The sequence below is a fragment of the Fundulus heteroclitus genome, chromosome 2 (assembly GCF_011125445.2).
Source record: "Fundulus heteroclitus isolate FHET01 chromosome 2, MU-UCD_Fhet_4.1, whole genome shotgun sequence".
In the NCBI taxonomy this organism is placed as follows: domain Eukaryota; kingdom Metazoa; phylum Chordata; class Actinopteri; order Cyprinodontiformes; family Fundulidae; genus Fundulus; species Fundulus heteroclitus.
The window spans coordinates 19,468,319-19,612,497 of NC_046362.1; the positions used below are offsets into that span (position 1 = coordinate 19,468,319).

The 144,179-nt window shown below is 40.2% G+C and overlaps 2 protein-coding genes across 8 annotated transcripts in view; one reads left to right on the plus strand and one right to left on the minus strand.

The window, feature by feature from the left end:
- Positions 1-2,316: 2,316 nt before the first annotated feature.
- Positions 2,317-90,147, minus strand: mef2aa (myocyte enhancer factor 2aa). Of its 7 annotated transcripts, none has more exons than XM_021322155.2 (11): positions 89,877-90,147; positions 63,414-63,627; positions 50,793-50,996; positions 25,812-25,943; positions 25,608-25,742; positions 23,394-23,616; positions 13,268-13,452; positions 11,313-11,336; positions 7,494-7,623; positions 7,174-7,297; positions 2,317-6,997 (listed from the first exon to the last, which is right to left on the minus strand). In XM_021322155.2, the coding sequence occupies exons 2-11, from the start codon at positions 63,465-63,467 to the stop codon at positions 6,646-6,648; spliced, it is 1,563 nt and encodes a 520-aa protein (XP_021177830.1). In that variant the 5' UTR covers positions 63,468-63,627; positions 89,877-90,147; the 3' UTR covers positions 2,317-6,645. The 7 variants fall into 7 exon arrangements, with proteins under 7 accessions (XP_021177830.1, XP_012729182.1, XP_036005996.1 ...); XM_012873728.3 differs by lacking the exon at positions 89,877-90,147 and adding an exon at positions 86,924-87,094; XM_036150103.1 differs by lacking the exons at positions 25,812-25,943; positions 89,877-90,147 and adding an exon at positions 86,924-87,094.
- A 38,071-nt stretch (positions 90,148-128,218) lies between these two features.
- ttc23 (tetratricopeptide repeat domain 23) overlaps positions 128,219-144,179 on the plus strand; it is a 17,246-nt gene continuing 1,285 nt past the window's right edge. The window contains 7 exon segments of the mRNA XM_036145030.1: positions 128,219-128,275; positions 135,174-135,295; positions 135,981-136,140; positions 136,234-136,336; positions 143,387-143,465; positions 143,467-143,528; positions 143,640-143,753. Coding sequence (XP_036000923.1) covers positions 128,219-128,275; positions 135,174-135,295; positions 135,981-136,140; positions 136,234-136,336; positions 143,387-143,465; positions 143,467-143,528; positions 143,640-143,753 — 697 coding nt within the window.

Here is a 144,179-nt window from a genome sequence, read left to right on the forward strand (position 1 = left end):
AAACACAGCTAGAATAGGGATGAGAGCATATTGTTTTGTTCCTGTCATAGAGTACATTAATGAAGGACATATTTCAAACGCCACACCCTGGTCGACATCTGACCACATATACTTCCCTCTCATTATTTACTATTGTTTTAAAATAATTGAACTGTAATATTAATAAATGTGTTTTTTCCCCCCTGCTACATCTATCCTGTTATCTGTTATCTGGCATAGTTTACTGTTGCTCAGTGAGAACAGGTTCAATATCTGATTATATGAAACCAAACCTGTAGTGGGTGGAGGGTATTGAAATGTGCTAACCTTCTGCGGAGTCGTGCTCAGAAGCTCTGACGTTGGCACACACAGAACCTATCCGAAGAAATTGCGAGCGCCTGACAATATCGACGAGAACTCTCTGAACAGATATGAAGGGAACATTTTGTATAAAGTTGTCAATTCCGCTAAAAAATGTGTCTAAGTTTGGCGTCTCATGAATACGGAGCAACCTTTACCCAAAGAGGTGGGCTTCATGACAATCAAAGATCTGTTTCATTTTCACGACACTTTGTGAGAGACCACTGAGTGGAAGCCCATTTTCTTTTCTTGATTTAAGTAGCTGGTCTTTTACTTCTTCTTGCAACACTGAAAATGGACATATGTGGCATTGAAAACACACAAATCTTGATCTAATAATGTATCAGGATTCTTTTTTTGTCTTGAGCAACTACATAATATGTAGGACGTCTGCATCTGTAGTTTTGCTCCCGTCCCACCTGCTACTCTCAGAGAACTCAATTTTGTGGCATAATCACTATTCCTCACATCCTATAGTTGAGGCTTTAGATGTTTTATCCCTATTCTTTGTGAACAAAACAGGAAACCCACTTATTGTACATCATAGTTATTTTACTATCTGAATTCACCTGGCACAAATGTTCTATTCCTTCCTTTTTCAAATTTTTTTTTTGTTTTATTTCACAGTAAGTGTGTCAACATAAAACCGTGTTTCACATGTGAATGGAGAATTAAAGAGATTCTCAATGGTGGAACATGCAGATGATTATGTTTACATGTTGTGCTGAAAGTTCCCCCGTCTCCCGTGGCTTTGTTTCTGCTCCACACCGATAGTTCTTTTCCATGCTGAATGTCCGTTTTTACACGTCGCTGCTGGAAAAACACAGGTGAAACTTTGCACTGCAACAGTGACTCATTTTCTTTCACTGTCCCAGCGAGACACGACAGTTAGCGAGCCCGCCTGACAACAGGACCTCCCAGATGTGGAATGCAGTCGTTGTTACACCCGTCGCTGTTTGTGCCGTGACACGTCCAAGCACCTGCGCCGAAAGACCGGCCTTTCAGGGAGAAACGATGGACTCAGAGGGTATTGCAAGTTAATCTCGTCTAATTGATTTCCAGATTAAACTGGTCATAAAGACAAGCTGCAGAATATGGGTCACAGTCCTTATTTAAGTTATTTAACAGTGAAACGATCAATTCTTTCGGTTTATAAGTGCAAGTGTGACACTGAGTACAGTATCGTTGAGCTTAGGTGACCTCGCTCCTTTCACTTTTGAATTTGTACAGCTTAGTTTTATGGTCTTCAGAGAACACCTTTCCAGTGTTAATAGTGTTTAAAAATTACCCAAAAACCTGTTCAAACTATTTTTCTTAGCAAATAGGCCCTAAAGATTATATGCAAACAAAGCAAGCATAAACATCTCTGTCAGACAGGGCTCCCTTTTTTAATCAGCAAGACCCAACTAGGAAGCCAGCGGCCTACTCTGTGAATATCCTGTTGTACCACACCGCCTCCTTTTGGTACATTTGTGGCACTACATTGTAAAAATAAAATAGAAAAAGTAACTTCATCTTGCCACCAGAGGCCACCTGTGAAACACTGTGTGGCTTCCTATGTTGTTGCCATCTACCCCACAGAAAACCGTCATATTGCATGTTTATGGGCACAAAACGTCGACACGTTTAAACTACTTTAAATGTTCAATTCCAAGAGTGGTTTGTATAACATATGATTTTATGATAAGGACTCCATCACATTGACTCATTTCACAAAGTGGTGAATTCCAATGGTTAATTTCAGCTGAATCTGATTATGATTTTCAGCTAAAAGGTTAATTATTATTTGATTTTATTATTAACTGACCATTTTTAGAAAGATTATTAACAAGTTGCATTTTTTTATTACAGATGTGTTCTATTATGACCATTTTACACAGTTATTGTTGCTGTTGTTTGTTAATAAAAAACCCAAACCTGGTGAAATGTTCTCATACACAGCGTTACCGACGCACAGAAAGATGAGCCGACACAGAGTTCAGATTGCGCATACACTGAGGTGTTTAATAAAGTAGACAGTTTATACTGTTTGGGACTTCACAGAAGAACAGGTTCTATGAAAGAGTTGTTTACTTCATTTTATATAGAATAAGAGAAAAAACCCTAAATTACACATGAAAAGCCAATATTTGCACTTTTTCTGTGGAATACAAATTTTGTACAACAACATCTAGCATAGTATCTTAATTGTTCAATAGAAAGTTCACTTGAATAATTATCGTATGTTGAAAATAAAATAACACATTCCAGCGGAAAACAAAAATGCAGATTAACTTAGAATCTATCTCAATTTTTAAAACAAATAATTTCATTGTTGGCAACAAAGTCCAGCTTGTGCCGCCAAACGGTCTGAGTGCTCAAACCGAAAACAGCTTCTTTAGTTACGTGAACTATCAACTACAGACACCAAACACTTAGTTCTGTTTTATAAAAGCCAAGAAGCAAAGCGGTGTACTCTTGCACAGCAAAGTGAAGAAAGTCCTCTCCAGAGGTTCATTGATTACCCTTTCCTTTCACATTCATCAGTTGTGCACAATTTAGACGAGGACTAACAGAGCAAAAGTGGATCACTGTGCATTCACCAAGCATTTTCTTGTGTGGGTCTGCTGCGAAGAGGAGAGGCAGGTCTGGTCCCACCCGGATGACGCCTGCATTGTCTTTCCTCGACATGAGAGGAGGATACATGTGGTGCAATTTCTCTTTGGGATAAGGCATTTCCTAACTGTGCATATTGGTAGAGCAACTACAAAATTCCCTGATATGTCATCAAGTGCTAAAAAATGTGCTCAACTACGAGGCGGCGCTGCCAAGACAGGCTGATGATTTCTGTTGAAGTCATTTATTATTGCTATTTTCCTCCGCTGTGTTAGACTGGATTACAATGTGGACAATTAAACTCTGATCATCTATATCTATCAGTGTGTAGAAAGTGTTTTGCTTAAGTATCTAACAGCTGAACTTTTTTTTTTTTTTTTTTTTTTTACATTTTGTAACATTACAACCACAAACTTCATTGTATTTCACTGGGATTTTTTTTTTTTTTTTTTGTCAAATGGATCAACAAAAAATTGTAAAGTAGGAGGAAAAAGATGGTTTCTTTTCTGTTCTTTTTTTTCTTTTTTTTTTTTTACAATTTATGCAATGAAAAATGTGGCCCCCATTTGTATTTGCTTCTTTTTTCTTCTGAATTCACTTTTTAGAGTGATTTTGGAGAGCTACTAGGGCACGAATCAGGGAAGCAGCCACTCTGGAGCAGCTGAAGATATCCACAGAGCACTCCCAAAATCTGTCCTTTAAAGAAGAGCATCAAGAAGAAAGCCGTTGTTGCAACAACAACAAAAAAGCCATAAGAAGTGTAAATTGCAGTTTGCAACAAACCACAACGAAAGATGGTGCTCAGGGGCGAGGGCAGACAAGACAAAAAAATTGGCCTACGTGCAAAATCCTCATGTAGATGAAAAGTAACACTGCACATGGCACTGAATACGTCATCCTTAGGTTAAAACATGGTGGAGGCAGCTCATACTAAGGGGATGTGTTTTTCAGCAGAAACAGTGCAGCGGTTTAGAGCTCAGACTGAATTAGGTGCTTAGCTTCCGGCAGGACAACACAAAGCATATGGCCCGGCTACCACTGGATACCAAGGATTGGCTTGAACGAAAACTTATGTACCCAGAGGTACTCTTCATCCTATCTGCCAGTTTGAGCAGTTTCTCAAAGAATGGACAAAAAAGTTCAGCATGTAGATGTGCAAAGGTGGAAGAGACATACCCCCAAAAGGCCTGCAGCTGTTATTGCGGCACAAGCTAGTTCCGCAGAGTACTTACTAAGAGGGGCTGAAAACAAACAACACGCTTTCCAGATCTCTATCAGTAAATAAAAGTTGCGATCCATGTATCCTTTCTCTCGCGTTTCACAAGCGCTGCCTTTACGTCGGTCTGTCACGTACGATCCCACTAAAATACGTCAAGGCTCGTGGCTGAAGTGCGACAAAATGTGAAAAAAGTCCCGGCTGCAGAAATACTTTTGCAAGTGGCAACGAGAAGATGGCCCAAAAAGATTGAGAATATTAAAAAATTGTAGTCCAGTAACTTCCAGCTGTGGCACTTCAGAATAAGAGGCTAACAGTCTGACACTCTTTCCCCCAGACAGCCTGCAGACTGAATATGTTTCGTAATGACATCATAGTATTTGTATTTCATGTGACGTGGGGTTCAATCTGCATAGATCTGAAGTGGTGTTAACTGTGGGACGGTCGAGGGTGAAGGATGCCTTTAGGTCATTGACACACACACACAAGACATGCCATGGAGAATGCACGGTGAAGTCTGTCTCGTACAGGAAAATTCTCATGCAAATGTGTGCCTCTCAGCAGGAAAAAAAAGTGAAGTCGGTCAGTGTGCTGTTATCCGTTGTCTGGGTGATGCCTTTTATAATGGAGAATTAAAAAAAAAAAACACTACCCTGTTTTTTTTGTTGTTCTTTTTTAGTCCTCTTTACAGTGTAATAACACTGGCTTAATGCCATAACAACTTCCAATACTTTTGCCCATTTCTGGCTCCTAATGTTCTACTACAGGGTTTACAGCACTGTCGCTAAATGGGGATGAATTTGTGACAGAATCTCTTGTGCCAATTGAGTTATTATGAGTATTTACAACCACACGTGGGTGCCCATACACGATTTTCTATTTTGTCTTTAAAAAGTCACCAGCAGCTTCTTTTGTGTCGAGATTCATTGGCGTAAATTCCAAAAGTCAAATGGCAGGATGGTGCGAATGGCCTTAGACATGGTTTTCATTCAGAAGCGACAACAGATGGTTCTCTGTTGCGTGAGATAAAACCTTGGGTTTGAATGGCGGCAGTAACTTCAGCACCTGGTGTTACAGAACAATAGGTAGGAAGAACCCCCCCCCCGATTCCCCCACAGCCTTGTGATCATCCTTCAAAAAGAAAGAAACAGCAACAAATGAATAAAGGTTTGACCTTACAGAATTGATTTTAGAGTGTATTCAGGACGAAACCGACAATCCTTAATCAAAAAACTCATCTGAGTTTAAGCAGAAATGACTGAACAGAACCGTGAAATATTGGACCAGTGACTTTTTTTTTTTTTAAGGGTCCACTCCTGTAAACTCAGCTGTAAACCACAAAAATATACTTTCTTGAAAACGGTGTGTACTCACCACCCTGGCAATATATATATCAAAGTTGCTATTTACACAACAACAACAACAACGACAAAAAAAAAGGACAAAACGCTTGGCTCAAATTTTGACATTGTACAAATAGAACAGCAAACGTCCATGGCTTTTTCGATATCTGATTCAAGAATCTGCTTCACGTGGATCTTTACACCGTAGCAAAGCACGATGAAAAAAAGCAGAGTATGATGGAGAAGAGAAAAAAAAAAAGAAGAAGAAGAGAGGCAGCATTTGAGCGAACTGTAAGGAGATTACAGCAACTGTACAAAACAACACAAATAAAACCCCAGCTTTGGCTTATTTAACTCATGGATTGTTGCTCAAATGTGAACACGTTGGCTTACTAACCAGCTCGACTGGACAGCTTTGCATTATCTTAGCTATGCACCTTACTCTTTTAAATTACAAAATGAATTATCGTTATTGCAAATAAATTCTGACACTATTTTATTCTACCTCCCATGTTGTTGTTTTTAAGTTATCTCAGCTTATTAAAGAGTCCTGGATGAGCTCGACTTGATGTGCCCTCTATCTCCTGATCTGAAGGATTGAATTTATGTTTTTTAAAGAGGCCCCTTTTTAGACAAAACTCATGTGGTTGCAGCACTGTATTTAAACAAAGTCCTTGCGGCGGACATCGTATGTAATTAGAGAGTCCTTAGCCTGAAAGCGACGTAATTTTTTCGGGATTGTTTGCGAACTCGCGAGCACAACAGCAAAAAAAGAGCAACTACATTTAAGTGTCTGACTAGACCAGTGGCTACAATAATCTACCGCCTATTCTTTAAAAAGATTTTCTCTCGTCTGTAGACGCCTCCTGAACTGCACCGAGTACCTGATGCCACCTGCTAGTGCACCAAATGCATTTAGATTATTTAACCTTCCTGTATAAAGTTGAGAATTGACTTAGATATGTCCTGACCTCTTCTACTGTCACGTCCCAGAATTACAAATCAAAGTGGAGTTGAATAATAGAATAATATCGACAGCTCTACGGACCCTTGCTCTGTCATTTATCCCCATGTCTAATCCCTCCCTTCCTTCCTTCCTTCCTTCCTCTCTCTGTCTGGCTGGCTGGTGGCTGCAGACCGGATCGGAGCTCCTTATGTCACCCATGTATCCATGCGCAAGCGCTTGACCGACGGGCTCTCCCTGTCCTCGGAGCCGGCGGGGGGTCTTCCAAGTCCAAGCGGGGAATGGAAGTCCGCCCGGTGGTCCTCGCGGTCGCTGCCGTCGTATGAGCTGCAGGACGAGCTGAGGCTGTCGGCGGGCGAGCGTCCCAGGACCTCCTGCCGGCTGGACCCCTGCTGTGGCTGCTGCTGCTGCTGCTGCTGCGGGGGGAACCCGGATGGGGTGACCCGCTCGCGGGGGGGTGAAATGGGCTCAGATTTGATGTTTATGCTCTGGCTGGTGCTGATGGATAGGTTGGAGCCCTGAGGTAGGTGACTTCCACCACTGCAGCAGGTATAAGAATAACACGTCGTGTTCAGTTTAGACACACACACACACACACACACAAAAAAAAGGGATGTAAGAGCACGATTCAGCATGATATCGCAGAGCACCGTGGGTGTTGCTTTTACACGAGGGCATCCGTAGAGTGTGCCTTTGTTTGCAAGTGTGTTACTCACACCAAAGAATTAAGAGCTGCCTGGCCTAGTTGATGCTGTTGCCATGCAGACATGGAGCCCAGAGAGAGCCCGGGAGAGCTGAAGCCCTGCAGGGAGGAGATCTCCGCGCTGCTCAGCGAGTACTCTGCAAAAAAAACACAAGCAGCCGCACACATAAACACGCGGAGAGCTAACTCGCGTTTCACTTCCACAGAGCTACGTGTCTACTGAGAAAAAAAAGAGCAGCGGCCAGGAAAGTGAACCAGAAACGGTCCCGGCAGAGACGGGGGGGGGGGGCTGTTTTCAGTGCAGGGGGACGGGGGCAGAAGGTGCGCACTCACCAGCGGGATTGTAGGCGGTGGGCATGCCTGAGTAGACCAAGCCCTGTGGGGGTAAGCTGGGGGTGGTAACAGACACAACAGGAGTGGCGAGCGGCTGGGTGGACTGGGAACTGCTTATCCTCTGGGTGTTCTGTGGGACACACACACGAAAGCAACACGGTGAAAATAAACGCAACAAATATGGCAGTTCAGTCTCCGAAGCCAAACAATACGAGTATACTCTTGTCGTGTAAAAGGAAACGTGCTTGAAAATGTCCTTTTGGTTTTTCATTTGACGTCGGACACGATCGACCACAAGGTGGCAGTGCAGCTGTGTGAGTTGACAAGAATATGCACGTATAACAGGGATTTTAAATAGTGCTGTTACAACACAAAATCTACCTTAATCACAAGAGCGTCTTAATAAATTAGAATATAACTGAAAACTCACCAATTCACTTTAGAAACTGTAACCTGTGCAGATTGTATAGATTCAGCCCACACAGAATGATGCATTTCAAGCCTTTTTATTTCTATTGGTTTGGATAAATAAGGCTCACATTACATGAAAAACCCAAAAGTAAGATTCACAACTAATTTGTATAATATAACCAATTAAACAGGATTTTTAGGACAGGAATGTCCGCCTACTGACTGATGTCTGTGTAGTGTGTTGTACTGCAACTGGACTCAAAATGAGCTTCTTTCAAATGACTTACTGCATCAATGCAGAGTGGCATGGAGGCGAAAAGCCTGTGTGTCTTTGGAGGTGTTAAAGAAGACCAGGTTGCTTTGAGAGTGGCTTCAGCTTGCCTTCATCATTGGCTCTGTTGTCTCCAATTTTACCTGTTGGCAGTTTTACCTAGAGTCTCTGTTGGGTTTAGGTCAGGTCAATTTGCTGGCTCTTCAAGCACAATGAGGCTATGAACATTAAAGAAGGTATTGGTACTTCTGGCAGGGCGGGTAAGTGCCAAGTCCTGCCAGAAAATCAAATCAGGAACATCCATAAAGCTTCTCAGTAGTGGGAACCATGTGGAAACTTCACACTAGACCTGAAGCAGTTTGGATTCTGGGCCTCTCCACTCCCCCTCCAGACTCTCGCATGTTGATTTCCAAATGAAATGCAAAATTCACCTTCACCTGAAAAGATGACTTTAGGACGACTGACCCCTCCCCCTAAACTCTTAAACAGGCTTTACTTCAAAACCTTCTTAAGGCTCCAATTACTATTTTTACTTTTGCATGTTTTTCTTTTCTCTCCCTCCTCTAAAGTTTCCATAAATATTATTGGATAAAGTACTTTGTGAAGTGCCTGTTTCTTTTGTGATGACCTCTTGAAGGTGTCAGTACCTATTTGCTGGACACCTGTCAAGTCATAGGCCGTCCTATGACCATTTTTGTATTTTAATATCCCTATCTATAAGACCATGTCCTTAAAATTAAAAGTGTCTAACGGCTATTACTATTTCCAGGCAAAACAATGAAGATCTAGTGGAAAAAAAACACAAAGAAATATATGATTCCATGAGGAAAAATACTGGAATATCTCTGGGAATACAGTGTGAACGTTGGTGTTCACTGAAGCGGAGGCTAAACTTGCCGATTGCTCAGATGTGACTGCAGAGTCGACTGAGGTGAGTACTGTATATTTCGGACCACAAGGTGCACCAGATTATAAGGCACACTAAATATTCTTCCCAAATGGGTAATATTACTCCGTCCCTCCGCATATACAGCTCTCTCCTGAAAGGGAGAGCTATCCATCTCTGTCGGGTGCAAGCGATGGTAAAATATGTGATTTTCTAGCTGAGCACCTTCTTTTCCAGCAGGCTCCCACCGCACACCTGTCAGTGAGAACAGAGAGGGACTGTGATGCCGCGCGTCCTTCTGACCGCCTGCTTGGAGCAGCTCAGGGTATCAAGCTAGGTGTCACATACAAAACAGTTTGATGTAAAGACTATCTTGCCTCTGAGAAGTGTGACACGCACACGTATACAATGAGTCCACGCAGAGTTTGCCTAGAGGACGCCTAGAGAACACGCGGACCTCTGCGGAGTGAAGTACGCCTGAGAATAGGGGGGGTGGGAGGCTGGGTCTTTACATGAATGCACTTCTAATTTAGACATTACAGTCAGGCAGTCTTGTAGACAGCTCAGAGGTCTGATCAGGTAGTGACACGCTGTACCGTAGTACTCCGAATATCCATTGAGCAGAGTGGCTTTATTGCTTACCAAAGTCATATTTACACATTTTAACAGATTTTTGAGTGCACTGTACCACATAAAATGGGTCAGTAAGCACAATGGTAATCATACATAAGGCGCACTGGATTATAAGGCGCACCATCAATTTTTGAGAAAATTTAAGGATTTTAAGTGTGCCTTATAGTCTGAAAAATAAGGTAGTAAATGTTCTGATATGAGGCTGTTAAAGTTTTTGTAGATTGGTTTATTTAATTAATAACGGTTGGTCTTCGATCACGCTGAGGTTTAATTTATAAATTAAGCAAACCGGCATTGTGATAGTTCTGCTATACTGCTGCCTGATGTCGCTACGTCTGTTTATATTTGTTAATTGCGCCCGAGAGCAAATTATTTTTTATATCCACCAAGACGGAGGCTTGGTGGATATAACCTTATTTTATCAAGATCACATGGTTTTTGGTCTTTTTTTTAATAAGCATAGTATGTGGCTATATACCTTTAACAGAAATAAATGCTTGAACTACATCAGTCACTGTGTGATGAACCTGTATAATTTATCAGTTCCTCCTTAATTGAATTACTGAAACAAATTAACTTTTCAATAATATTCTAATTAATTAAAATGTTCCTGCATAGTACAAAAATAGTTTCCAAAGCCTCAAATTTGTCTGGGTTGCTGTCCAGTTTAAAAAGGCACAAAATGTGGCAAATGAAGCCACTAAAAATATCACAATCACAGAACCCCCCTTAAAATGATCTTTTATCCCCCGATGTGTCAAATGTGAAGGGAATGCTAATGTTGAAATAGCAAATTGGGATAGAGAAAACCCACTATAAGAAGTTCCATCATCTAAACATTCAGAGCTGGAAAACAACAGATCGCTTTTACACTCACATAACACCCGAATGAGATGTTGCAAGAGGATAACGCAAATGACACATTTCAATTCCCAGAGTGACGCACGGAGAAGCTGCGGTGGTTTTTTTTCGGTGTAGTGGCTGGCATGCATCCACACAAACACACCTACACAGCTCGGTGCGGTCATGCGGTGAGCTTTGCTGTGAGCTACAAAATGCACACATCGCCTAATAATCAAAAGCAGACACACTGCAGTTTTTAAAACAATACTAGACAGGCCTTCCGTGGGTAATATAACAAACATATGCACAGCTGCCAACGGTCGCGTTTGAAGCCGTATTGCATCATAAAGTTGATGGCTTCCTTGAATTGTTCCAACACTATCCGGCCAGATGACTTCACCAAACCCCAAGTATCTCGCAGAATGATTTCATTTCGGATGATGTCATCTTTTCTCGCTCGGAAAAAAAAAGAGCATACATTTATGTTTTGCTCTTCAGTTGTTAAATATCAACTGCAATATAACAAAATTAATACATCGCACACGGAAACTCCCGGTGACAGTCACATGTCGGGAATGGAGGAGCCAATTTAACAGGCCAGGGCAGTCTTCACGCGCCAAACTCAATGCATGCAGTGACAAGAGCCGCTGTCGTTTAAAAAACGTTCTTAAGGAAAAGCCTCTCCTCCTCTGAACACCGCCTTCGGTTCGGCATCTGTGATTACTCAAAGCGTGTTAACATTTCAGCCACTCGCCCAGGCAATTGTCAAACTCACCAAATCCATTTCCTCCTCCTCCGACTGCCCTCGACAGAAGGAAAGAAGAGCGTTACGGAGCGCTTAGGAGGGGGAGGAGGTGACAGCAATGTAGACTTTATAGTAAAAGGGAAACAAATGAAAGTTCGACTGCTTATCAGTTTTACTCATTAGCAGTCAGAGTAAGTGAAATCTTACCCTTTATGAGCTTTTATGAACAGCTGTGTCTCAATAACTAAAATCCTTAAGCAGACAGTCTATAGTATGGACCAGAGAAAGATACAGGATATAGACTAAAACTACCCCCAAACGCTGACGCGGGCTCACAATCGTCATAAACTACAGATAAAGTTATTTCCTGTTCACCCAGAATCCTCCCTGAGCCTGAAAGGACAGCACGGAGCCCATCTTCCACCGTGTCTTTGCTGTGGGATATACTGTGAGCAGGCCAGGGCTCCTAATACTCATCCTCAATCAATAGCTGTGGGAAGACACGACAAGGGCGACAAGATATTATCTGGCTCACACCCTGGGCCCCTGATTAAGTCTTCATCTACACTCTGTCACACTGAGATGTGATTAATTTAATACCATTATGGCCTAATGACAGGCTGTCTGCAGACCTGCCACGGCAGGCACCTTCCACCGCCTCTGCGGCTCAGGAAGGACTGAAGCAACCTCCAGCCTCTGCCTAACCGGTTTCAGCCCTCCAACACTACATCCTGTCTGCTCTTGACGCATCCAAGGCACAAGAATGCACCTCCACAGGAAGAGTTTTGCGGTCGCCGAACCACTCGCGACGTGTAGAACAGAAAATGGCGACTTTTAGAAGAGGCTTGACATTTTGCAGCCAATTAACAGTGCCTGGGAAAACTGTTCATACCATTATAGCAGTTCAGTCATTATTTCATAGAATCAACGTTTGCAGCTGCAACTGTAATTGAGCACCCGCTCACAACATGATGATTCCAACACCACGAGGGTGATGTGTTCAAGGTGATGAGCGATGTTTTCTGTCGCAAATGGTGTCGTACTGATGTGCATGTGTTTCTTTCCGCAGGTGCACGGTGGACAGTTGTCATGTCAGTAGGTTCTCCCACCTGAGCTGTGGATCTATGCAGCTCCTCAAAAGTTTATCGGAATAATGCTCTCTCTCTCTCTCTCTCTCTCTCTCTCTCTCTCTCTCTCTCTCTCTCTCTTGCCTGGCCTGACAGTTTGGCCCAGATGGCTGTGTCTTGGTAGGTTTGCAGCTGTCTCATATGAGGTTCCAATTTTTGGATAACGGATTGGACAGTGCTGCTTGAGATGCTCAAGTGTTCAAATATCTACTGCCGTTTGTTTCATGACCATTTTCTGATTTAAACCTCCCCACAACTTTAAACCTGACAGGGTTTGCAATTTGGTCTTTAGGGTACTTTTTTGGTTCATCAGTGCTTTGCAACAAAGCGTCACAGAAAAGCTGTATTTATACCGAGATTACGTTACAAACAGGTCATGGCTAATTAGGGGATTTTTGAGAGCCCTTGGCTGCACTGGGGTTTATTTAAGGGTATCAAAGTATAAGGGGGCGGAATAAACATGTATGCCAGCTCTTTTGCATTTTTAACAATTAAGATGTTTAGAAAACCATTGACTCTGTTCCTTCCACTTCACAATTACACAGTAACTTCAAAGTGGATTAACTGAAGGAAGGTTCCCTAAACTTTTTCCCTCAGTCGATATTTCAACAAACGGTGCAAAAGGTTGGTTTCAGAAAGATTTGTGCTGTAGTATGCAAGTCCGCTGCAACAAAACAAAAAAAAAAAAGTCTTAACTGAGGTGTTAACCTGACTTGCAAACCATGCCATTCGGAGATGATAAGATCACAGACGTGTGCGGGCAACTCCAGCACAACATTCTGCTGTGAACGTTTCCATACAGCTTCTCGGGTCCTCGGGCTGATGAAGCTGCTGTGCAGCGGCGTGCTCTTTACTCACCAGTGGGGGCATCATGCCTTTGCTCGATGGAGGGATAACGACCCTCAGGTCTGGCTTGCGGCTCCCCATTCCCATGTTCCCCCCAGGAGGCGGCGGAGACTTGGTAGGCATGACTTTACCCAGGCCGTTGCCGCTGGGCGTGCTGAGGAGGCTCGGCGAGCCCCTGGAGTTAACGAAGCCGTTCCCTGCAGAGACACACGGCGACAAGAAACGCATCATCAAACCGGGGGGGGGACGGTGACTGACAACACTCCCGGTCATCAGAGAAACCTCTCACGCCGTCTCGTTCCGCAGCTCGCATTGCGGCACGCGGCGTTAAGTGTTTCCAACCCTCTGGGAAGTTTTAATCGACTCGGATAATTATCCTGCACATTTACAAAAATAAAACGTCCATTTCGAAATTGATGAGCCTTTAATTTTTTTTTTTTTTTTTTTTTTACTGTGAATGATTACATCAAAGGCAAGTCGTTGCATCTCGGGGATGAGGCGCAGTTCACTGGCAAATGGACTGTGACCACTTAAAAGAAACAACTGGGTCCATTACAGTCGAATAAATGTTCCGCTGTGTTGTTTTGCCACGCAAACAACAGAAAAGTGCAAGACTTTTGTTTCCACGTTCACACCTTGGTGATCGCGCTCGTTAGTCATCGCCTTTATTATTGTTTTAGAAAATCATCAATCTAGACTACTTAGTTGCAAAAAGCTTTTTTTTATCTTGCTCAACGACTAAAACGCCTAAACAGGGACACATCTCGTCACTGGGTGATTATTGAAATGAAATTAAAAGAAAAATCCAAGCTGAGAAACATTTTTCCTTTGTAGGAGCTCCAGTTCTTACAATATTCTGTTTCATGTCATGAGCATGCAACATCGTTACAAATTATAGCGCATTTAACAAAAGTGTCTGAAACAAGAAAGGGGCTTGTTTTCAAGAACCACTTTGAGTTTGTCTATTACAAGCGCTCATTGTCCAACCGTGGCAAGCTGCAGCGGCACTGTGAAACGTCTTGCATCTGCTTAGTTTCAAACTGTTGACATGCTTTAACACGTCTTATAAAAAAGAAAGAGATCCTTCCCGTTTTACAAACCTGCGATGCAGTTTTTTTTTTTTTTTCTTTTTCTTGTTTTTGTTTTTCGACAGCGGTACACTGTATGACTCATCCGCACAAGGTCTGCAAGCGCTCTAATAAAAAACTGGCCGGCCGATTGTTGGGGAAAAAAAACGACAACAAAGCACGAGTAGTATTTCAAGTGCACTTGAATTCGAAACGAGTTTGTGCTTTTGATACATGTCTGAGTGGAACTTACTTTTGCAACCAAAAAAAAAATAAAAAAATAAAAAACAACAACAAAAAAAAAAACTATTTGGTTTAATTTCTGAAGACTTCATTTTTATCTTGTACAACATCGACAGATCAGTAACACTTCAACAAGTTGCTGACTTGTCTATTGTCTTTAGCGGACCGAAACACAAAGCGGTTACACGACAAGGAGGCTCGGGCGTAGAAACATAATGGAACAATAGCCCCCGCTGACTGCAGATAAGGACAGCAACAATTCATGGCCAAATAAACAGTTATGAAGCCTACAATAGTATATCACAGCTGAATCAACAGTGTGTACAAGCAGCTATCGCCATCAGCTCTGGCTTTGATCACACACAAGACTTGGCCGCCGCTGCAAGAAAACAGTGTTTACAGAATTAGCAGGGTGAATGTCCAAGGCTCCAAAAATAGCGAGGCTGATTAAAAACAGCCAGGATGTCATTTTGTGGGAATGAGAAGTTAGCGCAAATAGGATTTCACGTAAAGGAATGGGAGGCAATGTGGCAATTTGGCACGTAAAGAGCAATCTGAGAACAACCGGGGAGCTGGTGTTCAAACCCTGGGCAGAAGTCTGCGCTGGACACTCAACACGAAGTTGTTTTTCGAGAGAAAACAGGACAACGGGGATGACAAATAGGCTGTTTTCACAACAGACGTTTTGACCTACAGGAGGAGGGAGCCGGCATCCCTGTCATTACTCGACTGTTTGTTTTAGCTCCGGAACCACATTTGTTGTTGTGATTTGTAACATCACTCCCCCTGTTATAAATGATGCATGCTCCGCAGGTCAGGTTACTGGAGTCTCTTTTCACAGTGCGTCGCAAAACTATTCAAACCACGTGAACCCTTCCACATAGCCAGGGGGGGAAATGACATCTCAACCCCACATTTCAATGTATTTTACTGGGATTTGACATGGCGGACCCACACAGTGTAGTGCGTGGATGTAAAATGGAAAGGAAAGATCCATGATTATAATTTTTACTTTCATATACAAATCTGAAAATACTTGTGTGCAACATGTGCGTTTTTATTCAACTTTATTAAATATGACACCCCCAAATGCAGTCCAGTGCAATCAAATAAAAGGTCCCCTTAATCCCCGGTATACAGCTACTCCGTGGAGGTTTGTTAGAGAACATTAGCTAACAAAAAACATTATTAAGACCAAGGCCATAGATGAAGGTGCGGAAAGGCCTAAACCAGGGTTAGGTTAAAACAAAAATATCTAAAGCTTTGACCATTTAACACAGCACAGTTCAATCAACTAAGAATGGGAATGAGTATAATACAAAACTGAAAGGCCTGAAAAGGGGAAAAGCCACAAGGCACATGGTAACTTTGGAGGAGCTGCAGAAATGCCCAGTGCACTCCACAAATCTGGTCTTTATGTAGAAGAAAAAGAAGAAGAAAGCCACTGTTGGAAAAAATGGAACCCATAAGAGATCTTGTTTGCAGTTTGCCACCAGCCATGTAAGACAAAGCAGGCATGTGAAATGATGGTGATTTGGTCAGAGGAGGCCAACGTTTAAATTTACATGGAAAACGTTTTGCATCGAACAAAAACTCCACATTACACCATCCCAGCTCTACAACATGGTGGTGGTCGCATCATGCTGTGGGAATGCTGTTTAGAAACAGGGAAAGGAATGCTAGTCAAAGATGTTTTGCCAGGAAGAGTGAGCAAAAACCTCAGTTACCAGATGGACAAAGTGATACCCTAAAACACTAGTTCAGAGTTTGGAGTCGGGAGGTTAAATACAAATGCACGTCCAACTTTTCAGATTTGCTTCTGGAAAACATTTTTAAAACCCTGTGTTCTCATCCTTCCCCTCCACAACTACATAATATGATTTGTTACTAAAACATCCACATATTTAATACTTTTTTTCTAAATCATGCAGCTTTCACTGTACAGCACTTTACTTAATCCATAAAAGATTCACAAGGTAACGTACAAAAACAAATATAAGCACATCTACCATGATAGACATTTTTTTTTTTTTTTGCTGGCTTCCAAGACTTTATTTAGCAGGAAAGTTAAATGAGAAAACATGGACCAAACATAGACAGGAGGCTGAGAAATTACTGGCGCCTTTTAAGCAGGTCACCTCTGCCGCAATCATCTTGGTTGGATTATCTATTGTACAGAAACTGAAGAGGAAACCGCTTTCAAGGTAAAGTAAATAACCTTCATTATTTTTAATAAGCTGTAAGAAAATATAATGTCAACTTATCATTCTGACTTGTACAACCCAGAAATTGTTATAGTATTTCTGTAAAATACAGAAGCCTGGCCTAGCGCAAAAAAACAAAAAACAAAAACAAAAAAAACAGCTACACTAGAAAAACTACAGATGAACAATAGAAAACTCTGATTCCGACCAACAAACTCCCAGTTTCCGGCTCCATAAAGACCCCGACCGTTAAAGCGATACACACAAAGGACCTGCTGCACAGGATACCCGCATGAAGTCCCGTATTCACCCGATGTGGCTTTCATTATATCTAACTGATATAACTGCGCCATTGTTCTTCTCCATAGAAATATGTAATCAAAATGGCACCATGAATACAATGGCTGTCGTTGTTGTTATTGCTTATAACTAGGATGTAGTACCAGCATTAATTACCATCTCAGTCTGCTGGATGTTTGTCTGCACTGACATGACGAGCAGAGGACAGTCAAAGAGCAAACACAGACACTCTGCTGTGTTTTACTGACTACTTTAGGTTTGAATTTACCCACCAGACCTTCTTATCTGTGGAATGTGCCCTAAAATGTCTGATGACGACTAAATCAAATGACTCTTTCAAACAAATGTCAGGAACGGAACCCATGTCTCAAGAAATACGTCAACTACAAAGTCAATTTGGAGCCAACATACCAACTACAAGTTAAGATGCAGCGTTCAGCGAGGACTACGCTGTTTCTAACTTCTTCCCTTATTCTACATTCAGACTGCGCCGGCCCTTTAAATCCTCTGAACCCTGTCCGCGCTGAGAGCTGTTTGGTTTCTGTTCACTGTCCTGAATTATTAGCGCGGTGTGGAAAAAAAAAATGGGGGCATTACATAAAGCCTTGTGCTTACAACTGAAGCCTTCGGTTTTCATTTTCAAGATCAAGGGAAGAAAACACGTTGAGTTATCGTGCCCAGCATCCCACGTGTTTGTGTGAATGAGAAGAAATAATGGAAGCCAATCAAGGACAACAAAAAGCGGCTTTCAACTAATATAAGCCAAGAATGCATCTTTTGTTGTTTGTTTTAAAAAAAAAAAAAAAAGCATAGCATCACTCATCAGGATTTAAAACATTTTACTCACCGAACTGATCTTAGGCGGATAATTGAAAACCCAGTGCAGAAGAAAATATTTTTTGTAAAATAAAGCCTGCATTAAACACATCCCCGCCTGCTCTTCCACTCTGCCATTAACCCACATTGAAGACATACGATAACATGAATCGCACAAAATGAATCACATCCATGCTCTAGTTCACATTTTGTCATGTTACAAACACAAACCTTGATGTGTTTCATTGTGATTTTGTGAAGTAGCGCGTACGTTTGAAGGACAGAGGGATATATGGTTTTTATTTTTTATTTTTTATAAATCTGAACATATTGCACATGATTGTGTGTGCAAATGGGTGAATTACTGAATGTAGTGAGAAGTGCCTCGGAGTCCTTAGGACTTGATAAAGCGTGATCTAAGTACAGGCCATTTACCAGTTACCATTCTGGGGTCTATTCAGTCAATATTTTGTAGAATCACGTTTCACAGGAGGTTATGCGGCAACTCATTTTTGGGATCTACCAGTTCCTCATGTCTTGAACCACAATGTTCAAAAAAAAAAATTCAAATTTCAAATTTCAGAACATTTCTGTTCTTTTTTTGCAAAACAGCTCAAGCTCAGTCAAACTAGAGGTAGAGGGTTCTATGAACAAAGGTTTCCAACTCTTGCCACCATTCTCAACTGCATTTAGGTCTAGAAATGCTTTGATGTAAACCATCATAAGATAGCTCTGGTATGTTTAAAGTCATTGTCCAGCTGGAAGGTGAACCTTCAGCCCAGTCTGAAGCCTTTTGCAGCCTCTAACAGAGTTTCTTCCAGACGTTCCCTCTAACTAGTTCCCTCCATCCTCCAATCATTTCTGATAAGTTTCTCTGTCCCATCATGTTTCACCATGCGGATGCTGTGTTCCAGAGATTGTGCAGAGTTAGTTTCTTGCCGCACATAATCTTTTGCATGTAGACAAAAACAGTTACTTCTTTTCTCATGGATCGATGATGCTCTGGAGTTTTTTTTCCCCTTGTCGGAGAACGCCACACTTCTTGCAACAACCTCTGAAAACTAGGGCTGGGTATCATCTAGGATGAGCCGATTCGATACGATTCTCGATACACAGCTCACGATACGATACGATTCTCGATACATAGCTCAGCTTGATTTGATTCCAATATCGATATTTATTACTTTGAATTAATGCTCAGTGATTCAATCACCAAAATCAGCCAAATATTATGTTTATGTTCTATTTATTGATCACAGACATATTAACAGGAAAATAAAGTGCATTTGCTTCAATGCATTTAACATGTCACAGAAACCAAAAATGTGCCCAAACATCTGATTTTAGGGACAAAGGAGCTTCTAAAATCCTGTCGGCCGTTCCACAAATTCGTCTCACTTGCTCTCCTTCGCTGTGAACTGTAATGGTTGCGCTGTAATAACGCCCCCTAGAGGTTGGGAGGTATATCGATATTGAAAGCCAGAATGTCGATATTAAATCGTTTTTAAAAATATCGATATTAATCTTTATATCGATTTTTATGCACAGCCCTACTGAAAACCATATAGTATTTTCCTTCCCCTTGACAACGATTCTCTACTTTATGTTAGTGTGGCATACAAGAGTCCAAAGAAATATGCTGATGTTTGTGGTTGTAACGAGACGAAACACTGAAACGTTCAAGGGGTGTGAATACTTATCATGGTGCTCCACAAATATGCTTTGTCAATATATTTCAAGAGCTAATAGTTCTTCCAGGTGGGATAGGAGGCCGCTTACAGACACATTGTGATGTCTTTTAAATGCTCCACCTTTACCCCAACGTTCAGACCAGACAGGGAGCTGTGCATGTGATTAACTGTAATTGCCCAAGTTGCCGGCAGAAAGCATGTTTAGAGGAATACGCGCTGGAGTGTCCGTCGCTGTATAGAGTACAGCTTTAAAATGGACTTCAAAGAAAAGTTGTTGTGTTTTTGAAGGTGCTGATGAGCCATTATCTCAGTCACAGACAAGAACAACAGATGGCTTATTTCAGAAAAAAAAAAAAAAAAAAACAGCAGCAGAAAATAGCTTGCCAATGAATGTGGCCAATAACGCGCTGTGGCACTGTACAGGCACATATGAGAAAGAACACTTGAACACATAGCAAACAATACAGCAATTAAAGCAGTAATTACAGAACTAGAAGTGCTTGGGAATACGAAACGTATCTTCCTGAGGATTGTCTTCAGTCGGTTGTGACACCGTCGGAGTAGAGAGGAGATATCACACGATTCGTCTTCCATCTGTCCCCTTTGAAACGCCTCTGCTGTGCTCATGACTGTGACTCGTAAAAAATCAAAAGTATGTCAGGAACGGTCATCTGACGTGGGGGGGTAGAGAGGTTTGTTCCGCTCGTGTCCTCGGCTCCGCTGAAAACACGGCACAAACAACAGCTGCAACATGTTCGCACTCTGCCGAATGCCGATGACAACGCCCCCCACCCCCCCTCGGTAAGGACAAGGTCTCGACCCCAATGCGGGATCAAAACCTACATTTCCTTACACCTCTCCTTTCCATTCTCTATACGCTTTGAAACTAACGGCCCGATCGAACGGGTCCGAAAAGATGGCGTTCCGATTTGAATCTATTCTTACCGAACGTCGTGCTGTCGCATGAGGATATGTGGCATTTCACCAGCACGCCTGCTGAGTCATAAGGAAAGAGTTAAACTCCACCTGCCTCCACAACTCACTGAACACATTTCAGCCATGACAGCCTGTCCGGTCATTGTGTACTAAGGACTTAGCGGGATGACATGGCCTGAATAGCTGCAGGGTTATGCTGCTCTAGGCATCTTAGCCACCCTCCCCGGCCTTATAAGGGCAGACGGGGGGAAGCAGCGGGAAAACAGGTGCACCTGTTGATAGGGGTCTCCATGCGATGTCGGTGGACAGCTAATTGACCCACCTACGCACATATTTTCAGCAGAAAGAAAACAGTGTGTGAGTTTTATTTCGTCAATCCACAAAGACTTCTTTTTTTGCGTGCAACGGCCAAGGCGCGATCCATCAGAGACGGTGACAAGTGTTTTGAAGCCATCTCAAATAAAAACGCATCTCACCCAGCTCGTGCGCTAAGCAGGAGGCCTATCGGGCAGAGCAACAGAGAGCTAATGAATCTCTCCAGGAGGACTTACCCGCTGGGCTGGAGCCCGCACCACTTGGCACTGAAAGGTCTGTGGTATCCAGCATGCCACCTAATGAGATGCACAGAGTGGATATGATTAACCATCTGCATCCTTTCTGCAAGCGAGCAGAGCATGTGATGGAGATGCCAGACCAGACGTGAGAATGTCAAGCAGATCTCAGTTTTGCAGCATATGAAAGTGTGGTGCCGGAGTCCTCTTGGTAGGGGGTGGGGGGGTGGATTTTTAAATATATGGTTAAGGAGAGCTACATCAGCATATTGTGAGTGTTAGAATGCTTCTAGGAACTGAAATAATTGGCGTAGCATTCTAATTTTGATAAGATCTTCATCAAGCGGTTATTATGCTCTTGGAAAGCAGGGGTTTTATTGTCTTTTAAAAGAATGGCTTCTGTTAAAAGATTGATTGTAAGCAGTGGATATCTTATGGGTAGATTGCACTGTTAGTATCTTTATTTAGAATGAATAGTTTTTTTTTTTTTTTGGAGGCAAAACTTAACCGAAACTCTAACAGGGGCCAAAACTGTCTTAAAAAAAACTGAAATATCTAAAACGTAATAGCGGCTTAATTAAACACTATCTTATGAACCTTTAAACTGTTCTCCTGCTTGCATTAGATGGTTATTTCTACAGTAGCTGATGATTATTTACAGAGGAAGGGGATGCTACAATTATAATGTCCCTGTGTAAAATACCAATGGGATTTTCACTCAGAACAAAAGTTAGGCTTTAAAAAAGAAAAAAAAAATATTACAGCACTAAGTAAACACTGTGTAGGCACTGATTTTTATCCTACCTTTGTTATGATACTTAGGCGTTAAATTATGGCTTTCATTTGTATTTATGTTCTCACCTTTTCCTTGTGGTTCATTCATGTCTTTCTGTTGTTGCTCATATACAGTGCTCATTATTATTTGTTAGATGTCGTCTTATTAGTTCATTCATTTGTGCTTTGGTTTAAAGTTTATTTCCTTGTGTTCTGCTCCAATCACATTAATTAGCACCCCCCCCCCCCCTTAGATACTCTGCCTAAACTGCATTTAATTTCCTCTAATTAGCTCATCTGGTCTCTTTCTCTTCTTCTTTCCCCACCACAGTATTTAAGCTCTTGACTTCTCTGTGGTAATCGCTCTGTTTGTGTGCCATGACTGGATCTCCTTGTGCCACACCACCTGTAAATCCTTCGGCTCACTATGCCACGTCGGCAATCCTGTCCGCACTTTGGTCTGATGAACAACCAAACAAACCTGACAGCTTTGTTTTTTTTTTATATATATTCCGTTATTTACCTTAACCAGAAATGCTTGACCTGTTCAGTTCTCAGCATGTTTCACATAGGAACCACATTCGTGTTGCACCGCCTCGTACTTCCACCCTCCCAAGACTAGCCAGTAGCTTCATGGTCCAGGACTAACTATGCCTATACGGGATGCAATCCAGCAAAATTACTTATGACAAGTTCAGTATCCAAACCTGCCAAATTACTTTTAGAGCTGCTGAAAAACGTTACGACCACAACAAAATGAGAAGACAAAAGCAAACTGGCGAAAAAAGCAAAGACAAAGAGGAAATGATACAAACAACAACCGTTTAGTACATAGGAGTTGATAGCCAATGCTAATGTGTGGTTAACGCTCATTGAGGTATTTCGCACCTTGTTGAGTGCACTTCCTCTGTGCACAGTGCAGAGAAGCCTTACATGAGCCATTTGAACTGGCTAGGTTATGCCAGTTATACATGTAGTTCTCTGTCTGACATGTTTCTTTTTTCCACTACGTTGGTACAGTAGAAAATATGATAATGGGAATTTTAGAGGGTGTGAAGACAAACACTAGTTGAATAGTCTTGGTGTGCCATGACCTGACATTAAGTCCCCCACAGCCAACGCCGACACATTTTTATTCTTTAAGAAAAAAAAAAAAAACAACAACTAATATTTACATCAGAAGGTCAGAAAAAATAAAAACAACTTCCATAATCTTGAAGCTAGGGCTAGCAACTAGTGCGCACAGCTTCAAATAGGCACACCTCACTACTTAACACAGCATATGTTATTTATGACACGATCTGGGAATGAGGAAATTAGGAGTACCGCAGAGAATCCCATTCCCTCTCTCCCCAGGCTATCAATGTTTGTGCTTTTAAGCAAAGAAAGCAATGAAGTCAGTAACAGCATTTTGTCACCGCAACAGCCAGGGTGAGTATCAGAAGACAGAAACCAAAAATGTAAAACATCTTTCAGAACTTGATCCACCACCCAAAAAAAAAAAAAAAAAAAAAAAAAAAAAAAAAAAAAAAGCCTTATATTATTTGTTTACTAACCTGCACTGCCTGCACTGGTGGGCCTCTGAGATCCTCCACTGGAGCCAACATTCCTGTGCAGGGAGGCCTGCGGAGGGGACAGCATCCCGCTCTCATTCAGCGAGGCTGTGGCTGCTGCCAGGGCCTGGCTGCCCAGATTCCCTCCAGCCTGGTACATGGCGTTGGGATTGGACACGGGCACCGCCACATGCATGGAGAAGTTCTGCTGAGGCAACGCCGTGGGCTGGAGCAAGGAGACACACAGATAAATATTTACACACAGCGCGCACCGAATCCAAGTTCGGATACGTGGCTGAGCGGCGGTTGTCATAGCAACGGTAACCGACAGCTCCCACAAAAGGGGGAGGGGCTTTCAAAACCTCATGACTTCACAGCATTTTCAGAGCTCCTACTGTAAAATGACTAAAACGGTTGAGCTACATTTACATCTTTGCAAGAATTTGCTAAGCATAAACACAACAAGACTAACATACATAGCTGCCGCTCAGTAAATAAGAAAAGTGAAACTCAAAGATTTATTATGGTGCAATATATTTCAACTGTTTGTTACCGTAAAATTTGCTGATTATAGTGTGTACCTAAGAAAAAACCCAAATTCTGTTTCTTACACAATTAGACTTCAAATAGCTCCTTTTGCACAGATTACTGCATTAATGCGGCACAGCATGGAAGCAATCAGTCTGTGGCGCTGCCATGGTTTTAAAGGAAGGCCAGGTTCCTTTAATCCTCGCCTTCCTCTGTACAATCTCGCTTTGATTCTCCACCACCCACAAATACCTTGGCAACTCAAATCATCACTCAGTGTGGAAATGTCACATTAAACCTCTTTTGTTAACTCCACCCGAAGTCTTGCATGGATTTTTCTTCTAAGTCCTTCAAAGACTGCGGGTTGTCCTCTTGCTTGTGCCCGTGTTACCACCACGTTTCTTTCTTCCACTCAACTTTCCATCGACATACTTGGATACTGCACTCTGGCAGGTTAGCAATAAACTTTTGCTACTAACCGTACTATTTCCTTTTATTAATTTGTTTTAGTCGTCTCTGTCAATGTGTGTGAGCTGTAATGTGACTATGACATTTAATTTATGTATTAAAAATACTTTTATGTGCAATATACTAAATCTTGGCTTTTTGTTACTATCAAGCCCTAATCATCAAAATTATTAGAAATAAATAATTTCAATATTTCACTGTGTCTGCCCAAATCACTTTAAGTTTATACTGAATGATTGAGTTAAATTAACTTTTTTTTTTACAATTTTTTGGGGAGATGTGCATATATAAGTATTCGAAAACCAATCAACCTCTATTAAATAGATATAAACTTTCATAGATTCATGTAATAGACAAAACACAGACAACAAAAACAAAATACCAAAACAACGTCATGCAAACTGTGACGACTGTGGCATTGCAGCAATCAGCACTTCAGAAGTAATCTTACCTTTAAAAAAGAAAAAAAAAAGAAAAAGAAACTCTTACAACAGAATGTTTTTGTTTTCCACCACAACAGAAACCAGAATATCAACTCAATTGCGTCTTCTTCCAAAGTGCTGACTCTGCAAAGCCTTGAGTGGAAAACAACAGGTGCATTTGGTCGCAGTATCATCCAGTGAGCCGGGTGGGTGCTGACATTAGTTTGTTAATGGCAACGTAAGAGTCTTGGAATAAAAGAAAAAAAATTAAAACGACCGTTTAGTAAGAAAGAATAAGTTCTTGCTCAGTCTTAATATTTGACAGAAGGTCCCTGATGCCTGATCACCAAATAGTATTACTGTTCAGTCTTATTTTGCAGTGTAGATTTTTATTTTTGTCCTGCTTACTATTGGATACTATAACATGATGGCAAACGTAACCAGCGGAATGCATCATCGCAGTCAAAGTATTCCTAGCATGTTGTTATGTGTTAAAATAGTTAGTGCTCTAGAATCGATGGTATCCCCATGATAATAGGGTGTAATCTTTTTAGCAGAAGCATGCAACATTTCATCTGTTAATGAAATGCAATCTTGTAAGGGTGCGCCAAAAAACATCAGCTGCAAAATAAATCAACTGAAGAAACGAATGCAAACCCCATAAAGGGCATTAGTCTCAAAGAGGTGTGGTTCTGACACAAGTTAACCGTAGAGCAACGAAAAGTTAAATGAATAAAAAAAGAGAAAAATCCTTTTGTGCCAAAAAGCCAAGCAAGAACGTTGCATTTACAGTACTTACGATTTTATGATTTCTCATCATATTATCAAACTCCTCATTAATTTTTTTATACTTTTCTTCTGTGTGAGGAGTGAGGACATATGAGGCATCGGGGTCCGGGCTATCACAGCCTCTGTGTTCTTTCTTGTTTAGCGCCTGTGGTGAACATCAACATAAAGACAAAAAATCAACACAAAACAGCAGGAGACAAAAGGAAGTACTTACACCACAGCGCTTGTACATTAAATCACTGTCTTCGCTTAGTTTGCCGAAATGGTCATCCATGAGGGGGCTGTGCCCGAAACAGTCATCAGGATCGGGACTAGCACAGTCATTATGGCCTTTGTTTCTCAATTTCTGAAATGAAATTGCACAGTTGAACAGACATGGTATGCAAAATGTTTCTGTTGTGATCTTTTTTTCTTTCTTTTTTTTTTTTACTGTTTCTCAGTTACAGTGCTGTGCATAAAAAAAAAATAAAAAATACAGGGCTTCTTATGCTTTGATACCCTTAGAGAGGCGTTTAATCTGAGTGGAAAATAAATTCTGTAGGAAGACAAACACACAGTGAGAGTCATGAAGCACAAGTCGTGCAGCAGATGGTGTGACTCCCACAGAGGCCGTATTTAACAGTAACTATCGAGCCAGTTCGAGAGTTCACGAAGACGCGGGCCTAAATGTTAAACCACATGAGAAAAGACGCATGTTGTCCAAGATGCTTATGACACCCGACCCAGTGCGTTGAGGAACGGTGCTTTTTAAGGCCGGAGGGTGCACACAAATACGACTGCGCTTTGTTTTTTTCTTCAGCTCATTCCAAGTTGAAGTTGATATTTCTCAATTCTGAAGCCACAACAGACACTTCTCTACTGTCCAGCTACAGTGTTTTAGCCCAGTGTTGTTGTTTTTTTTGGCTTGGTTTTAATGTTGCAGAAGAACTCATATGACTACAACAGGAATGCTGGGCTCCTTGACAAATGGTTAACATCTTTATACAGGGCCTTACAAAAAATATTCATACCCCTAAATCTTTTGGACTTTTTAATTGCATTCCAACACAAACCGCAATGTGTTTTATTGGGATTTTTATTTAAGAGACCTAAAACTATAGCACATAATTGTAACGTAAAGCAAAAGTGATGCATAATTTTAGATCAAATCTGAAAAAAAGATTATTTTGAGGGTATGTCTGGTTTAGGTTTTTGCACAATCAGAGAAATATCTTTGTTCATTCTTTTTTTGCAAAATAGCTCATGCTAATTCATATTAAATGGAGAGATGTTATGAAATTTTGCAACAGATTCCTAATTGGATTTAGATGCCCAAAAACGTCATCATAAGGGTCCTTATGGCTTCAGCGTGTGATACTAGTGTTTCAAGTAGACAACAGCTCTGAGCTAGGTTCAAAATTCAGAGGTGACTTTTAGACAACAGCAAATATGGCAACGGTGGAAGAAATCATCATGAGTACATGCATACGGTCGGTTCTCAGTTAAACACATTGTTGTATGAGGATAGAGATGTTATGCAATTTCTTCCAGTAGCATCTTCATCTCTGTTGTTCTTTTCGCTGTTCAAACATGAGCTACACTGCATCACACTGCACCCACGATTAACGCTGGTATTGCTTCATTTGTGTTTGGATAAAAATCCAATAGCTCCCTGATGAAAACACACAAAATGAACGCGGCCAGAAGAGGTTTGTTTTACAAGCATGTTTCACAGCTTGTATTTGGTTGCACTTTGAATTCTAGTCGAATCCCAGAAGAAATGCTTGACATAAAAGCGAGTTTTTAAAATCATTTCTTTAATTTCTTTTTTGGGAAATGAAAAGCAGGGAAATCAAATCAATTAACTGGATTGGGTAAAACAAAATCGGAGATTTTTTTTTTCTTTTTTTTTACCAATTAGCCCAGTCCTAGTCTGCATATCTAAATTTAAGCATAAATGGGCCTTTAGTCTAATTTAACAAGATAACCTTCTCACTGTACCCCCTGCATGGCTTATGAACTGCTAATAGGACTTCTGCTGGCTTTCTATTTATCAATGGCTGTTTTTTCTTGCAACTCTGTGATAAAGGCCAGACTTGTGGAAATATTATCTTTTTGGCATAGTCTCCCAACTGAGCTGTGGCTCCCTGCAACTCCTCCAGAGTTGTCTCTGGCTGCATTTCGAATTAATGCTCTTCTTGGTTGGACTGATAACATGGACAGCTATTTCTTGGTACGTAGCTTTACAGCTTCACCAGACCCTTTCTATTTTTTCCATTTTCAAACGATGGATTGAGTAATCTGGTAAAAAATAATTGGTTTTATTTAGCAGTATCTGAACATATCATTTTCTTTTCTCTCCAGCGATTATGCACTACTTTGTTTTGGTTTATCAGATTAAAATGTAATCAAATACGCTGAAGTTTGAAGCTAACACAGAACAAAATGCCCAATGATTCAAGCAGCAAAGGTAATGCAGCAATGGCATTCAAGAGCCTGCATTTGTGTCTGTGTTTTCTTTAGTTCATAAAACCTTTATTATATTTCAGTTAAAATACTATCTTTATTATCATCACTGTCACTTCTAAGACCTCGTGCAATCTTAGGAGAAAGTGAATTATATGTATTTTCAATGTGCTTATTTGAGCAAAGATTTACATAATTAGTTAGAGTTCATAGGCGCATAATGTGGTCACGTCACAAAGCGTCTTCAGAGAAGTGAGAAACACGCGGAACAAGTCAACAAATACCCCCGATACTGTGTTCTTATGCTCCCCTTCATACGGAGTCGTCTCTGCTCCTCATTACAGCTCTGAATAGCAGCGTTAACAAGACTCCCTGACAGCATATGACAGCTTGCGATATCGAGGAAGTGTACATCAAAAACATGATTTATGTGCCGCTCTCGAGACTCCTCTATCTGGCTGCCGCAGGTCCACGGCAGCACCCTGTCCTGTCTGCGGCCCGTCTCGGAGGCCTCGTCTCTACAGGAAGGTCACCGACTCCTGTGGATGCGGGGGTCGGAGGGCGAGCCAGGGAAGGGGAAACCTACAAGCTCTAATGAGACCTCGCTCTCTGCTTCTGGTCCTCATCACCCAGCGAAGTTGAAAATGCGTGTGTGCATACGTGTGTGTGTGAAACAGAAACTGTATGTGCGGTGCACATGTGCATGATACGTGTGGAAGCTGAGGGATGAGTGTAGTCGAGGGGGGGTGGGTGCTTCTACAGCTGCTGCATCCTCTGACAAGCGATGTGACAGTGCGTTTAGGTTTGTGCAGACAATGTGGCTAACCCAGCGCTGCTCCCCACAACCTCAGCATGAGCTGCATTTCCTAAAACCTGTGCGTTGGCTTTAAACTCCTGCATAATTCCCCGGCTCGTTAAGGCTGGAAGGTGCCAAATCTCAAACTGCTTGCTTCGTCTCCATTCATTGGTGGGCACGCGTGCTTTTTGCGGGCTGTGTATTTTCGGGGCACAATAAACAAGGTTAATATGCATATAGTGTGCAAGGAAAATATGCCGCTGTTTGACGACTAAGATAGAAAATAAGGTAGTTCAGAAAAAAACGAAAAAAAAAAAAAACACACCCACATAAGTGTCCACAATGCCCAGAGGACTGAAAGAGAGAGAAGCCCTCTGGATAATGAATGACCATTGCTGTACCACAGATGCATTACTGTTTGGTGTGGTGCAGAGCAGAGGCATTCTTCTCATTCTAAGAAAACGCCTTGCTGGTTCATTTCCTGTTTACTAAAAGAGCCCTCTTTAGTTAGGGTCCTGAAAGGCCTGTGTTTACTGAAGTCAAACTATGCACGTTCACCACCAGTGAGTCAAAGATCAGATCCCAACCTGCACATTTCGGTTTGAACCTGCTCATTATGGGGATATGTTGGTCACACTGGTCGAGATGGGCAGATCTGCTCTGCTTTCACAACACGTCTGGCCAGGCTTCAGCACACCACACCCATTGGCAAAAGCCATTTGGGGAGGTGTTGTAAGCAGCAGTGTAAGGAAGTAGCTACCAAACTGTAGCAGTCAAGGCTAGCAAAAATGTAGGTCTGTTCAGTACAACTCGAGTTATACTGAAAAATCCCAAGTCAACTCTTATTTTTTATATATTATATCCAAGAACCTAGGATTGGAGCTACATTTTTCAGGTGGCTTTTAAAATAAAATATTTCTCCATCCTTTAAAAAGTTTTTGCTTTGACTTTGGCTGCATTTACACCATCTAACTCAGACCTATAAATTTTTCAAGCGTAAAAAGGCCCCTAACCTGAAAGAATGAATCTTAGGCACTCACTAGCACCCTCCTACGAGAAGAAACCCAAATAATGTGTTTCCATTAGGTGAAATTAAAAAGTATGAAAAATAACTGGTTGATAAGACAGCAAAGAGATGATTCATAAAAACCTATTAGCCAAAAATTCAGCATACAGTAAATAAGCAATGGACTCTCTGATCCAGATCTAAGCCAAGTCAATTCAGACCCAATCAACACCTTATTTCTGGGCACATTTAGCTGAATGGTAAATGTAATATTATAACGTTCAAAGCAATAGTGCCCAAAAAAGGATAGCAACAGTTTCTGTGCACTTTGCGCACATACTAATAACTGAAACAAAAACAAAAAAAACATTATGAGCTGAACTATCAACAAGTCATATCAACACAGAGCGGAAGTGAGCTAATGTTATCCTCTAACACCTCAGTAAGCGTTGCCTTTGCAGCAATCCTCTACAGAGAGAGATGTGTGTTTACTGAAAACATTTTTTGTAATCGCATGTGCAGAGACTGATAATCCTACGTGTGTTTAATGAATCTAAACCCCTGCTAACCCAATGTTGGAGCTAAATGAAGCATCCACCTTCAGAGACGACAAAGTACTTGGCGCCCTCAGGAAAAATCAAGTGCATCTTGAACATCGTCATTTGTGAGTGAATGAGATAGAATGCGGTATTATGGGCCGTGTAATATTAATACAATGCGCTGAGAACTTTAAAGCTTATACTTACAAAGTTTTTCTTCTTTTACAAAAAGAAGTTTATTTACTTTCATAGGAAATGTGCGAAAATCTTTTTCTATCTTTTTGTTACGAAGTAATTAGATGGTAATGACAGGTGTATTTTCAAGAGCTTTAAAAAATGTGATCTATTCCAATAAATCCAGTTTGTTTTTCAGATTTTCAGACATTAGCATAAGATTAGATACATTCTAGGTTTCATGATGTGTTTACGTTATACAAATAGGAATAATTGTGATTAATTAAATATAGCTAATATAATAATAAAATTAAAAAGACTTGCACTACCTGATCCGTTTTTAGGTATTGGTTACCTCAGCTGATTTGTTGTTAGAGTGTCATATTGCTTTATGCCATATAATAAAAAATACACAGATTAAGTCATAGTAGCAACCTTATCATTTATGTATGAATAGAGAGTGGGAGTGAATAAGTTTCTCTCCTTCCCACTTCTTTTCGACCTAATTTGACATTGTGCTTATGTATTAATACAGTATGAATGAAATACATTAATATGAATTGTAGGACTTAGACACATTGGTGTAAGTACTGTATGCATACAGTATTTACCCTATACACCTACATACTCACACCATAATTGTGTGTGTGTGTATAAAATACAAGATTACTTTAGTAAGTATCTTTTACAATGTGCATAGTATCTACAATATATGTTTATTTTTTTGGCTTGAAATAAATAAATAAAAATAAAAATCTTTGGAGAGCAAACCGCTCCTCCTCAACCAGCCTGACACTTGCAACAAGTTCTGGTAAACAGATCACTAAGAACGCACACGGACAAACGAGTGCACTTCTTCCAAATGTCTGTCAAGACCTCGCTCCGCACACTTGGCCAATCTCTGGCGACCCTATAGAGACATGAACAAAGCAAGCAGCAGACCTGAAGCCCACCCTAACACAGACCAGAGGGATTCTCACACGTCAGAGCTGTTTGCTCCTCCAGACCTCTTTCTCTTGTTTTCACGTTATGAAAGCAGCTTTTAAATGCCTTTTTAATGTTGAATCACGCTGTGGGGTTTGTACTTTGGAAAGACATGAACGCAAGTGTGACGACAATTTTTAAGCAGCATGTCTAGGAAAGATATGGGTGTGCCATGAGCAAAAGACACATAGACAAGCGAACCCGGATGATCTGTTCACGACGCCCTGAGAGTCTGACAAAGATGGGTAGGCACAAGGCCAGCAGCTATTTTCTCAAAGCAGCTCAAACTTGCAATGAAACTAGTTTGGTTTCTCTATTAAAAAAAAAAACATAAAAGCTCAACTTGGTGCTTTTGTCAATTAGTGCAGGTCCATCAGTTTGCTTATACTCATACTTCAACCTCCCTTAAAAATCTATTTTCCATCGCACAAGGCCTTGAAGTTTCCCTGTCCAGAAGAAAACATCTCTCTCTCATCTCCATCTGAGCCCTGGTTATTAACCTTGCTGTTGCCATGGGAAACATTCAGCACAGTAATTGCCTCCTCAGGTTTGCAGTTTGGACTCAGGACAGAAGGCTTCAGAGCAGCGTTTGGCAGCCTTGGATGCCACTTTGATTTAAGATTAAGGCAGATTATTACATCTAATTGAACAACTCATCCTGAGTCACGTTTATACAATATATATACTAATTGAACAACTCATCCTGAGTCACGTTTATACAATATATATATATATATATATATATATATATATATATATATATATATATATATATATATATATATACATATATATATATATATATATATATATATATATATATATATATATATATATATATATATATATATATATATATACATATATATATATATGTGTGTGTGTGTGGTGTGTGTGTGAAAATGTTTCGGCACCTATCCAGGAGTCTTTGTCAATTCTGGTGGCTCGCATAACTACGCTCAACTGCGGGCCACCAGAACTGCTGCATTATGGGTCAGTCTGGCGGGCTAGTAGCAGCCATGTGAAGAAGATCATAAAAGTAGGGGGGTACGAGGTTGTGGATGGCCTTGAACGTGCTCAAAAGGATTCTGTATTATATTCTGAATCTAAACAGGAGCCAGTGGAGCTGCTGTAGGACTGGGGTGATGTGATGAAATGGGGGGGGGGGCTCATTAGTTAGACCAGCTAAATAATGAACCGTCCAGTGACAGGAAGAAACTGTCAGCTTTTGATAAAATGGATTAGGATCCTATGAGGAGGATGTCAGGATTTCACTGTTCAGTTCAGGGCAGATGGAAGTGAACCAAGATTTTATGTCGGCCAGGCAGGAGGTAATGGAAGAGTGCAGAACTTGGCTTACGTGAAATATAGAGCTGGGTGCCATCTGCATAACAGTGAAAATGGATGTTGAATTTCCCGAAGATATCGCGGATAGGAAAAATATAAATAATGAAAAGTAGGGATCCCAGGACAGAGCCCTGGGGCACGCTGGTTGTGACAGGGGATTGACTGGAACTGGTGGACTTAGGTTGGATGAAACCAGTCAACCTGAAGTTTGCAGGAAGCTATTTTTTCAACTACTTTGGAGATGAAATGCACATTAGAAATGGGCAGAAAATGTCACTTTTAAAGAGAGTAGGAACAATTCCAGCGGTCACAGAGGAGTGGATGATGGTAGTTATGAAAGGATGGCGAGCTTGAAGGCAGGGTTTGACCAGGGCTGTTGGGAATGGATCAAGCATAAAAGTGGGAGATTTAGATTTACAGGTGATTTCAGAGATTCTACAGACGCTGGGAAGTTGAAAACTTGAAAATGGCTGAGAGAAAGGCAGAATTTCACAAGGGAGGGGAGGTGATGTTAGGAGACAAACATTGTGTGGATTTTTTCATTGAAAAACTGTATTATAGAGTTACAGGAGTCTGTAGAGAACCAGTGAGGTGGGAATGCATTTGGTGGCCGGGAAGAATCGTTAAACACGCACTTCCCCATTTTTAAATCATAACTCAAAACCCATCTGTTTTTGACTGTCTATTCCATCTGATGTATATTGCTGTAATTTTGGGTGATTCTATTAATTTCATTGTCGTTTCTCTTTTGTGAAAGATTGTACGGGGTCCTTGACTGCAGAGAAAGACACCTTCATATAAGTTATTTTATTGAAACACAAGCTCATCAGGGGTCGAATAAGAATCTGGAATCAGAGTTCTGAGGATATGAGAGGCAAGGGTATCCATGTATGTCAATGTCCTTAATATTCCTCCATGGGATAAGACATGATGTCTTAGTTATAACACAGATAAATGCTGAATGATAGGAGGAAATGATCAGTTATTTAAAGATCACCAGCTGAACAGTTGGAGGGGGTGAGACCAGCTCAACAGATATAGTCCAGGGTATCACCTTTAATATGTGTAGGAAAGTCAGTAAATTGATAAAAATCTAAAGTTTTCCAGATATGATATGAAGTCTCTGATGAGGGGAATGTTATTGTTGTCCAGATGTATGTTGAAATCTCCCACTAGATTAGAGAGAGGAAAGGTGAGTGATTAAATGAGATAGTTCATTAAAAAAGTAACAGTGTGACTTGGGGGGGGGGGGGGGGGTGGACTGCCGCAATAACGGTGGGAGTGGGTCCAGGGAGTTTACAAGCGACACATTCGAAAGAGGTGAAAGCTGGGATGGGAACAGACAACACCTTCCACTTCTCACATTGAATTATTGAGAGAACGCCTCCATGGCGTGTCTCATGTGACTTGAAGACATATATATATATATATATAAAAAAAAAACGGTGGAGTGAAGTTGGTAACTTGTGAGTAGTTGTTGGGTTATTACCAAGTTTCTGTTAAACACAGCTTAACTTGAGCACACTGTCCCCAGGGTGAAACATGGTGGTGGCAGCATAATGCTGTGGCAATGCCTTTCTTCACCCAGTAAGGGGGAAGCTGGGTGTAGCAAAAGCTTATGGATGATGGAAAGAGCTAAATGTAGGCCAATCCTGCTTGAAGGAGGTTCACTCTGGAACTAGACAACAACCTGGAAAGTTACAGCCAGAGCTGCAAAGGGATGGTTTAGCTAAAAGCTAACTTGTGTGTTATGATGGCCCAATTAAAGTCCAAACTTAAATTTAGACAAGAAACTCTGGCAAAACTTGGAAATATCTACAATCAGAAGATGCCCCTCCTACCCCCCCACCACCCACCCACCACCCCCCTTCTCACTGACTGAGCTTGGAAAGAAGAACAAGCAACAAAGTAAAACAACGTATTGTGTTAAGGAGCTGAATAAAACTGCACTGCACACTTTTTAGATTTATTTGTGAAATACATTTTGTATAAAACAGAACTTTAAGGTCCAATTCACAATTATGCACTACTTTGTGGGCGGTCTACAGCATAAATCCCAAATAACCCATTGAATATTTGTGCTAATTACAGTGAACTACTTCTGAGAGACACTGGACTTAAACTGACCTATGACTGGTGCACCACAGTTCGGATACAAACCCTCGTCCTTTCAAAACAACCTGTAGTAATAAAGCAGCGCACATCATGAATATTTAATCCCTGCACTGTTTTCTCCTGCCTTCCCTTAAGTACACAGAAGTTATATTTTAACAAGCCGTGCAGCGGCGAGCCTTCGCCTCGTTTCCCTTTGCCCTCCTTGCTCTGAGGAGCAGTGAATTAGCCCTTGTGCCTGCGCCTGCACCATGCAAGGTAGCGTGTTAATCCTTATGACATCACTATTGTGTCCGGGCTGTTCCATATAATGTGCTTATCAAAGGGCTTCTTTGAGTGTGAACACACTGGGAAATCAGCACGGGGAGGTGGCTGATAGGAAGGCTTTTATCTGCTGAGGAATATTTCTTCTCTTACATAATATCTTAAGAGACTTTCACCACCATCATGTTCTCTTTCCCCCTGCGGTGATGCAGTCCCCACTTAGGGGGGGAATAAAAGCCTCTTTGGTTTGGTTTCAATGCACGGTGCGCCATGGTCCAGCGCTAGGTTGTTGTAATGAAGAAGTCTTCCTTTCTCTCTCCATTTCCCACCACATGCTGCGAGATGAGAGCCCAGGCCTATAAGACAAGGAGACCGCTGTAATTCCCAGACATATCTTGTTTAATCTCATGACCATTCCACATTACAGAGCGGACTGATATCAGGATATGAGGCTGGCTTCATATCCTTCCTTTAGCACACTCCATTGTCTAGTTACTCAGAGGACAGGAAGGAGCACAAGGAGGAGGAGGAGGAAGAGGAGGAGGAAGAGGAGGAGAGAGGCCCTCAACTTGACTGTCTGCTTTACATGATGATACTGTTCTCTTGCAGTTATTAGAAGAACGACATGCAGCTGAGATAAAAATGTCGCTTGAATTTCTGTCGATGGTTCAGTGTGTAAGGTGCCGTGATTTCTAAAAAAGCACAAGGTAAAGACGAAAAGACGACATTACTTTTACTGTTTTTATTATTAATGACTTCATTTAACAAAGATTCAATAAATAGAAAATGGTGCCAAGCAAAAGTTTACACGTCTGCACTGTCTGTTAACGGTGCAGATGGGCAAATGTCAAATCTTACGCCTTAAGAGTAGATTAACTTCATTTACATTTTTTTTCCCCATTTTTAGTTGTACTTCTTCTGCTGATCTTTTTTTTTTTTTTGTTGCTGCTCCTTAGCGCAAAACAAGTTGTGTGAGGGTTTTAAATTCATTTGTAAACATATCAATATCAATTTTATGTAAATGATGCCTTGTGTCTGTTTTACAGATCTCTCTTGTAAATAAGACCACCTGTCTCAATGAGAGTACCTGGCTCCATGAAAGGCAACAAATATCTTGAGACTCAGACAAACCTGTCGTTATCAAGTAAGGAATTCAAACTCAACAAGTCATAAATAAAATAAACAGTGTTGCCAAGTTTGCCTATTACAAGCCACTTTGGGCTTGTTTTTAACCAGAATTCACTTGTAGATTTTGTGAGTTGAGAGCAGACAACTGGAAGACAGAATGGGCACAGTAAAGTTCTACTACTACTACTTTTCAGCTTTCAGTCCCTGTCATAGAATGTGTTAGATTCAGAAATGTTGGAAGCCTTTAGGAAATGTCATAGTTAAGAAAAGGATCAACATTCTCTCGTGATTACACAGAGGGCGACTGTTGTTTATGGTTAGCATTGCCAACCGTGTCTAAGTGAAGCAGGAGTCAGCTAAAACTGGAAGGTCAGAGCTGTATAAAAACCAAAGATCAGAACTCTCCCACAAAATGCTGATTGGTGCAAATATAAATGACTAAAGCATAGGCAAGATGTTTACTATAGATGGCAGATGCTTTTCAACAACCGGTTAAAACATTTTACAATTAAATGAAACCTACTAATTTCACTAAACGTGAGATACCTTTTTAGCTCAAAACTGCCTTGAATAAAACATGCATTCTTAGCTGCTAATCCAGGAGAACAACATATCAAATGAAATTATTAAATTACTCTAAAGACAAACCAAGTAGTAAAAATGAAACTACTTAATATTTCGACTGCTCAAAAACAAAAGTGAATCCATCTAAAACCGATATGTCGACGTGTAGCTTGTTGAAACGCTTCGCTCTCTTCCTGCCCATCTTTCTTCTTCTCTGGTCATTGAATGGATCATTAGCTGTTAGGGCCATTGAAACTATACCCTCCAACCCTGAACTCTAATTCCTGCTGGCCTCTAAAATATTCATAAGGACAATTAGGAGTTCCGATAAGACGAGTGCGGAGGGCCGGGGTAGGGGGTGCGCGCGGCAGAGATGGCAGGATGTGCCAGCAGGTCGTCTGTTCTGCAACACTCTATACCCTGACCACAGACCTGTCCTCATCAATCTGAGACGGAGCAGCCACCCTCTTTGCCCCCAGTCAGGCCAGGCAACCAGGAGAGGGTGGGACGGTGCCAGCAAAACCCCTCGACCTGAACCCCCCCCGTATCCCAGCAGGCTTTGCTCCATCATCGCCTTCGGGCAGGAAGGGCTGGCCGCACAGCTTGAATGGTAGGAGGAGGGGGGCACAAGGGCAAGCTGACTGCTGCCCGATCTAACTCACAGACGCTGTTGTGCACGAAAGAATAGACTTGATTCATCCACACAGCAAGGTCACCGAGTATAGACGGAGGACTCATGGCTTGTGGTTCAATTATTTGTTAGCCTAACTTGCATCTCTTTTGGTTGCAAATAGATCAAATTGAATTATGCCGGTGACCTATTTCATGTGGTTCATGGCATGAATCAGAATGGAATTAAAATAGGTAATTGTTAGATACAATGGAAGACAGAGCAGAACACTGAATTGTGTACAAAAACAAAAGCAATGTTAAATGTGTTGCAATCAAGGTGAAGCTAGTTTAAGCAGACTTCCAAGGAAATACCTTAAAGGTAGTTGAAAGGTAGTTGAAAAACGCTAAAGTCAACCTTTCTTCTGGACAATTTTGTCAAATTGCTATCTCTCTTTAACAGCTACATTATGAAGATAACAGAAAGCAGCACATTTGACCAGCCTTACCAGTGTTAGCAGTCGTTAATTATTCACATAAGAAGGAATTACTACATTATGCTGATTTTACAAAGGGTTTTGCTATTATTTTAACAATAAGACAAAAAGGTTATGGCGTTAACACTATAAGAAGCATTTGCTTCTTACAGCAGCAGTTAGCATGGCTGGAATTACTGAAACACAAGTCCATGTATATTCCTGAGAGACTGTACAACCTGGCCTTTACTCTGATATTTGCAAAAAGGAGTCAAGATCTCCAAGTAGACACAGGTTGAAAGCCCAAAAGGATAAAACAGAACAACTTTGTTGTACTCTAAGGTGACCAGATTTCCCTGGCCACCTGATGATGACGCTGCAGAATCTCTGCCTGAGGGTTGGTTTGTTTTGTCTGATCAGCAACGCCGACAGGGCGGGGACGACTGTTCGGATTAGCTCTTCTACTACGTCGGGACAGCGGCAGGACCTCTTGTTGTGCTAAACCTTTTAATTTCGTCACGATACACTGAAATCGGGGACATTTGCAGGTATGGCTTTTGCCGAGGACAGGTCATCCAAAACGGGGACTGTCCCCAGAAATGGGGGACGTCTGGTCACCCTATTGTACTCCATTCAGCCTTCCTGTTATTTGCTTAAAGGCCCACTCTGTCTTGCAGCCGGAATCAGAGGAAACACTCACTCTGAAAATGAAGAACTTCAAGCCTTGTCACAGGGTAACAGATGAGTTCTCAGTAAATCAAAAACAAGCGGACATTTTTTGTGTTAAATCAATTTTTTATCCTTTTAAAGCAACTTTTTCCATCATCAAGCACATATATGCTTGTTAGCGTAGAGTTTTAAAGCACATTGAATGCATCTTTTGGGAGACATACTTGAGATTAAAAGTTTTTATTTATATAAAAAAAACCCAGTATAACTCATTTCCGTTCTTGGAAACACAGAGTTTACAACAGGGGATATTGTTCATGGTCCGTGCTGTTGAGTCTCTTTTCATCGTAAGTTCTCTGAGAGACCCTCGGTCTGAAATGAGACATACACGATGTAGCTGAGAGGGTGGGAAAGAAAAAAAGGGCTCTGACGTCAATGAAGCATGACATGTGCCAAGCAAAAATCTCTTAGCAGTAACCTGGTAACAAGCAACAATTACACACACACACTAAGACACACACACACACACACACACACACACACACACACACACACACAGAGACACACACAGACGTAGAGCAGGGACATAATAAAACAATGAGATGCAGCACATGATGGATCCAAACTGCACACAAAACAGGCCTGGTAATAGAGTTTAGCCATTCAACTACTTAAAGGGGACAGGAGAAAACTGAAAAACAGTGGATTCACTGCTTAATAATGGGATTTATTCCAAATCATACAAAATACAATTTAGCTTCTTATATCAGATGACACATTTTACAGTAGTATATAGGAATATAACGTACCTAAACTATTTTATTTTTTTTTTTTTTTTTACAAAATGTTTCATTACGCTCCAATAAAAGCCTGGTGACCCTTATTTCCTCAAAAAAAACCCAAAGGAAAAGGAGTCCTTGTCCTATTAAAAGGGGCACTTGGAAACCCAGAGTGGTGCACACAATGGAACGATTAAGTCTGCCAGCTTTGGAGAACGCTTTTTCAAAAACTCTCAGTAGACTTCTTCATAAGAGATATTAGTGTGACGCTATAAGGCTGTAGGCTAACTAGCATTTACACCGCCATGTGCCACTTTTGGTATTTCTACACTAATAAGATCAACAGATGCCACAAACTAGTGGAACCACATGTAATAATCTTTTCTAACCACTATAGAGGGGGTCAAAGAAAGCTCCTCGCTCTGTTTGCCCACACCGTTTGTTGTCTATTTTTATCCTGTCCGAGCACCAAATTCCAAAAATACACACTATTTCTGTTTGAACAGAGTGTGTGTTTGTTTTAACCTAATTTTAGAGCTGACCTGGCCTGAAACACTGGCTCACAGGTAAAATACCTTCTCCCAGGTACACCAAACACTGCGGGCACACAGGAAGCAGGAAGTGGCTCGTTTTCACAAGACTCGGCCCAAAGGAAGAGGCGGTAAAAGGATCACAGGAACACTGACAGCTGTATGTTGCTGCATTAATACCAAATCCTCTCAAGAGAAAACAGCCTAATAGGCTTTGCTTTTATGTGCCAACAAGTGACAGTCTACTCCGGCGCAACAGCACGGCACAGCAGAGAAGGCCTGTGAACAAGGATGATATCATCCTAGTTTCCGATAACAGTGGTGAGTAGAAATGAAACAGTGACTGGTTTTAATTTTTACCGTGACAAAATTCAGACAGTTAGTACTGACCATTTTAAATGAAAGGACAACTAAAACTATATTTGATCACTGCGCCATTACAAACGAGGAGTCTTTTGATTGTTATTAAGGTGTCAACGTGTCACCCCGGACATTATCAGAATGCAGTGAAAGTAAAGCTGCTAATTCAACCCCCCTAAGAGCACTAAGGGTTGAATGCTGTCATTTAGTTGCCTCTAACCTTTCAAGGAAGACTTTTTTCTTATATACTATGACTTGCAAATGGAAACGACATCATAAGTCCTCCACCTAGAGCAGCCACTATGGCTGTCTAGTGACCACTGTTAAGGAAGTTTACCTTTAGCCTGGTCTTCAGAACAGGCTGGTTTGTCTGTTCAACCTGTTACCAAATAGTAAGATCTTTTGGACCCTGCTAATGCACGTTAAGACAGACAAAATAACTATATGTTGCTTTACGGCTAAAGCAGTTTGACAAATGAGTTATAGCTAATGAATTAAAACAAAACCCTTGCAATAAGAAATCTGAACTCCAAACATTTTCTAGTATCCTCTCCACCCAAAACAAGACACTCTCTGAATGCTTTGTGTATTGTTACGTCCTTCACTTGTCCTGGACACCTTTTCACAAAGAACTGTTATATTTGTTACGGCTTGTCAAACCACTAAACACAAGCTTAATGATCTATGGACCATGAGTGATGCTCAGCAGACAGAAAGTAGGCATTTATATGTTAAAAGTAATATTTTCAGCAGTTTTTTTTACATCAAAATCTCCCATCTTTTGCACAAAGCTCTCTGGTGTTAGGCCCTTGTTTTTTTTTTTTTTTTTAAAGGAGTTGATATCACTGCTTTAAAATATACAGACAGGTTCCAAATATAAAGGATAATTACTGTTGTTGTTGTTGTTGTTGTTGTTGTTGTATGTTAATAACATCCATGTGCAAGAAAACTGACAATAATAATAATAACTGTAATACACATAATCATTGGGTCCCTGGCTGTGCGATGTTCAAATGTCAACTAAAAATGTTAATTATTTGTTTACATGGGATGAAATTCTATATGAATTTGTATCTAGTTCAAAGGTCACTTGCTAATATAGAAACATTTCAAAGTTTTTAACCCTTAAATCTTGATTGAAAAGTTTTAGCTTTGCACAGTATTTTACATTTTTCTTGTAAATTTTTTCCTTGCCTCTTATACTGCATGTATTATCTAGTTTTCAAGTCCAGTTTACCACATGGACTGTTGTGTCTAGAGGACACGTTGTCACCCAAAAGCCAAAAGATCACAAACCAAATAATTTCACTTTAGACTTTCACTTAATAGATATATATATAGATATAGAATAGAGAAGTATATCTAATATATATTCAGTTAACTTCAGGTGTCAGCCAGGGCCCACAATGTTTAAAACATGTAGCTAACCTCAGCTAAAACCTGTGAAATAAAAGTTTCCACATCATTGTCTATATGAATTTCTACAGCTAACAATAAATAAAACTAACTTAACAATGAACAATATAGCCTATAGCCTATACATATATCAAATATTAAGTAATATTAATATCTATATGTATGACTTGCATTATGTATATAGTTAGACTTCATATAAGTTCATCAACGTGTGGAGGAATATGACTGTATGTAAAAATACATTTAATAAAAGACCAATAAATCATAGAATCCCAGAGTACACATATTTTTTCAGCAATATTAAAAATGGGAAGCTAGACATTTTCATATATATTGAAAGCCTCAGAAAATCAACATCAACCCAATAAATCTATGTCAACAGCGGTGACATTTGATTTTTCTTAAAGTGGAAATCTCGTCACAGCTGCTGGAAGTTCTGTGGCAAAAGACCGACAGCGACGGTGACTTTAGACTCCGATGAATAGGTGAAGAAGAGTAAAATCAGTGAAGGTGGAGGTTCTAAGGAGACCTGACATTAGAGGAATTTAACCTATTGCTTTGATGCGTCCATAATGAGGAACAGTCATGAGTTTATTTCTTCTGCTTACTCAGAAAGGGGAAAAAAGGAAAGAGCTCTGCTGTTCGCAGACATTGAAAGCATGTCAGAAAATTATGGAAAATAATACTAAATCTGTCTAAAAAACTGGAGTGTGAACTGTTTGCCTGTCAGATGATTTTCAAGAGAGAAGAGTCCTAGAAACTGCTTTACACTTCAGGAAATGGTGAAACAATTGAGTCCGAGCAAAGCAAAACAAGTGATTGAATTAGCAAAAAAAAGGTTAAGGCAAAAAATAAATGGCAATAATGGGAACGGCAAATGATCTGATTTTTTTTAGGAAATTCTAGGTTTACAGTATTTTATATATAAAAGCTTTTACTGTGATTTTAACCTGATGTAAGTGCAGATTAATTAAAACAATATATGTTTTATGCAGATTTTTTGCAAAAACTCGGCTCACTTGTATGAGTGAAAAGCAAAGGCAATCATGGTGTAGAAACCCGGGTTGCATCACATCAGAAACAATTTGAATCCATAACTCTTGAAATGTTGCAGCCAATCAAAGAAGACATGTAAGCCATCCTTTGTAAAGGTCTCATTGTACATAATACATTGTCAATTGCGATTTGACACATTACGCAGCTCTAGAGGAAACCGAATCATAACCCTGTTTAAAGCTAAAGTTAGCAAGCCACAACTAGCATGTCTGTAAAGTTTACCACTGCATGTTAGCAGACAGCCTGATTCATTCATGAGCTAATTTCAGCTTGTTAGACTCCAGTTGTGATTCTATGACGAGCAGAAAGGCAAAAGGGTTTATTATTCTGATGATAAGCATAATGTTTAACATCAACAACAGAATTGAGCTGATTTTCATATTTTTTGCCCAGGAGTATAAATAAAAATTCAAAATAACAAATGCGTGTTATAGAAAACCTTATCCTAACTGTAATAGTTAACATTTCATATTACTTTAGAAACAGTGGGACCGTGTTGTTATTCCTCGTTAAATAAGTGTGTTTTGTATTTTTCTGAAAATGTTTTTTTGTGTAAATGCCATGATACCTTGGACAGGTCATATGTTCACTCAAGGTTATTATCGCACACTGGCCCGTAACCTTGCATTGAGTGTAACATATTCCTTCCAAGTCCTTCTAAAAACAAGATTAGTTGTTTAGGTACAATCTGCCCCTTGTAGTTGCAACGGTATCACGGGCGTGCTTTGATATTCAAGGTTTTTTTTTGTGTTGTCACTCTTCAGCAGCACAAATAAACTTCACCAGACAGACTTCCGAGTTGACTGAGTGCTGATCTATTAAATATTTGCAAGGCTGAAGCTCTTCTTGTCTTATAAATATTTGATCAGAAATTCTGCTGATGACAGGAGGGAATGAATTAAAAAGCAAACAGTGTATTTGTTTGCGCAAACAAGACGGGGGATGCCAGAACACAAGACGTATTAGGTAATATCATTATTGCTCAGCTGTAATCTGAGCCCTCTGAGTTCAGATCAGCTCATACAGGCACTGTGAGAATATTAATTCATGATTTCAAAAAGTATAAAGGCGTATACAGCTTTTTTCAATGCCATTAGGACATACATCTTACTATTACATGAAGATAATCTAAAAATCAGATGTATTAAGCATGTTTTGGTGTTCTTTTCTTTTCTTATGCTCGCTCCTCTCTTTCCCCAACCCCCACACCTCACCCATTCCCCAGCCTCTACTTCTAGTGAGCCACTGGCATGAGGATAATTGATCAATCACACTAATTGAAGAGTCTGGACAGCTAGACCCACATAGCAGATGTGCCAATTTGCATTCATTAAGATAGAAATGAGCCTTAATCACTACTCGGTCTTTGATTGACGAACATAAATATCTCCTGTCTGAAACTCATGGTGCCTATCGAGCCACCAAGATTTCAAACAGATTCCTCCCATCACCGATATTAATGTTTACTTTTTCTTCGGGCGGCACGTCTCTGAAACGCGGCGTCTCACTTAAGGCGCTCATTGTCCCCCCCGGATCATCGGACAAATACCCCACAGAGGATGGGAAACAGTTTGACTCGGATGACATTCAACAGCGGCCGGCATTTACATAACTTATTAATGCGGATCCTTCCCTGACAAAAGTTGACGGTGACAATGATAGAAAAAAAAACCTGATGGAAATCACCTGATAATTTTATGCTCATTTCCTCTCGCCGTATTGGTCTTGTGAGACAGGAAGTGCGCCCGCCATAAAAAGCGCAGACAATTCTCCATTTTCCTCAGTCACATCAACAATGGCCGGCCCCTCTTTATTATGAGAAAGATAAGCAGAATCTCCCTATGAATGACCTCGGGGATGTTTACTCTCACAAATCATCGGGGTGGAAGCGCAAAGGAGAGCAGAGAAATATCTAACTCTTTGCATCCAGCACAGCCGGGCTGTTTGAAAAAGGCATTGGTATTTCACTGAAATCGGGTTAACGTCTATTCACAACCTTGATTCCATGAGATTGCAATTAAGTGTTGCCTTAATGTTCATCCCATGTGCCTGCAAACCTGATTAATCCTAAGCGGTACAATGTACCTTAATTGTACCAAATTGCTCAAAGAGACGACAGAGAGATGCCAAACGGTGCTTATGAAGTTACCATCTTGTTTCAGCGAAACACAGGCATCCTTCTTTCCGCATGCTGGAGAACAGTGTGAGGTTATAGTGCAGCTCGAGCAAAATGTCATTAAATGTGAGCAGAGAGGCGAGCAAGGCTAAATATTATTAGATTAATCTAATGGCCAACAGCAGCATTTTCATTTGTGAACTAAAGAGAATTCAATAAAAGTAATACAATAGAAACAAACGCAAAACCTTTCATGTGAAATACGTTTGTTTCCAACGGGATTCAGGGGCTTTCAAAAAGTCCACACAACCCCTGTTAAAATGGCAGGTTTTTGTGACATAAAAAAGTAAATCGTGATAAATCAGGTTTGAGCATTTCACCTTGAATAGGACACATATCCTGCTCACTTCACCTGAAAAACCCAAAAACTATTTGCTCTAGGAAAATATTGGGAACCAGAAAGCAGCAGAGACCTGGTTGCATAAGTGTGCACAACGATAACCTGAAATCTTTTTGAAGAATGCTTTAATAAAAAGGATAAAAGCATAATTTAAGTTCTGGACAAAGTTAGCACTTTCTTCTGAGGCACCCATTCTTTTCTTAATTTGGATACATACTGGAAAAAGAAGGTTCAACTGTCTAGCAGATAGGGTAAGGCTTTAGGAAAAAACTCAGTGATGTTCACAGATGATTTAAATTTCTTAAATACATGGCGATGTAGCCCCAGATCATCATCACACCACCACCATGTTTCTCTGAGCTCCTCAAAAGTAAGTCTGCTTTTATCAGGAGATAACTCAGTTCTCCATGGACTTTTGAAAGATTTAGGCAGACTTGGGGAAAAATGCATTAGTATTGCAACCCTAGTCCTTAATCCAGGCATATGAAAAATTTAGGACTTATTTTGCCTCGTACACAACATAATAATTTCTTGTAATAGACAGAAATTCTTGCAGCTGCCTTAATGTTGCTGACAATCCATGGGAGCCTCTCTGGTAATATGTCTGTCTCGCCCTATTTTTCTCCTAGTTATGTATACATATAAAGCTAGGGAACGTTTGCCTTCTTCTCCTGACTGATACCTTTGTGCAAGATGAGATATGTTGATCCATTTTAACCTCTCTGCAAACTTTGTTCTAGCAAAAGGATGCAGATGGGTACATTTTGGGAGAGTCAAACAAAGAAATCTAAAGCTTGCTTCGGGTTGATCAGATTCACTATAAATCATTATAGTGAGCTGTGCGGCGAGAAGACTAAATATTGGCATGGGATGAAGCAAGTGCATAAAACACTTATGTAACCAGGCGATGACACCTTATTGATTTCTTACATTTTCCCCACCGGCAACTTTGTTTGTTTTGTAGTTGAACTCTGCGACGCAAAATGGCACATGAAAGATGGAAAACGGATAGGAAAGGATTTTTCATGGTCTCTTTTAATACATTGTAAAATCCTAGCAAATTGGCAGGCATAGGTAGCCATGTATGTGTTAAATAGACCAGTAATGCTGTTTTTTTTTTTGTTTTTTTTAAAAGGTGGAGTTTTTGGCAGAAACGTAGAGATATTGCCTGATTTGTTCCCTGGAGCTTTAGTCAGGTTAACCGCAGACATTCAGGAGAAGATTCTGAACCTACTGCTCTGCTCTGGACTGCAAGCCAAGTTTGAGACAAAGTCCACAGCCCTCCACTGCGTTATCAAACTGTGGCCAAGGCATCCATCCATCTGTGGAAAACATGGACACTGTTCTCCCGCCCTGCACAGCTCAGCCTTTATCTACAGATGGTACTACTGAGCAGGAATGTGACCTTTGATTTAGTTTCTCGCACGGAAAAGAGCTTACTGGCGAAAAGAAAAAAAAAAAAAAAAAAAGCGGGAGGGGATGGCTGTTGCTTCCCAAACTGGACAAATGAGCACATGCTTGTTGGCGTGGATCAGATTGGTTTAACCCAATTTGAGAATTTAGATAAGTGTCCACTGTAAGTGTCCCCATGTGAGGCCCATTTCGCCAGATAAATGAGGACACAGAGGATTCTACCCATCGCTACACGTGCACCAGCTCTTCAGAGAAGCGTGAAGCGTTCTCTACCGTTCTGGAGAAGCACAAATATGGGAAAGAGGTTAGCGGTGGAGCGATTTGATATTGGGCTAAAAAGAGTGCAGCTGAGCAAGAATGGGAATATAGTATGGAGAGGCTGTCAAAAACACGTGCATTGACTTTTTCAACCCCACTCTATTTCTGAACATTTATCACAGATGTAGCAGGCAGAGGTAAGTTGTCCATATTTGCAAAGATGTTTTCCGAGTGAGCTGAGACGCCAGCTTGTTCTCCTCTTGTTGTGGAGAGGGGCAGCTTCCTCGAGAGCAGCCAGCAGTAATGAATGGAGGAATCAACTCAGGGTCACTGGCACAAAATCATCCCCCCATGTACATTCCAGCTCCGCCATGTGCTTCACAAAATCTTACAGCAGATGAACATTTGCGGAGATTTGGTTCATATTAAAACGGAGCATTTTTTTTTTTTTTTTTCACGTGAGATGAGGCGTTCGGTGATACTGAGTCCCAATCGGATACTTCCTGACAGTGATAAATATTCTATGACAGGCGGAGTTTAAGCAGGAAAGTCTTAATATGCTGCTCTATCAGAGGGGTTGGCTAGATTAAAACAGCAGCTATGATGTTTTGACAAGACGTCAACTGAAACAGGCGCAGCGTTATCATTTGCCGGCTAACGTATTTAAACGTGGATCTCTAATAAAACTGATCTCATGCTATATAGACTTATCGTTTTGTGGAAGCCACCAATACAGTTTTTCTTCCATCATGAATGTTTTCGTAAAGGGTGAAAGATTGCCGAAAATGATGCAAATGGTCGGGATATACCGTATTTTTCGGGACACAAGGCGCACCGGATTATAGGGAGGATTTTAAGTGTGCCTTAAAGTCCGAAAAATACCGTATATCAAAGCGGATGAAGGGTTATCTTATTTTCAAAAGGAATCAAATTAAAGGTGTTTATTAAGTAAGCAAATAAATAGTCTTACTTTCGTAATATCTCAACCCTTTTCTAATCTAAAATGAATACTGCATGTCAAAATAAAATAAACCTAGGTATTTAGTGTGGTTATTCCACATTTATTTGGCAAGTATTACTGCTTTTTTTATTTGTTTTTATTATCTACGATTGAATATTGGTTTGCATGGGGAACTGAGAGCAATGCAAATTGTTGATTGTGTCCCTCTTAGCAGTCTGTTGTGGATTTTAAGTAGCAATTACAGGTGATAATTTTTCACTGGCAGGGAGTAGTTTAAATTTCTTGTTTTCCCATTTCCTTCGAGAAAGGTTTCCATTGCAACTAAATACCACGTTAACCCAAACCATAACTGACGCCCCCGCTAGGCCCAGCAGTCGGAGGAATGTCTGTTTAGTGTAAATGTGACGCCATTTTTTTCCCCAACAAGGGAGTGCACGGACGGATATTTTAGCCGGCTCACACTGTGTGTAATGCGGCAGCGCGAGCAGGTCTTTATTGCTTTTTGCTTATTAAGCTAATCAGATTAATCAGTCACTTATTTTATAGCCCAAATAAGAAACTTCACGGGCAAAAACAAAGACCAACAAACCACAACCAGCGACTCAAAAAATCTACAAGCCACTTCAGACCAAAAAAAGAAAATTAAAAAAAAGTCCAAAGACGCTTATTACAAGCGGACTTGGCAGCACTGGTTAGTAGCAGTTTATGACAAAGAAAATGGATTCAAAGAGGTCTCAGCTCTTTGAATCTTGAAGTCAGCCATTTCCGAGGCACAGAAAATATTCTGCAAGTGTAACACATTCAACACAACTGCCAACATGCCCATGTCTGGTCCTCCAAGCAAATTCACCCTGAAAGCAAAGATGCTAAAAGAAGTCTCCCAAGACCCTAAAATGCAAAATTAACTTTAATGGGAGCTGTGCAAGAAGGAAACCTTTGCTCTCTAAGAAAAACTATGAAGCTCAGACTAAAGTTTGCCTGAGAGAACAAAGACAAAGATTTCTACATGTAAGAAACACCTGAAAAATGTCACAGATGAAATTGAGGAGTGTGGCAAAACTTCATCAGATTAATGTCAGAGGCCGGTGGATGGCTACAAGAAGCCTTTTACTGAAGTTATTTAAGCCAAAGAGGATAAGACTAGTTATTACATGGTACAGTCTCCTAACCTCTTCCCTATTTAGACACCTCTTTGCTATGTTTTGAACAGCAACGGTCATTTTTTGTCATTGATTTCTAACCAAATCACTTTCCACAGACAAATAAGAAAAAGAGAGGACATCAATATGTGAACATTTCTTTTGAAAGAGCTGACTATTTAACGAGGTGTCCTGAATTTTCTCCCCCCCCCCGTGACCGTATGCAATGAATAAACATTCAGAGTAACGTTTTTGATGAATACAGAATACATGAAAGAAGAATACAGTGAATATTTCTATCACTATGCCATCCCCAGCAAGTCTTTTCTCAAACAAGATGCTTCTAGAGTCCCAGCAAAAACAACTTTGCGGTCACCGTTACGTAAGGCATGTATCCATGTATCTTTTATGCAGGTGAGCCTCCACTCTGCGTGGAGGGCCCCTGATGGAGAAGTGACTACACGAGGATGCCAGAACACTCTTCTGCAGCTCTGCCAAGCAGGTAATTCACAAGCAGAAGCGGCATAAATAAAAGATAATGGGCTGCAGCTGACTCCTTTATGCTGCATGCAATTTCGCTAATTCCTCCAAGTGAGACTTTTTTCAAAGCAAGGATTCTTGAATTCTCCTCTCTTTTTTTTTTTTTTTTATTACATCTCAACCGTCTTAAAAGCCTTGAAGTCTGTTATTTGCGCAGCGCCGGCACCAATTCGGCACGTGTAGTGGGCAGGTGGCAGTAAAAACAGTGCAGGCACGGAGCAGCTTTTCTGCGTCTAATAGAAAGTATCTCCCTCTATAATCTAAGCGCACTTGAGATAACGGCGATAAAGATTTAACGGGTAATTTCACGCCGACTGTCATGATTTCATCAATAGGCAATAACACTCATTGTGTCTGCTTTCAGGCAGCCAGAATGAAGACACTGGCCCCTTTAAAGAAAGCTGATCTCGAATCGACACGATAAAAACCACACGTGCGCCAGTGCGAGATGTTTGGAACAGGATGCGTCCGTAATTATTCTTATTTACTCTGGCTTTAACACTTTTGGCTGTCGGTTCTGTACGCTGGCATAACAAGTGGCTTACTCTTCCGGTAGTCACCAGGCATGCAGGAGTTGCCAGGAAACCCAAGTGCTCTCCACAGAGCATTAAAGAATATGCTATGAACTGTTTTTTTTTTGTTTTTTTTCCTGCTAAAAATACAGCAGCAACTGGTTTGATGACTAAGTGCATCGAGAAGCTGCCTGGTTTCTTTGCTTTAAAGGTACAATATCTATGGGAAACACTGGAGGTCAGCAGTGGTGGTCAGGATCGACTGTGTGCATGCGTGTGCAGATAGTTTTTTTTTTTTTTTTTTTTTTTTAAGTCCGTTGACTCACACAAGAGAAGCCAAACTTATCAGGGAGCACAGACCTCCTGTTCCCTATCTGTGTGATGACTAGAAGGAAATTGTTACTTCTTCCTGACTTGTTTATCAGCTCCCGCAGTATTTACAAGGCGAGCAAAGCGGTGCTGCAGAAATGAACATATTTTTAAAAAAAAAAACGGATTCCGGCCGTGAAATTATTAATGTGGGCCCCGATCTAATGAGTCTGAACGCAGGTTTTGAGTAATAAATCATAAAGGGGGGGGAAAAAAAAAAAATTCCCACTCACCTCTACAATGTCAGAGTTGGTTCTGCTCTCGTGGGGCTCGTTGTACTCTGTGTATTTCAGCAACACTTTGTCCATGTCTGTGCTGGCGTACTGGAACAGTTTGTTAGAGCTGTTGAAAATGATGAGGGCTATCTCGCAGTCACACAGTACGCTCAGCTCGTAGGCCTTTTTCATCAGGCCGAACTTCCTCTTTGTGAAGGTAACCTGCGGAAGGCACAGGAAACAAAATCATCCATCAGAGAGAGAGAAGAAGAAAAAAAAAAAAAAAAAAAAACGGTTGCGCTCACTGAAAAGGAGGATCAAAGTCAAGTTGCTCACCGAGGCAAAATGTATCTGTGAAATCTGGAGAAGCGTAAATGTTTGTTTTGCAGGCTTTTTTCCTTTTATGAAGGGAAGCAGCAATGATTGTTCAGCAGCAGTAATAACATCCTTTTTTTGACATTAGCAGAAATACAACAACACTGTTCAGTGCATTTAAATGAGTGTTTAATTTTAAAGTGTGATTTAAATGATCATTATTATATCATAAGACCTCATTATTGTATAGATTCATCATACACTGTGATATTTTTTAAGAGATCATTTCCTTTAATATTGTTGGATGTGGCTTACATCTGATGAGAACTAAAAATGTGTTTTCTTCAAAATTACATGATAACAACAAGGAAATAATTTTTAATACAGAAATGTTACATTGTGGCCATGTTATGGCCTACACAATCATGGCGAAGACTGCTGATGGTCGTGTAGAAGACAGTCGCCGCGGTGAATGTTGGTTCATTGCTAAAGAAGCAAGCTGTTCACAGAACGCAGCATTCAAGCACATTGTTGGAAAACAATCTTGAAGGAAGAGGTGCGAAAACTGATTGTGGGACATTGGTTTGTGAACTAAACACGACTCAAGAGTTTGGGGGAGATTCACCCGAGAGGTTCCAGAGCAAAGTTATCACAGTCATTTGTCATTTAAGGGGCAATTTCCCACTCTAGGTGTTGGTCCACTGTGTTTTATCAAGTCCAAAGTCAATGCAGCCATATACCAGGAAATCTTAGAGCACCTTGTGCTTTTTCTCCAGTGATAGTGGGGATGCTGATTTCCCTTTTTCAGCCATACTTGGTACATGCCCACACTGCCAGAAGAACAAATATCTGCTTTAATGACCATGGTGCCACTGTGGATGACTTAAACCGCATAGGGAACCAGTGGAGTACTTTTAAGAGGAACATGAGAGGCATCAGATCCAGCGGTGTAGACAGGCTGAAGGCTCTATCAAACCAGCCTGGGCTTTCTCAATACCGCTGTAGAAGCACAGCTTGATTTTATCCATGCAACGCCGCACTGATGCAGTTATTTATATAAAAGGACCCCTGAGCAGGTGCTGAGTGCATATAAAAATACGCATGCGCTTCTTTTCCCTCACTGTCAGACATGAAATCTGAATAAACTTTTCCCTCTCTGAGGTCCGTTAAAATTACCAAAATTATTTCCATTTTCTAAATGACAGACTAGTGAGAGCAATCAGTTTTAGACATTATTTTTGTTACTTTCTTGAAGTTCAGCAGTTTCCATACATTGTTGTTGATATTTGATATCCTTGCCTATAAACTGTATGACGTGGGTCAAATGTTTTGGATGTCCTTCCACAAAGTTCTTCCAAAAGTTGGATGGGAACTTTTGCCCGTTCCTCCTGACAGAGCTGGTGTAACTGAGCCAGGTTTTTAGGCTGCCTTGCTCGCACACGCCTTTTTGGCTCTGCTCTAGGATTGAGATCAGGGCTTTGAGATGGCCACTCCAAAACACTGACTTTGTTTTCCTTAAGCCCCTTTGTAACCAGTTTGGCTTTATGCTTCAATCCCTGTCCATTTGGAAGACCCATTTGCGCTCAAACATCAACTTTCTTGCTGATGTCTTGAGACGTTGCTTCAGAATTTCCACATATTGGTCTTTTCTCATGATGCCATCTATTTTGTGAATTTGCACCAGTCTCTCCTGTAACAAAACAAATCAACATAATACGCGAACATTACCTTGTGAATTAAATTACTGAACTAAATACACATTTTGTTGAGATGCCCCTGCATGTATAAGACATATTAGTGTTATTTATCCGACCTGAATGTGAGCCAAATATATATATGTTAATTGTGATTCTCTTTACACATTATAAGTTGTTACTGCTAATCATTCAGACATTTTATTCATACTTAAGTATGATCAAACTTTTAACAACGCTGCTGTAATCAAGGTGGCCACTAACAAGCTCATTGCTGTGATTGGAATAACATATTGCGTGTCTGAAGCAGCTACGTATCAGGCCAGAGGTCACAGTAAGCAAGCTGAGTCAGACCTTTGGCAGTATCACGGGCCCATACATTACTGTGGCCCCTGACTCCATGTACGGAAAGTGATCACCGTAGTGCAGCATAAGCCGTGTAACACGAGCCGTCAGATGGGACTTCGGGTCATACATCACTCCGACGGTAACGCAAGCCTCTCTGCAAAGTGACTCTCCGTCCTGTATCTGTGCAGCTCCATCTCTGTGGTTGCCTCTGATCCATTCACATATGTCGTTATGTTACACCGCCTCCTTACAAAGAGGCTGCATTCGTTTCTAAAAAAACAGAAACTAAGTTACGACGGACGGACGACACAAGCAAGCTTGTTTTCTCCATCGGCTGTTGCGTTTTGTAATGCAAAAACGGGTTTTAAGCCGCATTTCTGGGAAGATTGACTTTAACTTTTGGTAAGTTGATCCAAATATGCAAAAGGTTATGATACATAGCTACAAAGTAGTGTATGGGTCGGCCCTTTTCGTCATATTCACTGACCTACTAAGAGAGGAGTTGAGCAGATGACCAGACTTTGCTTGACTTTAATGGGCCACAGCTTCCAGGTTTCCCCTGTTTTCATAAGTGATATAAAAGATTGTGTGGACTCTGTGTCACAGAGTTTGTCTACGACCGCAGAGGCAGTGGGGTCAGTCCAGCTGTGATAAATGAATTTCAAATTTTCCACACCACAGGTAATTACAAAGCACCATTATTCCTTCCCGGGGACACAGAAGAGCCTGTCCTTTTATCATCCTCTATTCAGTGCCCTAATCTGATCAACCAAATTCTAAAATGACATTTGGCGAACAAAAACACAACTGTGCATTTTATTCTGATGATGCTCTCAAGGAGAACATGGCATGGGGGACGTTATTTTTTTATTTATTTTTTTTACGGGATAATGCTACAGTACAACCAGGTTCTGCTCTGCTACTTGGTAAACCTGCTGCTCTGACCAAGGCCAGCCTAAAGTACTGGTGAATCTCAGTAAATTTCACTAATTTATTGATTATTAAAGTTCATTTCTTTTCTTGAATTCAATTCAATAAGTAATACTCATGCCTTGCATTTACAGTATTTATTAAACAGTGTGATATATTTGATGCCTTTGATTCTGTTCATTCTGATGATTGTGGCTTCAACCTGATGAAAACCCAAATTAGGTTGCTCAGAAGGAGACAATGTCACAGAGCCAGTTCACAAAGGGGATTTTAATGAAGACCCGTCGGCCTGCGGAAAAGCATGTCCATGTGACTTTGGACTTCACAAAACACAGTGGACCAACACCAGCAGACGACGCGCCTCCCAAAAACATCAGTGAAAACGCGCCGCAGGCAAACAGGCAGCCTAGATTCTGCGCTTCTTGATTTCCAAATGAAGTACAAAATTTACCTTCATCTAAATCGTGAACTTGGGACCACTAAGCAACAGTCCTGTCTTTTTTTTCACCTTAGTCCAGGTAGGACACTTAAAACACACTGGCTTAACACAAGGTATGCAACAGTTTCAGTTCATTTCCTTAATACGCCTGTGCAGCGGCCCTTTGGGAATCTTGCAAAAAACTCTTAAAACCTTTATGTATTTTTTTAAGAGTTGTTAACACGGTCCTCATTTAAAGCTAATTTAACAATTCATCTTGTTTCCGCTAAGCTAGGAAAACAAGTACAGTGTTAGGGAGTTAGGGGATAGATCAAGGCTCTCGATGGATCTAAACCTAATCCTAGATAAAGGATGAACAATATAAACAAGAGGTCAGTGGTGGATAGAGGGCCAGACCGGAGCTAGAGGGTGAAATTCTGTCTCATGGAAGCTTTGGGCTGGCTTTGGCTCTGACCTCCAGTCTCTTCTGACTGAGCACCGGCGCGACCAACTCGCTCTTTCACCTGCTCGCAAATTTGTTTGTTTGCCTAACCAACTGGAAAGCCGGGCTTGCCATGTGGGGAAACGATTAACAAATTGTGTGCTCTTTAGCAGATGAATGCGGCCGTTAAGCCGAGGAGATGTCACCTTTCAGCAGGAAGCCCGGGATGAGACGCTGAGCGAGGACTTTGTTCCACCTGGATGCATGGCAGAGTGCTGAGTGCAGGGTTGCTGACCCAGGCACAGCTCCGTTTTAACCTTAGCAGTTGCTCCGACACCTGGTCTTTGCCCCATCCTCAGATATTCTGCATCTACAAAACCCGGCTTCTGGTAACTCTGACATGAAATGCGACAGACATATTACTAATCTGCAGCTACACAGCTATGCTGTCTTCACTTGCCTCGGTTTTTTGTCATTCTGTCCAAGAAGGGTGGCTTTGTTTCACCAAAACGCTCCAACGTTTGCAAATATAACCTCCATCCACCCCCGTCTCAACTCAGATGACTTGTGCGACAGTGGAAAACCACAGACATCCTTGAGGTCAAGTGGGAGGTTTACTGGTAGATGGTTCTACGGTTCACCAATTCAAAGACACCCACAGAGACGCTCGATGTGGTTAAAAAAAAAAAAAAAAAAAACAGAGCCGCCCATATGCTAAAAATGTGGTGCAAATGTAGTCGAGCTCCCTGACTAATTCATGTAATTCACAAAGAAATCTTTGGCCTCAGAATTATAAAGCTTCACCGCACACTGTTCTAGAGCAGCTTACAGCTTTTCTGGGAAGTCAAATCTTGGTGCAAATTAGAAGGGAACGATCATGTTTAAACCTACAATGAACTGGAGCGACTCCAACTTATGGTCATTATCACGGCTCACGCAGATCAGTGACTCGCGAGGCTGAAAGCTCTGAAGCTTTCGCAGCGTCGAGATAAGGTGGTAATTCCGTTTTTTCAAGTCACACGTTTTTTTGCAATTCCACCATCTTCCCAAGTTCCACATCGCCACATGCAGGTTTTACAGACTTAGAACACATCTTGGTAATTTAGATTATTTGAAGAGCAGAGAACAGGATGTTTGCAAAGTCTATATATAATAAATTTTTCTGTAGTTACAGGTTTTGGATTTTTCTACTAATTTTTCTTCTATGGGTGTAGTCCTTAACAGATATGTGATTTTTTTCCCTTCAAATTAAGGTATACTTATAAGGATCTCACACTGACAAATCTCGATTAGCAGAATTTTCATCTAAGCATAAGAGGCTGGGTCAAAATGTGTAAACTTTCTGCATGTTAAATTGTGCAAAAAGAAAGCAGCACCTACAGAAAATCTGCAGCAAAAAAAACACACACAGACAGTCTGCCAACAGAAAACGATGTAGCACGCACCAGCATACACTGCGACGAACCCAGACACACACATTCGCAGAAAACCGACGTGTCAATCAAAGGGTCTATCAATGTCTATCCTCGGGCAGGGGTGCCAAGATGACAAACAAGACATCTGGGACTGAGAGTTGCAGCTGTGATCGGGGCCATGGCAGGAGATGCCTGATTCACTAACACCTACAGAGGGGGCGAAGAGCTAGCAGCCTTATTAGAACCTCGTGTCACCTTTGACAACCCCAAAGGCAGACAAGAGAGGAGCTTGAGAGACACTGAGATCTGGCACCAGCTGGCAGGGTGACCCGGGCCCTGTGGCTGCTACCCTGGCTCTAGCAACGCCAGAGCGCGCACGCTTGGGAGACAAGCCAGGGCCACGGCGAATGTCTGCCTGGATCAGATCTCTCTGGGAGAGAGGACAGCCTCAGGATCCCCGCGTGGACAAGCGGGGGCTCGGAGGCCTTGGACAAGAGGCTGGTTTTAACCTTGAAACCTACAGTAGCTCTGGCTGATGGTGTTCACGGGAGAGGGTGGCATGCTAGTTATCCGAATGTTAGCGGGATTCCTGGAAATCTCTTGGATCGAAAACGAGAGTGACGCAGTTTAGCGATTGCTTACTCGCTTGTCAATAAGACGTGTACATTTAACTGTATATTTAAAAATGAATGCACCTTGGAAATGACAACATAGCATTTAAGTGGTTTCTTTTCGGACTTGTCACAGTTAATTCCAAATTACAGATATAAATACACCAAAAAAACAAAAAAACTTGTGAAAAACATGTGTTTTACATGTGGCAAGACGTTCCCATGTGTTTAACGTGTAGAGGGTTTTCCATCTATATTTCCATATAGAAGGTTTTCCATGTGTTTCATATGTAATTTTGCAATAAAAATGTTGCATTCTGTTTGTGGATAGAAGTCAGAAATTCTCAGAGTTCCCAGTCAAAAAAACAACAAGCCGTGGGACCCTGAGTTTAGTATCCAATATAGCAGCAAGTACACAGACTGAGAGTTGCCTAAATTAGCATTTTATTGGTACTTCTGACTTCTGTGTCTTATTAAACCTGTGGTACACATGGGGCTGTAGAAGATCTATTTGTAAACTTGTTTCTTAAGTGTTTGAACACTTAAAATGGAGACAGCTATGTGGTTATCGGCTTGTGTTGCTAATAGTAGTAAGCACTCACACAATTAGCACACCCCACTGTTTTCTGACTCACAACTGGAACGAGCTCTGACTACCGTCTCAGATTGAAAGCAGCTAAATTCCCACACGTGAAACACTAGTTTTGCGTACTACTTCACAACTGATTCTCCACATGTGGACACACATGGGAAATTTTCACACGTGGCCGGTTTTCCTCACGTGTGTTTCACATATCGCTAAATAAAACATTTTTTTTTTTTTTAAGAAACTTTTTATTGAGCAGAAAACATTTCACAGATTAAATTGGGACAGTAACGTTGCTCAGATTTTTGTTGTTTTTAACATCAAAGTAAATAGAAATGCACATGACACAAAAACAAACAACTGCTTGCAGAGCAGGATCATTTTCACAAATGCTTGTCACACAGAGACAGATTGCTAAATAAAATAATTTCTATATGTGAAACTCACATTTTGACAGGTTACTAAAACACGTGTCTCCTATTTATTTAACACAGTATTATTTCTGCATTTGTAAAACTATCATGTGTTATATGGGGAAAAATGTCCACATGTGGAATGTAGCACCTACATTTTAATTATCGCTTGGTTAAAAAAAATAATCATGAAAGAAAACAGTTAAAACGGTTATTTAATTATAATCCGCTGGTTACCAAAATGTTGTTTTTGTTTTGTTTTTCTTTGAGAAAAATACTCCTCGACATGAATCTCAGGGAAGAGCAAGAAACAAAATCTAAAAGACATGTTTGAAGACCATCTAATGTCATTATCACTGTTTCATTACAGGTCACCGGAGGAAGACAGACTGTCTAGGAGTTATAGATTCTCCTTTGTATAGCGGGGGTTGCTTCATGTCATCGTGATCCCAGGGCTATCATCTGTGCGTCAGTGGGAAGCGTAACCTGGTAATAGGCAGGTTGTCAGTTTAATTCCAGTTTCCCCCACCGCATGTCAAAATGTTCTAGGGCAAGGGACGGAGGTGCTTTCTGTTGCGCCTATGAATGTAGGATTTTTTTGCGAGTGCGGTAGAGTGATTACAGATCATTTCGTTAAAGTGCTTTCCCCGGTCGATCCGAGTAGAAAAGTGCAAAATAAATGTAGTCTTTATACTATATAACAAGTAAATCCATAATTTTAACAATCTGCATGTCCTTCATGCACCTTAATTTCAAAGAGCTCCAAAGCCGTAATAACCAAATCATGCCAAGCATTTTTAAAATAGGTTTCACATATATATCATGCCAATTTCAACATGTGACCTTTCATAAAACACATTCACATGTGAAAATGTGTATTTTTTTTCCAAACGGAAAATAACAACGTTTGAAGCACAGCTTTCCAAAGAAATCTATATTATCACAAGCAATAATAATAACGGTAGTTTTCCTTTGCGATTGCTGTAATGTGTGTGGTTTTTTATGTGTTACGCAGAGAGCTTTGAGAAAAGGTGAAAGCTGAAAAGGTGTGTTCTTTGTCGCTCCCTTGAGAGCTCGTAAGAGAAAGCAAGCCTGAATGTGCCACCAGGGAGCTGACTTACTGGGGCAAAAACCAAAATGAGCCACAGCAAGGGCAGGCAACCCTCCACCCGGCAGCAAAATCATCAAACTTTTAATGACTGGGACAATTACCCCCAGCGAGCCAGCTTAATGGCATCCAGAGGACATCACTAGACACCGCTCACTAGTTTTCACCAACGTTTACACTAACTAAGAAGACTAATGGCTTCTCTGCACCTCTCCAGCATCCGTTCTGCTTCCAAACAGATCCAGACGTTGACAGGCCCTCTAGAAATCACGCATGGGGAAAAAAACAGGGGATTTGTTGCTACTCCATCTGATTCCACTTCTAGGACAGCGGCGTTAGATTAGAGATGTTAAACTCTGCAGCTGTGAGCGTCACTCCGCTGTAACGCTGCTCTTTCCTGCACAAACTAAACTAGGAAGAAGCATCTTTCTGAGACCCTGTGTTCGATTTTTATTTAGGGCTGGTCTGTAAGAGCGAAAGAGAAATCTCTAAACTTTGGTTGGCGTCCTGCATGAGCTTTGCAGGACCTCAACCACGCGTCACTGTTGAAATAGTGTGTTCAGAATAGGAATGGTAAATTATCAGACAGTCTACCATTGTCATGAAATTAGTTTTATTGTGATAAGAATTTGGATTTACTGCCGTTTGCTTTGCTGTTGCTGCAGTCGTATCTTCTATACAAGATGAATACTGCATAAATGGCCTACTTAAGGAATCCTTACATTTAAAGTGTTAGCGTAATAAAAAGTTAAAAGCAGAGAGGCACAAAGATTTAAACTGTCTCCAGACACTGAAGACTGCATGCAAATGAACCCCCCCCCCTCCTTCTTGGTTAGGAGCATGCCCCAGGGAGATGGCACAGTGTGCTTTATGGCCCACAGAAAAAAAAAAAAATAGAACTATGTGCACACATACATCACCTAATACCAAAGCTTTATTTTAGCACAGCGCCCTATTGTCAGACCCGGTTTTCTGCTGTGCCAGCTAAAATTACATAAATGCGCGCTGAAATGCCTGCGCTGGGCTGATTATACACCGAGACATTAAAAATCTGATGAAAATACTAGACTTTTAGAACACATTGATAATAAGCAATCTCTCTCTCTTTTTTTTTATGTGAAACAACAGGAAAGTGTCTGCACATTCCCCGTAAAGACTCACTGTGCGATAAATGGATCAACGGAAGAGTTAATTGGCTTCCTCAGCAATTAGATACCAACCTGTTTTCCCCGTAACATTATCTTCTTCCCGTTTGTCTCAACGTGTCACAGGTCTGTGCGAGTGTACAAACTAAAGCCAGGTGTTACACTGATAATTGGGCCACGCTGTGGATTCTTTGGTCTACCCCCAGCTGAATTTATGTCCTCAGCGTTGCAAAGAGCATCATGGTCAGAGGAACAACGAAGTACTATCTACAAAATGCATCATAGACTGGTGCTGATAGTATGTCGCCACTATTTAAACACAAAAAAAATATGTTTTGTTTTTAGAGCACCCCTCATTGTCCCTTAATTTTAGTAAAAGTAAAGTAGAGTGAATGTAACTGAACATAATTGTCCTGCTATCTATCTATCTATCTATCTATCTATCTATCTATATATATATATATATATATATATATATATATATATATATATATATATATATATATATATATACACACACATATATATACATATATATATATACATACATACATATATATATATATATATACATACATAGATATATATATATATATATATATATATATATATATATATATATATATATATATATATATATATATACATACAAATAAACTTGTTGTTGCTGCTTAGGATTTTATATTTATTGTTAGCGGACAACAGCGAATTCCAGTGTTCTCCTCCCTTGTGGCTAGCCAGAGCTGATGCAGCCAAGACAAAGATGGGCGCTCTGTGTCCTTCTGACCCCACCCTGCAAATGAGAGGGTGCTGTGCTACAGTGGCTGCGACTAATTGCTACCAAATTGCTTCAGACACATGGACTTGCAGGGAAAAACTGGGCCCAGGCACACCGCCGGGACCTGGGGGACGAGCCCTACAGAGTACCCACAGTTCACTTCCACGCCACAAAGCCCTCTCTGAAGCCCGCCGCTCCTGCTGCCTCATCAAGTTCTCCAGTTGAAATTGCAAGGTAACGGGGGAATGGAGTCTGTAAATACGACCACACTGACAATGAAATGTCATGGTCCCTGTTCAGCTGGCTGGGACTTTGGGAAGAGAGGTTTGTCTGTTTAGATACACCGTGACAGCTGCTGAACTCTGGTCCAAGGCGGCGAGGCAAGCTCAAGGAAACTGTTACTGTCAGAGAGCAACCAAAGATACCGACGTATCCTACTAAACAAGCTAAGGGAAAAGAGTAAATCTTTATTTTTTTCCCCAATATACTTGAGTACCTGTTAATCAGTACCCAAAAATGATGCAATGTTCTGCATTCCGAGTCATTTATTTTCCCAGTCTAAGAGAGAGAACTGATAAACTGGCTGTTGACCTGCATCAGCCAATTTCCATCTTGACAGGTCCTGAGGGGTCAGAAACATCCTATTTTTTTCTGATTTTCACCTTTTAGAAATCTCAGACTTAAGGTAAATGTTTACATTTTTATTGCCTAAGTTTTTTGACGTGCCAAAAAAACAAAAACAAAACAAAAAACGGCCTGAGTCACACAGTTGACACAGGCCATTATAGAACAGGTCGAGGAAATGCATGATCTCAACTGGTGATTTAGACAATTTTACAAGAGGTGGCCAGTATCATGAAGAGGTGATTTAGGCAAACAAATAATCTCTGGCAAAAAGGGACTTAGGCCATTATTTTAGGAAGGTGACAATTTGCAAGAGAAAACAAACAGAGACTGCTGTATTAGTAATGTTAGCCATGCTTAAATAGCATATATTCAGGGCTCTCAACTCTCACGCAATGAGACACACTCATTTCCCTGACTGCACAGTTTACTTGTTTAGAAGGGGCAGTATTGAGTGTTAATGTTGTGAATGGAGTTTAAACAGATGTGATTCTCCTCCTATTAGGCAGTCTCGATATATTGAAACAATGACGGGAGAACAGTTGTGGGTTTTTTTTTTTTTTTGGGGGGGGGGGGTTACCCACTAACTGAACAATGAAGTGTTGACACTCCTCTCTTACTTAACAAAAGTAAAACATCCCTACCTCCATGTCCAGTCGGTTAAAAATGAGACAGAGTTGACGAGATCCGCTCTTCCTCCGTCGCTCCCGATGCAGGGTTACAAGTGACAGCAAACCCTGAAACTGCAGTGACTGTTCTCTCAAACACACAGTGTGACATCACCACTGCTTCCAGTATAAATAACAGATTTTTTTAAACTTTTACTTTACCAGGAATAATCACGTCTTTATCGAGAACAAAAAAGTGGATTGGTGCATTTACAGTCTCAGTTATTGGCTTTATGAAAATTTTAAACATCCCTGGGGATTTGACTGAATTGAACATCTGTTTGGATTTGTGTTACAACATCGTATTAGGTTTTTAACTTTATGCCTCACTGAATGTTCAAGAAATCTTTCAACTACTACTGAATCCATAGTTGAATCCAACGAATCGCAAATCATACCAACCCCATCGCCATGCATCAGTCAAGGTTGATGGTCTTCTCCTAATGAAAAACCCCTAAAAAGACTGGAATGTATCAAGTCTAACTGTGTTTTGTGGAAACAAATGTATCAGAGGAATCTGTCCAGATCACAAAGTCATTACGGTTTACTGATGAAATGTTGTTTTATTCCTTTTATCTGGCAAACCCGCCAAACCAGGTCATATTTGACACCTAGACTCGCAAAAGCTCCTGAAAGACTGTGTGAACAAATTTAGTGCGGTTCAGATGTTGTTTTTTCTGTTAACTTGCAGCTGGTGGTCAATTAAATATTATTTTGTTCAAATAATTAAGAGATTTTTAGAACCCCGTGGCCAGGCTAATTAACATGCAGATTTTTTTGAGCTATTAAAAAGCTCTTAAGATCTTGCCGAGATAACACAACGCTTTTCAGCAAAAAAAAAAAAAAAAAAGAAAGCAGCTGAATAGCAATGACAGGTGTCTGAAAACCTGAGAAGCATTTATTTATCAGCACCTTCGGTGGAACACCTGATTATGTTTGTCAGGCAGAAGGTGTGATAAATATACTCACCTTTACAATTTGACGATTCAAAATTACACTGAATTGTTTTGGGTCGTTAATTTGAATATATAACGTTTATAAATAGGCATGGTTTTGGTAAGAAAGACTTGCTTACCCAAATATGGTTGAAATATTTCATTACACATAGATTCGTGGGTAACAGATTGGTGTCTCTCCAACTTACCTGCCTGTTCCTCTCATCCATAATCCGGGTGATCTGTATCTTCTTCCGCCCCATGGCTGTGTCCTTTCCGGTCTTGCAGACACGTCAACAGTATCAAAACAGCACACTTTCTTCCCCCACTCCACTAGAACATTGTGCAACAGTATCTCTTTTGGTGGGCTCGCTTTCACTCTCCTTAGTGTACTCTTTGCTCTTCAGCACACCGCACCACAATCTGAAAGAGAGAGGGAAAAAAAAATAAAATGGTTAACTTGACACTCAACTGTCTCTTTAAGTAATCTAACGCACCACAGGGCTCTGCGTTCTGTTCTCGGGCACAATGAGAAAGTCTTAGACCCAGATGCTATTATCTTTTCTCCTGTTGTCCTTGACCCTCAAGTCAAGTAATTTAAAGTCAGGTTTACATTTTCAATAAAGGGAATCCGACTGACTTGTTATAGCAAAACCATGAAGTATGGAATAACACGCAGCATGTAAACAAACAAGTGACATTAGGATTGTACTCAGATAAGGGAAACACACCCTCATTATTTTCTATGAAACATCCAAGGCCGTCTGGCAGCTGGACGATGCTCCAGAGTGTGGCGCCTAGCCACGTTATTTTAACCTATTCTATTTAGGATCTACAAGGCTTTTGAATAGAACATAAATGCAAATGCAGTTACATTCTGACTGCCCGAGCAGCCTTTGTTATGTAGCGTTTATGGTGGCATTATTGCACCGTGTCTGATGTGAAAATAGGTCATAATGCCTAATCTGGAAATTGCAAAACACAAACAGCCATGGTGTGAAAACTGTAGGAGTGCAACCAATCACTCTTATTCCGGCATCGTCGTTTTAAAATGGCAGTTGGCAAGATACGAGCAGCGTGTCTGCCAGTACAGAACGCATGTTGTGTTATGGGCTGAACAGTGGCGCATGTTGATCGCACTGTTGCCTTGCAGCAACAAGGTCCTGGGTTCAGGGTCCTGGGTCTTTCTGTGCATGTGTGGATTCTCGCCAGGTACTCCAGTTTCCCTCCACAGTCCAAAAACATCACTGTTTGGTTAAATGGTTACTGTAAATTGGCCTTAGGTGTGAGTGCGTGCATGCATGGTGTTTTATCCCTCTGATGCGACCTGTCAGGGTGGACCCTGTCTCTTGCCCAATGATAGCTGGAGACAGACACCAGCCCCCTGTGACTCTGCATGGATAAGCGGGTGTAGACATTGGATAGCTGTATTGTGTATACTGTGCAAAACAGCAAAAAGCACAATGACCACTACTAGATTAAGAATGTTTATTCTGTATATTTCCTTAAACTAACTGCATCTAAATCAGAATGAACTTGCATGAATGTTATAGATACCAAAATTATAACTGTAATAATCAACATACTATATTTTTAACAGCAGTGGACATTGTTGTTTTTCTGTTTAAAGTAAAAGAAAATGTCATATTGCATATATGTTTTAAATTTGCAAGCAAATACTGGCGTACTATGAAACAGTGGTGTTTGTACTTAAGGTAATCATGCCATGAGAATTTCATACTGTAGTATGTTTAAATGGCACTGCATCTGTAAATGTTTTACCAAGGACTGGGGTATGGAAAATAACCCAAATTGAGATGACTTTAACCCAGCAACTTTTAAGGTTGACTTCAATTTGTATAATTTAGAGAATTTAGAACTGGTTGGGAAATGTTTCTACGTTAGCTGAAGATCCAGCTTGAGCTAGTTCATCAGTTTCAGCTATGTTTTTCATGTCGTCTAAGTGGGTGGAGAGGGACATTTGCTTTGCTTTTTAGATGATTAAGAAGGTTTACAGTTCAATATTCACATTAAGGTAGTTGAAATATCCAATGTTGCAAGAGAATCCAGCAGCTATAAGGAGAACTAGGGGTATATTCTCACGGGAGCTTGTAACCTGGCCAGTAGTTTAGGGCACACTGTGCCCCAGGGAGCATCTAACGATGCCCTGTCTCTGCTTCTGTGCAAAAGAGATACAGTTCACTCCCCCGAGGCACATCCATCACTTCCACCTGGCAAATAGAAACTGTCCAAACAACTATCTCCCACATAGTATGAGAACAAATGTGGAAAGGTTAAAAACTCCAGCCATAAGAAGCCGTCAGCATTTGCACGGTGAGGAAGACAGGGGGCTGAACTGGCACGGAAAACGAAAATGACCAGTTCCAGTCACACACGGTCATTATGGGTTACAGATGAAGGGGCATTATGGTGTCTGGCTGTCTGAATCAGGGCTCCACTGTAGGCAAACTTCACTGAGATCACCTTGCTAACTACCCACACACACTGCTGCCGGAGCCAAGGAAAAGAACTGCATGAACCCCCACCAAGAATTTCATCAAACCACATCACAACAGACCAGGAAAGACTGACAATGTTTTCCTTCTCCCACCAATTCAAACATGCAGACTGACAGTGCCATGCCAAAATCAGAGAAAGTCTGTAAAGGGCTGGTACCCTGCAAAATGAATGTTTATCCCAGGAATTTAGTGCAAAAAAAAAATAAATGACAGTAAATAATATGATGTTCATGCAATTTAGTGTAAACTTACAGCTCTGGTATGTGTCTGTATAAGCCTTTTAACAGCTATGAAGCGTACACAACCTGGTAAAATTATCTTTTCAGTCTTTTTTTAGGTCATACCTCTTCCCCATAGTTTAATTTCAATCAGATTAATCCGAAATTATTTTCAGCTGTCCCATTAGGATTTTCAACATTTGCATTCTTTAGCATTCTTTAGTTTAGAGAAAGGTTACAAAGGATCACAAAAATGTCATTGTGAGCTGACATCAGTCAGGAGAAGTCAACGAAACAAATCTACAGCATTTATACATATCTATATATACACCATCGCTGTCATTGTTGGGGGTGAGGAAGTACCAAAGCTGCAACAGAACATCAGCAGGCGAGTGTTAGAAGGATATATCTTTAATGCAATACTCACGGGACAAGGGCAACACGGGAGCAACAAGGTAAACGGACAACGCGACAATGGCAGAACAAAAACCCGGAACTTAAATACACCCGGGAATGAACGGAAATTACCAACAACGCAGGTGAGTGTAATTAACAAAACAATAAACGGGTGCGGATTGTGACATTGAGGCAGTTGATAATTGGAGAAAACGTGAGACAACAATGACACAAAACTGTTGATTTCTCCAGAATTTTTTTAAAAAGTACAAAGTAGAAACTGGTCAGAGAGTCTGCCAACAGCAACCCTAAAGGAACTGCAGGAATTTCTAACAACTTGTTGTGTTCTGCACGTCTAGACTTAAGGAGTAGGGTTGGACGACAGAAGCGTGACAGCAGGTACAGAAGGAAAGAACGAAACACAGCAAAAGCACACAAAATGTCAAAACGTTTTTCACTATGGCTGAATTATAAAATAGCGACTACTAAATACAAACAGTTGACTTTTGTGAACACTGTAAGCTGTAAGTCTCTTGACTACTGCCAAAGCTTTCACGTCAATATGTTATGCACTATTGAAAAGTGAATAACAGTCGCTTGTACTTTGAAAAATGGCGTTCAGTTATGAGATAAAACAGTGTTCACTCAATACTGGAAAAAGATAAAAGATGATTGTCCCTATTATTAAGAAATCTGGATTTTGGAAAATTTAAGGTAGCTAAGTTGCTAGTACTTGTAGTCTTTTCCGTCCAGTCTAATTAGTTTAAAACTAGCTTTAAGTACATCTGACGTGCCTCTGCCTTCTTCACATCAGCAATTATAAAATATTAGAAAATAGAGATATCTGGAAATAACATTACATCTCGTACCAATAAAAAATTCTAAAAAAAGAAAATTCAGACATAATAGGTATATTTCTGCAAACCTTTTGATATCACATTAGATTAATTATGCATTTTATCTTTTTTTTCTTGAATGAAGGTTAACAACTGGGGTGATTGCTCAAGGGACTCTTGTGGCAAGTGGTTTCATAAGTGTATTTATAATCTCCAATTGCATCTGCCCATGAGGAGTTGTTAATTTGCTATAGTTTCTCCTAGAAAGAGCTCACCATCAGAGAGGCTAACGCATACAATATGACGCAATGCAAATGCGGAAAGTGTTCCCGCTCATCCGAGGGTGAGATTTTCTCCACAATCCAAAGACAAGCGGGTTTATCGGTGGGTCTCAATCGATGGCATATGTTCGTATTTACATCCACGACTGTCTGTCTCTGTGTCCAACAACTACAACTGTCCCCCTCACCTGATGTCAGCCTACAGCAGCTCCAGCTCCTTTTGGTGACTCAGTAAAAGGCAAATACAAAAACAAACCTTGAAAGCAATATTTCTTTCTGAACTCATTTGAAGAATTTTTATTTTTTTTATATAATAAACTTTACAAATAGATGTCAGATGGGAAGGGACATCAGCTCAGCCTCTCTATGACTTGAACATAGCAATCTCCATGTCTCACCATTAACAAGACCTTGATATGATCCAGTGCACCTGACCCACTCTGATTTAATCCCATCTAGCACTTCTGAAAGATGCTTACCTAACATTTGTAACACATAAATCAATGTGCAAAAGAACACGTCACCATAGAAACGGCCACGTCAGCTTGACAGAAAGTCAATAACACACGACTAACACAACAAGTCCTAGCCTTACTGAAGTATGCCCCCCTTGTTCAGCACACATGCAGCTCGGAGCATGCTGCACGAGCAACAGAGCAGCGAGTCAACAGGGCAGGACAAGTGACAGGGATCTGCTTCGCTGTTGTCTCTTTGCTTAGAGGGGTAGTTCGGGGTTTTTGAAGTGGGGGTTATGTTGATACGGTATAAGCAGTTAGTAGCTTCCCTTCAGTAGATAACTATTTTGGCATTGTCATTTAGTATGAACGGAGGTTAGTTGGTCCCAGATTACGAGGCAAACAGGTAGTTCACGGGTGTCCATGACCAATATGAACTTCTTCTGTGCCAACAACCCTAATCTCAAAACATCACAGCAGCTTATGTGAATACAGTTATATGAACTACTGCATATATATATTTGTATTAGCCAGAGACGACCATTAAACACATCTCTGTTCAGAGCAACTGCCTGGCAGAAAAGTAGGCAGTGGAACAAAAATATATAAAAAATGTATTTGACTCACATCACAACAAAAATGTCACTTTTAATAGCACTTTAGTTTTGCTTGAAACACATATGATGTTTTTTTTGTTTGAGGTTGTTTTAAGACCACATTGTTTGAGGTTGTTTTAAGACCACATAAGTCTGTTTTGGTGTTGGTGCCTCTAAGACTAGCCACTAGACAAGAGATATCCAGTTCAGGTAAGATATTAGTAGCAAATTGACATTTTAACAACGTTTCACTAAATAATTCTGAGCTATGACTTTAACGTGGACCACAGAGATGCTGGGAGACCTGGTGACACACCTGGTGTGCTACTGAATCCTGAACTTTGTTTCACTCCTCCTCCTGTAAGCCTGTGTTTGCTCTCCAAAATGCTAAAACATTACTTCCTTCATGGTTGCCATGTGCCCACTCAAACATAAAATTGCGTCAAGCCATGGTCTTAGTACCACTAGTGGCCAATCAATTATAAGCAAATTAAACACAAATTAATTACCAGATATATAAAGCTAACAAGCACCTACGACTAAAATTATGAGCTCTCATCCTCATATGGGAAGAATGATCAAAAACATACGGTATACATATACGGCTATGACCAAGAAGCAAAGGGTACTTAGAAAAACTGTAGCGGCATCAGCTGCGATTATCACCCAGCGGTACGTGCACAGCAGCCACACTGGAGTTAGAGACTAGCCTCTGACTTTCCCCTGTTAGAATTTCAACCACATGGAACATTTTGCTAACTATTTCAACTCGAAATTAGGAATTTGTCTAATTAAATTGACATTTTTCTTTTCTTTTTCTATGACAAAATGCGACAGACTGGAAAGAAAAACCAAGGTCGTACCAAAGTTTTGAAATGTCTATAAGTATGGTTGTACAAGACGGATTATTTTCTTTCACTCAAACTTTCGAAAAAAAAAAAAAAAAAGAACGTCACAGAAAAGGTATGTCATGTGATTTTGGTGTGAAAGGACCCAAACACAGAGAATGGAGGAAAGCTGAGGAGAGATGATAGAGGTTCGGAAAACCGGTGAAACATTACTCTGACGTGCTGCAGCTGGAGAGTGGAGATGAATAGGGACAACTGAGGGGGAATGACTAATTAAAGCTACACGGAGGGGACAGGTAAATAACCGAATAGGATGACAATTGCAACACAAACACGTGTGAAAGTCCTGAGGGTATAATAATTTAAGAATAAACTGAACATACTAAGCAATGTTTCTAACTAAACAAAAGTCCTACAGAAATCGGCTGTATGCTGTCTGTCAGGCTTAAAGGAGCCAAAACTACGCAGCTAAGATCCCTGTGCCTCAGTGAAGCTGGTGGACACCAGCCAAAGACTGAAAAGAGCTGTGACAGTTGTGCTTCCTGTACAAAAAAAAAAAAAAAAAAACTGAGTTAGCCTCAGTATCCTACCACAGGTCGTGGGCAGACAAGACTCGACTTCCTGCCCCTACACTTCCTGTTATTCAGGACCCTTCTGTGTGCCCTCAATGGGGAGGGGAGTCAGGGGGGGGGGAAAGGAAGAAAGGGAGGAACCACGTCGGGACTCCCTGCCCCGCTTATCCTTCCACTTATTACCTTCCTGAATGCAAGTCCGAGACTAAACAACAACAGCGGTCTCATCTCCTGTGGCCTCGCTCTGCGATTACAGTATGGATAATTACACGGGCTTGACAATCTGCCCTGGCGACTGTCAGCCCCTGGCTTTAAAGCAGACAAAGCGAGCCTCGCGTTATTCAAACGCGCCGATGTTTGCCGGAGAATGAATCATAACTCGTGCAGCGCAAGCTAATATACAGCGAAACAACTAGATTGTGACAGAAAGACATTTTGGAGAATCCAACGTCCTCTCGCAGTAATCCGAAAGTGAATTGATAAAAAGGATTCTGCGAAATAATCCGTGACACTGCTTTTAGGTGTATCAAACTCAAAGTGTCACCGCCGTCACTCCGTTCCGATCAGCCTTCGGGGCAGACTGAGGAGCACAAGTGAGCCAGCCGTAATCCGTTGTGGTGTTTAAAAGGCGCCTTGACACGACTGCGCTAGGAAGGGAACATCCACCTCTTTGTTCGTGTGTTCATCAGGAGGTGCTGTACCTGTAAATGGGGCTGCTGGCCTGAGGGGAGTGGAGGCAAGCCAAGCCTCTCTTGCGTTCTCCCTCTTGCGCTTTTGTGAGAGCGTGCTTATCTCCCTCTCCAGCAGTGAAAGGCAGGATTGTGGCCCTCGCAGCATCACTAGTGTTAATGTCTCCCGATACTAATCTGACACGCGGCTGATCCCTCAACAACCACTTTCTCCTTCTCTTATTTCTCCTTAGCCCTCCCCTTCATTTCCATCTTTTTTTTCTCTTTCATTCTTTCTTTCTTTCCTTCTTTCTTTCTTTTTTCTTTGAACTCAAACTATACATTCCTTCACCTCCGTTTCCAAGGCGACTAATGAGATATAATTAATAAGAGCTATTGCAAGGGCATTCGAACAAAAAAAAAAAAAAAAAAAGTGAAACAAGAGCCTTTGAGAAATGTAAAAGGGGACATGTCTGCAGAACCTAGAGATTCTGCAGCACTTCCCTTTTCTCTGTACGGCAATGCTGGGGGTGTCATTTCTCATACAGAACACGATTAGAATAACATTTCAAGGAAAGACCTGAATGACTGTGGTATGGATCCTGTACGTAGGTGTTAGATCGTACCAGAGATGCACTGAAAACTTTTTTTTTTTTTTTTTGTCTTTTTTGGTCGATACTATTTTGTGGTTTTCCTTGAGGTCTCAATAGTCTTCTAAAGACTGTGAGACATAAAAGAGAAAAGAATAAGCAGTGGGTTCTTTAAAAAAAAGTCAGGGTTGTTCGATGTCAGGATATGACATGACGGTGATATTATTACTGGCTATTGCAACATTGGTATCAACAGAGATGAACTCACATTTGTCTCATACTATTCTTTGTTTTCAGGCATCACAATTTTGCAATCCTTCACTATGAACTTCTCAGCCACTAGAATCCATTGAATGTGTGGACATGAGAAAAAGGGAAAGTCCATCAGACTGTCCAAATATGTTCACAAAGCCGCATTAAAGCCGTACGTTAAGATTGCCATATTGAAAACACTGATATAGAGATGACAACTGTGATTCAAGATGCTGTGCAGCTCTAATAACGATAATAGTTTTGAACTCGATAGAAAATGGAGAACCTAAAACATAATTCCCATTCCTGCGTCAAATTACATGTCTCTAAGCTATATCTGATTTCTGTTTAAAGCAGTGCATCAAACTATATATTGTTGGTTTATAGACTGAAAACCGTGGTAGTTCTTGGTTTTTATGCATTAAATGAAAATAATATTGTTCAAGTATTTAACCTTAAGATCACTGATCGAAGCAGATCAAGAGAAAACTGGCCGATCAATTGGTACATCTAGACTACACAGTGTGAACTGGAAAATTGTAAAGAGATAGCTTGCAAATTACAATTGCACTATTTTTGTCAAGTGTCACCCAGCCATTATCAGTCAGTTTGCTACAGATTCAATTAAGATGCAAAAGTGCACTGTTCAAAAGGCGGCACAGCAGGGACGGCCAAAAAGCCAGCATCTAGAGCCTCCACTGAAATGGCAGCCAAGCAGACAGCGAGTGGTTAATCTGCCCTGATGACTGAGAGCTCGTCCAACTCTCCGATGACCCAACTGTAATCCCACATTGGATCAATGCAAGTTCAAACAATCCTCCATGCTGCTAGCACCTTGCTTGGACTGGGGGGATGGTGCTGCAAGACAGGGACCAGGAGACAGAAAGCTACTTAACACCTCCAAAATGACAAGAAAGGGAGAGAAAACCCCACAGGATGAGCCTACTCCCACCAAGAAAACGTTTCATGGTATATCTATGTACATACAGATATATATCTACATGACTATATGGGCTACATTGTGCAGGCGGCTGAATGAAAACGACATCGCTACCCTCAGATAAATACCGGACATGGATCCAATCTAGCAAACACGAATGACGATGAGTGGATATAACAACCAATAACCGAAGGACATCCTATGCTGACAGCCTTACCAGACAGGCATCCTCCATCTCACTCTCGGAGTACTGTCAGGGGATGAGAGGACTATGCAAGGTGACTTTGACTAAGTGCCTTGGGGGTTTCATGAGAAAACGCCATTGACATTACATTAATTTCATGTCTCCTTTCTAACTGACTTAGAGCCACAGAGCCCCGGAAAGCAGGACAAAAAAAAAAAAGAAAAAAAATGAAACAGATGCTTTTTTTCCCGTCCCCTTAAGGCACTGGGAGCAGGGATCTAGAGTGACAAATAGGTAACACGATCGGCAACAAACTTACTCCTATTTTTAAGAGTCAACAGAGATGGATGGATGCCAGTCAGAAAGTTTCCACTGCACCACAAGAGCGTTTGGAACTGATAGCAACTGTTTCCATGAAAGAGAAATGGAAAGAAGATAAGAAGAACGCAGAGAGAGCGCGAGAGTGAGACTATGTTAACTATGTAGAAAAACGTAAGGGAGACAAGACTAAAAGAAGCCCCCCTCCCTACTCATCCCATCCCACCTCTGTGGTAGTGTGCGGTAGCAGTGTTGTAACATAATTACTGCTGGGACACTTCTATTCCCAATGATCCATTTGCGTCAGTCAGGTTTTCAAGCCCAGCCAATGAATGGATTCTTAGTTTCTCAAGGATAAAGAGATGACCCTCACCTAACAGTTATATCCATTTCATGTAGAAAAGCAACTCCCCTCCTCAAGGTAAATCCCCCCCATGCGCCTTCAAGTGAAACTTTCACGAACGTTGAAAAAAGATGATAACTTCCTGGATGCAAGGGCAGGAGGATGAGCGATGTCGTGATAAGGATGACCGCGGAAGACAACAGAGAAGTCATGAAGCGGTTCAGTTTGTACGGTACGCTTGTGAAAGCTAAGCCCTCAGTCTTGCAATCCTTTCGTGAGCTGGGAAGTTTGATTTCAAAGACTTTCAGAGAAGCCCTAACCATGTTTTAAAGAAGGGCTGAGGAACACAGGGTCCTGTGAGGCTGGTGTTCTGCATCTGCTGGGTCTGTCCCTGCTCCGATAAAACTGAACCAAATAGCTAATTTAACTCTGAAGCCTGTCACCAAATCCTATAGGAGCCTGATAATGAGCCATCCGTTTGATTCAGCTGGGATCAAGCAATCAAACATCCGAAACATGCAGCACACTTATCTTCGAGGACCGGACTTGCTCACCTCTGTTCTCTTCTTTGTGAAAGTGTTTGAAATTTGCCCATGTAAAATTTGAAAAGGAAATTCGGGAAAGTCAAGAAGTTACAAGAACTTTTTTGCAGGTTTTCTAAAGACTGTATCTTGACAAAAAAAAACAAAAAAAAAAAAAAAACTTTGTGCTCCTCCATGGTCTACAAATGGTCCAACAAGGAGGTATTGGGTTCTAAATAAAAAGTCACAAAGGGCAACGATGATCCAGCTTTTAAGCTAAAACCATCCTGCAACCCATCCCGTGCTATTTTAGTTTCAAAATACAGTAAGATTTCCGTTAAAATCTTTGTAACATTTAAAGGCTGTTCAAAAAGATGCCATGAAAATGTTGGGGTGTTTTATGGAGCATTGCGTAAAGCAAATAGATGCTAACACTTAACACTTTTCTAAACTTAACATGAAGTGGCAGAAGACCAAATTGATCAACGTTGATGATGCAGCTTGAAAGGTTTCAATGTATCATTCACTTAAACTATTTGCCAGACAAGCATCAATCATCAGCTAAACTTTTACTTGATCTATCAAAACTTCTATTTGAGTTGCATACACATGCACTGCCCCCCCCCCCCACCCCTCCTCCGAATTTGAGGGTGCTCTACAGAGGAGACTATTCTGTATAGCATCTTCCTCCATCAGCAATGGATGTGTGTGTAATACTGCTAAATACTATCCAGATGAAAGCACAAGATAAAAGCAGAAAACAAAACATAAACAGCTTGGTTGAAAATGGTACTTCTAAACTCCAAATAACAGTGACTTCATTTCAAGAATTTTCCTTACCAAGGGGATTTCTCTACCTGGCTAACCTTTTGACCCCTGGGAACATTTTGCAATCAGCCAGCCTACATTATGGAGCGGCATATAGATCTGTACAACTCAATGGACAGACTAATAGTAAACAACTTGCTTCGTGTTTAGCTTCTCTCAGTTTAACAAATTATATCTCGGCGAAAACGTTCTCAACAGCAGCACCAATGACCTTTCTGTTTCAACAACTTAGCAATGAATGAATACTTCCTATTGACACCTTGCTCTGGTAAATTGTGCTACATGTTACACATCTACAAGAGTACTTCTCTTTTCTCCTTTCAGTTTTGCAGTCAGTTTTTTTTTTCTTTTTTTTTGCCAGTCGCACACAAACATAAAGACGCATGCACAAATAAAAATTAATGCATGCATGGTCCTAGAGGTTTATAAATTTGCATAAAATTACAGTGTGGTGCTGCAGTCTGATATGGGATGACGGCATTTGTCCATTTGCATGGTTGTCGATCATGAGTCGGACTTCTCACCAGGGACCAATATTAAAGCCAACTCCATAGGGAGCAACAACCCCACACACAACACACACACACACACACGCACACAGACACACACACTTACACACACGCGCACACACACAAACACCCACAGGAACCCTACAGTCTGTGTTAGGTGTCATGGTGGGCTTTTGATGTTGCACAGACCGTAACTCAGAAATGGTAAACAGCAGAGACGAACCAAGATCTTCCTCCAGGGGGATTCCACACCGTGAGGATATTAGAGACGTTATGCATAATGTGTCTCAGCAGCGGCGCATTTACCCCGTGTCAGCAATGAGAACCCAAATTAGACACCAAGATACTCAGTTTAAATGATGCATTTTAGGTAAGCTTATATATATATATATATATATATATATATATATATATATATATATATGTATATGTATATATATATATATATATATATATATATATACACACACACACACGACACACGATTTAGGAGTTTTTGCTGGAATTCGTCTGCTCTTAATGGAAGACAAAATCCAAAAGTTCAGAATAAATATTTGATTTTCTCTTCCCATTTTTATCTTCCACTCAATATCGCTTTCCCACAGTGTTCCATTACATAAAAGGTTTATGCAATCCGAGGAGTGAGGACGGCCATGAGTCATAACAACAGCAAAAGGGACTAGCTTTAGGAGCACTAATTTTTTTTTTCTTTTCTAGCATTTGTATGCCACACAAGGCCTGTTACTCACATTTTACATTTCATTAGAAGAAAAAAAAAAGTATTCATAATACGGCATAGACTTGCTCATTTACTCAACACAATGTACAGCTGAATGATGTTGGAGGCCTATCCATCTAAGTCTTTATAAAGTTTTGCATTTTGTGCAATAACAGTTCAACAAGGTAAACAGGAAGCCAGCTGTGTTTAACTTAAATGTAACAGGGGTTTAAGAGGATTAAACAGGAAAATGAGCACTGCAAATCACAATTTCTTTATGATTTACAATACGTATGAGGTAACATTGAATAAAAATTAAAACTGAAGTTTGTTACATTAAAACAGAAAAGAGTTTACATACTGATTGCACAGAATATCAACGTTTGCTGTCAATTAGCAAGTTAACTTGTTGGATTAAGTTTCACTTTCAGTTTTAACCACTGCATGTCTAAGGTAAGTAAGGCCCCTGCACTGTATGAGATTATGTAACATTATGAGTAAGTCTCTGCTGCAACATTTGAGTTGTGTGACATGTGAAAACGATGGTGCTCATGGGGAAGAATTATTAAAATGTCCAAAAAAATCTGTAGATTGGTTTATAAATGGATCAAAATGTGAAGGCTAATACAGGATAGTATGACTGATTGTTTTTTTTTTTGTTGTTGTTGTTTGTTTTATATAATATTTCCAAATAGCTGAATCTGTCTTTCTTCTAAGCAAGGGAATCTTGTTTTCTTCTTTGAGCCTGCTGGCCAGCAGTGTGCAGCAACAAGTGGGGAAGAACCAGCACTGTATTGTTCCAAACACCTGTACAACGTCACCCACTCCCGACTTTAGCGCCTTGTAGAATTACGCACATGATCTTCAAACCACCACACAGCCAAGGTGATGTGTGTATACCACTAATGCCTTTTGATGCATATTCAACACAAAGCAATGATCACATTGGAAGAGCTTTGCAGCAGTCTACTAGTGGGAATTGTGTGAAGTTATGGCAAATGTAGCTAATTTGCTTATGAAATACCTACCTTTTTTCAGTTGTATGAGTTGTATGAATTTCTACTTAATAAAAAAAAAAATCTGCTTTTTTATGGTAAATAAATTCTAGCAGTAGGTGAGGGGCAAATTCATAGTAAAACTTTAAGATGTCTGCAGCTTTGAAACCATGAATTTTTAAAACTTTAGTATACTTTTACGCTATTGATCCGTCTTTTGATTTGCATGAGGGATTTGTATGTCTTTCAGTCTAAGGATTGTTCAGTGCAATAAACAACATTTAACAGCCAAATAATCAGAGTATTTCTGCAGCTCCAGCCCACAATTTTTCACAAATCAGATGATATGTATTAGCCGTCACATGAGCGCTGTGTGCAAAACCTGAGAGAAAGACACACAGACAAAGAGGAGGCCAGAGAAAAACCCACAGGCCCTGCTCATCTCTCTGGGAATCTTTTTTGATTCCTTGGATAGCCCTTGGTTCCTGACTCCTAGCCTCTTTTAGATTATAGCTCCCGGTCCTGAGCCCCCAAGTCCGACAGTTGATGATGAATGTCCCCCCTTCTATAATCACCGTGTACAATGAGAACACTCCTGGCAGCTGAAACACAGTCCGGAGAGTGGCGGGGGGGATGTGGGGAAGGGGAATCATCGTGAAGAACAACACAGTCCGACATAAAAACAGGACAGCAGTAGCTCACTGGCGGACGCGCCACACCATTTTCACCTAAATCCGCAGCCCGCAGCACACAGATGGAAAGTGGACAAGTAGAAAAAAGGGAGAGGACAGACGGGCCGCCGCGCAAACAGCGGGCAGCCTCGACACCTCTCTCGCAGTCACAGTCACACTGAGGGAGACGGGGAGATGGGATCTGGGAGCCGGAGATGCAAAGTCAATCATTTCTCAATGCCCTGGATTCAAAAAGAAGCTCGTCTGCTGACATAGTTGTAAAAAAAAAAATTGGATAATATTTAGATTGGAATGTGTAGCAGCTAACATGTGATAAGGCTGACACTTATCACAGCATGGTAAGAAAGTAAGATTATATTATCTCATACTGCAGGTATACATAGGACATTTTAAAGTCTAAGTCTGAGTGGGCTGGGAGGGAGGGGGGGGGGGGGGTTAACGACTTCCCTACTTTGTTGATATGGCGGATCTGCGCTGGAATAATGGGAGGAATCACATCCCCCTCAGCTGTCCTGGATCCCAACGCTTCTCTGACAGAGACAGAAATCTAAGGATGTTAACAGACCAGGTCTCCTTCCTGCAGCGCGACGCTGGTCCAGCAGCTGGAGATCCAGCTGGTATTTCCAGCAGCTCCTGGAGGTTTAGTCGATGGCCTTGATATATGAGCTGTGACACCTACGTCTCACAGCTCTAATTACTATACCAACTACTGATAAACACTTTTACACGCATTCTACGCTGTGCTATTGTGGGTAGCGAAATGGGAGGTTGGATTAAATGGCAATAAACACGATGATTTACAGAGTCTATTTTAACACTCTATAGCAGCGCATACACCGCTTAATCAGAGAGGCACTGGAAAAAGTTTACTCCGCGCACGCTTCAATTGTTTCCGTGTTGTTTGCTCCATTATCGACTCTGCAAACAGACTGAGAAGTTAAAGCTCCAGCGAGAGATGCTTTAAAGGCTCTCCAGCGGAGCATCAATACAGCCTGGTGTATTAGCAATCATGGGAGATCTTTTGATCTCGAAAATTATATTATAATGTATTCCTTTGATTTATGTTTTTTTTTTCCTTCTTCCAAATTCTCATTAAGATGCAGTTAAAGCGCAACTCAGCAAATTGATGTCTTTCTTAACTTCGGTTTTCCTTTATGCAGAATTCTACTTGATTATCGGGCCGGAAGCTGCATTGCTTAACTTTACAGTCGGGTCGATGCAAGTTTTAGGGACAACAAAAGGTAAATATAAACAACATAAAGGAGATAAGTAAGCTGGTATCAGGACGCAGTTCTTTGGGGTGCACATTGGAGTCTGAAACTATTTGTATCCCTTGTGCTTTTTCACATTTTGTCAAGTTACAACTATAGACTTCAATCTTATTCGTTGAATGTTACGTTAGAGAACGCAAAGTAATTGTGAAGTGAAAGGAAAATCACGTCGTTATAAAGTTTTTCACAAATTTAACTCTGGAAAGTGTGGCACGCTCTGTCGTACAGCCCCCTTTGCCGTGACAACTAAAGATGAAATCCGGTGGAACCTCTTTCCACCAGAAAGAGGCGTTTTCTTCAGAGGTCAAATAATAACTCTCATTATACATACGACTTCATTGTGAAGGCCTCAGAGATTGTTAGAAAACTTTAGTGTTCATCAACACAGGATGGGTAAGTAAAGCATTAATCAGTGAAGCAGGTTAGGGGATGGTGGTAACTTTGAGGGAGCTTTAAAGAAGCTGCACAGTTCCCCAGCTCAGGTGAGGGAGTGTTTCTCATATCCTAGAGTGTCTGGGGTACTGTGGAGTTCTAAGCTTTATAGACCTATCGGACAAGGCCTCATTAGAGCTTAGATTTGCATGTAGATTAACGTGGAAAGGATCGCCCCTCACAATGTAGAGTCGTTAGGCTCGTCGTTTGCCTGGCTCACTGGATAAATGTTGTGGTCAGAATGCATGGATGTGTGATTTGGGGTGAAAGTTAGCAGGAATCAAACCTATTGATGTGTTGTAGGTTTTTGAAAGCTGAAACCTGCGGGTTGTTGTTTTTTTTCTCATGAAGGCCTCCACAAGATCTCCAGACATTTTGAGTTGAGAACGCTTCCTGGATGGGAAGCAAAACGTCTTCAGCTTCAGAACAGAAGTCCAGTTGTTTTGTTTTTTTTAACTTTTTTGGGATTCATCATAAATTGGATGACTGAGAATCTTTACCAGCGTATGTAGAGTGTTGTCCCCATGTGCTTACACACATGCACTAGGCATGGTCTAGTTACCAATCTCAGGATGCAGCCCAATATTTAAAACCATTTTAATTCTTCATCGTACTGTTCCTACAGGTTACTCTTTTTCTTAAAAAGATGATGGAGGACGTTTTGGAGTCAGCAGCACTCCCTAAGTCACAATGTACGGCAAGCCTGTTTAACATTTAATAGCAAGTGAATATTTCTTCGTGGTAAAAAACAGTGCTTTAGATTTAGATTTTTTTAAACGTTTATAATTTCTGATCCACTTCAAAAGTATGCACTACTACTGTTATATAAAATGAAATGCATACATTGTGTTATATTCACGTGAATGCTTTAAAATTTGTTGTTTTACTTACGAAACTTTACCAGGCATCAATACTTTTGCGAGGGACTGCATTTCCAGTGTGAATCACCGTGTTAGATATGGCGCACCTTGTGTGATTCTGCGGTTTTTCTTGCAGTCCAGCAACAAACCGAAAGAGGAGGAGGGAGCTTAAACGTGCCAAATGACTCGACTTGTCAAAGTCGTCACCTTTGCTCCACCGCATGCTCCCAGCAGTCGGGCCTCGCAAAACCACCCAGTGTGCATGTGGAGGTTTTCTGCTCGTTTGAGAGAGCAACGAGCCCCGTTTTAGACATTAAAGTAAAACATCCAGCTGTACACATATAAAACCCGTCCACTCCTTAACATCGGGTGGAATGGGTGACGGCGCTACGTGCTTAGGCCTGTTTCAAAGAGCAAGCCACAGAAGAAAACATGGAGCTTAAGCTGCTCTGCCCTGCTGAGCAGCACATGTGCTGAGTGAGCCAAACACGGTGGCTTACCACCTGAGGTCTGAGTCAAGGGCAGGACAGTTGAAAGGTGGCTGCTGGCTGTCCTGCTATACAAGCAGCACCTCAGCAAGCAATGCTTTCGCCCTCTGAACCTCCACCAGACAGTTAGAGGGATTAAAAAATGACCACCGTTTATGAGCTGCCACTGAGCTGCAGTCATACATTTAGGGAGCTAATGGGATACAGTCTGACTTATACATGTATTGTTGTCATATGCTTCTTAAAACTTAAACAGAAATTGCTATTAGATTAGATCGTGAGCGCTTCGTGCATCGCACTCAGCATTTATGTCTGAAGCTCTTTCTTTAAAGTACGAAGGAAGTAAGACGTTGAGTCGCCCTGTAGTCGTGGCAAAGGGGACTAAAAGGACATCTTGTCAGGCATCTATCAACACACGATTACAAAAAAAAAAAACATTTTTAAGATGACTCAGCCACTTCTCCTTAGTTTGTATGGCAGCGTTTTGGCACCTAAAAAAATAAAGAGTGGTAAAGTGACAAACGACATTCTGGCAGCATAGTTTAATGTAGTTTTAGTCATTTTCCTTTTAGTAGAATGTAATTCAGTTTTATTCAGAATGTATCTATCTGGAGTCATGTTTGCTTTGGTCTACTGTTAGTTGAATACATTTTTTTTATAAGTTTAGTTGACTACAAAATTCAGTCACAGAGCAAACCAAGAATCTTCACCAAAAACACATGACCCCCCACCTCTGCTCGACAAGATCAAGTCTCTTTGGATGTTTTCTCAACTTATCCAGCTTTTCTATGCGACTAAAATTAATGTCACTTCCACTTAATATTTTGTCTAGTTTTTCTCTAGTTTTTTTTTTTTGCTGTAAAATGATTTCTGGCATAGATCTAGTCATAATCATTCCGGATGAGTTTTTATTTAGTATTAGCCTGGAAAGAAGACATCCCCATGAAAACCATGCCGCAGGTTTTTTGTTGAAATAATCAACACATAGGGACGCAGAAGATTTGTCAGCACTGTGGGAAAATATTGTACACTACAACTGGCAAAAAGCACCCACGTTAGTGTCTAACCTCTATATTCCTATGCAGACCAACGTAAAGGGGTATTTCACTATATATATATAAAAAAAAAACAGGGCTACATTTGAACATCTCCTGCTTAAAATCCAAAATACTTACGTAAAAATCTGGCCAAATAATTTTACGCTGATCACTTTCAGACTAAACCTTATCCGGTTTATGAAAACACATGAACAGCATTTTAAATACTTTTGGCAATGGGATTCACCCTAAATTGAGACATGGGCGAAAACCACAGTTTTACAATTTTAGTAAAACATAGATTTTGAACCCTTCACTCTAAACTCTGAAATTAAGAAGTGGGGATTCTTTTGTTTCTTCTTTTTTTTTTTGATCGCACTTCAATGGTGTATGAAGACACATTGCTTAATGCAAATAACATTCCCGCGTTGCCTTCACTAAGCCAGGCTGTGGCAGACTTCTTGGCCATGACATGATGATCTACTTTCTAAGTAATTCAGCTAATAATTACCAGACCATTGAAATCAAAACACTGACATTTCAGCAAAAGAAGCTGTCCCTGTCCTGATACTAAAGCACACTGTGAATACCACAGCCTTGATCCCAATGCACACCCACTATTCCAAATAGGATTGCATCAAAGCCACGTACATACTTTAACCCTTGCTGCTCCACAAAATCCCCATTCAATATGTCATATTTATACCTAAACATGCACTTTTCAAATTAATATATTACATGGCTTTAGAAATACTGTTCAATTCCTGTTTCGTATAGATAACCCGGCATGGGTATATTTGCCTAACCCCTGAAAGTACGATCAGACCCCTAAGAAACTCTCAAACTGTTTGGAAGCTTTGTCTTTGGTTACACAGTGCTAGTTAAAATCCATAATATTTAGCGTATCAACATGTAATACAGCTGGACAGCAGAGAAAGATGACAAAATAACATGAAAGATGATCCCAGCATCGTCTTTGTGTTGGTAGTAGCAGAGGTAATTCAAAAGCAAACCAATATAGCTCCACAAACTGGGCATTCTCAGCACATAAGTCATCTTGATGAAATCAACTGAGCGAGAGTTTAACAACTCCATGCACATAAATGCTTTCAAATCGTTTAGAATTGTAGTATAATATTTCAACAGATTAGCTATTTGTTAAGCAAACATCTGAGGCGTTGACACACCAAAACAAAATCTTCCCTCTCTAGTCTACAGGGAACAGTCCACAGTTAACTGCGGTCCAAAGCATTATCTGCCAGGCTCTAGATTCTGCATGTAACCTCCAGGTCTCACAGGGGAATGCTGGAATCTCCATATTGATGATGGAGCTCCAATAAACAATGAATCATGTTACTAAGACGCTTCGGTTAAACAAGTGGAAAAATTAAACAGAGACAAGTGTTATCCTTCCTCTGACAGCTTGTTTTATTTTTGTGCTCCAAAAAGTGCCAGCAACTTTCAATTCTACAACTCGTACACGAAGCAGCAAAGAAAAAGACAAGAACAGTTGGCACGAGCGAAAACACAAACTCTCTGATCATTTGGTGGCTCGCAGCGCAATTTTCGGACCAAAACAATTGAACGTTGTATTTATTTTTAAATAAAAGCTCACTTGCCAAATGTGCAGCACAGGATTCATCCAAGTGCTACAGCATTGCCTCAGCAGAAAAGCCAAGAAATTCAAATAACATGCAAAAAAAGCGTCCATTGTACACTATTGTATGATATCTGTGAGGATTTTAATTTTCTCTTTAAAGCTGCAGTATAAAAGAACATCTTGGCTTACCAAACAAAAAAAAAAAGCTATCCTCTTTATTGGACCAGAATGTTCTGCATCTATCTCTTATTGTGCACTCGGTGCATCCTTGGCGTGCAGCTCTCTGGTGTTTTGTCCTCCTTGGGAAAAGGGAAAAAAAAATGTCTTGGGAGGAGAAGAGTGGAGGAGAAAGACTTTCACTTAGTGATTCAGAGGCATGGTGTAAACGCCAGCGTTTTCTTTCTGACAACCGGCGTTAATTGCAGATCCGACTCGCCCACACACTCCACATTTCTCCTGGAAGGAGAGGCTGAGACACTGAGATTGAAGAGGGACGAGGAGAGCGGTAAAAGATGCTGCAGCTGCCCATTCCTCACACCATCACCACCTCTCATTCCTCCCTTTTGACTGAGAACTTGTGCAAAGACGCTGACAAGCAATTAGCCACGTTTGAAGAGACACGCAGGGGCTAAATAAATGCAATGCATAACGAGGATAAAATCTGTCATAAACAGTGGCAATCATTAGTGATATATCACCAAAAAAAAATTAGGTCTCATAAAATGTTGCAGGATGCAATCTAATAGTTCTAGCTGCAGGACAGGGGTGTTGGTGGCACGGTTCAAAGCATGCATGTGAAAGTAACATCTTGTGTGGCTTTCACAGTCATCCCTTTGACTAATACTTGACACAAACTGTTAACACAGTATTCATCTCACCCCTGTAAAAGTACCCCTTCTCCACACATTAGACATAAGAGCTCACGTGACGCGGATCATCAGCAACGAGACCCATTACTGATGAGGCCTGGGGCAGCGTACAAGCTAATGACTGCAGATTGGATGGTGCTTTAATGCTTTGCTTAAGAAATCACTGGCAACCAGCTGGTATGATAATGTGCATGCCATCGGGGTAGTGGTAACATAAAAAAGGACGGTTTTAAAAAAAAAAAAAAAAAAACATGTTTGCGTTAATACCGCTGCCGCAACTCTGGTCACATAACTTTTTTTTTTCTTTTTTTTTAAATCAATAAAATGTGGCATTGAGTTCACCTTATATGTGCAAAGTACACTATCAAATAAAAGATGGCAATCGATAAAATCTTTACAGCAGCTGATTAAGCAACGGCTGGTTAATATTTTTAAATCAAGCCCAGCTTTTATAAAAAGTTATGGTTAGAAAAAAGCTCAATGTATATGTCGTATAATTGTCGTTCCTATGGTTTAAGGTCCTTCTTAATGAGATGCCAGGGAAAATGCCAGAGTGAGCGCAGTTTTCTGTGGCCGGCTAGAGCAAATACGTTCGGAGCAAAATGGCATCGCCCCTCCCCCACCTGTTACTGCTCACTGTCAGTCAGCTGGTTGTGGGACAGCTCCTAGAATTCCCCCTCGCCTAAAAAATCTGAAATAGTAGGAATGAAAGGGGTATTCTTCAAACGTATGGATTGTAGAATAAATACGCCTTTTCCTCCACATGTCGCAGTGCACTGCCTGTCAGCTGGCCAGCAGAAAGCCACTATAACTTCTTGTTTATAAGAAAACACACTAAACACACACGAAAAACAGTGTGAATACTAAAGGTGTTCCAACATGACTTTTTATTAAGGTAACGCTGTTTTAAAACTAGAGGTAAAAAGCTAAGAGTGTTGTGTCTGACAAGCAGGTGACTGCAGACTGGCTAATATCAGTGGGTTAGACTCCAAGCGTCGCTTTGTAACCCGTTGTGTTCAATGCAGCAGGCATTTGAAAACAACTTTAGCTAGTGCGTATTTTAAACGTTTGCTCCAGCCTGTACATGAGAACCAAAATAGCAATAAATGTGTTTCGCCTCATACGTTTTGATTACCAAAATGTTAAGATTATTTTATCAGCAGGAGGAATAATTGTTGCGTTTCTATTTTAAACTAAAGTAGCTAGATCACAGCAAATTCATGTTCAAATGCTCTGGTACCGTTTTTTTTTTATTTTATGTACTCGTGCTCATTGAATGAAATGTGCAATGTCCCAAAAGCCCATGCTCATTGTTGATATATGTTTGATTTTTCTCAACTTTTTTTTTGTACATTAAGTAAAAATAATCTCTTCAACTTTAACAAATAGGACAACAAAATATATCTAAAGTCCAACTTCATCCCAACATCTATTGGCAAAGTGAGAAATAACCAAACATTTCACGTCTGTATTCTCTTATTCAAGTGAAAACAGGAGAGGCACCAATCAGTTTGCTTGGTTTTTTTTTGGTCTAAGACTAGGTACTTTTTTTTGTTTGTTTGTTTATTCATGTTCTGACTTGCCAATTTTTACTTTATTTTCTAAGAACCATAACACATTCTAAAGCAGATTGCTGCAGACAGGTTTTTACATCCTACCTATCCTTAACCTTCATACGCTTCTTATTAAACTCAAAAACATAAAACGCTGTAAGCTCATGTACTTGTTAAACCAAAATAAGGGGAAGTTAGTTTATATACATTTAATGAATAGGTAACAGATATAAAAAAAAAAAAAAAAAAAAAAAAAACATAGGACCTGCTGAACAAGAAATACTCCAGTCTCTAGCCGATCGATCTGTGCGTCTGAAATAAAGAACTGTCCCTTTAACAAGAAGACGTGTAGTGTGTAGCCTTTCACTGGAAACATCTGAGAAGGTCAGGTTACTGCTGGCTGCTCTCCTCTCTGTCCGGAGGTTAAGGTCACCAGGGAGCCAGAAATTCACAGAACCACACAAGCAGACCTGCCTTCCTGCCCGTCACACCGCTTGCCACTTTTAATGATAAAACGTGGGACCTTATTTAAAAGTGAAAAGTGAATCAAACGCAGAGCAGCCATTGCCACACTTCAGCAGAATTCACATGATTGGGTTCAAATCAGATGGGCCGAGAATGGCACCTCATTCAAATCCGCTGGAGATACTTTTATAATGTGATTATATCCACTCAAATACCAGTCGGATTTTTTTTTTTTTTTTTTTTTTTTGCACACTTTTTTTAAACATTAAAGGTGGTTTATGCATGTCTTTCCAGGCTGCATGACATTAGCACATACTTATTTGCAGCAATAACTCCCCGCCTGACAACTTCTACGTTATCACGACCCAGTCACCGTGTGAGCAGGTCTACGGCGGCTCCGCGGTGTTATTACATACACGCTGATTACTGTTTTTGCGCCGCTTTTTCCAAAGCTTCGCGGACAAGATGACTAACTCTGAGGGATCTTTTTTTCCCCCCCTGCATCTTCTTATAATAACAGTTTGGAAATCTCGCAAGAAGCTACGGGAGAACTTGTTACCGGCGTGTAATGAACACAGCCAAACTCTCACAAGTGACAGCAGCACCCTTTAACCTCTCGCTCGAGCACGTTACGGCTTTGACAGCTCGCTGTCACACCCGGCTGAAACACAACACGAGTTTTGCAGCGTTGGTAGAAGGCAGGTACAGATAGGTGGAAAAGAAAAGGAAAGAAAAAAAAAACAAAAACAACAATGTGTCCCAAATCCCCTCTACGTCTCCCTCTTGCGCTTCTCTCCTCTCCCTGACTGGAGCGTACAGTACCGCCGCCGCACTCCGCAACATTGTTTCTATTTCCGTTACTCACCTTTACTCCCGAGTCAGTCGCTGTATATAGACACTCTATATCGGTGACTCCCGTGGATAAACGTAATTTCAGTTCACATTCACACGCTGACTGCTATTTTAGGGGGAGCCGACAAACTCAGAAAAAGCCAATCTCCCTCTTGTCAGTGCGAGACTCCTCCCCATCTGACGAGCTGCCGTCCCTCCTCTGCCCTCCCCTGTTCCTCCTCCTCCTTCTCCTCCTCCTCCCTCGGAGTTTTCTCTCGCTGGCAAACTCCACCGAGGAAAAAAAAAAAAAGCACATGCAAAAGTATTAAGTCCCCCAGAAAGCTGAAAGAACAAGGAGAAAACTGAACAAAATTATTGCAAGTTTTCTGCATGTTTTAGCTCCCCCGTACTCCAATGTATCTACATACCGGGCGGCGATGCATGAAAATTTTGCCCAATAATATCATGCAAACTTTAAATTATTAACCTGAAACTATAACATTTTTAAATATACACTTCCAAGCGTCTCCCCGGAGCCACTTTATAGTCAATAAAACATAGTCGGACATATCTTCCAATCACAACAACAATCGAACTCCCGTTTAAAGACCACTTCCCTCGGCCAATAACAATCCGCAGCGTCTGTCCTAGCCAATCAGAGGAAGAGGGCGGGATCGGTGTCAGTACGTCACGTGACCGAGAAGGATCAGCGGATTTGAGACCGTTCTGGCGTCGCTGCTTACCTTGGCAGGTGGAAGCAGGAGCGAGTGAGAAACCCCCCCCCTGTGATCCCAGGGGAGGCATCTAGACAGTTTCCAAATGTGTGGACATCCAGGTGGGGGGGTAATAACAATAGTCTCGTGGTTTTACACCAAAACCAAAAGTTTTTTTTCAGAAGATTTATGATGTTATTATGAAATAGGTGGGGGCATAAAGGTGACACCAGGTCCATTTCACACCTTGGACCCTAATAAATTACTTAACAGAGAAAACAAAAAGGGAAAGTTGCTTACAGCACTGCAAGATTACATTCATATGCCAGGTTCTGACAAAAAATAAATAAATGAAGTTCAGAATATTTAAATAGAGTTTTATGCATTTCAATAAGTAAAAATATCTTTAAAGAGTTTAATTTTTTCAGAAAATCTGATTTTTACATAACATTGATAAAAAAAATGTCTAAGCTTTTGCTGTTTTATGGCAAACACGATCACAGAGGACAACTGGTGACTTGTTTTCAGGCCTGCAGCACTCAGTGGCACCTTCAACAACAGAAAGTGCACCATAAAAGTTCACTACTCAAGAAGCGGGCTGTTCACACAGCGCAGAATGCGGGCAAGTTAATGGAAGGTTTAGTGGAGGGAAAAGCTGCGCTAGGTCTTGTGTTCTAGTCAGATTTTTTCTGAATTACTGGACACCCTTCTCATAATGGATTGAACAGAGGCTGCACGGTTAAACAGCTGATAGCAAAATGTGTCTTTCCTTGCATGTTCTCCCCATATGTGTGGATTCTTTCAGGGTACTCTGGCTTAATTCTACATCTTAAAACAAGAAAGCCAGGTTCACTGATCTGAGTGAGTGTGGGTTGCAGAGATGTGTTTCGGACCTCTCGCCCAGATGATGTGTCATGGGCACTGGCCAGCTACCCTATAATTTTGAACAAATTAAGGTGGTAAGAAAATGGATGGACGAACGGACGGATGGACGGATGGATGGATGGATGGATGGATGGATGGATGGATGGATGGATGGATGGATGGATGGATGGATGGATGGATGGATGGATGGATGGATGGATGGATGGATTGAACCTTCGTGGGGTGTTCAGAGTCTGTTTAATATCCAAACTCTGTATTAACCATCTCCAAAACATTTTAGTGTGTGCGTGTGTTTCCTTTGCTCACATGACACTGGTTGTTCACCAGTGTTCTTTAACTAACCTTTGAAGATCAGAGAATAGCTGCATTTATAGTAATGTTATTTTACACAAAATGGGGACATTAATTACTTAACAGGTTATTTCTGCAGGCATTTGGTTGCAATATATTTTATTTAGAGGTGCAAAGTGGGTGAATAAAAACCCATAACACCCTTTTTAACGTTTTCTTTGCCCCTGTGATGTGTGGTGCTGGGGCTGTCTTACGCATCATAACAAGCGTTCTTAGAGAAAGAAAGAAGAAATAGTGTACATCAGGTGGAATCTCTTCTTCCTTCCATACCGAGGTTACCAGCTTGTAAGACAGTGGAAACTCCACATGGGGTTTCTGACATTTTCACTGAACGTGTTTTCTCCTGTTTTGTGGGCAGACTGGGAGCTTGTAGTTTTGTAACATGCAGCTTTGCGTGTCTTTACTTTCCAGGAAGTAGGGGGAGTTTGAATGCTGTTGTGCCTTTTAAGACCCTAACACGTACTTGCTTTGTTCTTTTTACCATTTGTGCTTGTCTCTACTAAATGTGCTGCTTAAGAATATTGTAAAAATCAAGGGTTGAAGCTGAACTCAATAGAACTGCTAAGTTTATTCCCACTATCACCTTACATTCTTATAGATTGGGAGCCAAAAAAATTATAATCTAAATTTTTGTAGATCAAGATGAATCTTTTGGTAAGGTTTAAACCCGTATGCTATCTGGCTGCTTTGTTTCTGGGGTTTCCATGAAGAAGAAGAAGAAGAAAAGTCTCAGCGCTAACAGGCTCTTCAGTGAAGTCACACCACACGCCTTTTCTGCACCTTTGAGTTGCCCAAACTTTGACATTTCTCCAATAATGGTATACTCTCATGTCACACAATGTACGGAACTTCACAGGTTCTTACTTGCTTCTAGCACGGGACTTTCATACAGTAAACTCAAGCATTGTAGTGTGATACAAAATGTCTTGGTTGACAGTAAAAAGAAAATAAAATTGAGTTTCTCACATGACATCTGCTTAATATTTTTCTTAACCCTTTTGTAATAAATGAAATCCATGTGTAACAGCAGCTCCTTACCTGTTGTTGTTCCTCAAACACTTTCAGAGAGCCTGCTGCAACCTTAACCTGTCCTCCTTTTGTGTGCATTCACTTCCCTTATCTTGTCTTTTAGCTTGCGCTACAGCTCATCCCTTTCTTTCTGTTTCCTTCCTGTCACCATGTCCATTGATCAGCCTCAAAGCCAGACCAGCTGGCTTTGAATGTGTCCCCTCAAGTCCTGAGAGGGCCCGTCTCCACGCTCTGTTCCTGCTCTTGTCCGTTGGCTTCTCTACAGGCAGAAAGCAAAGAGGGGGAGCAGTTTGAAGAGTTGGACCCCTGATGGACGTCGACATATCGGGCATTCGTTACGTGACGAGGCTTGGCTCAGGGCTCCCTTGGTCAGCCACAGCTGTCATTCATAATTCCAGAAGGTGGAGAGAGTCTTCCTTCTTCTTTCAGATGTGCGAACAAACTTTGAACACCAATGTTCAACAATATGATTTCAGGGGGAAAAAAATTAACAAGTAAAACTGACATCTGGTTAGTAATAACTAAAATTCATGGTGCACATTACATATATTTCCTTATCCCATAATTCAAATAAGCTCTGTTTGTTCTTCAGTAACTTGAATTTTGTTTAAATTGAAGACCCCACAATAAATACATTGACAATCTTTTTTTTTTATTATTTTCTTTGTCGCTAAAAATATTTTAGGTTCTTCTCAGTAACAACAATAACAACAAAAACAAAAAGAATATGGACAACCCTCTCATTGAAAACACATGCTGTATGCTTCAAATTATAAAGGGACCTAGTCATGTACTATGACTTTACAATTTTTTACAGAAGTAGCTCACTCTGATTGCACTAAAAGGCTTTCCGAAAAAATTCATTTCTGTGTATTACACTTTGTTTTTGCTGTTTTGCTTGCAAGCAAAGCCCTTTTGTGTATATTTACCATAGCAAGACCACGTGACCAGAAGTATGACATTGAGTAAAATGAATAAATAGGGAGAAGCAATGGAGCCCACAGACATATATTATAATGACATCATCCTTATAATGACATCATTATGAATAAACAAAAATCATAAGTATCGCTATAGTGCTCCATTTGATTTATATATGCATAAAGCTTTATTAGATTTTATTCTGGGACTATTTCATGTTCAATTGATGGGCCCGCGGGCTCCGCCAGCAGCCAGCTACGCCGGAGCAGATCCAGCAATGGGCCCAGAGACCCGAGGCCCAGGGAGCGCCTTGCCACCCCGGTGGGGCCCTGACAGAGCCATGGGGCCTAGGACCCACGAAGTAGCTGCCAGGAGTGAGCCAGCACACACCCAAGCACCCAGCCTTGGACACCGAGGACCACCAACGTACCAGCAGGCTGAGGCGTCAGCCAACGGAGGGGAGCTTTACAGAGGGGATGGGCTCCCCACCTAGTGCAGACCTGAGATGCCCCTGGTTAGGGGGCAGTCCAAACCCAACCTGCCATAAAACCAGGTACACAGTCACATTCACACGTTCCCACCCTAGTGCCTTGACATGCATACACTTTTACCCACAAAAAAAGGGACGCAGTACACACACTTGCACTCATCACACACATCCTATACTCCCAGGTCCAGGCATAAACATTATATACAAAGACGTCTTACTTTGTGCAGGAGCGCATCCTGTGGCAACGCCATCTTGGATAGGTTTTTCCTACTCAAGACTGGCATAGCAGCCAATGGGAGAAAACGCAGAGGAAGCAACATTACCTGTATTTTTTGCAGTTTACGGTTGCATTAACCGCCAATAACTTGTGAAAGTAGATCACACGGTGCAGGTCACCATTTTGGGCTGAGATTGTTTCTGAAGATCAGTTTTTACTTGGTGAGAACAATGCAGAAACCCAACAGATGGACCATAATTTTATGTTTATTCATTTGTTATCACTGTATTTCACAAATTAAGGCTGAATTGCATTGCCACATTGCATACCCTGGACTTACAGAGTGCCATCACATGCAACAAGCTGTGCTTTTTCAAGGGTCTTAAGCTCCAGCCATATTTGCAAGCAGGGTAGTGTAAGACATTGAAATGACCTGGAAATTTTAAAGAACTTTTACAAGCCTTTAAAAAACTGTGTTTATGCATGTGTGCATACACAACAAATAAGAAATATCAATAAATTCATTTTGGTGATAGAGAAGGCTTAGGATTGTACATGTGAGAGAGTGAAATAAATTTAAATGAGCAAACTAACTTGTTTCTTTATTAAAATATCAAATGTAGCAATGTGTTAATTATTATTAATTTGTAATACCACATGTCTGTCTTTGTTAAATAGCATAAAACAAAGTATTTCAGTATAAAATCACATATTTACATATTAATATGTCATAAGACGACCCACGGGCCCATCCACCCAGAGTATATGTTCATTCTTACCTGTGAAAGGCAAGCCAAGTTTATTTATGTAGCACATTTCAGTAACAAGGAAATTTAAAGTTTTGTACATGAACAGGACAAAGAAGAGAAAACATTACAGAATAAAATACATTACAGTAGAATAGCAGGTTATGATACAAGACAAGTTGGACTACAAACCTTAACAATAACATTCAAAGGCAATTCTAAACAGATAGGTTTTTAATCTTGATTTAAAATAACTCAGACTTTCTGCACTTTTACAGTTTTCTGGAAGTTTGCTCCAGATAAGTGGAGCATAGGAACTAAATCCTGCTTCTCCGTGTTTGGTTCTGGTTCTGGGTATGCAGAGTAGACTTGAGGAAGAAGACCTGAGTGGTCTGGAGGGTTGATACACTGATAACAAGTCTGTGAAGGTATTTTAGTGCTAAGTCTTTGAGTGATTTATAGACTAACGGAGTCTTTTAAAGTCTATTCTTTGAGATACAGGGACCCAGTGTAAGGACTTGGGGTGATATGCTCTAGTCTTAGTGAGGATGCGGGCAGTAGGTTTCTGGATCAGCTGCAGTTGTCTGATCAACTTTTTTGGCAGACCTTTGAAAACACCATAGCAGTAATAAATTCTACATATATAAATGCATGGAGTAGTTTCGCAAGATTCTGATAAGTCCTTTAATTCTGAAAATGTTCTTTAAGTGACAGAAGGCTGACTTTGTAATTGTCTTTAGATGCCTTTGAAAGTTTAAGTCTGAGTCCATCACTACGCCCAGATTTCAGGCCTCATCGGTGGTTAGTAGCTGAAACAACTAAAGCTGTGTGCTAACTTTTAATCTCTCCTCTTCTGGTCCAAAAATTATTACTTCAGTTTTGTTTTTATTCAACTGTAGAAAAGTTGCCATTTGTTTTGGTATTAGTATTAGTATTTCTTGCAGACCAAATGAGGACACATTTTATTTTTCTGGTGGTGGCAACTATATGTTTTTGTAACTTTCTCCTTTTTTCCAAAATGTCTATAGCATAAGTTGCTCTTTCACATTATAATGTTTTTATTTTTTCATTTTGCCTGATCCACTTGTAGTGGTAGTTTTTGAAGAGCTAAATTTTATCTGACCACAGCACATGGTTTCAGTTGAAGAGCCGGTTCAGCAAGCTCCACATTGCCTAATTGTTTAAAAAAATCAAACTGGTGCTCTTACTGTTTGTCTTTGACATTTTGAATGAGAGTAAGAAGAGAAATAACTTATTTGTCAGATCCTATTTATACCACAAATATGTGGATCGATAAGTAAAACTTCCCCGGCACTGATCAACCGACGTATTAATGCAATAATACTGTTCATTAAACAGGAATTGTTTAATGAATTGAAATTCAAGGCTGGGGTTTTCTAACTTTTTCAATGTGACACCATGCTGCTGCGATAAAAGATTCATTGATTTATCTTAAAGAGAGTTTGCATTGCTTTATAAGGCTCGTCAGTGATTGTGAAGGGTTAGGTATGACGCACTAAACGATGAAGTCTATTTCACCAAGCTGTGGGGACGGGCTGCATAATGGTTTGTTCCAGCATGGCTTTGATGCAGAGCCGACAGCTGGCATTTCCAACATTGCACCAGACCACAAATAGACCCAGACACTCTTTTCTGTCCAATTAAAAGTGCATCCAGCATGCTTAATTTTAGAATATAAAAGTCATGCTTGATCCATAATATTAGAGCAAGACAAAAACAAGATATTTAGTCTGGAGACGAGGAAGCACAAATATATTTCAAAGGCCAGTGATTTATTTTTTATTAAGCAATTTGATTGTCAAATTGATATAACATTTGATTAATCAAGACTCATAAAAAAAACTTTGCAGAAAATCCTTCAACGCCCAATCCTACACCTGCTGCTCAATCACGTTGCCTTTATCTTCTATGTCTCTCTGTAAACATCACAAAACTTCAACAGCCAAAAATTATTTTCAGCTGCCATGCTAACCACAATACAGAAAGTGTATTTATAAAAAGAAAACGCTGACCCATTTGATTAATGCTTTAAGACTAATTTTAATCAAAGGTACAAAAGTCCTCTAACAAAGTTGTAACAGCATCAACACCAGCAACGTGTTAGGCAATCAAGATGGAGGTCTAAAAATACCCCATGAGTCACAGTCTGAAAGTCTTCTCTCATTACCCAATGTAATTAAAAGCAACCAAGGCCTCCCAGCTCCGAATAGCACACAAGTGTTAGGGAGCGACACTCGAAATGTTGCAAGTTTCCCGAGAAAAGTGGAGCAGTTAACTGGAGCTATGCCTGCCCTGAAAAATGTGGCTCAGCAGAAAGGAAGCTGTTGGAAATGTCTACATGGGTTAAATGTACGATCCACAGCAGAGCTTAGTACATTTGTTAGGTTGTGTGTGTGTGTGTGTGTGTTCTAAAGCTAAAGTATGATTTCACTTTTTGTTCTTTGTCTTGTTTTGTTTCTCTTCTGCACAACTTTGACACCGTATTGAGTGTCGGTGCTCCTCGCACGGTGCGCAAAAGTCTTTACGATGAGCCGTTGATTCCTCCTGAGGTTTGCAGTCCCCTGGGTTTCCCTAATGCATTCGCCTCTGTTTATCACAACGCTCAAAGCTTATCAACTGCAAGAGGAAGTCTTCTAAACATCCATCGCGTCTTGTTTGCTTGATGGCCCCCCCTTTTTTTTCCCCTGGCATACGTGCTGAAATTCAGATCATACCATAAGTTCTTTAATTATCTGCCAGATTCACACGAGTCCATAATTCCTTTTAGAAAATGGAGTTTCCATCGTAGTGAGCTCATTAAAAATTGAGCAAGGTCGGGAATTAAACCCCTCTTACCATTATTCATTTTCTACCTAATTTCAAGCATTGTTTAATTAATCACCTGTAATGACTTAAATTATTCATAGCCGGAGAAGTTGCCCAGTGAAATTTGCAAATTTCATACCGGGGCATCTCAGTAAATTAGAAAGTCATAAAAACAATGTGTTTATTCATGCAACTTTATTCAAAATGAATATACAGTATATACATCATTTTACACAAATCCATCTAGTTTGAGTGTTTTTCTCATGAATTCTGATTATTATAACTTAAAAATGAATTTATTAATAATCCAAATATGATGCAGTATTACATTAAAACAATAAAAATAGGATTTTTACTTAGTCCGTGCTCTTTTGCATGACTCACCTGCATCAGTGTAGTATCACATGGAGATCACCCTGTGGCTCTACTGGGGTGCTAAGGAAGCACAAGTTGCTTAAAAAGCCTTCTGGTCATCTACAATGTTGGGTCTGGTGTGTCTCATTTTCTTCTTGTCGATAAACTTTAGATTTGGTCTCGGGTTTAAGCGAGGCTAGTTTGATGCTTATTCAACAACATTAATACCATGGTGTTTACTAAGTGTCGGTACTATTGGGAGTGTGGGTTTCCAGGTTCCACAGGAAAATAAAATCAGCATCTCTACAAAGCTTGTTCTGGTAGACGGCTACGCTGACTTTGGACTTGATTAAACACAGAGGGTCAACACCAGCAGATGATGTGGTTCCTCAAATCATCAATTCACGCTGGATCTCAATCAACTTGGGTTCTGTGTCTCTCCACTCTTTGTCCAGACTCAGGGACTTGGATTTTCAAATGAATCACAATAAATAAATAAATAAATAAAATAAGAATACAAATTAAAAATATATATTTTTTCTTTTATTTAAAAAAGAAGACTTTTTGGAACACTGAGCAACAAGTTGGCCTGTTCTTCTCCTTGGCCCGGGTTAATCACTTCTGACGTTGTATCGGGTTTAGGACTTGCTTAACACAAGTGTGGTGGTGCACTTTTACTACCACACTTTTTCCTTCCTCTCAATGTGTTGATACAGCACTCTGTGAACAGTGCTGATCCAGTGTGGCTCCTCAGAGTCGTTGACTGTTTGTGGGCAACGTCTGTAAGTTTGTATTAAAATATTTTTTATTATTATTATTCCCCTGTGTGTAGCACTGTTGCTTTGCAGCAAGAAGGTCCTGGGTTAGAACCCTGGCCTGGGGCCTTCCTGCATGGAGTGTGCACGTTCTCCCTGTACATGTGTACTTCCTCCCTGGGTACTCCAGCCCCTCAATTAATGGATGGATAGATCTATATGTGTTGGGATTAATGTTTATACTTCATTAACCGATTTATCTTGTTATGATGTAGTAATGTAAGCTTCTGATATAATCATATTACTCACATGAAAGCTTAATCATGTTATGTGCTGGCTGGATGTGATTGCTCAGCTGTGTATCTTTGTTGGCAACTGAGGCTGTAAATATCTGTTCCTGCACCCTTCAGTACAGCCTCAGTACTGTAACTAGGGAAACGCCCCAAACTTAATAAAACTGAGGAGAACGCTGAGACCGGCAGAGTGGGTTGGAGATTGTAACTGTACGGTCTCTTCCTACTCTCCTCGCGAGCCAAACCAAACTAATTGTCTTTGTGCCTTTCTTTCCCTGTGTTGTATGATGCTTTAGGTATTTAGACCTGACAATATGTAATGTTCAAATTATCTTGGCAACTTATGCATTTTCGTAGGCTGTGAGCCATAATTATCAAAATGAACAGAAATAAACACTTGAATTGTATCATTCCGCATATAAAGAATCTACATATTATTTAAGCTTTGCATGTTTAGATACAGCAATCATTTTCTGTAATACTCTAATTTATTGAGGCTTATCTGAGCAACTATTTGAGTTGAACAGAACCATTTCCTAGTATGTAAAGCCAGTCAGAATATGATGGACTTTCATTTATGGAGAGAAAGTCATTCAGATTCGGCTGCATTTAAATTGTTTTCCAGTGGATTTGTTCTGACGGCACATAAGACTAATCCTTCATTTTGTACATTTCACTGTTGGCTACTTTCACAGATTTTCTGACATGTTGATTGCATCATATGCAAAAATGTGTCTGAATGTGTCTGTGTAAGTGTGAGTTTGAAAGCATTGGCAGCATCAGTGAGCAGGTGCCATCACTTCCCCTTTCCCACAATTTACCGTGAAAAGACATGCCGAGGACAGGCTGGAGCAGGAAAGTCTGCAAAAAGACGTGTGTGGGAGAAACCACTCTAATTTTTGCCTTTCAGCCATTTCTTTTTTGCAGGCGGCCACAATGACAAATCAAGCTATGCTAATTCAGCTTGTCAGGTTTCGTTTGTTTGGTTAGCGAGAAGGAAGAGGATATGTACGTCTGTTGTTGTGATATGTGGACACACAAGAAAGGTTTTTAATTTCAGTACCAAAAGCTGTAATTCTCTAAAAAAAAAAAACAAACATGAAAAAAAAAGGTTCAATCAGGTCAAAAACTAGATCTTTTTGTTATTACAGTGAACTTCTACTGAATTATAACAAAATAACAAAGGGTATATACACTGTAAAAGGTACTCACACTCCTTGAACCATTTCACATGTTATTGTGTCAAGACCAGAGACTTAAATGTATTTTTATTGGGATTTTAATGAGGTGGAACTACAACACAAAGCAGAATTTTGAAGTGGATGGGAAAAAAAATCCTTATGTCAAAGTTGTTAACATCTTTTATGTTTATGATTCAAAAGGTTTGGCTGGAAGTTGTATTCCACTTTACACAAAATCAAGTGCAATGATTTGCCTTCAGCATACTCCCAGTTAGTAAATTTAGTATGGATGAGTGCAAATCCAGTTCTTCATGAAGACCTCAGAGGTTTGTATGAGAACATTAGTGAACAAACAGCATCATGATGGCCAAGGGACACAACAAACAGGTAAGGGACAAAGATGTAAAAAACCTTAAAACAAAGTTAGGTCATAAAACTATATTCCTAAATTTTTAACATCTCACAGAGCTCATTCTACCATTCAAAAATTGATAGTATGGAGTACGACACAACGGCAAACCTACCAAGACATGACAGGCTATGTAAATGACAGTCCTGGGAGGAGACAGTGAAAGAAGTTGTGTGTCTGTTGAATGAATGTGGCCACAGTGCAAAGCTCTTTATATAAATTCAGCTCATTTACCATTTAACTGTTAATTTCTCACCATACAAACCAATACATATTAAATTATTACCCACCAGCTGAGCAACCGAGATTGATATATGTTGCATGTAATTTGTGGCAGTTTATTTGACTTACTGTGAAATTCTTAGAAAGATGTTGAGCTGTGAAATGGATGTAGCCGTTTAGCCCTAAATTATCCACACTCCTGGCAGATTTAGATTTCAAGTGTTTTTTATTCGACTGATAAATGTGTTTCTGGTAAGAAAATGACACAGATGAGACAACGAAGAAAACAATTTCACTGTTTGTTTCTATTGTTTTATTTTTACACTGTTCCAAAGGCATGTTGAAAATCATTTAATCTTACTCAATATTCAGTGGCACAATCTTTATTGGTATTGCTGCATTCAAAGTCTTCTTATCACTGCTGGCCAGGTTTTTGCATATGTTACACGCAGAGTAAAGACAACTTTGACTCCAGTGCCACAAGTATTTATTTTCCTCTTTAACACAAAACAGAGCATTAGATGAGCAGTGGTACAGCACATCACATTGATGACTAAGCTTCTCACATCCAACTTGCCGCTTTTGCTGTAAAATGCCTAAGAGCGTCAGTCAGTCCCTCTCAAAGCTAAAGCACTATTGCAATCCTTTGGTGGAAATAGGTATTGGCTGATGTCTGTGTCTAAAGTAGGTGCGATTTGTCAAATTCAGTCAGTTAAGGGTGTGCCACACATCTTTCCACTAGTATTTGTGATTTATATTTGGTGATGAGCTCCAGAATGGTCGGAAATTGGCATGATCACTCCAAAAAGTTGATATTGCTTCCTGTGAGAAGAAGCATATGGGTAAAATCAAAATGTTAATAAAACAATATAACTTATCTTAATGGTAATTTTAGTCATTATCCCGATCAGATGTCCGAACCGGCTCAAATGACAGCCGTTTGATACGGAGAGCACATTGTAGGTAAATCTTTGCAGTTTTATAGTCAAAGTAAGAGTCTTAATTTAATGTTGCTACAGTAGTTTAATACATTCTGCTGCTCCTGTCTGTGGTGCCGTCACATTTCATGCCAAATTAAAGTATTTCCCTGAAGCCACTTGACTTTTTTCAGGCTTGCTTGAAAGCAACAGCCAGACCAAAATGAAATAATCAAACTGGGCCCTAAAAGTAGTCTTTTGCTTTTTTTTTCTTTAATAGTTTTCCATGTTTGTTCCTTCGCATGTGTTAATAGAAGGCGTTTAAGACAGTGGACTGAGCACAGTTACATATACCCTTATCTCAGAGGTGACTTCTAAAAACCTTTCCCCTAACCACAGCTGTAGTTCCGGCAGGTGCCTAGTTTGCCAAAGGCGCATTGTGACTGACACCAGGCACGGAGGAGCTATCCAACCATAATCTCCAAAATATAAACCAGTGTTGTACAAATGTGCTAGAGAAAAATCCCCACATGCTTTGGCAAGTGCAATCAAGGAAATCATGCAAGCACTTTTATTCTCCCTTGGAAAAGACCACAAGACAGTGAGGCAAAGCCTGCCTTTGTCTCAGGGATTTCTCTGAAAGACACTGCCATCTTCAACTCTCTTTGTTGCACACTATGTCTCCCCAGATTTCGCCGGTCTCCCGAAGGTAAATAGAGGCTTGACTTCAGTGAGACACATGCAGTTTTTTTCTTCACACAACAGGTAATAAATTTGCGTGTCAGGCCTGCGTGTCACAGATTAAACATGCTTTGTTTTGGATGATTTATGAGCGCGGCTGCACTCGGCGGCGAGGAGCCAGAGGTTTGATGGCGTGGAGTGGGTTTTGAGGGGGTAGCAGGTGAGTCAGTGAGTTGGCGAGTGTCAGATTTGTCTTACAGGAAGACTGATCTGTAGCTCCTCTAAGGGTGCCCACTGCAACACACACCTATGTCATTAATCACACGTACAGGCTCAGAGTACGGGGTGCTTTGTCTTCTCCTCCTTTAACACCAATGCTGCAAGCTGTCACTGTCCTGAGAAAAGCTTGCTTCTGACTACTGTGGCAAAGTATGAGAAAATGCATGTGCATTCTCAAACAACACTGCTAAAAAAACACGTAAAGTTAAAATTTTTAAAGCAGCCCTTCTTTTTTTAACCTTAAAAATGTACAGCTGATGGATCTAATGTCTCCCAAAGGAATTTGAGACCCTGAAGTGGCCAACTCGTGTACCCGTGCCCTCCTTGGAGAAGGTTACCTGTATATACAGGATTAGGATCTTTCAGCATCCTCTCGAAGAAACCGCTGATTCAGCAGGCAGCGCAGCTAAAAGCATGTTGGTTTATAATCCGAATGCAGCTGACTGCTGATGCCCCACTTTCTTCTGATTGCACACACTCTGTCCTTCCTTTTGCAGGCTGAGTTTGAGGAAATTAATCACAGCAGGAGTAGCAATAAATCCTCTTTAAGGACGGTGAGTTGATTTCTGACTTCCAGTTGAACATCAGACGAAGAAGGAAAATCTGACATTACGTTGTACACTTTTTGAGCCATCTTTGACTTAAGTCTCCTCAAAGTGGATTCCATGAGACTAAAAACTAAATATCATTATAGGTGGGGTTTTTTATTTATAAGAAAACTTTATTTTATGCTATTTAACAAAGACAGACATCTGATATGGCATATTATGAAATATGTTAAAAAATACGTGCTTTCATGCTGACATGTGATATTACAAATCAATACATGTATGAATTAATACATTTCATATTTTAGTAAAGAAACAAGTTGGTTTGTTCATTTAAATTTATTTCACTTTCTCCCACATGTACAATCCTGAGCCTTCTCATCACACCAACAATAATTTCTTCATATGTTTGCATGTTGTGGATGCACACATGCATACACACTTCCAGGTGAGAAGCTTGCCATTTTGCTGGGTGTTTGATAGTTTTAATAGCTTTGACTTGCTGTGGGTTTTGAAACTTTGAATGTGCTACTAGAATCTGTTTGTAGATTGATTGTTTGGACCTGTGTTTATATTGCAGTTTTTTAATTGTTTGTAGCCTTTTGGTTTGGTTGGCCCTACGACGTTGGTCAAGGTTTATTTGAGGTCTATGGGCTACTGCTCTGATTTTAAGATGTCAATTTGTACTTTATGGATTTTGTTTTATCTAGCGTTTTGGTTTTGAAGTCTGGCTGATATTTGATAAATTTCCACTCCTGAGTTTGTCTTAAAACTAAACAATGAACATTAACTAAACTGTGAAACCTTTACAATCTGGATGTTAATGTTACTCCCCCTACCCCCTGGTTGAGCCAGGTCGTAACAATAGGCTTCATTTAAAGTGTTTTGTTTAGGTGAACCATATGTCATATATATTATATGCATATACATATTCTTAGCGCTATTTCTATGCTAAAAAACTGCCAGTTTCTTAGCATAGACGTAGTGCTGAAACATACAGTATTTCTAACACCTGTTTGAAGAAGAAGCAACGAGATTACTTTTTCTTGCATGCTTCATTCCATCGAAAATCTATTATGATTTGTGTTTGGGATCATTGGCCTAATTGTACCTTGTTCAACAATCTTGTTCGGCATCCTCTTAGTTCATGTCGGTGTGAAACTTGATTCACTGTGTATCGTATTTTGACACTTTCCATTTTACGACAGGTTTGAGTCTGGCTTGTTCCTGGCTTGTGCTTGAACATCCTAAACATTTTCCTTTCTATTTTTTATTACGACTGGTTGAATAAGGTGGATGCAATTAGGCATTAAATTGCAGAAGGATCCCAAACACAAATCAAAACTGTTTTTAAAGGGGAAATCAGGTTTCTAAGGAGACCTTACCAAAGCCCTGGCCTCAACCCTCCATCCATCCATTTTCTCTACCCACCTATCCATGTAGGGTCGCAGGGGTGGTGGTGCCTAGCTCCAGCGGTCAATAGACGGGTCACCAGTCTATCACAAGGCAACACAGAGATATACAGGTCAAACACACGCACACACACACACACACACACACACACACACACACATCTAAGAGCAATTTAGAGTAACCAATTAATGTAAGTACCTGGTGAGAACTCACACATGCACAGGTAGAACATGCAAACTCCATGCATACCCCAGGTCGAACCCACAGTTCAAACCCGAATCCTTCTTGCTACAAGGCAACAGTGCTACCATCTGTGCAGCCCTAGGCATGTCAGAAAATGTTTAAATGAGTTGAACCAATTCTGAATCCAGCTAGAAGTTTCTTGACAGCGACAAACAGGGTGTGGTTCAGGAGCAACAAGCTACTCTTACTGTCCACAATAAACAAATGTGCACCTAAGCTGTCAAAGCCTGGCATGTAAGCCTTTACGCTATAACTGTGTGAAGTTAAATTGTGTAAAATGCCATGGCATTGAGAAAATAATGCTTAACCAAAGCGCAGAGGCAAACAAAAAAAAAACAAAAAATCATAAAAACCTCATAAAAACACAATCTTAATTGGTAAATAAGCTAAAACATACTCACAGTTGCTCCCTTCATTCAACAAAGATGAGTGAAGACAGTGGCAAAAGTCCAAACACAATTATATCTTTTAAAGTTTGAGATGAAAAGAAAATGAGTTGAGGTATTGACGTGGAAAAATGATCTACTCAGAGGTTTTGCAGAAGACTCTTTCTGTCCACAAAGACTGTCGTACAGTTGGTTTCTCTGTTCATTTTCTCCTCCAGAATGTTTTCGTTGCACTAAAATATGGCCTAAAATTAGCCATCAACCATGGATATCCATAAACAGTTAATTTCTGACTCTGACCCTAGGTGGCCAGGAAGGGTCATAACGATCTGTCAAAACGGGCCTCTGGTCCCACAAGGCATGCTTTCAGTGTGAACGGCCAAGCATGTGAAGTATATAATTGCACACACTGTTTAACATTTATTACATTCAGTACACCATTGCGGTTTGTTTATCATAACATACCTTGCAAACAGAGTTAATGTGCCTGAGCAAATATTTGCGGCACTATATCAAACTCGGCTCCCAAATTAGGGATATCAGAGAGGCCAAATGGGGTCGCGGGTGAAATAACAGAGTTGTTAGGCCGTTCGGCACTCCATACACAGATTGCCCTATCTCACGAGTGGTTCAAGTGTTTGCACACAGATCTCCACTGCCTGCGGGCTTATGTATCACACGGTGCCTTATTAAGAGCTTTTATAAAATCTGGCTTTCACAGGCCCCCCATTACTCCACACTTCCAGGGCAGCAGTCTTGAGGACCTCAGTTTGCATGCACACCCAGCGAAACACTTAGTCCCCTTGAACGAACTGGGGCCGAGTCCGTCCGTGTGCTGGATAGATAAAAGGCAAAAACAGAAATATTATTGCTGTCTTATGAAACTTGAGCTAAATGTGTTGAACTGGCTCCCCCTCCTCCAGTTTGTGAAGCTTTGTAGGATGTCACGGCTGGATGTAATTCGCATTAATGTTTTTCACCAAACCGAACTTCCTCTTTAGACCCCAGGATTTTACTTTATTTCACAAAGTTCTGATAGTGACCCACATTCCAAATGTTTTTTGCCCTTTTAAAATGTCATTTGTAAGCATATTCTGCTGAATCCAAGAAGTCTGCCGAGGTATTTGTCCCACAATGCAAGATCAAGTGTCAGACAGATGAGCTATTTCCCTTTATGCAGAAGAAACGAGCAGCGGCCACAGAAACATAAATTAATCATCCTGAGCTGCATGGTAGGACTTCCATGTAATCGCCGAAAGTTGTGATGTGATTCTGGGTGTAGCCTGACTGTGTCTCATTTCTACAGCTACCAAAATAGAGAACTCCATTTCATTATGGCATGCTGGGAATTCCCCACCATTTCCTTGTGCTCTTGACCTCCCACCCTCCATTGTATGTACAAGGAGAGGGTCTCGGTCCGGAGTGGGTCAGTGCAGCTCTGCCAGGCTGACAGATCGGCTTGTTGTGCCCTCTGCTGCTCCGTCTGCACTGCGGCTCCATTGTTCTGCCCTCTCAGGTGGAGCCCTGCAGCAACTCCTCACCATTGTGTCTGACAGACCAGCAACCTGATACCATGGCAGTTTAGGCGCCTGTCTGTGTCCCTTTGGAATAATGGTGCTGTGAGTTCTGAATGTACTGGCCTGCATTTATTTGCATCTGAACAGAAATGTTGCCCTTTTTAATGTGAATAAATCCTTAGTATTATAGATGAATTAGGAATGTTTCGTTTAAAAAAACTAAAATTTCTGCTGCATTTGCCCCTTCCATCCACACAGGGTCCGGATTATTCATAAGGGCCAGTGGGCCAGTGCCCATGGGCACCAACCATGGGGGGGCACCACATGACACATGCTTTAAAAATATATTTTTCATAAATTGTTATATTATTTACTTGAAATTGTTGAAAGACCATGCATTATTCATTTTGTGAACACTGATGTCACAATAATAATAAATGATAAATAAATCAAGATTTTTTTGATTTCATCATTTTAAAATGAGATATTTGAATATTGCTCACTGCTCATATGCCTACATGTAGTTGTGTAAGTTAGTAAATAGTAAATTACATTACAGAAATCCCCTTGATTATGTCTGATGTTTTTGACCGGAGGACAGCACGGGTAAGGGGGGGGGGCTTTGAGGTATAGTGCCCAGGGGCACCACATTGTCTTAATACGGGCCTGCATCCACATGCAGGATTTTTTTAAAGGAGCCAATAAATCATTTTTCTGAGGATTTGGGGCATGATATGGTCTGTTGTGTACTGATGAGGTTGTGTGAATGTCAAAACTAAATACCAAAACACCTGCTCAGGGGCAGTCAGCGTTTTTTGCTTTGCTCAAAAATGGTCAGATCAGAAAACGGGTTGTCATCCTACGTAGGTTATCTTTCTACATATTCATATTCTCCAATCAGAGTACACTATGATGAAAACAGCCATCCCCCCCATCTGATGCACCGGCCGTCAGTCGTGCTAGCATGTCTCACTGCTCCACTCCAGAGGAGGAAGACGGAGCAGCGAGCAGACGGGAGCCCCAGATGAGCCTCCCTGTATCGCTGAAGCCACAGAGCGCAATATCCCATATTCAACCTCTAACTAACTTCACAGCCGGGAGCTGACATGTCCGAGGGTGGTCTAAATTGCATGAAGCTTCCACTCACGCCCGAAGGATGAGAGATGAGAGTGGAGAGAGTTAATTTATGGGGACTTTACTGAAGACAGTTTCCTGTGAATGACCCTACTAGAATGTTCATATCAGTACACCCAATGGCACTTGAATGTGGTCACTCCTCATTGGACCATTCATTTCCTCTAAGCAGCTTACCACTACAAAAAAAACGCCCTGATGATGACTCAATTTCAAAGTTTAGCTTTAACACCCTGAATCATGTTCACATGTCCTTTTCTAAAGTTAGACACACCCTTAAAGGGCATAGTGTGGCAAATTCCTACAATTCCCACACTTTCTGCCAGTGGGACGAAACAGTGGAAGGGATGGTAAAATGTGTGAGTAGCTAGCTGAGCACCTAGAGCTGTTTCTTTTCCAGCAGGCTCCCACCGCACACCTGTCAGTGAGAACAGAGAGGGACTGTGATGTCCTTGCGACCGCCTGCTTGGAGCAGCTCAGTGCATCAAGCTCACATATAAAACAGTTCTATGTAAAGACTTCTTGTCTCCGAGAAGTTTACAGTGTGACAGTTTGTTGAGGCAGATGACCGTTCACATTGAGCCTGATTCTGCGGGAGTTTTCCTTTCCACTGTCGCTTCATGCTTGCTCAGTATGAGGGAATGCTGCAAAGCCATGGACAATGCAGACGACTCTCCCTGTGGCTCTAAGCTCCTTCTGGAGGAGTGAAGGCTGCTTGTCAAGACTTGATGCAATCTAGTTTCCTTAGATAGGAAATTTGTTTGACCAGTCTGTATAATCGGATTGAATTTGACTTTGGAAAGTGCCTTGAGATAACATGCTTGATGAACTGGCGCTATATAAATAAAATTGAATTGAATTGAATTGACACGTACCTGTATTAGCGGAGTCCGCCTTGAGTCCTCCTCGACTATGCGTGGACCTCCGCGAAGTGAACTTCACCCAAGTATGTGGGGTCCTTTTTATTAATTTACTTCTAGCTTCAACATTACAAGCAGGCAGTCTTGTAGACAGTTCAGGGGTCTGATCAGGTAGTGACACAAAGTACCGTAATGCTCCAAATATCCATTGAGCAGAGCTGCTTCGTTGCTTACCTAAGTCGTGCTTAAACATTTTAGCAGATTTTTGAGCGCATTGTACCACATAAAATAGGTCAGTAAGCACAACTTTAATCATATTTAAGGTGCACCGGATTATAATGCGCAGCATACATTTTTGAGAAGGTTTAAGGATTTTAAGTGCACCTTATAGTCCAAAAAATACAGTAATTAGACTAGCTTTAAGTTTTAGCCAAATGTTACCCAATTTAAACAGCAAACCATAACAATGAGTAAACAGTTATGTCACAGATAAAATCCAAAAGGGCTTAATAAAAAGAGATCATTAAATGAAAATACCATTAAATGAAAGCATGATTTAAAAACAACAACAAAGAACTATTAAATAATAAACATAATGAAAAAAAAACCTAAAAATTATATTTAAAAAAAATCTTGAGGAAAAGCACGTTTGGATAAGACTGTCAAAGTCTTTTGATTAAAATTTAAATTTAAGCTGAAGAGGTTTGACTGAGAGGATAGGTTGTAGTGTCAGAGCAAAAAAAATTTACTTAGCACTACTTTAGCCACAATTGCAATATTCTGATGCGCTCCATTTGCAATCAGCCATTGAATTTATATGTCATGGTAGAAATACAAAATTAAGCCAGAAATTTTTCTGGGAAGAGAGAAAATAACTGAGGAGCCAATAAACATACTGAACATTGTGGATATAAACTATTTATTAGCGCTTCTGACAGTTTGTATCTCATTAAACTAGGGGTACACATAGTTGCGCACAACTTCCATGCGTGAATTTGTTCCTTTGGTGTTGGACACATTTAATTAAAGATACACTTATTCAGCTTGTTTTGCTGCCATTAGTTGGCACTGCAGCGATCACCCAACGTCACTGGTTTGCCAACTTGCAATTGTTAATTTCTACAGTGCAGTTGGACTCTTTTAGTTCACCGTCTGAAATACAACAAGAAAAAACAAATCTGCTCTTCTAACGTAGAAAATCTGAGGTCCCAGAACAGCCTTGAATTCTCATCAAACCAAGAGCACACAAAGTACCATGAACTTGCATTTGCGAACATGTTTCTCTAGTGTTTTTACGCATAAGAGAGAGTTTCTGTTTGTACTAATAGTTGGCATTTCAACAGTTAGCCAATACCACTACTTTCTCAAACTTGTAACCAGAAGGATCTGCTGCGACGTCCTCGAAAGATTTCAACCCCACCTTCTTTGACTAACGGAAAACCAATTTCTATGTTGTAGTTGTTGGCATTATTGCCACCTGCTGGCTTGGCATGGATATGGATATCAGGACATTTACAACTAGGCTACTTCACTTATGTGTTTTTTGCACAGGAACAATAACAAGCTAGGTATGAGCAAATGGCGCTCTTTTTTTTGTAGCAAACTGTACAACAAGTTTATTGAAATGAGGGAAAGACTGACATCCACAAAGTAATGGAAAAAAGTAAGAGAAGGAGCCTGCAGCGAAGATACAACACAACAGCCTGTGCACATCAAAGCGAGCCCCAACCTAACTGAGCATGCCGTTGTGTGTCACTGAGGAATAGTCCCCTTTTTATGTAACACACATATGATTAAAGAGTTCAACACAGCAAGCAGACTAATGACTCCACTGGGTTGCAGGGGAACTCATGAGGGAAGAAGGCAGGGACCTCTGGAGGATACTTGCTGAAGATGGGGTAGGATCTAATATAAACAAATGTATTCATCAGAAAGCAGTCTTTTTGTGTCATGGAAGTGTGGATATGTTTGAGTGTGTGCAGGTGGCAGAGAGTGAATGTGAATGAAGACAGCACAGGGGAGAGAAGAAGATGTGAGAGAAAACAATACAGCAAGTCTGATGGTATCTGAGAGCGATACATCAAGAAAGCAAGTGCACTAAAAAAACAGACAAAAAACAGCTGCAGTACTGTACAACAACGTTATGTTCAACTTTTGGATTTTTGTCAAAAAGGTTCATCGTCAGATATTGATTAGTTTTCTAGAGCTAGGTATAATTCAGACTGGCTGGCCAGGCTAGTATGCATGTTCTCCCCGTCAAAAAAATGAAAGGTCTGTGAGGAAAAATGGGATAAATGATGGATAACTAGAAATGTTTAATTATTTTTTCTAAACTGATGACAGTGTCTTGAAACTTTTAACGTCAATAAATAACTTTCTTTTTTCCACCTGGGGAATAAATATGGAGTGACACAGGATCCACTTATCTTAGCCACCTTTCCAATTGGGAAAGAGAAGAGAAGATGCTATTTCAATGAGTCAGACGTGCGATGATCTTCACAAGTCAGGAAATTGAAACAAGAAAACAGCTACTTGCCACAAATTGCCCCAGCTCTTACATTTAGAACAATAATTGAAAAACCTAAACTGTGTCAAACAAGGTTGAAAGAAGACCCGTGTTCTTTTTTGCCCATCACACATCGGGAAGGAGGATGGTAGGGGTGGTAAACAACATCTCTAGGGTAAAAAAAAAAAGATGCATATTAATAATCCGTTGTCATGGAACCATACAGCAGCAAGTCTCTAAATCCTGTCAACGGAGCAAGTTATTTTTAATTATGTCAAAAAAGGAAAATTATCTCTTTTTACACTGACTAACTACCTAAATAACCCAAAAACATAGACTTGATCAGAGTATGTACGTTGTAATGCCCACAATCCACCAGTAATGTTGCACTTGTTTATTTTCCCATTAACTTAAGTGGTACAACAGATTTATTCATTACTTATATGAAGTGGATATTTGCTTAGTTCACGTTTTAAAATAATTTATCAATGCAAGTGAAGATTTCTTCTGAAAAATTCAAGTATTGTGCCATCCCTTTTGTAGCAATCCCAATTCCCATTTTTCCCTTAATTATTAGATGTTGACAGAATAATACTACAGAATAAGTAGCAAACACACTTGGATTGGTCTAATCGCACTTGAAAAATCAACATGTAGTCATTTGTTAGGCCTTTAATATCTATGTTGTTTAAATCTCTTTACAGGGGTAAACTATTCTGTTATATTTTGTGGCCAAAGCTCATTTAGTGTGTTCATTTATTAAAGTGTATCCAATATTTAACATATCCTCTTACATTGTTATATTTTCATCTCATTCTGTCAACTGTTTTTTATTTTCCGCCTTGTATCCACGAGAGCCTTTGTAAACCTCTCAGTGCTTTCCTCTCTCAGAAATAGAACATAATACCCATTGCATACATCAGATGAAGGAGGGGGTCTTCCTCCCTTGTATGAGGCCCTGAAATAGTGAATGCAAATCCACCAAAATGGTTACTCCCCATGAGTACGACTCAGTGGGGATGACAACATAAACAATGGCGCAGTTAGTTGTTAAAACCAGCTGCAGAGTGCTATTGTTAGGATTAGTGGCGGGTAATCTCAAGGCTGGAAAAGCTCACAGCGGAGACACCTGATAAGAGAGAGTGGATCAGTGCTTGTTCCTCTTTTATTCTGCGCTGTAATTGCAAGCAATGATGCTCAGTGTTACATTGGTTTCATATATTACCTGTGCATTTCTTGATTCGATGAAGTTTTTTTTTTTTTTTTTTTTTTTGTAAACTGGAATTTGTGAGATTCCAAGGTAAAATCAGAGAGCCAAGTTCAAGAATGTTCTTGGTAAACCGGCGTAGATAAAAGCTGAGAGACTAGAGGCAAATAAAAGTCGGAAGAAGAACATAAAGCAAGACAAAAAAGGGAGCGAGATGCGAGTGCATGTGTTTGGCCGGGTGGGCAGAAGGCCTGCAGAGCTTGGCAGGGGTCCTGTATCTGACAGCAGCTGCGGCCTCAGTTTTATATCTTAAGGTGGTGCCTTGACTCCAAATCAGTCTTTCTTCTCCATCTCTTTTCAATCAGAGGGGACCATAAATTATTGTCAGCGGTAATCACAGCTGTCCATCGTGGGCCTGCTGAGGGCTCCCAGCCTGTCCGGCTGCATTAAGTCACGCTGGACGGTGGCACCTCTGATATGGGCAGTGAGACGGACCTGCTAGCGAGCTTAGACACATTACAAAAGTTGAGTTGAAGTGCCAAGAAATATCTGCAGCAAGTGATGATGACCTGCAGGATGGAGATGATTAGGCAGGCTTTTAAAACAAGCGTAATTCATGGGAAATTGTCAACTTGAGGGACACATCAGTAGCAGTTTCTGAAAAATCCCAATTAGGTCCATGAGTGTCACAGTTTCATAATGCATGGATGTTTTTCAGACATATAAAGATAGGGTGAAATAGGATATGCCTTCATGGAGAGGTCTGTCATAATCAAACAATATCACTGAACTAAAATTACTCTTTAGTGCAAAAGAAATATGTACTACGAATATGAAAGACATTAAAACAATGATAAAATTTCAGCATCACAGAAAAAATAAAGAACTCTTTAAATGCGTTTTTGTATAGAGTTGCCTTTCTGGCAAAGCTATACAAAATTGTTATGTTTTCAACCCTTAATTTAAAGGAACCAGTAGTTTCAGCACATCTTGTGGTCTCAGGGAGTTGGTTTTAGAGCTGAGATGCATAGAATGTAAATGGTGGCTTCTTCTACTTTGTTCTGATCCTGGAAACATGAAGTAATTTGTTTTGCCTAAGAAAGGGGTTTCCAAAGTTTGGCCTATTTCTGGTCCCTAGACTGGAATTCAAAAATGATTTGGCCCACCAGCAGAGGTGTAGACAGAGACCTTTTTTTTTTTTAATAAGGGCAAATGTTAAGTATTAGTCTTTTAATAACCGCATATTTTGCATTGTCTTTCACATCGATTCAATGACTTTGACTCAAATGCAGTCTTGGTGCTCCGGTGGAGTCCAAAAGAGTTTGCAACCTGGAAGACTATCCTTGGATAAGATGAATGTGCAAAACCCTTGTTAAGTTTCGTATCTACAGAAAATCGGACTAATCTGTTGAATTGAAAAACCGGATGCTCACATTTTGTGCAACAAATGAAAATATTAACATATAATTAACTGAACATTTTAGGGATTTTTGTGTATTTTTATTATACTTTTCGGCCCTTGAGTACATTTGACTTGACATTAAAGGTCCATGTGATGAAAAGCTAAGGGGTCTAGATGGTTCATAACTGACTAAGCCACTCTGAAATGTATTTAGGGCCCAAGACCATTCAGTACGTGATAGATCACTGACAAGGGTTTAAAATCTATCTTTTACAAAAAGCTCTGTATTTAGGCTTGAACCCAAAATTACACATTATTTTATGATTGATGGTTTTACTGATCTCGGCTGGGTTTCATCATTGCTGTGTAGTACTTTGGTGCAAATTTTGTTTGTTTGAGGTCTCCTATAGAGTTGACACTGCCGAAATTATATGTATATTTTATTCACTTATTGGATTACTAACCCACAGCGAACAATTTATTACCTTTAAGGCCTTCATATGTTCCTTAAAATAAAAAAAAAAAGTGTTTAAGGATAAATGAAGGGAATTTATCCTTTTAGTTGTGGGTTATAATTGAATTGCAACATTTGAAAGCAACATCTTTGACGTGTCTGTGATTGAGCATAATCATTGGTTTTTGATTTCTTTCTGATTGGTGAAGTTATTTTGGATATTCACTAAATGCTTCCACAGCTATTCCCCCAAAGTAATAAAGCATAAAAAACGGGTTTCCCCCCCGTTCTTTCTAAGATCAGAAATCCTCTGGTTCCTTTGGCAAACTGCCCTAGCAGTTGTGGCGCAGACTGTGTTTTTCACAACAGAGCTGTTTTTTTTTTTCTCTTCTGTGAACATTCTCAGCATGGGATGGCAAACCTACCTCTGGCAAGACGCTGCTGTCAGACCTGATCAGCAGAGAGCAGCCTTCCCTTTCAATTAGCCTTGCTTGTCCAAGAACAGGGCCAGGAGCACCCGCACATAGCCACATAGGCTGCCAGTTGAAGGAACAGCAAGAAGAACAGGTGGGAGAAGCAGGGAGAGCTGCAGAAGTAAGCCCCAAAACTCCAAGCAGGGACCGAAATACCCTCCACTGCTGTGCAGTAAGTCCCTGTGTAGCAGGAAAGGCCTTGCCATTGCACGTCACGGTAAACAGAGGCAGGCTCTATGGAAACACGGCCATTTGGCACAAAGGCAGGGGATGAGATATGGCACCAATGAGGCAGATAATTCCCTGAATAACTATATCTTCCCCCCACGCCTGCTATCACAATGATGAAACGTAATAGTTTATGTGTGTGTGAATGGGATGCATGGAGGGGGCGAAGGAGGAACGTGCAGGAAACAATCCATAGAGCTATTTTGGAAACAACACACCACAGTTTATAAGCCACTAATCAAGAGACAAATTAGAGGTTGTTTGGAGAACCCGTGGACAGCGCTGAAGGAGCGCGAGGAGGTAGCGCTGGGAGTGAAGCGAAGGGGTGGCGGCGATGCCTCTAGGCTGTTTATTAGAAATGCCACATCCAGGTGGGATTTGCTGAGTCGCACCCTAGCCAGCCTCTTCCTCTCAGTGGAAAGAGCCCGAGGAGGAGGATGGTAAACACGAGCAGCTGTAACACAAGCGCACGTTGCGTGTATATGCTTGATTGGAGGGTTTTAATGCGCAGGGGTTCCTTGGAGGAAGCGTAGATCAATAACATCATTAAACGTATGGAAGGTCATCTGTCGGGATACTACGGACCAGTTCAGCAGCAATCTTAAACTGAGTGAAATGATGGTTCAATCCAGCACAACCTTTTTTTCGGTTCTTGCATTAATTGCGCTCCTCCTTCGGGCTGCCCCTGGTCAAACAGATATCCATGAAAAATGATCTTAAATTCCCGGATAGAGGCAAGATGCGGTGCAGTCCCACAAAACACACAAAACATTCTGCCTATTCTCAAGAGCAAGCGGGGAGGTGCTAGCTTTCCAATCAGTGCATAAGCACAAAAGCCATAGAGACATTTTAAAGACATAAACAAACAAGCCGTACATTACTATCTGGTGCTTGTGTAACCCCTCTTTCTAATGTCAGCTGGGAACTGGGGCCCATACAGAATCCTCCCATTGACCTGGCTTCATGAGAACAGTAAGTGACATTATTTACTGTAACGTGTAACCTATGCCTAAAAGCAAGGCACATTGTATCTGGAATCCCACCGCTAAGTGTTCCTGTTTTTAAGCTATGCTGGGAGCAAGAATGCATGAAGAACATTCAGTCAGTCAAACTCATGTCTCTAGACAATGTAAATTTCCAACTAAAACCGAAACTACGAGGTAAGATCAGTTTCTGTCCCATTTCTGTTAACCTAAAATAGATGTTAAGGTTAAGGACGATAAATGTCAATGTTTTATGTATAAGTGGGCGGAAGATTTGGCCGTGCATTGTTTAAAATTAGACAAATGGGTTTTTTGGACAATCGGAAACTCACCAAACAGTTGTGGTACTTTTACCCTACCAGGTTGTTACATACTTAATTACTGTTACTTGAATGGGGTTAGAATGCACGATTGTGACGATTGTAAGAAAAAAACTTTTTGCCCCATCGATCATAATTATTACAGGAGAAATGTTTCAATGCAGATACTGTTGACCACACATTATAATGTTTATGATGGGCTCCTTTGATGCAGCAATCATACACATTTGACATGGATCATGCTTGTCTGCTTTCTCTGTTCCCTTTGAAAAATCAATGGCTATCTGTTCTGAAAAAAAAACAAAAAAAACTGTGGTCCTTATGACAACCAGTTTGTTGCCAAGATAAAATGAAAGCCCTAAACAAGTCTCTGTTGTAGATGTAATGGTGGAAATTAAGTGAACGCTTGTGCCACTGTAGTTCTCCTGTTAAAAAAATCAGTAGTGGGCATTCTCATTGTTATCTACGGCACCACAAAGACTCAGCTTTGTTGTTGTTAGGAAGCAGGAGTAGTAATGGATGTTCTGTGTTCCAGTTGGGTCTGGACTTGGCACCAAAGCACACTTTCAAGCAATGCCAAAATTCCAAAATAATGCTGTTCTCTCTTAGCTTTGGTAACATATGCATGCAGTTCAATCCATATGTAACTGAGGATGTGACTCTGTCTCTTTGTTCTTTTGCCATTCACAAAATAACTCTGTAGGAGGTTTAGTGAATAGTTTAGGTTTATTCTTAGATGAATCTTTTCGAGGAAACACTGACCTACCTTTCTTTACAAAGTTCACTGAGTTAAGGTCAACATAAGGGTTTGCTGGTGTTCTGTAATGACCATATGGCCCAGTTAGATCTACTTAAATCTATTAAGGGGGGGACAAAACAGCTGTGCCGTCTTTGCCAGGAACAGCTGTCATTTAGTGTATTTGACAATTGTATTTTAACATCCCTTTGGAAGAAATTTGGACACCTGTTTTTTGCAGATTTGTTTTAATTTAGCCACATATGAGGAGTTTCATGCATTTTTTTAGTTCATGATCACTCCAAAGCATCTCGATCAGATATCAGTAAAGGCTGCAACTTGGCCATTTCTTAAGCCATTCCATGCACTCACCAGTAAGCTTTAGACCATTGTGCTGCTGCACAAAGTGCATTTGAGCTCAAGGGCACCTGCTAGAGAGCAGAATTCATGGTCCCATCGATTACGACAGGTTATCAAGGTCCTGGTGCATAAAAGCAGAACCAGACCATCACATCACCACTATCACGTGGTGTCACTATGATGCTTCTAAAATGCTTTTTATTTTTTGTTTTTTTGTTGTTTTTTTGTTGTTGTTTTTTGCCATATTTTTTTTTTGGATGCAAAGCTTCCAAAAAAGAAAAGAAAAAAATATTCATTGACATCAGTCAATAGAGTATTTTCCCAAATGTCCCAGGAAGCATCTAGATGTTTATTGGGGAAATATAACACAGGCCATTGAATTTTTTTTGAACAGTAGTGATTTTGGTCTTGGAAATCTACTTGGGTTGGCATTGTTTCCTAGTATCTCTGTCACTGTTGAATCATGAACACAGATCTTAGCTGAGGACAATGAGGCCTTTTTATGTTGTTTTGGGTTATTTTGTGACCTTCCACGGAAAGAAAGTCTAGAAAGTCACTTTGTTTGTCATCTCTTGTTATTATATTTTAGATCAGGACATAACCCGTTGCTCTTTGCGATCCTTTAGCTTGTTTCATGCTGTCAGACAGTTTCTGTTTTTGATTCAAAGGGTCAAGCATCATTAGGCCTGGGTTTGGATATTACAATTGAACCTAAACAATGTAGTCGGTTGTGGTTAATTCATGATTTTAATCAAAGGAAGCTTTTAGATTACCATGCACTTCCTTTTTGCTGTGTTACCATCAGTGTGTCTGATGTCACTGTGCACTTCTCTTCATCACAACTTGAGTTTTTCCACACAAATTCTTTAAGCAATTTAGATTATCTTTGGGTGAACAGTTATAGAAAATGTATAATACAGTGATTTAAAGCAAAAACTAATGACTCATTTGAATTGGCATTTACCTGAGCCCTTATAGAAGCCCTTATAGAAGATTTTTTTTCCCCAACGACCATGTATTTAAAACCTTAAATGAAAACCTTTTTTTTAATTATTATATGCTTTTTTATTTTAACATGATTAAATTTTGACTGTTGGACACATGTAAAGTTTTATTTCAGCACAAGAAAATGGTCAAATACATATTGCACTGTACATAAAAACATGTCTTTCATTTCCTTTCCTTTCCTTTCCTTTCCTTTTGTTTCCTTTCCTTTCCTACTGAACTATAGGATGCGGGGCCCTTTGGTGAGTGCTGTTGTCAGCCAGAGACAAACTGCAGCTCCTGGGAGTGCCCCAGATCTGACAGAAACCTCCTCCTCCATCAGTCACGTCATCTGAGTCAGTGAAGGAGTCTGTGCCCTGCTCGCGGTCACACCAACCAGGAGACACAAGCTGTTCCTCTCCAGGTGCTCATTAATGCACTTGTCCTTGATAGCTCCACCATACAACAACGCAAAGACAAACACACGCCCGCCGTGTTCTAATTACACTGCTGCGTGTAGACCCTCGCAAGGATGTGCATCATACATTTCAGTAAGAGAATGGGAAATGTCACACAACTGCAGATGCCCTTCTACTTTCCTTCTGTTGTTTTTCCTCTTCTTTGTTTAGTTTTGATCTACTTTGGTGGTACAGTGGGGGTGGGTTGTAATACGGGGGGGAAAAAAGCAAATGTAGCGCTATGTAAAGATGGTGGAAGCCTTTGAAGTTGGGGACATTGGGGACAGCTTATAGCGGAGGCAGCTCTGGTGTGGAGAGCCTCACTCAAGGAGAAAAAATCATCAAGCCTTCACAGATATTAGCATATGGGCCAAATTATCATATGAAACCAAGCCTCCATAGCCAGCCTTGGCCTCCATTATGACTTTCTATCCATCTACATTATCGCCTACCCAGCTGAAAAATAGAGAGCTTGTATGACCCTGGTATTGTCTTATACCTCTACGCTCCGTGGCTTGCTTCAATAACAACCATACCTCCAATGTTCCTTTTTCCATTCTGCAGTTAAGCCAGACAGTTAATTATCCAGTAGCAGGGAGGCCAGGTCTCTTTGCTGGCTGAGATAACGATATGCTTTGCTGGGCAGAGAATGAAGAGGGCCGGCCCCTGGGGAACCAAGCTGATGTCAGGCAATCTTTCAAAAAAAAAAAAGGAAAAAAAAAAAGGCCCAGGCAATTAGATGCACCACTGCTACTAGGGGTGACTTGTGTTATTGAAGATACTGGCTAGCCTCTCTAATGGGGGTATTTAGGGCAATTATGATAAAGATGTCAGGGCGACCTCCCCGCGACTGTTGCTTTTTACACGAGGTGCCTCTTAGTGCAAGATCACAGAGCAGAAATAAGACTAAAGACGTGGCCAGTCCCGCGTGGAAGTCTTGCCACCAGCAGAACAGCACTTAAGACTCAAGTCTCATGTGAAAGTTACTGTCTAGAGATGCTAAATGGGCTAATCTGCTATCTTAGTTGTGTTTTATGGGAATTTTGGGGTCCTTAATGACAGTCTCCAGAAATTAAACATACCAGCGCTCAATTAAAAGCACAAAAGCCCCACAGATTTGTTTCCACTTCGCAATATACCTATTTAGCTCATTCGATCCAGGGAGACGTAAAGCGCAGTTATTATTTAATGGACCAGGGAAGATGACCATCAGAAAGGAAGCAGAGCCCCACAGAGGGGCTTTTCAAGTGGCCACAGTTATACTCTCTGCTTGCGCCTGAATTGTTCCCATACGTTCATTCACCTTGGCCATCACCTTTCCATTTGTCAAATCCATCTATTATTAAAGTCACAGCTCAGTGGCATAATAATAAGAGCTACTGGTCGATCCATACAACCCAATATTTGCCAGCTCATTTACAGCGTTAGCATATGCCATGCACATGGCTGGCATGACACTAAACACACACTTGCTGATGTTTGAAGTCTGTTCAAAGAGGCAAAAGGAGAGGAAAAGAGCAATGTGGATCCAGACGGTATCCTCTTTTCTTATTTAAAACAGCCAAACAGCTGGCTGCTTTCTCACAGAGCGCTCGGGATTGTTTTCAACCTACGTCTGTGGTTCATAAAAGCCTTGCTCTTTGCAATAACTTATAAGGACAGACAACTGTAAAAAATAAAATAAAATAGTAATGTCGTCATCCAGATGAGGGACAGATTTTCAGTCAAGACGGTTTGCAGCAGTAAAATTTTCAGTTGCCGTATAGCAGCCTTGTTCCTGAAAGAGATGAGCGTGGTGGACAGACGCCCAATAAGATGGAATTTCTTGTCGTAACAAAGAACAATTACCAGTGATAAAAACTGTTTGTACATTTTTTACTTATACATTAAAATACCCCTCTCAGTTGTGCATATTTTACACTGAGTATGCCATTTTTAATAACAGTTCAGTCCTATTTAGTAAATTTCCCCTTATTGTACAGTCTCTTACTCATATTTATTCTTTTGATGTTTTTCAACGTTGTGGGAATCTGCATGCTTTCATTTGTCTGTCATTTTGCAGACTGGGGGACAGTAAAGGGAATCCACATTCAATTATAAACTACAGGTACATCTTAGGAAATCAGAATATCATAAAAATTAAATATATATATATATTTACTATATATAGAAGTTAATATATAACTCATCCAAAAAGTGATTGCAAAACAGTTTATTTACACACAAAAAAAGGAAAAATCAAGAGCAGTTAGTTAGTTAGATTATGGAAGTAGCAGGAAAAGGTTGGATTGGTATATTCAGAGGGTGAATGGCTTACTTTATTGCCATCAAAGAATGTTTTGGAGGCAAGTTGGGATCCTGGTGGAGCTCTGGGAATGAGGTCGACATTTATGTGAGTTTGAGTTCTTGAGCAGGTTCCAGTTTGCAGTCAGCAGGTGGATCTCTGAGAACTGATCAGCGTTGGCATGAGGTTGTTAGAGAGCAGGCAGGTGGGTGAATGCTCAGGATGCTGGAGCTGCAGCATACCACTGTGGAAGGTTTCCAGAGAGGTCCGTCACAGGGAAGCATGTAGGAAAGGCACGCGCTTGGTGTGGAAGCCAACAGGAAAGGTTCAAAATGGAACCTTTCCTGTTCCAGGGCAAAAGGAATCAGCAAACAAAGTTGAGCAGCAACACAAAAGTTCCTTTCTATTCGTCTCCCAAGCAGTGCAGCATCAGCTTGACTCTACTATGAAAGCTGAGCATCTGGTGAAAACGGGGTTTTCCAGCAGCACCATACATCACCAGCAGTCAGATAATGGAATTGCAGACAGGTGTGAGACCTGCAGATTCCGGCCACACCCTCCAGGACGGACCCTCTGTAGGGAAGATCTCCCACACTTACACTCAGACAGTCATTGACACGATCCGCAAGGGGCATAAGCCCCAAGCAGCCACTGGCGCATACTGTTCACAGAGTGACGTATCCAAGAATATTAATGGAAAGATGAGTGGAAGGATAAAATATGTTAGAAAAAGGTGCAGAAGCAGCAGGGACAACTGCAGTCTTCAGCAGATTGGAAAGCAAAGTTCATTCGAAAGATGGCAGGAGATTCACAGAAAGCGGACCGACACATTCAAGAGATGAACAACTGTTGAATTAATTGTGTTAAGCCACTCGTGAATCACAGGAGAAAAAAGACTAGATTGTCTAAAGTCTTCCTAGATCTTTTGCAGTGCTGGAGGCGTGGCCTTTGGCAAAGCACAATGTGATCCATCTATCCATAAACAGCATCAACACTGGGATCATTTTTCATGTTTCAATTAAATTTTATTTATATAGCGCCAATTCATGAAACATGTCATCTCAAGGCACTTTACAAAGTCAAATTCAATCAGATTATACAGATTGAGGACAGCTAAGGACTCTGGTAAAAAAATTACAAGTTCTGTCTTGTCAGAATTTAAATGCAGGCAATTTAAAGTCATCCAGCTTTTGATGTCATCAAGACATGGCTGCAGTCGAAGTAACTGATTGGATTCATCAGGATTTATGGATAAATATAGCTGAGTGTCATCAGCATAACAGTGGAAATTAATCCCATGCTGTCTGATAATTTTGCCAATCGGAAGCATATATATAGTAAAGAGAATTGGTCCAAAGACTGAACCCTGTAGTATTCCACAACTGATCCTAGAGTTTGAAGAAGATTTATTATTAACATGAAGAAACTGGAATCTGTCTGATAGATAAGATTTAAACCAGCCTAATGCTTTGAAGGTATGTGTAAAATACCTGCCCCCTTGTAGTAATTTACTTGGGTGCAATATCTCTGCTTGCATTGGTTTGTGGCCTAGACCTAAAAGAGTCCATTAGTGGTGGTGGTTGTTTTTACAGAAATCACTGCAACAAACAAAAAAAGAAAGATCCTGAAAGAAAAATAAGCATTAGAAATGTTTTTATCTAAATCTTAACACTATTTTTTTTTATTTTGAAAAAAAAAGCATGCACAAAAAAATTGCTTTAACGGTAAAAGTTAAGTAAAAAAAATTAAAACTTGAACAAATAAGATTAGTTACTTTGTGTATGAATAATGTGTATTGTTACATTTTAGGAGAAATGCTTGTTTAACCGCCAAAGATACACTTGCTGCAGCCACACAGAGCTCTCGGCACGACTGAAGACTGTTACTCTCTCTTTGCAAATACATCTTTCTTGTACGATGAACCACCAAATGTAACGATAACTTGAAGGAAAAGTTTTACCAGCATGCATTTCCTTCTTAATGGAGACCCAATAGGTGTTACTGCATGTTCACTTTGAATATGAAGTCCATGGTCTCATTCCTCTCATTTCCCCCATTCACATTGATTCCTGTATGTCAACATAATGCTACTAACACACACCATGTATGTTAGTAGCATTATGTTGGGGGCCTCTCTGAAAAAGCAGCCAATCAATCATGTTAGGTTTGCCCTTCTAGAGCAACAAGCCCCCATGCTTCCCAGCCATCAGTCATGCACCACCTCTCTATGTCCTCTTGCCTGCTTTTATGGAAAATCTTTACTCCGAAGGAAAAACAATGACTTACAATGTTCCACTGCATGTGAGTTACAAAACCATGTTTTGCGTTTCAACTTTAAAAGAAGGAAAACTACAGCAAGATTCTCAGAAGGTAGCACGCACAAAGAAAACAGAAACAATGAGCACCAGGTTTTTTTTTTTCGCTTTGTTTTTTTTTTGTGTGCCCTTTTTTTCATTCTTCAGTCTCTCTACATTAGTTGGCACTCCTGGTAAAGATGTATTTAACAGCTAAAAGTAAATTCAGGTTTTGTTACTGTTGCAATATATATATATATATATATATATATATATATATATATACACATCTCCAAGCCATACATCTCCAAGTGCAATGCAAAGCGTTGGATGCAGGGGATTATGATGGGCTTGGTCCCATAGTTCCAGTGAAAGGAACTCTGAATGCTTCAGCATACCAATGTATTTTGGACAATTCCATGCTCCCAACTTTGTGGGAACTGTTTGGAGTTGGCACCTTTCTCTTCCAACATGACTGTGCAACAGAGCGAAAAGCAAGGTCCATAAAGACATGGATGGCAGAGTCTGGTGTGGATTAATTTGACAGGTCTGCACAGAGTCCTGATCTCAACCTAATAGAACATATTTGGGATGAATTAGAGCGGAGATTGAAAGCCAGGCCTTCTCGTTCAACATCAGTGTGTGACCTCACAAATGCTCTTCAGGAAGAATGGTCAAAAATTCCTATAAACACACTGCTGAACCTGGTGGATAGCCTTTGGCCTGGTGTGGTGAAGAAAGCAAAGCTAAATTCTTCATTGATCAGTCTGTCCATGGTCAGAGTCTCTCTTATAGTCATGGCATAGTTTGTGACCAACGGCACAAGATCCTGGATATGAGGAGATAAAATGATCTGCTTCCATTCTCCACATTGAAAGTCGTCAGATAAGTTAGTTCCACCATCTTGTTGAGCATCTTGTACAGTGTTTTGCAATCGGTTCAGTGAAAAATGCTCTATGTAATTCATTCATTTATTCATTCTTTTGTCAATAATGTCTCATCCTCGTTTAGTCCTTTGCAGTTGTTTAAAACTTTTAATTATTGTTCTGAACAAACATGCAGGGATGTAAAATTTGTATTTCCTGACAGTGAATGATCTACAGAAATTAGCCATACTTGAAGGAAAGAAATGGCCTGGTGGTTTCCCGTACTGAAGAGCTGCAGAGAAAAATGCAGAATACGCAGAGAAACAGAAAGTCATGTATTACTGATTCAAAGTTTCAATACAAAACTTAACTTACTACTGTTATGTTGTAACACTGAGTTTGTTTAAAATAAATTACTGATAACATGTATATTGTTCCGCCTACCTTATGTGATCACATTAAAGGTTGAATTTCTGTTGTTGTTTTTTTAGGTGTTTTTTTTTTGTGTGTGTGTTAATTCCAGTGTGAGATTTTTTTCAAGAAAAGGTGAATTTATTCTAAAGGTTTTAGCATATATTTACAAGAGAGGCTAATAAATGTGGATAGTGCATTGCGTTTTTTAAAAGTATTTTTAATTTTAATTATTATTTTAATAATTATTAATTCATTTATTATTTTGGGTACAAACGTCTCTCTTTAAAATAAATTCTCACTTGTGATGTAGATTTTTTTTTATGAGTTGAGACTTTGTCTAGATATAACATCGTAAACAACATAAGAAATGCAAAACACATTGCCTTCAGAGCAGTGCACTGAGTTGCAGCAAGTCAAGTGTTTTAATTACTTACTTTGATAGAGAGACACATATTGTTTAAGGTGATGTCGGTTTTAAATAATTAGCTCAAATTGGGAAAAATTAGCCATGTCATACAGCATCTATTTAAACCAGAAAATTACAGCAGATTTTATTCATTTATTTGAATAATACATTGCCCAACGCTTTACTTTTCAAACTATTGACTGTCCAACTCATCTAACGTAAACGCACTATTCTTGCTGTAAATGGAAAATAAAGTCCCATGTCAGGCAAGGAGGCTTGATTTTTGGAGAAATTGCTGCTTGACAGAGAGTTATAAAGTAGGAGAGGACCACTGTGGCTCCCCTTCACCTTTACACACACCAAATGCCTCATAACACCATATCAATCATTCTTTACAGATGCTGAGTTGAGGATAGGTAGACGTACTGTAAGGGTGGAAATTGTATGACACCTAACAGCTCAAAAAAAAAAAATCACTTTTCTACACCAGATCTTCTTCCTGACAGTTATCGTCTCTGTCGGCAGCAGATGGACAATGGAAGGAAATGCGAACAAAGAGAAAAATAACAAGAACCATCATCTCCCCAAAAAAGGATCCAGAAGGTTTTTTGGAGTCGTGAAAAATAAGGCGAATTTGAAGGTCATATAAAGAGCAACCAGGTGGTGCAGTGCAGGAGGGGGGCTTACGAACAAATGCATAGGGAGATGCTTGGCTTGCACTGCTGTGAGGTACAAGCTCGCCTATACTCTCCCCGGTACTCTTCATCAATCTCACCCTTACACCACCAGCTTCTCCTGACCCACATAGGAAGGAGGTTGCCTTTCTTTTATTATTGGTACAACTGTAAAACAAGCCGAAGCTTAACTGAGCTGAGTCAGGTGAGGTGTCACAAGAGGTGGAAGAGCCACTGGTACGCGTTTAGCTGAAGTCGCTAACATTTAGAGTCAAATGAGAAAAGTCCATTACCTATTGCTTCTGCTGCATATAAACAACCCTGGGTTGAATCCAAAATGTAAGATGCACTCAAGTCTGAATCAAAATCAATAACCATGGGGGAATCAGTGCTCGTGCACGTTAACAAGAGCCGGAAAGTGTCCTAGATATTGAAAAAATGATATCCACCTCATTAACAGTTTCTCTCCAATTTGTTGACTGAGTAAGCTTAAATTTGAGATTTTGAGGAAGAAGCAAAAACAGCTTCTTGCAAATTCATACCTCTTGAACTCAACCACATTTTGTCATGTTAGAGCCACAATATAAGCATCTTTTTGGGGTTTTAGGTGATAGATCGGCATCGGGCAGTTCCAAATTGAGAGGTAGAACTGAAGGGATACATGGTTTTTAGCGTGTTTGCGTAAATACAAACACGTTCAGTGTGACATACATTTGTGCTCAGGCTGAAATAAATCCACACACCCTGAATGAAACCCTACCAAATACCATTGAAAAGTAAGGAATTTGGCATATAACACCTACTTGTCTAAATGTGTCATAAAGCAAAATCTGAAAAGTGGGCAGGCCTTTACATTTAGCCTCCTTTACGCTTGATATCCACCAATAACGTTTAGTACAACCAAATGGCTTTTAAAAAAAGGGAAAGGTACATGAGCTACTGCAAAAGGTATGGCATGTGATTTGTAATGAGCACTCTTTACTTTTACAGCTTAAAAACATATCTAACAGCCTTTTGAAAGCAATACATTTTGATCTTAATTCAACATACTTTTGTCATAAACTATATTTCAAAGGAGATGACAAACATTTTACAGTGATGTTTCGACAAACCAATGATTCATCCACTTCAAGATCTTCTGCAAAGTAAAAACAGTTCAGAGAGAGAGAGAGAGAGAGAGAGAGAGAGAGAGAGAGAGAAGGCCTCTAAGTTCTTTTGTTGAACAGCAGAATTACAAAGCTGAACCTCTCAGTGCAGGGAGCAACGTTATTGGCACTCTCACATTTGCGCAGGCTCCTGTGTCTATGTGCACAAGTTTACGTGCACTTGGTGTGAAGTTTCCGCGATGCAAACAATCCCGCTTTTTTTGTCGATGTCTTAAAAACGGCTGCAGATCCTTGTTTCAGCAGCTGAAGCTTGATTGCAGACAGTGGAATTACACAAAACACCGTACTATGCATATTTCCTCCCTACAGTACAGCTAAAACTGCAATCATAATAGGGAATATACATCCCATCAGCACATAAAACACAGTTATTGGTTTAAGCATGCCATTCTTTGAACAAAGAATGCCAACATCACCTCCAAAACAGTCCATAATCTTTGAATTTGACACTGAATAGAAAAAAAAGGGAAGATCTTTAGCGCCGAGACAATGCCGGATTTGTTGTCTGCATATCCTTCAAGTGTTTAGCTAAGGATAAATCCAACTTTGAGCCAGTCCAAGTTTTTTTTTTTTTTTTTTTATGAGAACAATTCAGGTTTGAATGCGACGGTGTTGTCGCACAAAGCACTTGGAACTGAGAGAAGCTGAGGGAAAGAGAGCTTATCTCGTTGCAATGCTACTATCACGTCTGTGCTGTGAACGGCTTCAGTCAGCTCAAAGGAACGGTTGCCTAGCTTAAGTGTCTGGTGTTTTTTTTTTTTTTCTTCCCTAACAATGGCATTACTTGCACAAATACTTTGATTATTGTATTGACTCACATCCTTGCAACAAACCTTGCTTTATCTGAAGTGTAGCAGCTGTGAAGACATTTGCATATTTGCTGTGAATCAGGAGAGGGTAGCGTGTTCTTCTTGTGCAGTTGAATAGCTATGATTAGGATTTGAACAATTATTGGCAGAAATGTTTTTTTTATGTTCCACATAAAATGCAATAAACTGTGTCAAAATAAGCCCACAGCTCCATAAACGTGGACATATACCCATGAGCCAGACAGAAATGCTATCTGGCTGATCCGGAGCTGCTCTGAACGGGGCTCATGTTCATTGCTGAGGGGTGGGCGCTGTGGGTTAACTAACACAGGAAGCGGGGACAGCTGTCTAAAAGATAGGTGCTAGTTTGTGGTTTCAACAAATAACTGTGACATATTTGCCAAACACAAGCACACAAATGATTGATGCTCACTGCAGATTGAATTTAGCTGCACTAAAACTTTGTAGGGGCTTCGTTCAGCTGCAAATTGGCCCCCGTAAATTGCTCTGCACTTGGCAAAGATATGCACATTCCTGTGTGGAAAAATCAGAAGCTGAGAAAAAGCAGTAAAATGTTGATATGTTGATAAACAGTCTTCCTTTATTGGTTCTAAAACGGTGAATTATCCTTTCATCAGCATAAGAAATCGTAGGAATTCATAATTAGGACTCTACCTTTACAAAAACAAAAAAAAAGTTCAATGTTGTGCATGGTTTTATGGTAATTTTCTTGCACAGGCTGACAAAAGTGTGGAGTTATGCGTTGCGCGCTAGTAACCGCAGATATGTGTGGCTAAAGTTGACTTTGCAACTGGAGGGGATCCACCTGAGGTAAAAGTCAGCGGTTTCTGCTGCCATTCAACAGCCTTGTAGGTTTCTGTCTGACATGGTAGGCTTGCCAAGGGATCTTGATAGATTTAATTCATGTTTTTTTTTCCGGACCCATTGTTCTAAAACGTTGGCACCACATATGGCACTTGGGCAGTCTTTACTGGGGCTTTAGTGGTAATTTTGCCATCAGCTATTTACTAGGTGAAAGTGAAATAAATTTACTAGTTTTGTCTCCACAGAACGGTGGACTTTAAAGCACAAACAGGCAAAATGATCAGTCAAGAGCAAGATGTCACTTTCATCATTTTGGTAGCTTCTTTGTTTATCTTTTAGTGTTTCATACATTTTTTTTGCACATTTTGTGACTCTAGTAGTCAGCTACAGTCAGACCAAACTACCAACCGTTGTAAACAAACTCAAAGCAACAGAAACTGTTGTTTCATACTTTTGGAAATGCAATGAAATCCACAGATGGTGAGTAACCTGACTTTGATCAACGTTAAATGAAACAGATAAATTAGCATAAACCAACACACAGGGAATGACATTTTATGCAAGCTAAATGTAATTTAATTTTTATACATAAAATTACATATAAATTAATTCACATCAATCCTTTAATAAGCAAGGTCAGCTAAGATTTTCGCACACTTTCTGTCAGAACGTAAACGTAACGTGTGCATTTCCAGTATTTCTATTGGACGATCCGAGCTTGGGGCCGTAGAATTTGTGTCCCACAGCTGTCTACTGAGAGTGTTGGGCATGCACATTGCAATTTTAGATGTCCATTATTTAAACAAACGTTGGTGGGCCAGCCCCAGTATCAAGGCACCTCAAGAGGATTTACCCTACTGAGCTTGTCAGTATTCTGGCAGACTTAGTAATAGTAATATCACCTTTATTGTCATTGAAACATACATTGAAACGAAATTTGCTCTCTGCTTTTAACCCATCACCCTTGGGGAGCAGTGGGCTGCCATGTGCGGTACCCAGGGGGCAATCTGGGGTTAAGGGTCTTGCTCAGGGACCCAGAGTGCCAGCACTGGGGATCGAACCGGGTACTTGCATCCTTCTCTGAGTGCAAGCGCCCTGCTCTAACCACTAGGACAACACTCCCCATACACCAAGACGCAGCTTGGTAGGCAATTTGGGGTTAAGTGCCTTAGCCAGGGGCACATTGACATGTGGCAAGGGGAAGCTGGAATCAAACCCAAAATCTTCTGATTGCCAGATGACTACTCAACCCATCAAGCCACAGTGGTCCCTAAACTTAGATATATAGACACAAATGTTTATAGCAGACTTTTACTGGTAATGGAATCTGTCTTTTTTTACAATATTACTCTATAAAGAGCGACCCTGTCCCACTGATCATTGTGAACATAGAGCTCCACAGCAACATCTGTTGGGGCCTGGCCCCAAATGCAGAGACGCCACAGTCTGATTTAACCCATTCCTCAGGCAGCAGTGGGCAACTTTACAGCACCCTGGGAGCCGTCTGGGGTTAAGAGTCTTGCTCAGGGACCCCTAGTGGCAGTCTGCGTTGATCGAACGGGGTATCTGCAGCCTTCTCTGAACTGCTACCGTGCTGCTCTAACCACTTAACATTTACCACCTCAACCAGAGAGCATCGTCATTGCTGAAGGTGATTTTAATCACACCGACCTCAAGTCTGTTTTGCCCAAATTTCATCAATATGTGAACTTTGCAATAAGAGACGTAGTTTATTGTAACTTTCCAAATGCGTACAGGTACAAGGCTGTCCCTCTGCCACATCTGGACTCTCTGATCACTGATCTCTGGCCCTAATCCCTGTCTATAAATAATTCAGCTGCAAGCGAAAGCCAACCATCAAAACAGTAAATATTTAGAATGAAGAAGCCATGTCAGCCCCGCAGGATTGTTTTGCAAACAGACTGAGAGATTGCCACCGAGAACAGAGACTTCGAAGGACACGCATCTGCTGTCCTCTTATATATCATTAAGTTTTTGTGCAGAGACAGAGAGCAACACTAACATTGTTAAAGTCTTCCCAGACCAAAAACCATGGGTCACCAGCAAACTTGAGACCCTGCTCAGATTATGACAGGCTGCTTTTGAGAACATGGGGGACCAGCAGGCCAACAGAGAAGCCTGTTTGAATCTGAAGAACCAAACACAGGTACAAGCAGCACATAGAACACTTTCCCACAAGCAACACCAAGAGCATGTGGCAGAAGATGACCTCTGTGGTCGGATTCCAGGGCAGTTCAAGAGACGCCAGCACTGCATACAGGACTCTCTCTGACTTTCTGAACCACTTCTTCAGCACTGACATCCCCACATGCTCTCCCTAACATCTGACTGAGGTTGAACAATTTTGCAAAGAAGAATGTGCAAAATTTTCTCTTCATGTGCAAAGCTGAGACATCCCTCTAAAGACTTGCGGCAGTAATTGATCTAGTATTGACTTAGCTAGACTGGATGTGTATGCATGCCACACCTTTCAGATTACCACTATGTGTAAAACATTGTAACAATTGTGCTTTGTTCTTCCTCAAACTTTACAATTATGCATTACTTTGTGTTGGTCCATCTCAAAAATGGCTATCAAACAAGCTCAAGATCGAGGATGTGTGGGGAAATCTAAAAAGACTCAGCATCCACTGTGGGACCAAAAGACAAACGACTGCTCAAATAATTTCTTACATTCTCTGAAAAGCATGTTGTGTTCAGAGCTCTCAAAATGCACTGAGAATACAGCAGGAAATTGTGCTTTAGAAGTCTGGAGCTTGGCAATAGTGAAAAAATTTTAAGCGTTCCCACTCTCCCTGCACCTCCCAACACCCACCCACCCACACACTCCTCTTGAATGTCTACACACACACACACACACACACACACACACACAAACATTCAGATGTCAGTGAAGTCTGAGTGACTCGATCCCTGTCACCGGTTGCCTGCTGCGAAAACAGCACCACTCTGCTCTTCTCACTCTCCTCCCCGCTCTCTCCCTCTCCCTCCATTCTGGACGCCAGCCTGACATACCAGACCTCGTTCGTTAGCGTATATTTTTACCCACCGTTACTAAATTAGGAAGCCAGAGGGAGCAAATGGAGTGCGGCTGCCAAGGCAGAAGAAGAAGGGTCTGATCAGGCCTGGGTTTGCTGAGGGGCCCATGCCAACCCGACCAGCTTCATTAAGAGGCACTTGGGTTTCAGAAATAGAAGCCCAATGGGGACCGGGGCCAAACAGATCCCTGGATGGCCAGCCAAAAAACTCATGGGACAAACAAACAAATAAACGAGTTGTCTCATGGCCTGCCAGAACCAACCGGCAGTGGCCATCCCAAGGAGCCAGCAGAAGTTATCTTGGGCAGTCTCGCATGGAAAATGTGCCATGCCCCGAGTTTAAAAGTGGCGATGCTGCGTACTCTGCCAGCCAAGTACAGAATAAATTAACCTAGAAATCGGTCTCCAGAGACCAATTTCTCAAAGCGGCCACAGAGACGTAACTTCTTGTTTATATGGCATGGATGTCGGGCACTGATGTGAGAAGGAATATTTTTACAAGTAAATGTACATTTCCTCTATTGGCTGCGTGAACATACGGCTGCTTTTCTGTGAAACCTAAAAAATGTTGTTATACAAAGAAGTTCCTTATTTTTGTTTCAATCTGTCAGTGATTTATTTGTACTTGCAGTTCTTGAAATTTCTCTCAAAAAAATAAAAACAAACAAAAGAAAAAAAAAACAGGCAACTAATTACACTAAATGAAACCCAATAGGCAATGATTTCAAATGACACATATCTATTAGTGTATTTCAGAAATACACAGATAATAAAGAAGCAGTTGAAGAATTTTTTTTTTATTTGAACACTGTTTTTACAGCTACATTAACTCTCCAGGGTCCTCTCAGAGAAACTTGCCCATAGGACCCCTAACATCCTAGCTAAAAGTCAAACATTACACATACACACGTACATATATATATATATATATATATATATATATATATATATATATATATATATATATATATATATGTGTGTGTTTGTGTGTGTGTGTGTGTGTGTGTGTGTGTATGTGTATATATATACACACATACATACATATATATATATATATATATATATATATATATATATATATATATATATATATATATATATATATATATATATATTACTTTCAAAGATTAAATATTTTAAAGAAAAAGGAAAAAGTTGAATTTTCCATTTCTATGCAATTTAGCAATAAGTTATGGTAACGCCTCTCACACTTATCAAGGAAAAAATTAAACCATAAATTATATGGGCAGGGTGGAATGTTGATTGTGATTTATTCAGACAATTTTGTCTTTCCATAATATATTTTGAATGTTTTCTGTACAATACTGCTAAATAATACAACAAAATTAACGCAATTTTAGCTCTGCTGCAAACAAGTTGTTATAATATTTATTTCATTAAAAATAAACAAAAATCTCTGTTTAACCCTGAGGGTCAGATTGAAAAGGTAGTCATTAGAAATAAACTTCTCAGTTGAATGAAAATTACTTTTAATTTAAATATTCCAGGAAAATGAATAGGGTGGACCTTAAGTGTTTATTGACTTATTCAAACATTTTTAGAAATTGCCTGAAAATAATTTTCCTAAAAGAGAATCTGAGATTTCTGTAAATGTATGCATGCTTCAACTAGAGCTCAGATGCTTCTGATTTACTCTGATCCTCCTAGAGGTGCTACTGTGGCTTCAGTGGAGTACACTTGTATTGAATATAACATAGAAGGTCTCACAAAGCAAATCAGAGCAAAGCAGAAATAAAGCAATGAAGTCAGAGGAACTTTTTAAAGTTCTTCCAGGCAAATCTGAGGCAGGATACGAGACAACGTTTGGCTGCTTTGAACGTCCTGCAAAGCCCTGTGTTTTCCATTATTCAGAAATGGAAGAAGTTTGGAGCCAACAAAACCCTCCCTAGATCTGACTAGATTACCAACCTTGAGTTACTGGGAAAGACAGGCCTTGGTAATAGAGGAGACCAAGAACCTAAGAGTCACTAAGGCAAAACTTCAGTGGGAAGTTTTGCCTTAGTGACCAGAAGGTCAACTACTGCATTCCACCAACTGGGCCTTTATGGTAGATTGCTCAACAGACATTGGCAGTGTGCCTGACGTTTGTCAAAAAGCTTCGTATAGACTGTCAGACCAGAAGAAAGAAAATGATCCGGTCTGATGAAACCAAAATAACACTTTTTAGGCTGAAGTCATGCCTCATTTCTGGAAAAGACAGCCACTGCTCATTATGGGACGAACACCTGTCAAACACCTGTGGAGACTGGGAATATTTTCTGGGACAGGAACTGGTGTTTAAATGTGTAGAGTTATATGTTTTCTTGTTTGTTTTTTTTTTTACTGTGAAAAAAATCGCTTTGTCATTATGAGAAATAGTTGTTCTTAAAGAAAACCATATTATATGTCTGTTGCATGACAAAATGTGGAAAAAAGAGAAGGAGTGTAAATACTTTCTGGTGGCACTTTAAATGATTTACGCCAGTTTGTGTTTCTTCTAACAATAAAACATAATTTGAGTTTAAGGTTTTGGTAAGTTACTGTTTTCTATACTTGCAGCATAATGGTCCCTAAAGACACTGACAAAAAACTAATGTCAGAGAGCATTTTTAAACAACAAAATAGGGATCTGATAAAGGTATCACATCATAAAGATCACAACTTTGATATAATTCTCCACTGAGTCCACGTTATATGTCATGTGTGCAGGAGGTAGTTACTTTTGTAAATCTATACTGACATCTTGTGGAAATAGATTGTAAAACAGCCTCGAAAAGTTTATTTATTAATTTCACCAATATAAAAAGGTCAACTAATTTCAACTCAAATCAACTAAACATAAAGGACATTTCTGGAACACTTTTAAGAACTATCAAAGCTGACCAAAGTGCTCAATAAGTTGAAAAAAAAAATACAGTTTAACAATAATTACAGTTAATCAGTATTAATGTCACTGTGTGGTTTTAGTTTAAATATAACAGAACATCACAGAAGTATACTATACACGAGAATACTCTTTACTTTTTCTTCTTCTCTGTAGGGCTTTTTCAAAAGTGAGTGTAGTTTATTTTTTTTTTCTTTATTTGAGTGTAGTTTCTTGGTTTTACAGATATTAGGATTTTTGGAAATTAACAGATGAGTTGTGAGTTTCATTTACTCAGTTACGTTTACGTCAGTGAATTTTAAAAGAAATGTACTTTAAGGATTTGTTTTACTGCACCACATGTTTCATTTTCATTTGAGTGATAATATCAGGAAGTACCAAATTTCTGGCTACTCTACCCATCAGGGGCAACTTCACTGCCAAACAGGGTTAAATCAAAATGCACCAAATTCAGACCTACACAACTTGATAGAGTGAAATTTCCTTTTTGAGGAAGAAGCTTCATTCTTCCGATGTCTAGTGTTTCCTCTACCTGAATTTGTTATTTTGTAATTATCTTATTTATTTATATTATTGTTGTTTTATTTAAGTCTTTAAAATACTGCGACAGACTGGTGACCTGGGTGTACCCCGCCTCTCGCCCATTGAATGCTGGAGATAGGCACCAGCAACCCTTGCGACCCCAATAGGGACAAGCGTGACAGAAATTAGATGGATGGATGGATGAAGTCTTAAAATACCAGAATTTACATGACCTTATGTATTTGTCTGTCTGATTATATCATTTTTAAATATTAATGCAGATGGTATAATCAGTTACTCAGTACTTGAGAAGTCTTTTTAAATTTTTTTATTTTTAATGTTTCTTGGATGACCACTTTTTACTGTGACTTGCGAACAAAAATTTTTGAAATTGTACTTCACATACTCGAGTATAATCTTTGGATACTCTACTCACCTCTGGAAACCAAGACACAGACAAAGATAAGCCTAAAAGATGGTCCATCTGGTCTTTGTAACATTACGATGACCCTGTTGAAATGTTGTCCTACGCCAAAAACAAAAAGAAAAAGCATTTAAAATTAACCAGAAAGAAAACTTTTTTAAAATAATCACTGTTCAGAGCCAAACAGTCCAGTTTAGGTTTGACTTGTTAACATATTTTAGCAATTGAAGTTACAAATTAGACAACAGTTTTGGTATAACTAACCATTAACGTTTACACCACATGGGAGGTATTTTACTTGTTCCACAGACATAAATAGGATAATGGAAAACTTGTTCTTGATCTGTTTTAAGTCTGTGTGACACAGGTCTCATTACAATTCGGTTTTGGAAATCAGCCTTGGACAATTGTCGGAATTTTGTTTCTTTACTTTTGGAATTCTTCTTTTTTAGCCTGTTATTTTTCTCATTCTACAAGATAAATGAGTATCAACCTAAAGTCTTCATTAAAGCCTTGTACAATCAATTTTAATATTTTCCACATCTTTTCTACCCACTATCCATATTTATGTTCTTTTTATTTTGTTTTTACTTAATGTGGTAAATCAAAGAAAACTAAGGCAAAAAGCAGTTTTGGTAAAAACGTATATCTTAAAAAATATTTCAAAAGTGTCTTTACAGGCCCACATTGTTTATATAAAAATAGTCCCAAATAAATAAAATCCAAAGTCACTCTAAACAAGCAAAGTAGATTCCAAATATCTGACAGCAGGCTTTAACAGGGAGCTTAGCAAATGGTTGGCCGTTGACCAGCCTTTATTGTCACAGTTTGGAGTAATTTAAACAGTTTATTTGCTGTTTTCATAATATGAGCAAATTTATGCAAGTTGCTTATTTTTTGTTTCATTTCCTATCTTTTGAAGATCAAAACATGCTAGCCCTCTTGTCTTTCCCATTTTGAAGAGTGGCTAAGAGGAAATGTCTTCTCTGTCACACATATCCTAGCAAAACAAACTGTCATTGTAATGTTTACAAATATGAACCCGATATTCAACCAACACAGAGTTACGTTTTTTTTAAAAAAAAAAAACATTATTGAAACGGGTAGTGGATGATGAGGCAGGCAAGCAGGACCAGACTTGACCAGATGCATATAGTGACAGGCCAGACCAGTGAAGAAGGCCGGAGCTGATCAGAACAGGCCATGTGGACCGAGGAACCACCAGAACGGGCAGAGCGAGTGGCTGGAACTCACGGGGAAACAGGTAGACTTGTGCAGCATGCAGACACAGGCAACTTTCAACAGAAGAGGCCATCAGACAGAGCACACAGGAACAGGTAGGGGCGGGGCGGGGCGGGGCGGGGCAGGGCAGGGCAGGGCACAAAGGCTGAGATGAGATCAGATGAGAAGAGACATTCTGGCCGTGAGTGGATGACAGAGGCAGGTATATGTAGGCAGGTGAACAGGTGAGCAGAGTTGACAGTAATTACTAACAGCAGGTGGAGCTGATGTGGGCTAATTGACTGGTTGGATAGTAGCTGGTGGCTGAGAGGTCACAGGCTGATAGAATAGTGGCTGATTCAAGTCCAGAAAAGTCCAAAATAAACAAGCAAACACCCCTAAATCCTGACAGTCATGCATGAATGAAAAAACTTTTTTTTTTAATAAATAAAGATAATCTAACATAGTTCTAACCACACATATTACTGCAGGTTCCCAATGTGTCAAAAACCTTCAAACATGTATCACAGTGTTGGACGGTCTGTGTTCTCTTAGCTACTGTATTCAAGTGTCAAGAATGAAAATTATTTCCCACCCCATTGGATGGTCTGACATCAAATCAAGGCTTTCCTAAACAATAACGTTTTTGATGAAAAACAGTTAAGTGCTTTGTATTAAGGTTGTCTTTTATGTAAAAATAAACAGAAAGGAACAAATTCAGTCTCAACTTTGCACAGAAATTGTTTCTTTTGATGGGATGTACTTTTTTCTGTCTAACTAATGTATCAATATCCACATGTATCCTGCGCACAGTAGCATAGCTATCCAATATTAAGAAAACAAATACTTATCTGGATAATTCCTACTTATAACAATTTTATTATTATTATCTGTGGAACAATGTTTTGGAGAACTAGACTAATGGCTCTAACAGCGTCCAACTCGGTGTGTTCAGTTTGATGCTTGGATCCAGAATGTGGTGCGACGTGTTTCCCTGACCAGGCTTGTGTTTGGGGAGAAACAGTTACAACTAGCCTAGTCTCATGCCAGACTGGCTAAAGCAAACTTTGATTTCAAAGCTAATTTAAAAAGATTCCCTTTATATCTATAGTGCAACAATAAAGTGTTTGCACCTCACAGATGGCTTCTGTTCTCGTTTTATCACCCTTAAAATAGTTAAAATCATTAGAAAATATTCACAAATGTTAATATCTGATAGTGATTGCCTCAGTAAGTGCTAAAGCAGCCTCCAAATGATGATTCATTAAGGGAAAAGCTATCCAAACAAACTTGAGCTACCATTACAGCATGTGAATAGTTGGTCCGCCTTTAGCAGCTACTGTCAAACATTTGAGGTCAGCCTTTTACGACGCTGGGGAGGAGTTCAGACCCACTCCTCTTTGGCTGAATAGTTTCAAATCAGTCACATGGAAGGGTTTTTGAGCATACAGTCACCGCATACAAATTTGATTTAAGTCTAGACTTTGACTGGGTTGCTTCAAAACCTTTGCTTTGTTTTTTGGTTTTTAAGTGTGACCAAAACAAAATAAAAAAATAATAAAAAGCAAAAGGAGAAGGAGAAGAAATCTGTACTGGGGTAAACATGCTCTTCTAACTCTCTACATGTATTTTCCATCAGCGTGAAGATGTTCCTGCCTGATTGTCAAATCATTTATCAAACACTGTTTATTGCTTTTCCTTTATACGCTTCGCGCAGTGATTATGAGCTATAATAGTTTGCTTTTTAATAACCGCCTTGCTTAGGTTGCGGACTCCACGCACTTGAGCACTTGGCTCTTTCCGGAGGGTTGCTCCTGTTTTCCTCCTCTGTCCCCATCTGTAAAGGTAAAAAAAACTTCTCCGGACGTCTCCAGACTTTACACCTCACACGGCGAAGGGCTTCGCTTATTACGGACAATTCTGTATAACTAGGAGGACGGTAATACAGAATGTGCGTTAAACATAAACTCAACTTAAAAGCTGAAAAGGACCTTGACCTTTCACCCTTGGGGAAGTCAGACTTGTCTTTCCCAGAGGCAGAGAAAGTTCTGGCAGAGCTTTATAGACACTGTGTTATGAACCAGAAAGAGACAATAGACTTGCCAGCGGTCTGTACAGGTACAAGATTTTTTTTTTTTTTTTTTTTTTTTTGCAGCAGCAGCAGCAGCAGCAGTGCCCAAACCAGTGACTTTTTGTTGCATGAGTTTTGTAATATCATTTCTGTTTATTATAAAAGCTTATTCTAAGGTTAGATACCAACTGTGTACAACATGAGCTGCTGCCACAAGATGGCAGTATATTCCTGCAAGTTTGAGAGAGTGCTTCTGGTGAGTTGTTTACGGGGCATAAATGTTGATGTCTCATGTTCTCAACATGTTCTCAACTTGAACAACTTGAATTTCCCCCTGCTAGCTTTGCTCCCTAATGTTGACAGATGCTTGTGGAAGGGTTGCTCCAATTTTTTAAATGGTAATTAGTAAAATATTCTGTTTGTTATTCTTGAATTGTGAGGGTCTTTTAAACCTTGTAAAGCTCTTCTATTTTTTTTATAAATCTGTGTAACCTGATTTGTACCAGCAAAACTAGATTATTTACGTTTTCTTCTATTTGATTTCCTTTTACATGCTGCAGGGTTGACAACAAGGGTACCAAAGCTGGTGTTACATGCTCAGGAGAAGATTAAAGCATTAAAGGATCATGGTGGAGACAGCTAGCACGTACATCATGAGGTGCACAGTCTGATAGTCTGTTGTGGTAACATAAGAAATGGCAGCCACTTGTCCCAGTTCAGCTCCCTCGGGATGAAATTAGCAGCTCGACCGGAAAGGGATGCAGCCTGTCTATGTTTATTTTGATTCAATGCATCTTGCCTTTACACTGATTGGGTTAAAACAGCAGACTCTGTTTTTTTTTCTTCTAAGTGTTCTATGGTCTAATGTTCTAAATGAATCATCTGGTCCTCATCAGTACCTAAATGTGGTTGTGGAGTACCTCAGATGAACAACATCTTTATTTTTGTTATAGTTTCAATATCAATTTACCAAAAAGTCGAAGACTGGTGTGGAAAACAGAATACACTGATGATCAGTCTCTTGTGTTTCACTCTTTCTAAATGAACTCACACAGGTTTTGTTGGGCTCGGCAAAGTTTGGGTGACGCCAAGATCTGGATTATTTGCTGCGCATCGGAATATTTTCTTATTATACAATGTAGAACTACGTTTCAGCATCAAGTTTACATTTGATGGTAAATCTGTGCATATAGCTCCCATATTTATATTTATACACAACACTTTACAGTCACCTACTTTTACTTTTTACATACTGTACACTTATATATAATATTTATATCCTGTATAGCACTTCTGGATTGATGCAAACCACATTTCGTTGCTTTGTACTTGTGACAGTGCAATGACAACAAAGTTGAATTCTATTCTATTCTATTCTATTCTATTCTATTTTATTTGATTCTATTCTAAATGCTTTACTTGTATACTGTGACCCAAATCAGATTTCCTTTATCCACATCTGATCTGTGATCGACAGGTTGAATACCATTTGTTTTCTCTTCATCAACGTATCAGAAGTAAGAACTCTCAGTACCTTTTGTTTGTAAATGCATCAATGACCTGAATTTAAGAAACTGATGTATTTTTTTATCTTCACCTTTTTTAGCTGAGCAAAAATCAGTTAAAGGTCATACGTTGGTGTGCAAATTTATTGATTATTTCATTGTATTCAAAACTACTACCCCTATCAAAAAACATGTTGCATTTTATTTCATTTTTCAAGCATTATAGTGCTTGGGGAAAATAAATCAGAATTATCAGGTTTTTACAACAACCCATAGACTGCTCTTGGCCCAAAAGAATCTGAGATTTGTATCTTTATATCCTGAACTTGGTCTTCTCTCGCTTATAACTTTTTATCATGGTTGAACATTTTTAATTAAGTTTGTTCTTTCCAACAGAATTTGTTCTGAATTCTTGTGCTTTATTCAGAATATTCTTTGTAACCCTAAAGTTCTGGCGCAAAGTTCTGTTTTACGATAAGAGGCTGTTTTCTGACAATCCTTCCAAACAAACCGTATTTGTTTAGTCTTTTTTTGCTAAAGTCACGGTCATAAATGTAATCATTTTATATCGTTTAGGTGTTCTGTAGGTTCGCAGGCTGTGTTCATAGAATTTCCAACAAATTTGTTGGGGAAATAGATGAACTATTTGGTGCAATCTGTATTTGTAAAAAAGATCCTAGTATCCCTACTATGAATCAAAAGTAGTGAAATGGGGTGAGCTGTACTTGCAGGATTTGTAAATGCTGCCATCTCTATCTGTTTCTGAGAGTCAGTGTTTGTTGATGTGTGTGTGGTTGGAGAAAAAAAATGTGCAGACTCTGGCTGGTGTGTGTAAACTCACTAAATCTCTTTTGTTTGATGATGACTAAGAATTTGGCATGCGGCTAAAAGCTCTGTCAGTCAACAGTGTTGTGACGGAGGGGAATGTTCCCACTAAAGCCAGGAACAATGAAGTAAGCTCTGCTCTAGTTCTGGACCCTGGTTCCAAATATTCCACAAAGTTGTAGATTCTGCTTCAAGGTGTGCGTCGTCAATCAGCAGGATGGGATTTATCCTTCAAAAAGATGGATGCTCTGTTGCCGGGTCTAGATTTATTTGTTTGTTTTTAAATGTTGGCCCCTTTTTTGTAGATTTGTGTGACTACTGCAAATAAATCAACCTATTAAATCAAAAACATTTTAATGAAATAAACGTTGTGGTGTATTTCATTAACAGTTGCTGGTTGGATGATAAATTGAGAGAAACTCTCTACCGCCCTTGTGTCGAAATAAAATACACTCTTTGCCAATATTTATGATTTTAATTTACAAGTAGTGCTTTTCTGTCATCTAAAATTGTGCCAGTAAAACTGTTGAAGAAAGGCTTGGTAAAAAACGATGTACAAAGGACACAAAGTTCAATGTGAAATATTTGAAATAAAACAAATGTTAAAAAATGTTACAAATGTAAAATAAACTTAACTTATCTGATAGTAGTAGCCTAACATTTTTGCTTTTATACATGTGCAATCAGTTGAGAACTGGAACCTCCTTTGTGTGTTGTACCTGCTACACAAATTTGACAGTTATGCAACGCCAATGTCCTGCGTCCTCCCTAAGACTAAGGAAGTAGAGCACATCACCCCAGTTCTAAAGTCCTTTCACTGGATCCCTGTATCTTAGAGAATAGACTTTAAAATACTTCTGTTAGTCTATAAATCACTTAATGGTTTAGAACCAAATACTTCACAGACTTGTTATCAGTGTATCAACCCTCCAGACCACTCACGTCTTCTGGCTCAAATCTACTCTACATACCCAGAACCAGAACCAAACAGAGAAGCTGCATTTAGTTCTTATGGTCCACTTATCTGGAACAAAGTACCAGAGGACTGTAAACGTGCTGATACACTTAGTTCCTTTTTAATAAAGGCTAAAAAAAAAAAAAAATTATTTAGAGTTGCCTTTGAATAGGAATGTTGAATTTTGTTGTCCAACTTATCTGATATCTCGACCTGCTGCTACTATTCCACTGCAATGTTCTTTTTTCTGTATGTTTCCTTTTCTCGTGTTTTGTTCATGTACAGCACTTTGAATTGCCTTGTTACTGAAATGTGCTATTTAAATAAACCTGCCTTGCCTTACATATTTTGTGTTATTATTAAAGCACTTTATTGGTTTACACTACTTTATAGAATCTTTTTTTTATTTAAGTTTGTGTCAGTAATTAGCTGCAAGACGTATCTTCCAGTAGTTTGCCATTACTCACACGGCTGTGTGACATACAGATGCATCTCAGTAAATTAGATTTATCATCTAAGCACATATTTATTTTAGGCTATACAAGTTAACTCACTATTATGCACCATTTTCTACCATTTTTTTCCCCTTCCACTCAACTTCCCCTTAAAATTGCCAATTTCTGTCAACGGCCAATGTGTTTACCAGCGATTTGTTGTGGCTTACTACAGCATGTGTGGCAATGACTGCTGGAAAACTGTCAGCAGTCTTTCCGTGGTTTTGTAGGTCATAAAATGTTCATTATATCAAAACTATCCCTGACTGTTTAGGACAGTTGCTAATTAAAATTGCTTTCATAAATAAATTTTTTGTCTTTTATTTTCAAATTACTTGGCCAGAACAAATCTATTTGTTATCTACTTAGGGATTCTCACCCATACTTATTATGGACACACACAATTTTAAGCAGTCAGCATGCTGATGCTTTGAAACTCTTCAGATTTACAGGAGCAAGCTTTTAGTGTGTTTTTGTCTCTGTTTTCCCCTAGCAATGGCCTATTTGTTTCATGAACTTAAAGGGAGCCCAGGAAAACTCACATCAACCGTGCTCTGGAAACATTTACAAAAAGAACATGGTGTGGCTTGCTTGGCAGCCCACCCACACAACTCTAATTATATTAACCCTCTTCCTTGTGGACTCTTGGTATGTTTCAACAGAATTTGTCATCTTGCCTCTTGGTCAGGAAGTGTGGACGGATGCAGAGTGAATGAGAGGATAGAGAAGCTTTGTGTTATTCTGCCCATGTCGACAGAAAGGCAGGTCTCAGACGATGGGAGAATGTAGCTGCAGCTTCAGCCGCTGTTCTGCCATAAATGGATCTGGAGTAAATCTTTGTGGGTAGGGACCTTCCCCTGTCCATCAAGTCATGTTAGGTAATCATAGATCCATGGGAAAATCCGAAGAAATTGGCTTTTGGGATGTTTCCGTAACCTTTGGTGTTCATTTATAAAGACTGAGCCACAATTACTCAAATAGGTCCAAATTCATGCACTCCAAAGTTGTAAATACGGCAGACCTGTCAACGCAGGCAAGTGACATAAAAGTGACATAAAAGGGAGTTTAGCATAAACTTTCACTTTTCTATCAGATGACATGGAGAATATGAGTTTCTGTAATGCATAACGAAGGAAAAGACTGCAGCTCCTCTGGGCCTTTTGCCCTCCCCCTGTTCTAGAGCTAAATTAAATTTAGAGTCCATTAGATGGTTTGAAGCTGTTAACACAGCTTCATTGTCACAGAACTTGTTGCCCTTCTGTTGGTTAACAACGCCTTCATATATCACAATATATACAAGGATTTAGCCTAAAAAGAACAATCATGGGAAGCTTGAGAATAAAAAATAAACGGTGAATTATTAGAAGCAGTGCACATTTTCTGTTGTGTGATTAGGTCCAGTTCCAGCTGTGGTTTCCACTGACTCACCAAGAACGTCCCTTAATTTAGTCATCCGGGAAGAAGAAAGCAACCATGCACAGATTAGGAGCTGTGCAAGTCTAGCTTTCAGAGGAAACAGTTTGCAGCTTGGATTCATGTAATAAAAAAGTATACAGGCTTGTTTCCCTACCGTAGTCTTTACAGCATAAGTAATTAGCAGCAGATTACTACTGTGCGAGACGTCAGCTTGTCTGGAATATAGTTACTGTAGGAACACAAGATGGATTTATAGTGATGAAACAAGTGCAATGGTGTACTTTTAACATAGGGAAAATGTTCATTTATAATTCCGAGAGCCTTTTCTAAATACAGAGCAGAGAAAAAGCAATCATCTCCCTACAAATTTCTTAAGTTTTTCCTTTTTAAGTTTCACATCACACTATTACACCCATGACTGGATACTTTCAGAGGTGCAAGATCAAGAAATCCCTTGAACAGAAACTGTTTGACCACATGAAGTAGGTTAAAAGATCTCAAAAAGCAACCGATCGTGCCCCGTTCTAAAGAAATCCAGGTACAAACGTGAAACATAGTCATTGATACCAATCAGTCTGGAAAAGGTTGCAAAGTTATTTCAATAGCTTTGGGACCACAGTGGAGCAGTTATCCATACGATAAAAACGTGGCACAGCAACAAATTATCCAGGAGGTCACAAAAGACCCCAAAACAGCATTCATAAAACACAGCAGGCTTACTTGTCTCAGGCAAAGTCAGTGTTCATGAGCCATCAACAAGACACAGACTACAGGTAAATAAATAAATAGATAAAGTGAAAAACTCCACTGACCAAAAAGAACAAAAATGCATGTTTGATATTTTTCAAAAACCTATTTGGTTTTGGTCTGTACAGTGGTGCTGTTGGTATCATTGTTACCTTGCAGCAAGGAGGTCCTCGGTTTGAATCCCAGCCTGGGGTCTTTCTGCATTGAGTTTACATGTTCTCCCAGTGCATGCGTGGGTTCTCTCCAGGTACTCTGACTTCCTCCCACAATTGGTCTCTCATTGCACAGAGCAATTGTGGTCATTCTCAACAAGAAAGCCCAGCAGAGGATGTACATGAATGGTTGTTTGTCCTGTGATGGACTGGCAACCTGTTCCAGGTGTGCTCTACTGGATACAGAGACACTGCTTGGATAAGTGGGGATGGATGGATTTTTTTGGATCCACAACACATTTGTGAAAAGTGGAGCTTTTACAAAAATCACGTTACATCTAGTGTAATACGAACACCACATTACTGTCTGATCACTTTGATCAGACGCTTTTTCAGGGTCTGATCAAAGTGATCAGACCCTGATATCTGTTCTCTGTCCGAAAAATCCTACAGTGGAATATCCACCCATCTGTTTGTGAGCAGCAAGTCCACTTGTTGTGGCCTAGTCAAAGTTTGGACCTAAATCAAACAGAAGTGCTTTGGCTATTCATGCTCAAAAAATTGCCCAGTGTGGATGAACTGACAATTCTGCGAAGAAGAGTTTTCCAAAACTCCTCCACAGTGATGTAACCATTACCAGTAAATGTTTGATACCAGTTGTTCCCACTACAGGTGTCAAAACCGGTGATTAGCTTTAGGGTTTGTTTGTTTTTTATAAAATACCAGGTTGCTTCGGATTGCTTTCTCCATTTAAGAATCAAAATTTTAAATATTTGAATTTCTCAGGTTGTCTTTCGCTGATATTGAAGTTAGTTTGATGTGCTCAAACATTAAAGAGTGACACAAAAGCAAAAACAGAAGAAATCTGTAAGGAGGCAGATACTTTTTTCACTGCACTGTAGATGTTACATTTTATCATTATGGTTACTTTACATCATTGCAAGTGGGTTTGTTTAACTGTGTCTTGCGTTTCATAGGGTTTATACAAGCAACAATTGACCAGAGGAGGCATTAAGCCAGTGTTAGAAGTCTTTGAAACTACTGAAGAATTACAATGAGCTAAAGAAGATGTGCGCTTTTAATAGACATGGCTACCATTTAACAGAACAGAGATCACTTGGACAGACCCATAGAATATCTCTCAATTGATAATCTTGCTTTTGTCCCTTGTAAAACTTTGCCAACCTGTGTTGGGTAGCAGTCCTTTTGATTTCATGGTTTTTTTATCTGTCTTGTGTCACAGGGTTGTTTCTGCGATGCTCATGCCATAGCAATGAGTCACAGTCCAGAGGGTCTGGCGGGAGCTCAGATCTCCCACAGCCCGGCCATGATCCTTTCTGCTGCACCAGACCAACATCACAATGATGAGTGTGTTCGCATAATTGGTTCTCCTACAGATGCATGGTGGCACAGTTGTTAGCAGTGTTGCCTTGCAGCAAGAAGGTTCAGGGTTTGACTCCTGGGCGGAGGTCTTTCTGCATGGATTTTGCATGATTTCTGGGAGTTATAGCTTCCTCCCTCAGTCGAAGGTGTCCAGGATGTACCCCACCCTCTCCCCCAATGACTGCCAGCCAAGTTCTTTAAACAAGTTTTGAAGACATATATATATATATATATATATATATATATATATATATATATATATATATATATATATATATATATATATAATATTCAAATATTTTGAAAGACGGTTCTTTGTGATTTAATAATGTAAAATGAGCTTGATCCAGAGTCTTCTGTCAGATCTCTGCATGTCACTGTTTTTTTAAGTTGACAGTCAGAAATACTTTTAA

What these genes read in the sequence shown, in the direction of transcription:
- mef2aa (XM_021322155.2), bottom strand. Translation starts at nt 63,467, where the DNA reads ATGGGGCGGAAGAAGATACAGATCACCCGGATTATGGATGAGAGGAAC. An exon ending in TGATGAGAAATCATAAAATC is followed by an intron (nt 23,617 to 25,607) that starts GTAAGTACTGTA and finishes TCCTTGCTCCAG; the next exon opens with CCCACGGCGTTGCCTCAGCA. An exon ending in AAGGCATGATGCCCCCACTG is followed by an intron (nt 11,337 to 13,267) that starts GTGAGTAAAGAG and finishes TGTCGAGGGCAG; the next exon opens with TCGGAGGAGGAGGAAATGGA.